Source organism: Oncorhynchus kisutch, linkage group LG13 (genome assembly GCF_002021735.2).
Source record: "Oncorhynchus kisutch isolate 150728-3 linkage group LG13, Okis_V2, whole genome shotgun sequence".
Lineage (NCBI taxonomy): Eukaryota > Metazoa > Chordata > Actinopteri > Salmoniformes > Salmonidae > Oncorhynchus > Oncorhynchus kisutch.
In genome coordinates this window covers 71,282,316-71,425,932 of record NC_034186.2, presented here as the reverse complement: position 1 = coordinate 71,425,932, position 143,617 = coordinate 71,282,316, and the positions used below count along the sequence as shown (strand labels likewise).

Sequence of the window (143,617 nt, the reverse complement as noted above, 5' to 3'; positions counted from 1 at the left end):
CCCGTGACCGGCTCGGAAACCAGATTGCACAGCGGAGAAAGTACGGTGGGATTCGAGATGGTCAGTGACCTGTTTGTTGACTTGGCTTTCGAAGACCTTAGATAGGCAGGGCAGGATGGATATAGGTCTGTAACAGTTTGGGTCCAGGGTGTCTCCCCCTTTGAAGAGGGGGATGACTGCGGCAGATTTCCAATCCTTGGGGATCTCAGACGATATGAAAGAGAGGTTGAACAGGCTGGTAATAGGGGTTGCGACAATGGCGGCAGATAGTTTCAGAAATAGAGGGTCCAGATTGTCAAGCCCAGCTGATTTGTACGGGTCCAGGTTTTGCAGCTCTTTCAGGGTGGGGAGAGATATAGAGAAAGAGAGATGTTTTTAGGGTTGCATGGTTTGTGACGCACTAATCCTTTGTTTTCAATGCTAAACATTGACATACAAGTCAATACATGTCTTTTAAATACAATGGGCTATTTTTGACCAGATTATGTAATGTAAATGAGTTGTAAAAAAACATCCTGAAACTGTCAAGTTTGGACACACCTACTCATTCAAAGGTTTTTCTAAATGTGTTATAATTGTCTACATTGTAGAATAATAGTGAATAGACCAAAACTATGAAATAGCACATATGGAATCATGTAGATGGCATGTAGATGGCAGCATTCGTGTGGAACTGAAAGCGCGAACCACTGCTTTTAATCAGGGCAAGGTGTCTGGTAACATGACCGAATACAAACAGTGCAGCTATTCCCTCCGCAAGGCTATCAAACAAGCTAAGCGTCAGTACAGAGACAAAGTAGAATCTCAATTCAACGGCTCAGACACAAGAGGAATGTGGCAGGGTCTACAGTCAATCACGGACTACAGGAAGAAATCCAGCCCAGTCACGGACCAGGATGTCTTGCTCCCAGGCAGACTAAATAACTTTTTTGCCCGCTTTGAGGACAATACAGTGCCACTGACACGGCCTGCAACGAAAACATGCGGTCTCTCCTTCACTGCAGCCGAGGTGAGTAAAACATTTAAACGTGTTAACCCTCGCAAGGCTGCAGGCCCAGACGGCATCCCCAGCCGCGCCCTCATGCACAGACCAGCTGGCCGGTGTGTTTACGGACATATTCAATCAATCCCTATACCAGTCTGCTGTTCCCACATGCTTCAAGAGGGCCACCATTGTTCCTGTTCCCAAGAAAGCTAAGGTAACTGAGCTAAACGACTACCGCCCCGTAGCACTCACATCCGTCATCATGAAGTGCTTTGAGAGACTAGTCAAGGACCATATCACCTCCACCCTACCCGACACCCTAGACCCACTCCAATTTGCTTACCGCCCAAATAGGTCCACAGACGATGCAATCTCAACCACACTGCACAATGCCCTAACCCATCTGGACAAGAGGAATACCTATGTGAGAATGCTGTTCATCGACTACAGCTCGGCATTCAACACCATAGTACCCTCCAAGCTCGTCATCAAGCTCAAGACCCTGGGTCTCGACCCCGCCCTGTGCAACTGGGTACTGGACTTCCTGACGGGCCGCCCCCAGGTGGTGAGGGTAGGCAACAACATCTCCTCCCCGCTGATCCTCAACACTGGGGCCCCACAAGGGTGCGTTCTGAGCCCTCTCCTGTACTCCCTGTTCACCCACGACTGCGTGGCCACGCACGCCTCCAACACAATCATCAAGTTTGCGGACGACACAACAGTGGTAGGCTTGATTACCAACAACGACGAGACGGCCTACAGGGAGGAGGTGAGGGCCCTCGGAGTGTGGTGTCAGGAAAATAACCTCACACTCAACATCAACAAAACTAAGGAGATTATTGTGGACTTCAGGAAACAGCAGAGGGAACACCCCCCTATCCACATCGATGGAACAGTAGTGGAGAGGGTAGCAAGTTTTAAGTTCCTCGGCATACACATCACTGACAAACTGAATTGGTCCACTCACACAGACAGCATCGTGAAGAAGGCGCAGCAGCGCCTCTTCAACCTCAGGAGGCTGAAGAAATTCGGCTTGTCACCAAAAGCACTCACAAACTTCTACAGATGCACAATCGAGAGCATCCTGTCGGGCTGTATCACCGCCTGGTACGGCAACTGCTCCGCCCTCAACCGTAAGGCTCTCCAGAGGGTAGTGAGGTCTGCACAACGCATCACCGGGGGCAAACTACCTGCCCTCCAGGACACCTACACCACCCGATGTTACAGGAAGGCCATAAAGATCATCAGGGACATCAACCACCCGAGCCACTGCCTGTTCACCCCGCTATCATCCAGAAGGCGAGATCAGTACAGGTGCATCAAAGCTGGGGCCGAGAGACTGAAAAACAGCTTCTATCTCAAGGCCATCAGACTGTTAAACAGCCACCACTAACATTGAGTGGCTGCTGCCAACACACTGACAATGACACTGACTCAACTCCAGCCACTTTAATAATGGGAATTGATAGGAAATGATGTAAATATATCACTAGCCACTTTAAACAATGCTACCTTATATAATGTTACTTACCCTACATTATTAATCTCATATGCATACGTATATACTGTACTCTATATCATCGACTGCATCCTTATGTAATACATGTATCACTAGCCACTTTAACTATGCCACTTTGTTTACATACTCATCTCATATGTATATACTGTACTCAATATCATCTACTGTATCTTGCCTATGCTGCTCTGTACCATCACTCATTCATATATCCTTATGTACATATTCTTTATCCCCTTACACTGTGTATAAGACAGTAGTTTTGGAATTGTTAGTTAGATTACTTGTTGGTTATTACTGCATTGTCGGAACTAGAAGCACAAGCATTTCGCTACACTCGCATTAACATCTGCTAACCATGTGTATGTGACAAATAAAATTTGATTTGATTTGAAAAAGTGTCATAATCATAATGTCATAGTTTTGAAGTCTTCACTATTATTATTATACAATGTAGAAAATAGTCAAAATATAGAAAAACCCTTGATTGAGTAGGTTTGTACAAACTTTGTTCTGGTACTGTATTTATATGTGATACAGAACAAATTTGACATGGAATGGTACAGAAGAACTGACATGGAATATTCATGACAGAACTTGACCCTATTTGTATTTTGGTTAAGCTGAATGTCTGGTTTCCCATTTTTTTTAGCACAAAACACAATTTTAACCACTTTTCCTCCTTTCTGTTTTCAATTATGACCATACATGTTTTGGTTTTGTTTCACTGTGTGATATTTCACCACTTGTTTTCTATGAGATATGGAGGACAGAGAAATCATGTGGCAGTAGCAGCAACACACAACTCAAGATATGACCTGCTTCCTGTTTCTCTTCCTGTATCAGCTAAAGTTCATTATACTTTTCTCTTCTTGCTAAAAGGTGGTAGAGCCAAGATGTTCAGTTGGACTGAGTGATGCTGTCCATTTAAGTCTTGTCATTCAATATTGTTGATGATTAAGTAAAGCTAACTAAAGGCTGGAGCGCTTATGAAGCTCTTGAATGGAACAAGTGAAAGTTTTTGTTGCTGCTGTATGTCCTTCTAGAATAAACATTTAGGTGCACAGATGCTGTAGTAAAGCTGAGAAGGGACAGGAAGAGAGGCAGACTGTCTCTTCGTCATCTTGGGTGGTGACTTCTCATATCCTTCTTCACTCCTGTGTTATATTTATTTTTTTGTGTGCAAAGCCCTTTGGTACAAAGCTTTGTCACCCCATGTTGGTAAACTTTACTTGGCTTCCTGCCACAGTAAAAGTATGTCTTTTTCAGCTGAAATCACAGAGAATTTGGGTAATTATGTTATCTTTTTGCAGACACTCTTTTCCAGAGGAGTTAGGGTTATGTGCCTTGCTCAAGGGTACATCTGATGACTTTTTTTTAAACCTAGTCTCCACAGAGATTCAAACCAGCGACCTTCCCGTTACCAGTGCAACACTCTTAACTGCTAGGCTACCAGCAGGCCTACAGTGTTGTGTTTAGTGAGGTGAAATGTTCAGAATGTTTATAGATAGAAATGTAATGTATAGAGCTGACACAATTCCCCATTCTACATGCCAGACAATCATACATGTTTATGATTGTTCTTTGATGTTCAATCATCCTGAACAGGCCCTTGTTGGTGGTGTGACTAAATCTCTGCTGATCTGAGTCTGACTTCCTCTAGGGGTTTTCGTTTTTGGTATACAGACATCTATTAACCAACCATTAAAAGACAGAGATTCTGAATGATAGTATAAAGAATTCAACTTTATTCAGTATTTCACTATGGTTCCTTGAAATTGTAACCTGTCATAGGATACTGTGCATTTTTGTTCTGAAAAAATATACATCAAATCATTGCATGTGTCAGTAATAACAAATGCATTAACTATAACAGAGCACATATGCCAGTTATCATTTAATAACAAAACATAAAGCAGGTATGTAAAATGATAAATGACAAGCTTAAAACTCATAAGATATTGTTCATAATTTTGTAATCACTTTATTATTTTTTAGTATGTACAACTGATTTACTTATGTGTAACTTCATTATAGGCCCCATTATTTACAAAGAGTTTCTTTAATAGGCAATAATTCTACAAAATAATTAGTTTTCTGAGTGTGCTTTATTGGGAAAAGATGATGGTGAAACAGTGTGGATCTAACAACCTTTCCTCCAGTCCAAATCTGCTGGAGGGGAAGTTGGAGTAGGCTAAAGGTCACATTGATAATCCACTTATTGAGTCAACGACAACTCAAGAGCAACAGGATAGAGCAGTGTTTCCTAAACTCGGTCCTCGGGATACCAAGGGGTGCACGTTTTGGTTTTTGCCCTAACGCTACACAGCTGATTCACATTATCATAGCTTGACGATTAGCTGATTATTTGTATCAGATGTGTAGTGCTAGGGTAAAAAACAAAACATGCACCATTTGGGGTCCTTAGGACATAGTTTGGGAGACCTTGGGATAGAGAGATAAGTCCTTAATAGATGGCAGAGGTGTGGGAGGTGTCTCCAGACTCAGACCACATGGAGCTCCTCCGGCTGGCAGTCTGCAGCCTGACTCCACTCTTCAGCTTGCAGCCCAGGGACCTCAGCATGTCCAGCAGGTGGTGCCGGAACTTCACCCCCACGAAGGAGTAGAGCACAGGGTTGAGGCTGCAGTGCAGGTAGCCCAGAGAGGAGGTGGCCGTCAGGGAGATGTCCAGGGCTTTATGGCTCTCGCAGTTGACCTCCAGGGTGTTGTTGGAGTAGAGGGTGTCCACCATTAGGGTGATGTTGTAGGGCGTCCAGCAGAGGAAGAAGACCAGCACCAGGGCCAGGATGACCCGGACAGCCCTCTGCTTCTGGAGGCCCTGGGAGCCACGCTGCAGCCGCAGCAGGATGCAGGAGTAGCAGAAGAGCAGCACGGCAGATGGGAGGAGGAAGCCCACTGTATGGTAGAGCAGGCGGGAGGCCAGGCGCCAGTCAAACCCAGACTGGGAGAGAGACGGGTAGTTGTGGACACACTCTTGTTTGTCTCGTCTGGTGTCCATCACAGACTCCAGGAAGTGCCAGTCGGGGATGGAGAGGAGGATGGAGAGGAGCCACACGGACAGGCAGCTGGCCTGCACCATCCAGGGCTTCCTACGAGAGTACATCTGGACTGCGTGGACCACGGACAGGTAGCGGTCCAGACTGATGCAGGCCAGCAGGAAGATGCCACAGTAAAAGTTGATCTGAGACAGAGGGAAACATAACTGTTATACAACTTTTACAAGGTTCAGACAAAGACTACTGCTGTAATTGGGTATCTTGATAACAATTTTGTTGCAGTTTATTTATATGTTATTACAGAGACGTATACTCTTGCTTCCCAGACCAGAACCCTCCCCTCCACCCCCCTTACTGTGAATATGGCTCCAGTGATCTTGCAGAGGGGGGTCCCGAAGCTCCATTCCTCAGCTGCCTGAGCAGCCCAGAGGGGCAGAGTGAGGAGTAGCAGGATGTCAGCCACACAGAGGTGCAGGATGAAGGTGTCCGTCACGCTCCAGCCACGCCTCCTCTGGACCAGAACCAACAGGACCAACCCGTTACCCAGCAGCCTCAGAACCAGTGTCAGGGAGTAGAACACGGGCAGGAACACAGCATCAAAACTCATACCCTCCTCCAAGCTGCACACCTCCCCAGTTGAACAGCACGTGTCACTGGTATCGGTGTAGTTACTATACTCCTTGTCATAATAATATTCGAGGTCACTGACAGATATGTTAATTGTAAATTTCTCACCATTGACCATGAGAGAATCCTGTAAAGGAAACAGAATAAATTCAGTTTTACATTAGGTTTGACTTAGGCTTCACGGTAAGTGAGTAAAATACAATGTCAGAAAAAGTGCCAAAAGTATTGTTTTTCCTGGAGTGTTTCACCAGTAGGATTTATGTGGCTTTAGTATGATATATGTGTGAGTTAGTGCTTACAAAAAGACGCCATTACTATGGAAGAGACTGTTAGTAATTGGATATGTAGACGGACGAGTCGGTCAAGGATCGATTCAGACAAGGTGGTAAATTGTATGACAAGCTACAGTTTATTCAGAGTGAAGATATCTAGAACAGCGTAATTACGGCTCTCCCGCTGGTTCGTACGGAAGCGCAGACGAAGAAGAGACCGTTACAATCAGTACACCACTATTATATAGGAAAGAATGTAGGTTGATTCTGGAAGATCGGATCTTTGGATTGGTTCATCTGGGGTGTAGTCTGTAGTCTTCCGCCATTGGCTCAGTAGTCTGTCCGTCATCGTAGAATCCTCTTCGGGCATTCAACGTTCAGCTACAACGGAGATCATGTGTGTGTGCGCTGGTTTTGGCCATTAGTGTAATGCGGGAGCTATCCTGTAGGGGACCCCACAGGCTCAACTCTGAGTTGTAGCCCTTTATCAACAATAGTTTGGTCACCTACATAAGAATTAGCATTTCTCTACAAGACCAAGTAAGAACAGCGGAGGGAGCACCCCGCCATCCACATCGACGGGACAGTAGTGGAGAAGGTGGTAAGTTTAAAGTTCCTCGGCATACACGTCACGGACAAACTGAAATGGTCGACCCACACAGACAGCGTGGTGAAGAAGGCGCAACAGCAGGAAATTAATGGGGAAATAATGGGGTTTTGGGATAAACGCCAAAAATAAGGTACATCTACTGAAGAAGGAGGCTGAAGAAACTTTTACAGATGCATAATCGAGGGCATCCTGTCGGACTTTATCACCGCCTGGTACGGAAATTGCACCGCCCTCAACCACAAGGCTCTCCAGAGGTTAGTGCGGTCTTCACAACGCATCACCGGGAGCAAACTACCTGCCCTCCAGGACACCGACAGCACCCGATGTCACAGGAAGGCCAAAAAGATCATCAAGGACAACAACCACCCGAGCCACTGCCTGTTCACCCCGCTATCATCCAGAAGGCGAGGTCAGTACATGTGCATCAAAGCTGGGACTGAGAGGCTGAAAAACAGCTTCTATCTCAGCATGTGACCAATACAATTTGACTTGATTTGAACACCACCAAAACAACAGCTATGCAGGTGTCACTATCACTGGTTAACACTTGATCTGATTGCCTTGCAGTGAATTTACACATAACACGATCATTTGCATAGCCACACTAGCTTCGCCCTCATTTTGGTGCTAGCAAGCAGGCCAGGTAGTGCTAGGTATCAACAGCCATTATAGTGCATTTCCACATAACAAACGGAGCCCCATACATTTTCAATGAAGTTGAAGTGGGCGAGGGGACCGTTGGGCGATGCGAGCATGGATGGTGGAGTCTGAACAGGGCGGAAGCAAAGTTTGGGAAAGCTGTCCACTGCTTCTCTTCCATTGGATATGAATGGCTTTCTGTAGTTTCATCGCCAACATCGTCTTCAGTTAACCCTATCAGTCCAGAGACCCCAACAAAAATGGACTTTTATCTGCATGTCCAGCCCTTATATTTTGCCTCACAATTAAATGTTTTAACATTTTATTTTCAGGACAACCAGGTCTGTAAGTACAACACAAAACTATTTGACATAAACAATTACACAAACACATGTTTAAACTCTGCTAAAGCAACAAAAAAAAAAAAACATGAAAAATGAATGTATATGAATGCTGTAAGTACAGAATGTTTGCTGGGAAATTAATATCTAACTAGTCAGTGACAACTGTGTGGAGTTCAGAGTTGTCACAGCAACTATGTTAGCTTATTACAGTATTATAGACACTATGTCCTGGGATTCACTATGATCTTCTATGTAGAAGAACCCCTTCTGTTTTAACAAATCTTGTGTAGCTGGTGAGCGTCATAGAGCAAAACATGTTACATGTGTGTGTTTGTGAGAGTTTCAGTTTTTCATAGATAGCGTTTACACACATTTTTGTAAATAGACCAGGGATCCTCCCATGTCTCACAAATGCCACTCAATCCTTGTTAATGGTTGGTATCTATCTATAAACAAATCTAATGGTACAACCCAGAAGTCTGTAACTCACACAATGTTTAAAAGGGGTTAGATGTCCAAAACATACTATGAGAAGGAAGGAGAATATAGTCACAATATTTTCAGATGTACCCCAATAATGCAACTGTGAGTCAAAATATTGGTGCGTTATTGTAGAACATCTGAACATCTTAACAAAATGTGTGGATACTGTCATTCTTTTCACACATATTCTATACCCTGCACTGCACCTGTGAAACATGCTAAATGCGATGTGGGGACTCTAAAGCCCTATTGGAGATGTCAAATGTCAATAATTTATGGGTTTTGGTATCATAAAATCATCTGTCGAGATTCTGTCATTTCAGACGATTCAATTTGACTCATTCAAAGACCCTTCACACCTACAATTAATGTTAAGGTGCTTTTCTTAGGTCTGACTCAAATTTAGATTTTTTTTTCAGTGCATTTAAATAATTGAAAGCCTATTGTTATTAACAATGTGCATTGTGACAAGTAATATAAAATTGCTTATAAAACCATTAATGCCACCAACTTCTTTTTTTTTTAAATAAATAGACAAATCAAATAAACCTGTACCCATTGGTACAAAATCAATGTTGTTATTCAATATGATGATGCAGTTGAAATATGTGTGTATAGGGACACTTACCATGCCTTTGAATGGTATTGATGCAGTCTGTCAATCAGTTTCCACAGAGATGATGGGCTGGCGCTGTTGTGAGCATGATGTCAAACAGAACTGCTATGTTCAGTAAATGGGGAGGAACCAAGAGAGAGAGGAAATATGTAATACTTCTACAGGCCCAATGTTGATCACTGATTTGTATCAAATCAAAATCAAATCAAATCAAATGTATTTATATAGCCCTTCGTACATCAGCTGATATCTCAAAGTGCTGTACAGAAACCCAGCCTAAAACCCCAAACAGCAAGCAATGCAGGTGTAGAAGCACGGTGGCTAGGAAAAACTCCCTAGAAAGGCCAATACCTAGGAAGAAACCTAGAGAGGAACCAGGCTATGTGGGGTGGCCAGTCCTCTTCTGGCTGTGCCGGGTGGAGATTATAACAGAACATGGCCAAGATGTTCAAATGTTCATAAATGACCAGCATGGTCGAATAATATTAAGGCAGAACAGTTGAAACTGGAGCAGCAGCACAGTCAGGTGGAAGTTGAAACTGGAGCAGCAGCATGGCCAGGTGGACTGGGGACAGCAAGGAGTCATCATGTCAGGTAGTCCTGGGGCATGGTCCTAGGGCTCAGGTCAGTTGAAACTGGAACAGCAGCATGGCCAGGTGGACTGGGGACAGCAAGGAGTCATCATGTCAGGTAGTCCTGGGGCATGGTCCTAGGGCTCAGGTCCTCCGAGAGAGAGAAAGAAAGAGAGAGAAGGAGAGAATTAGAGAACGCACACTTAGATTCACATAGGACACCGAATAGGACAGGAGAAGTACTCCAGATATAACAAACTATCAGATTTATCTGTGAATGAGCATTCATGTGTATTTATTATATTCCATATGCCTTGTTTTCCTGTTGTTTGTAATGAATGTGTTATTAATTAAAACACATTGTTGAACGCCATAACAAAAAGAAGAGAGATGAGAATTTAAAAAAAATAAACGCTGTTGGCTTTCACATTCTAACACAAAGGTGAAGAATGATAAGATATGATAAGATCCTATGCTGAGGTTGGCACAATTAACCACAGCCACACTGAACAGACTCCACCTACCCCAGAGTGTGAATTACGGGGGACTACACCCCCCTGAATGAGAGATAAGCAGCCTTAAATGCAACAAAAGTCTAACTTTGGGGGGTCTCTAAGTAATTACAGCTAATTTAACCATTGTCCAATTTGAGGGGACATACAATGGTTCCAGACACTGCCATGCTCCTCCCCCCAATGGGAAAAGTAGGGAGTGACTGGTGTACAGGCCTTGTGGAGCCCTTCACATGGTTTAACAGATACCCTCACATATGAAGACAATCCTGACCTCTCCCCTCTCTGGGCCCCAGGTGACTTTATCCGCATATTTATGAATGTAGATAAAACATCTTATTTATCAATGTTACCTAACTAATTCTGATTCTGCTACGACAGACAGTCACGTATTTCAGCCCCTTTTCAGGTGTCTTGAGTTTTCTTTTTTCAAAAAATGAAAATCTATCATCAAGATGCATCAATTAATTCAGGCAACAAAAAGTGTGGACCTAATGACAATCGTCAAATGTCACTTCTAAGCAATTTGTAACAATTGTGTCTTTCCATTCATCAAATGGCAGGTGCACACAGTGCACTGTTTGGATGCTGGAATGATTTTGGAGTAGAAAAACTTGAGCAGGTGGCTTTTCTGACAATCAAAACATTATGACTGGTTGTGTTCACATTTTTACAGTTAAGTTACGTCTTTCCCATTAGGCCCATGAAAAAAGAGATATATAATTTGCAATAACTCTGCCACAGACATATGGCATCTTAAATGCGGAACTAGTATTATGACATTGTGATCTCTAATGTTTTCATTATGAATGAACCAAATGTTCTTTATCTAGATTTCAAACTTTTGATGAAAAAAAATCTTATCTTACTTTCTAACCCTCTTTACATCCTTTTTCTGCTACTTTCTTTCATGTTGTAATCCCCACCGAAGCCATCAAACCACATCACCTTTCTCTCGCACACACACACACACACACACACACACACACACACACACACACACACACACACACACACACCTGGTTTGTTTCAGTGTCGGTCTCTGATCTTCTTGTCTGGTCTGTGCACATGGTGTAGTTGCAGTGTTTTTTTCACACCTTTGCAGCATCCGGTGCAGCTGTGGTATGTGAGGTGGGCTATCGATAGAACAAGCTGCATGTGGAACACAAAGAGATCTCATCTTTATATCTGTGCCATTATAGCATCTGTGACAGCATGGCCAGTGCATAGTGGAAGCCCTCAATGGCCATGTTTATGCTAAAACAGGTTATATATACACAATGAGTCCTCTATATATTTCTATAATGGACCCTAAACTCTGCTCTTCTCAGCACTGTTCACATGCAAAGACACCCAACACCAACCACCAACCACACACACACACACACAGAGATGCACAGATGCACTCACGAAATTGGATATCAATGAATTCTAAACATTTGTGGTCAAACAGCCTGATTGATATATTATGAGTTATTAGCGTAAACAGGAAGTAATGTGCCGTTGGTCTGCCATTTGAAAGGTGAAGTACAGTTGCCAGGCAGCCCACTTCCACTCTCACTACCCCTCACCCATTCAAGATGTGTTTTTTTAACAAAGACACATAAATGTAGACAGTTGAAAATATGAACGAAGCAGGTGATGAGTATTTGTGAAGGGAAACAGCGTTTTTCCCAAAATAATGGTTCCTCTTTGTTACTGTGTAGCAACGTACGGTGTTTCACATTGTTATTGTTCTGGGCTAATTGACAGTTAAATATATCCTCATAAAAAGGTACTACTGAATTACTACACAAAACCTATTTGTACATTTGTGACTATTTAGAGACTTGCAGGGATTGTGTAGTGAATGTGTAATTTATGCACTACTCAAGATACATAAGTAGAGTTGTTTAGTGTTCATTAGGAAAACAGTAGCGTCTCCAGTTGGAATCAGGTAGAGATTTTGACTTTATGTTGGTAGTTCATAACTAGCCAAAACACTACAGCTTTACTAAACAGTCTTTTCAACAGTAATCAGGCAGAGTTGTGACTACTTGATGATGGTAGTAAATACAGTGCCTTGCGAAAGTATTCGGCGCCCTTGAACTTTGCGACCTTTTGCCACATTTCAGGATTCAAACATAAAGATATAAAACTGTATTATTTTGTGAAGAATCAACAACAAGTGGGACACAATCATGAAGTGGAACGACATTTATTGGATATTTCAAACTTTTTTAACAAATCAAAAACTGAAAAATTGGGCGTGCAAAATTATTCAGCCCCTTTACTTTCAGTGCAGCAAACTCTCTCCAGAAGTTCAGTGAGGATCTCTGAATGATCCAATGTTGACCTAAATGACTAATGATGATAAATACAATCCACCTGTGTGTAATCAAGTCTCCGTATAAATGCACCTGCACTGTGATAGTTAAAAGCGCAGAGAGCATCATGAAGAACAAGGAACACACCAGGCAGGTCCGAGATACTGTTGTGAAGAAGTTTAAAGCCGGATTTGGATACAAAAAGATTTCCCAAGCTTTAAACATCCCAAGGAGCACTGTGCAAGCGATAATATTGAAATGGAAGGAGTATCAGACCACTGCAAATCTACCAAGACCTGGCCGTCCCTCTAAACTTTCAGCTCATACAAGGAGAAGACTGATCAGAGATGCAGCCAAGAGGCCCATGATCACTCTGGATGAACTGCAGAGATCTACAGCTGAGGTGGGAGACTCTGTCCATAGGACAACAATCAGTTGTATATTGCACAAATCTGGCCTTTATGGAAGAGTGGCAAGAAGAAAGCCATTTCTTAAAGATATCCATAAAATGCTCTCCATCCAACCTCACTGAGCTTGAGCTGTTTTGCAAGGAGGAATGGGAAAAAAATTCAGTCTCTCGATGTGCAAAACTGATAGAGACATACCCCAAGCAACTTACAGCTGTAATCGCAGCAAAAGGTGGCGCTACAAAGTATTAACTTAAGGGGGCTGAATAATTTTGCACGCCCAATTTTTCAGTTTTTTGATTTGTTAAAAAAAGTTTGAAATATCCAATAAATGCTGTTCCACTTCATGATTGTGTCCCACTTGTTGTTGATTCTTCACAAAAAAATAGTTTTATATCTTTATGTTTGAAGCCTGAAATGTGGCAAAAGGTCGCAAAGTTCAAGGGGGCCGAATACTTTCGCAAGGCACTGTAAGGATCACAACTCTACAGCCAGACTACACTGGCTGTTTGAAACCACAGAAGGCAAAACAGGAAGTAATTGGTTGTTGTTAGCTAGCTACTGTTTTTGACAATCCCGAATGTAATCACCTTCCGTCCTTTATCATCCTGTCTTTGATAGCACTTATGCAGGCACCATCTGTAAGTTTAACTGTGCTTTATGTTTTATGAATACTTTCATATCGTTTAGCCGTTTATATATCTTTTTAGATTGCTAGCCAAAATCGTATTAGCTGTTAACCGTCGTCATAGAGATGTATTGAGTTTAACCTATATGTTTGCTAGCACGATTGAAATGTAGCCATGTAGCCTCTGTTTTTGTCATGCTAGCTAATAAGTGTGTTTGCATGCAAATGTACAGTATGTTCCTGTTGGTTTACTTACCCATTCTACCTACCTCTTTTAACCTGTTGCCAAGGAAGCCCTCGACAGACAGATGTAGGATCTTAATTTGATCACTCTTTTGTTGCTGAGAATTGTCCTGGACAACAGGAAATACAAACTTGTAGTGCATGAGGCTTAAAGAGATTTATACAGCTTGGATTTCCACTTCTAAGTTTCAGACTTGATTTGCCCTTATGAAAATGTATCAACCCCTAAACAAATGTCCATTAACTGTCACGTTCTTTCAAAATCGAAACCAGAAGCAGACCAGGACAAGGAGAGTAGGAAGAAGGTGAGTATTTATTTACAAGTGAATGAGAATGGGTAGATATATCCAGGTGGCGTAGCGGGCAGCGGTGGTGAGTTGATGGGAGTAAATAGGTGGATCCAATGGGGTAGCGGAATCCTCCGACGACCAGGCGGGAATGGGGTAAATGATCCGGGTGAGTAACTGAAGACAGAACAAACGGAGGTAAGATTAAGGCAAGCAATACGTAAAAAACAACTAAACAAATTCTATCCAACTTGAGGCTGATACTCTGGCACAACATACTGTTCATGGCTAACGATCCGGCAGGGAATGGATGTCAGGTCCGGGCTTATGAATGATGATGATGATCAGGACCAGGTGTGCAGATAGCTGATGGGATACAGGTGCGGGTAATCAGAACTCCCAACTGGCTACATTGCCCGGCAACCAGACAGGGTGCGTTCCAGGACGCCAGAAAAAACACTCCAGGACAGAACACAGGCAAAAAACAGACTCAGGAAACGGGATTCGTGACATTAACTATAATCCTAATGATTCACATTTCCTGTTGTTGCAGATGTATTTTCCTGCTGTAGCAAACTAGGTCAAATTAAGATCCTACATCTGTAAGAAGACTGGAGGCCATTGTTGATCAAATTTACATTGTTTATCAAATGTTTTTCTGTTGTAATATGTGACCTCTGTTAGCAGATTATTGATAATGGCATAACTGGTTGTTTTTTTGTGCTTTCCTTTATTTTCTAAATATAAAAAAAGAGGATCTGAAGAAGCTCTATCAACGCTGCATGAAAACAAGGCCTCAAAGGGACTTCATTTAATACAAAGTGCTATAAAGTTTGTATAGGCGTATTATTTCTTGTTGGATGATATAGTTAGAAACAGGTACAGTTAGAAACAACATGTGCACCAGTCTAGTAGTTAAACAAGGTGTCAATAGTGATTTTGAATAAGCAAACAGTAGTAAATGTTTTTAATAGTAATTCAAAAGGGTTTATAAAGGAAAAAGGATCAGGAGCAATTCAGTAGTGACAACACTAAACACACAGATGGCACTGGCAGTAGTATCAATAGGGATTGAGTAGGCATACAGCAGTAATGTGTAGGCATTGTGTAGTAATTCAGTAGTGAACATGTAGGAATTGTTTAAGTATGTGTAGGTTTTAAGTATTAGATACCCAAAAGCTCATTAGTTACACAGTAGCCATTAAGGGAGAAATATGTAGTGATTTAAATAGGATATATGTAGGGTTCACCAGTAGTAAAATGTCCCAATTTATCATTACATAAATCACTACACATCTCAGTATCAACCAAGTAGTATAACCAGTAGTTTTTGTGTATATCTTGTGTAGTACTTTTTGAGGGAGATGCTGCAGCTTTTTCATGGAACATGTGGCTGCTGGACACTGTGTTTCCCATGGGACTGGAGAAGCTTACTGAAGAAGTAGAGGGGTAGTCTGTAATAAGTGTCATGTGAGGACACATACTGCTATAAACCACCTGAATGACTGGTGGTGCTAGTTGTGTAACCTACTTAGAAATGCTGACTGCCAACGATTGTATGAATGTGTTGAGGGTAAAAGTCATGAAAACATAATGGAGCCACAAAAACTGCAGCAATGTTATTTCTTACCAGAGATGAGTTTGGAAGTGTCTTGCCTCTGCAGTCAGCAACTGATGGATAGGTGGTTGACTTACTCTGTTTATGGCAGAGGTCCTGTAGGCCAGAGAGGTGTGAATGGGCCTAGTCACCATCAAACAAAAGATTTCACTCAAATCCATTTAGGCAAGAGTAATGTATTACAGGATTTCTGATTAGTTGATACAATAGAACTTGGCTTCATCATTGCTGATTAATGCATTTGGATACCCATGATGTTACACCTGTGTGTACCGTAACAAGTTTGACTCAGTACACTACTTCCATGTGGTATGGGAACTGAAATGTGCTAATAGTAAAACGGAACCGCTTTTACAGATGTGTTTTGTCTTACTAGTTCCTGGAACAACATGGTCTGTGATTTTATTTCGCTATGGTGACGCTAAGCTTGACCAGCAAACAAACCGTATCTACGACCACACAAATAATAGGACTGATTTTGACAGAGTTGAAAACTTTATTTAATTTATTCTAAGTGTTTTCTAATTGGTGTTCACATTACCTACTGGGCGGAAACTGGTTCAATCAGCGTTGTTTCCACATAAATTCAAGCAAAAAATGTAATGTCATGATGTTGAACTTTTAACCTAAATCCAATGGCAGGTTGACATTTTTGGTTGATTTCACGTTAGTTGAAAGCTCAACCAAATGTAAATCAAAACTAGACGTTGAACTGACGTCTGTGCCCAGTGGGTAACGTTTTTTGAGAGAGAATAATACTGAATCACAAAACATTTTATGTCCTCTAATCATCTCAACCCAGTTAAATCTGGCACAGGTGTTGATATCCTTGCTATCAATTACATTCGGACTATTCAGCACCCTTGTTAGGGCTGTTCTGACCAATGCAGCGTCCCACCATACGCTGGCCTGCATAGGACAATACAGTACATTTTACACACACACGTCTTATTCAAAATGGCTTACCTGGTGGACATTTGTTGCAGCACCATTGGCTTACCAAGCATACTGTGTCTCATTGTCGCACGTGAAGGATTGGACAAGAGAGGAGAGAAGGGAGGGATAGAAAGATGTGGGTGATCCACCAGAAGAGATGCATCTGAGAGGAATGAAGAGAAAAAGAGGAAGACAGTCAATATTTTACGGGATAATTTACAAGAACTTCAGAACATTGACATATACTGCATTCATAAAAATATTGTATCAAACAATATATTATCAACAAAAAAGCATTGAAATTGTAACGAGTGTCCTGAGAGTCGGGAATCAAGTTCAGGGAGTGAGTGTTTTAATAAATAAAATAAACACGAAACAAACGCACCGACATGAACACATAGTCAATAACAGAACCAAGGGGAGTGACAGATAGAGAAGATAATCAAGGAGGTGATGGAGTCCAGGTGATGACCTAGAGGTCGGAGAGGGAGTATACATGACAGTACCCCCTCCCTGACGGGCGGCTTCAGCCGCAGGACGCCGTCAAAGGGGACGAACCCGGGGATCAGGAGCAGACCAGTCACCCCTGCTGATGCTCAAGAACCTGTCAGATCGGTTGAGCTGTAGTCATGCCAGCTGAGGCGTGGGAACCTGTCGATTCAGCTGTGGTGCGGGAACCTGACAGATCGGTTGAGGCAGGGGAGCCTGGCGATCCGGATGAGGCATGAGAACCTGACGAGCTGATGGAAGCAGGAGAGCCCGGTGATCCGGCGATGGCATGAGAACCTGACGAGCTGATGGAAGCAGGAGAGCCCGGTGATCCGGCGGAGGCATGAAAGCCAGACGAGCCGGCTGAAGGGGGGGAAGCCCGACGATCTGGTTGAGGCATGAGAACCTGTAGCAGTTCCCGGACCCAAGGGGAGTTCCCGGACGCAAGGGGAGTTCCCTGTAGCAGTTTCCGGACCCAAGGCAAACCAAGGGGAGTGACAGATATAGGGAATATAATCAAGGAGGTGATGGAGTCCAGGTGAGTGTGATGAGGCGCAGGTGCGCGAGATGATGGTGACAGGTGTGCAGGATCAGCAGCCTGATGACCTAGAGGCCAGAGAGGGAGTATACGTGACAGCAATGGCAGGACATTATTGTAGGCTCCTAACAGTTTTTTGTAGGCTCCTAACAGAGACAGTTTCAAGGACATGATAAACAGGAGACCCCCTAAAGTAGAAAACACGATACAGACTCCAGACAAAACGCCTACATGCTAACAGTGAAAAACTAAGCGGTACCGAAACCTCAAATTTATTGTGCGACTCCCTCAACACTATTGTTCAGAGTCTTTGTCTTTTACTGTTACTGCAAACAATCCCATCCAGGACTTGAACAAAACATGGTTCCGTGGGGTCTGACTTCCTGTGACTCAGTGAGTGTAAGAGGATGAGCGGTGGATAGATGTGACCCTAGACCAGGGATAGACAGCCAAGGGTAGGAAACCCTGGTCCCGGACTGCTGAAGGCACTTCATGTTTTTGATTTAAACAACCTGGAAAACCAGGTATGTTGAATTTAGGCAATCACTGAACTGATCAATGAGCTCAGTTGGTCAGGTGTGGTGCCTAGTTGGGACAAAATTCTGCAGTACCTGTGGCACTCCAGGAACAGGGTTGCCTACCCCTGCCCTCGATTCTTTGACTGAAAAGATTTTAGTGGGTCAGAGTATTCAACTCAACATGACAGTCGACGGCTGCACTATCCACTCCAACTCCAAGTCAGGCCTCTCTCATCTTTTTAAGTGGGAGAACTTGCACAATTGGTGGCTGACTAAATACTTTTTTGCCCCACTGTATGTGTGATTACTGCCACTAGAGGTTTATCTTTACTACCTTTTACAGCCTTTGTTCTGTTTTGCCTAAGACATCGTTCGTCACTGCTGTCAGTATCCGTTGACTCAAGGCCAGGCAGTACTGACCAGATCTGTCCTGCACAACTCAATGCGAGGATAGATAGAGGGAACAGAGAGGCTACAGGTGGGGGTCACGCCTGACTTTTTCACCCCCATGTCTCCTCCTCTACTTTGCAATGGTTCTTTATATCACTGGACAGTGAGTTTAAAATCTGTTTCATGTTCACATGCGGAAGAGCTGTTACGCCCTTTTCCAGAGTGGTTTTCTCACTTAACAATGACATTACATTAAAGTCAAAAGTTGTATAATATATCTCTCTATGTTTATATATTTATTTAACCCCATTATACATATATATTTATGTAACCCCCTTTGTGGACTCAAACCTCTATTATCCTCTAGAACACAAATTGTTTATGTAGGGCCTGATTACCCATGAAACTTATGTTCACTTCAAAGATTGTTGAATGCTTTAAAGGCTTACATTTACCGCACGTGTAAAAATTGCTACTCAACTAGCAACTCACTTCTATGCAACAAGAAGGTTTAACAAAAACAGAGGCCTCAAACCTTTTAATAGCGGACTCGAACCTCTAAGAGGACTTGAACCCCTAAGAGGACTTGAACCCCTAAGTGGACTCAAACCTCTAAGAGGACTTGAACCCCTAAGAGGACTTGAACCCCTAAGAGGACTTGAACCCCTAACCGAGCAAACAAAGAACTAAACTCTAAGACTAAGACTTGAACCCTTGTATAGAACAGATACATATCACTCATTGCATGCATTATTTTAATCTGATTTGGTTCTTTTAAAAGGATATTGGTCTAGACTCACCCAGCAATTCTGCCATCAATCAGGAGATTAAGAGTTGACTCCCCAAAGTGGGTTACGCGCATCCTTCTCTCTTTCCTCTGGATCAACACACAGTTGATACGTTTCCCTGTTGTTGTTCAGTCCAATTTAGTCTGTCATCATGTTTAGTGTTCTCCCTGGTTAGTCTGTCGTCATGTTTAGTGTTCTCCCTGGTTAGTCTGTCGTCATGTTTAGTGTTCTCCCTGGTTAGTCTGTCGTCATGTTTAGTGTTCTCTCTGGTTAGTCTGTCGTCATGTTTAGTGTTCTCTCTGGTTAGTCTGTCGTCATGTTTAGTGTTCTCCGTGGTTAGTCTGTCGTCATGGTTAGTGTTCTCCCTGGTTAGTCTGTCATCATGGTTAGTCATCTCAATGGTTAGTCTGTCATTATGTTTAGTGTTCTCCCTGGTTAGTCTGTCATCATGGTTAGTCATCTCAATGTTTAGTCTGTCATCATGTTTAGTGTTCTCCCTGGTTAGTCTGTCATCATGGTTAGTCATCTCAATGGTTAGTCTGTCATCATGTTTAGTGTTCTCCCTGGTTAGTCTGTCATCATGGTTAGTCATCTCAATGGTTAGTCTGTCATCATGGTTAGTGTTCTCCCTGGTTAGTCTGTCATTATGTTTAGTGTTCTCCCTGGTTAGTCTGTCATCATGGTTAGTCATCTCAATGGTTAGTCTGTCATCATGTTTAGTGTTCTCCCTGGTTAGTCTGTCATCATGGTTAGTCATCTCAATGGTTAGTCTGTCATCATGTTTAGTGTTCTCCCTGGTTAGTCTGTCATCATGGTTAGTGTTCTCCCTGGTTAGTCTGTCATTATGTTTAGTGTTCTCCCTGGTTAGTCTGTCATCATGGTTAGTCATCTCAATGGTTAGTCTGTCATCATGTTTAGTGTTCTCCCTGGTTAGTCTGTCATCATGGTTAGTGTTCTCCCTGGTTAGTCTGTCATTATGTTTAGTGTTCTCCCTGGTTAGTCTGTCATCATGGTTAGTCATCTCAATGGTTAGTCTGTCATCATGTTTAGTGTTCTCCCTGGTTAGTCTGTCATCATGGTTAGTCATCTCAATGGTTAGTCTGTCATCATGTTTAGTGTTCTCCCTGGTTAGTCTGTCATCATGGTTAGTGTTCTCCCTGGTTAGTCTGTCATTATGTTTAGTGTTCTCCCTGGTTAGTCTGTCATCATGGTTAGTGTTCTCAATGGTTTGTCTACTTTTATATACTGACTTATTTTGTGTGATTTTATTGCTTTTTATCCTGCTGATTTTCTTGTGTATGTAAAGTGACTGAGTGTTGTGAAAAAAAATGAAAATGAAAAATGCATTATTATTATTATACTTCATGTCTGTGACATACTTCAAGATGTGTCATAAGGGAACCTCGCTCTCTCCCCCTTTAGTTCACTCTGAACCACTGTGCTGCTTAAAACCCTAAACTTGCACCTCTTCCTCCCCCTTTCTTTCCACTGCCGCCTGCCTGCCTGTCCTTGAAACTGTCTCTGTTAGGAGCCTACAAAAAACTGTTAGGAGCCTACAATAATGTCCTGCCATTGCTGTCACGTATACTCCCTCTCTGGCCTCTAGGTCATCAGGCTGCTGATCCTGCACACCTGTCACCATCATCTCGCGCACCTGCGCCTCATCACACTCGCCTGCCTGCCTACTTCCACATGGTACAGGAACTGAAAAATAGTCAAAAGGAAACTCTTTTATAGATGTTGTTGTTCCAGGAACTGGTACCACAAAACACACGAGCTGTGATTATAGTTCACTGTGGTGCTTGAGCAGCAAACAAACCGTATCAATGACATCACAAATATTAGGACTGAATTTGACCGAGTTTAAAAGGTTATTTAATATATTCTTAGTGTTTTCAAATTGGTGTACACACCAACTTATTTTTTCTGAGAAAAATAATACTGAATCTATTTTAAGACCAGAGTTTTGCCATTTGCACTGAAGATATGACTTTGAATAGGTCTCTCGTAAAACCACTCTTTCCTACCTCATCTCTCAATTTTTCTGTTTGGTGGAAGAAATGGGGTCACCACAGCACACTACACAGCCAGCCGCTAACCTGACACACTGACACAGCTGAAATCAAAGGGGATGACAAGCTCTATCTAGATATGAAACGATATCAATACCTACAAATGTGTTATTTGCATACATGTCTGCTACAGTTTCTTATCATTCCAGTCATCTGTAATCACCTGAACCCTGTTTAATCTGGCACAGGAGCTGATATCCTTGCTATCAATTCTATTCTGAGTAATTGCTACATTATCAGAGTAATTATGCCTATGTCTCCAATCATCAATTTGACACAGTTGTACACCCACAGACATGGTGTGTATGTGTGAGTTTGGCTACAGGGGTGTAGGTTGTGCTCTGCTGTAGCCTTTGTGTGACAGAGATAAGTTTGTAGCGTCTACAACGTATCCATATAGATACATTTCTATATATGGTCTGATCTAGATGTGTGTGTTGAGGATGTTGTAGCATGTGGTCCCTATAGTGTGTGTGTTTGTGAGTGTGTATGTGGTACAGGCATATAACCTTCTCACATTGTCTGCTGCACTTTTGTCGGTTTCCTGTGTCTCTTTACCTGAGGCCTTTTAAGCTTAAAGCGATGGTTTCATATTTGGGCCCCTGAGTGGTGAAGTGGTCTAAGGCACTGCATCGCAGTGCAAGAGGTGTCACTCCAGTCCCTGGTTTGAGTCCAGGCTGTATCACGTCTGGCAGTGATTGGGAGTCTCATAGGGTGGTGCACAATTGGCCCAGGCTAGGCCGTCATTGTAAATTAGAATTTGTTATTAACTGACTTGCCTAGTTAAAATACTAGTAGTACTCAGTGCTTGACTTGGGCAGGAGCTTACCGGTGCCTCATATGTTCTACAGCTAGAGTTCCAATTCCTCTTATAAAATATTAAATCAAAAGTATTGTGGTGCACCTGCACCCAAATATAAATGGTACCTTGGCATTTTTCCTATTTTGTTGCATTACAACCTGTAATTTAAATGGATTTTATTTGGATTTCATGTAATGGACATACACAAAATAGTCCAAATTGATGAAGTAAAATTAAAAAAATAATACTTATTTCAAAAAATGTTTTTAAAAGAAAAGGGAAAAGTGGTGCGTGCATATGTATTCACCCCATTTGCTATGAAGCCACTAAATAAGATCTGGTGCAACCAATTACCTCCAGAAGTCTCATAATTAGTTAAATAAAGTACACCTGTGTGCAATGATGTGTCACATGATCTGTCACATGATCTCAGTATATATACACCTGTTCTGAAAGGCCCCAGAGTCTGCAACACCACTAAGCAAGGGGCACCACCAAGCAAGAGGCACCACCAAGCAAGAGGCAGTATAAAGACCAAGGAACTAGGTCAGGGACAAAGTTGTGGAAAAGTACAGAGCAGGGTTGGGTAATAAAAAAATATCTGAAACTTTGAACATCCCACGGAGCACCATTAAATTCATTATTAAAAAATGGAAAGAACATGGCACCACAACAAACCTGCCAAGAGAGGGCAGCCCACCAAAACTTAGGCAAGAAGGGCATTAATCAGAGAGGTAACAAAGAGACCAAAGAAAACCCTGAAGGACCTGCAAAACTCCACAGCGGAGATTGGAGTATCTGTCCATAGGACCGCTTTAAGCCGTACACTCCACAGAGCTGGGCTTTATGGAAGAGTGGCCAGAAAAAAAGAAGCAAACATGTTTTGTGTTTGCCCAAAAGGCATGTGGGTGATTTCCCAAAAATATGGAAGAAGGTACTCTGGTCAGATGAGACTAAAATTGAGCTTTTTTGTCATCAAGAAAAACGCTATGTCTGGCGCAAACCCAACACCTCTCATCACCCCGAGAACATGAAGCATGGTGGTGGCAGCATCATGCTGTGGGGATGTTTTTCATTGGCAGGGACTGGGAAACTGGTCAGAGTTGATGGAATGATGGATAGCGCTATGTACAGGGAAATTCTTGAGGGAAACCTGTTTCAGTCTTCCAGAGATTTGAGACAGGGAAAGCGGTTCACCTTCCAGCAGGACAATGACCCTAAGCATACTGCTAAAGCAACACTCGAGTGGTTTAAGGGAAAACATTTAAATGTCTTGGAATGGCCTAGTCAAAGCCCAGACCTCAATCCAATTGAGAATCTGTGGTATGACTTAAAGATTGCTGTACACCAGCGGAACCCATCCAACTTGAAGGAGCTGGAGCAGTTTTACCTAGAAGAATGGGCAAAAATCCCAGTGGATAGATGTGCCAAGCTTATAGAGACATACCTCCAAGAGACTTACAGCTGTAATTGCTGCAAAAGGTGGCTCTACAAAGTATTGACTTTGGGGGGGGGTGAATAGTTATGCACGCTCAAGTTTTCTGTTTTTCTGTCTTATTTCTTGTTTGTTTCACAATAAAACATATTTTACATCTTCAAAGTGGTAAGCATGTTGTGTAAATCAATTGATACAACACCCCCCCCAAAAATAAAAATCCATTTTAATTCCAGGTTGTAAGACAACAAAATAGGTCAAATGCAAGCCACTGTCTTTCAGTCAAGCACTGCTATTACTATCAATAATGTCATATTGTGTCTATGGCTACTACTCACAGTCCACAAGGGGTGGGAGTTAGTCTAGTGGTTAAGAGTGTTGGGCCAGTAACTGAAAGTGTTGCTGGTTCAGATCCCCAAGCTGACTGGGAGAAAAATCTGTCTGTGCACTTGAACAAGGCGATTAACCCTAATGGTGCCTGTAAGTCACTCTGGATAACAGTGTCTGCTAAAATGCAAGTGAGATTCAGTGCTGAAATGGTGGCCAATCAGACCATAGAATCAGATCCTATTAGCAATATATAAAACCTGTATTACCTGTGGAGTGTGTCTAAGCTTGACTGATTTGTTTTTGGTAATAATGAGAACCGGTATAAAATAAGTGTTTATTATTGGAAATAGTTTCCATGGTGTTGGACACGCAGAGTGGAGCCATGGAGCGACTCATCCAGCAGATGAAGATCATTTGATCGACAATGAGACATTTGCATTCACATAATGTGGAACTCAGGTCTTACTGTCACTGATTTGTAATGCAAATATACTTACAATAATAAAAAATGATATCATGTGCATTTCATTTTTTTGCATTTAGAAATATTTGATACTGGAAACATTATTTCACAATTTCATTAAATAAATGTGATTCATAAATCACAAACAATGGTAAAACTCTCATGAGCAATTATGAACATAATTTATCAAATGTTTGGGCTCCCTCTGTTGGAGAGAAAATATTGATCATGAACATACATGTAGTCTATTTCTAGGCCTAAATCCATTTAGGAGGATAACATGGATTGGGGGAAAAGGGGGAGACAGCAATGACAGGAGCAATTTACCCGCTGGCACAATGTATACAATGAAATGCATCTTGACACAGCATTCAATCATGTATACTTTACATTGCATTACATGTACCAATTCAATAGCAACGTGTATAATACATGGTTGTACACCCTAAGCTCCGCTAGGGACCATTGTGCAGTGAGCTTGAGTTGGTTAAAAATGGCAGAAAAAGTTGAGATGGTTTGTTAAAGAAGAATGGTAGAAAGTGTAAGCAGAATGAGCTGAAGACAGGAGGAGAAATGGAAGTGAATGAGGACGAAGTATCGGAGGTGGTAGGTGTGGTAAAGTTCTCTGAGCCAGAGGCTTGCACCGAGGATCATAATAGAGATGAGTCTGTGACAGTAGGAGTAAAGTGTTAGGAAAAAGTGGACCCTTGCCTTTTGGCTGATCCATTTGTGGTTTCAGGGTGTGTGAAATCGGTGAGGGTAACCAAAAGTGGTCTTTGAGATAATTGTTTGTGTTTCAGCTGGTCAGATGGAAAAGGTGCTCCGAGTTAAACGAATGGTCTCAAGAAAAGGACACCATTGAAAGGAGTGATTGCTGGGGTAATAGTAAATGTAAAAGTTGACCAACTGAAGGGGAAGATTCCCTGGGTTTTTGATGCTCTTCATTTGGTGCGACACAGACAGTGTGGTGTGAGTGGTGAAACATTGTCTGTTCTTTTGAGTTTTGATGTTGAGTCTTTGTCTGACAAAGTGATGTTAGCATATGTAAGTTATCCTGCACAAGCTTTTGTGCTGAATACATTATGTTGTTACAGGTGTCAAGCTTGTGGGCATGTGAAAGCAATGTGTAGGAGGGAGGTTACTAGATGTGAGAAGTGTGCAGAAGGGCATGAGACAAAGGAATGTGTAGCATTGGGGAAAGTCCGTGCGAGAAATGTCCCGTGAGAGAGAGGCAGGTTGAGGTTTCCAGGGTTAGAGTAGTGCAGAAGTTGTAATGCTGAGGCAGTGTGGAAGATGGGTCAAGGGGAGGGATCCTGAGAGGAGTGGTGTGTAGTAGATCTGTACCAGTACAGAGGGATAGGCCAACAAGTGATGTTTCAGTAAGATTAGATTTTTAGCATTTAAATCAATGGTTATCAACTGTACTGCAGGGATGGAATGTAAGTCACAGAAAATTGAGGTTGTGGTGGCAGCTGCAGAGATGTATTTGGGTGTGCAAGACTTGACATCAGAGTTACAGGGTGTGTTAAGTGGTGTCCCATCCTTTCAGGTTGTTGGCCTGAGGTAGGACTAAATAGATTTAAATTGTGGAGTAGGGTGGTGTTATTTTTGTATTATTTTATTGGAGAGTAGTGTTAGATGGTAGGGTATTTGTTTATTCATTTATTTTTTCAAGGAAAGTAGTACTCCAGTCTAGTAGATGGCGGTAATGCAACGTTTATTGGGTGGCAACCGCCTTTAAAGCTCATCGAAGAAGGAAGGTGCGCACCATACACACACCCACTCCATTGCGGAAGGAAGTCAGAAGGGAGGTTACAGTTGGAACTGTAAGCGATGGCTCTCGAAAAAGGCACATTTTACCTGTTTACAAACTGAAGTTTTGTGTTGGTGTTAACAAACCTACAAACAATAAAGGTAAACCGTCAAACAGAACGGAAGAGTCAGCGTATAAAAGGAGCATTTTGAAGAAAGCGAAAGTAAACTTTACGCGTTTTCAGAAGGGGCCTGTATGGCCGACAGCGACACCATGGCTGAATGTGCTTGGAATGAGGAGATGTCAGAGGGTCCAGACCTCCTTCAGGAAGATCTCACCTGTCCGGTGTGTAAAGATCTTTACCGGGAGCCCGTGCTTCTTTCCTGCAGCCACAGCTTCTGCAATGAGTGCTTGGAGCAAAGCCGAAAGATGGTGCAGAGGTGTCCCGTGTGCAGGAAGAGCTGTGACGGGGAGCAACCAATCTCTAACCGGGCGCTGATGGCCGCTACCGAGTCCTTTCAGAAGGAGAAGCGCTGGCGGGGACCGAACGCAATCAATAACGTGCCTCTTTGTAACCTGCACCGTCTGGAGCTTCAACTTTACTGCGTAAAGGACGAGGAGCCCGTGTGCGTTGACTGTGTCACTCTACATCGAACTCACGAGCTACTGCCACTCAACAAGGGCGCGCCTTTGTGTAAGGTAAGTGAGGAGATTTGATTATCTGGGCCGGGTTTCCCAGGTGAGAGGGGTTTGATTTGGGTGAAAAGTGATTGCATTCGTTTTGGAACCGGTTTTCCTCCGGGGCTTGAGCCAGGTGCCCGGGTCTGGCCGGCGGCGAAGTTGGCAAAAAAAAAAGTGACAGGTTAAGAACGTGGAGTAATTAATAGAATGCTGTGTTTTAACATGCAACGCGATTGCGTTTAATAGCGCTTTATCTGCATTTCCAATGAAAACTCGTTTGAAAATTATAACATTTTATTTTATGTTAAATATATGTTGTATGTTTCTGAACGATGCAACATGCTGCCTTGTTGACAACATGACCAAGCGCTGCAGATAACTGTTCATTTGAGAAGGGCTCTCCTCCCTCACTGCTTTTGCCCTTGATAGGTGGTTTGAAGTCAGCTACAAATCTGATTCCTGGCCATGCGACTTGTATGAACTGCAGTGGCTAGCCAAAACGTTTGATCGTCTTGTCCTTTGAGGAGTTAAGCGTGTTCTTACACTATGATTTTGAACATTCAAAGCAACTGGGAAACGTCCATGGCAGGGCTTTTTCTTCAGGCCTTTTTCTTCTTCAAGATTTTATTGGCAGACTACATCCGAAAGGTGTATTGTCGCCACCTACTGGGTGGGATAGAACTGACAACGAAAATAAATAATAATACATAAAACACTCATATTATTCTTTAAAAAACATAAAAGTCTATGGACTCCTTCACTTAGTCAAAATGTACTCAGAACCCTACATGTTCTAGGGCCTGAGAGGGGGATGTGTCTCCAGACATTATTTCCCTGCAATGTTTCAGATGTGAAATCCTGGCGTTATAAGAACCTCTTAGCCGCTTTCACAATATTTAGATTATTTTTGGTTTTGTTTGTCCTATACAATTAATCACCTGCGCAATGAACGCAACAAAATCGACATTCTTCACGATTAGTGTTTCAGGATCTCTCAACTTACTGACATTCACAGACTAATGGGCATCCACTGCCATAGCTTCATCATCTCTACTTGCTGCTTTGACAATTTTCACTGACTCTGCATAGGAGACCTTCAACAGCCCTGATCCTTTCTACTTCGACCTCCTCCATCCTAACAGGGCACTCGGGGAACTCTGGGATGTGATTCCCATCACAATGGCAACATTGTGCATCCTCAGACTCTTCAACAATGATATTCCGTTTGCAAACACTTGACACATGGCCAAACCTTTTACATTTATGACATTGAAGTTGCTTTTGTACATAAACTCGCACCACATATCTCATATATCCCAGCTTTACATGGGTTGGGAGAAATTCTTCATCGAACATCAATAACACAAAGGATTTCCTCCTTTCCATTCACCGTGCGGATTAAGCAACGTGAATAAACTATTCCTTACATGTTAATCTTAAACCATTGAAGCCTCAATATCCATAGAGATGCCAGATATGACACCTTTTATTGGTGACCTACTCCGATAATCATTGCATTCCACTTTGTCTGTCGATAATTTGTGCATTCTCCTTTTTGTTCCTTTGACACACATGAAATCAACATCATACCACTCCTGGTCACTCTGACTGACTCCACTTCTCCCAATGCATCCTTCACCATTTTTGTGACCAAACGGGTTTCCCCAAAAAACATCCTTGCTCATGAATCGCACTCCAACAAGGAATGAGGCATTATCATACCGAGGCTTATCTTGATTTACAACTTTAGTCCTTTTGGCTCCGTTCTTAGAGGAAATGATTGGAATACGGAAATATCTGTCTTCACTCGCACCAACAGAATCAAGCATTGCTTCTGGTTCCGCCATTGCTCTCCCCAAGTTAATGCTTACAACAATCAAACTTTCCCGGCAGACATTGTTGTCACCTTAGCTTGCTATATACAGTGCCTTGCGAAAGTATTCGGCCCCCTTGAACTTTGCGACCTTTTGCCACATTTCAGGCTTCAAACATAAAGATATAAAACTGTATTTTTTTGTGAAGAATCAACAAGTGGGACACAATCATGAAGTGGAACAACATTTATTGGATATTTCAAACTTTTTTAACAAATCAAAAACTGAAAAATTGGGCGTGCAAAATTATTCAGCCCCTTTACTTTCAGTGCAGCAAACTCTCTCCAGAAGTTCAGTGAGGATCTCTGAATGATCCAATGTTGACCTAAATGACTAATGATGATAAATACAATCCACCTGTGTGTAATCAAGTCTCCGTATAAATGCACCTGCACTGTGATAGTCTCAGAGGTCCGTTAAAAGCGCAGAGAGCATCATGAAGAAGAAGGAACACACCAGGCAGGTCCGAGATACTGTTGTGAAGAAGTTTAAAGCCGGATTTGGATACAAAAAGATTTCCCAAGCTTTAAACATCCCAAGGAGCACTGTGCAAGCGATAATATTGAAATGGAAGGAGTATCAGACCACTGCAAATCTACCAAGACCTGGCCGTCCCTCAACTTTCAGCTCATACAAGGAGAAGACTGATCAGAGATGCAGCCAAGAGGCCCATGATCACTCTGGATGAACTGCAGAGATCTACAGCTGAGGTGGGAGACTCTGTCCATAGGACAACAATCAGTCGTATATTGCACAAATCTGGCCTTTATGGAAGAGTGGCAAGAAGAAAGCCATTTCTTAAAGATATCCATAAAAAGTGTCGTTTAAAGTTCGCCACAAGCCACCTGGGAGACACACCAAACATGTGGAAGAAGGTGCTCTGGTCAGATGAAACCAAAATTGAACTTTTTGGCAACAATGCAAAACGTTATGTTTGGCGTAAAAGCAACACAGCTCATCACCCTGAACACACCATCCCCACTGTCAAACATGGTGGTGGCAGCATCATGGTTTGGGCCTGCTTTTCTTCAGCAGGGACAGGGAAGATGGTTAAAATTGATGGGAAGATGGATGGAGCCAAATACAGGACCATTCTGGAAGAAAACCTGATGGAGTCTGCAAAAGACCTGAGACTGGGACGGAGATTTGTCTTCCAACAAGACAATGATCCAAAACATAAAGCAAAATCTACAATGGAATGGTTCAAAAATAAACATATCCAGGTGTTAGAATGGCCAAGTCAAAGTCCAGACCTGAATCCAATCGAGAATCTGTGGAAAGAACTGAAAACTGCTGTTCACAAATGCTCTCCATCCAACCTCACTGAGCTTGAGCTGTTTTGCAAGGAGGAATGGGAAAAAAATTCAGTCTCTCGATGTGCAAAACTGATAGAGACATACCCCAAGCAACTTACAGCTGTAATCGCAGCAAAAGGTGGCGCTACAAAGTATTAACTTAAGGGGGCTGAATAATTTTGCACGCCCAATTTTTCAGTTTTTGATTTGTTAAAAAAGTTTGAAATATCCAATAAATGTTGTTCCACTTCATGATTGTGTCCCACTTGTTGTTGATTCTTCACAAAAAAATACAGTTTTATATCTTTATGTTTGAAGCCTGAAATGTGGCAAAAGGTCGCAAAGTTCAAGGGGGCCGAATACTTTCGCAAGGCACTGTAACTTCTGAGTGAAAGGAACCATGAGCACCACCACCAATCAGCCTACACCATTGTGGACACACCTGTTGTTACTATGACAAATAGCATAGCCATGTCAGCTAATGACTGCTGTCTGAACACACACATCTAATTTGGTCACTTGTAACTTGGTGTTTGGACAATCAGTATTCCAAAACAGATTTGAGCATTTATGGCCTGTAGTGTGAACAAGGCTCTATTGTTATTATTGAACAAGGCCTTAATCAACACCCAATAGCTTAGGACCTGAAACAATACTGAAAAATAAGTTGCTGTATGTTTTTATTATCTGGTAGTCACTAGATCACAAACTAATATGCATATTAATTGTGTTTTATGTGTTCTATTGCAGGAAGAACTGACCATTAAAGTCAACATATTAGAGGCGAAAGTGGAGACCTTCAAGAGAATGAAAAATAAATACTCTAACACAGTTGATTTCATGAAGGTACTATAATACTGTATCTGCTTGACCTGCTGACATCTACACTGTAGGGCCTATCCATGACCATGACTAATGGTGAAGGTTTTGTGTAAGATAATGGGATTTGTTAGAGCTCTTTGATGCCCTCACTAGTTCTATCCAGACATGTGTAGCCTATCCAGAGCCCAACAGTTTGATGTTCATCATTGTTCTGTAATGAGATATGTGAACCAACCTGTTTGACTGGTAGGGACAGACTGAGATTCCTTGAGCCTCCAGAAAGAATTTTGAAATAACAAAATAGTTGACTGTAGATCAAACCTAGGGCCTGGAGTCCTGACAAGGAAAAACTCCAGGAAAGCCTCTAGAGGAAACTATAATTATAGCCTATAGATGAGTAACGTTGTGTGAGATATGAATTGCAAGAGGTATGTCAGTATCATTACCAAATGGCACTCTTCCTCCAACCTCTCTCGTACCCAGATCCAGACAGAGCAGGCAGAGAAGCAGATCAAGGCAGAGTTTGAGAGGCTCCGTCAGGTGCTGTGTGTAGAGGAGGCTGCCAGGCTGAAGGCCCTGGCAGACGAGGAGGAGGACAAGAGATCCGGTATGGAGGAAAGGATCAGCTCCTTGACCAGTGACATCGCTGCCCTCACTAAGCTGGTCCAAACAGTAAAGAGGGAGATGGGGGCGGAGGATTTACCCTTCTTGCAGGTAAGCAGGAGGGGTCTCCCTCATGGTGGGGGTTCATGGGTCTCTCTCTCGTGGGGTGGGGGTCGCCCTCTCTCATCCTAACTGTACATTGTCACTATGCATGACAGTGAGACATTTTTGAATGCAAGCATTTGTCAATCTTATTCACAATAAACTAATGGGTTCAATTGTGTTGTTTTTCAGAACTTCCCAGCTTTAAAGAAAAAGTAAGTACAGTAACATCCTATCAGTTGCCCAACAGTTCGGGTACCCTCCCTCTAATATCATGGTCATCTTCTATGATGTCATGTTTTCACAGAGCCCAGTGGCCTCGTGAAGACCCCCAGAATCCCTCAGATGCTCTCCTGAACATGGCCAAACATGTGGGCTCTCTGGGCTACAGCATTTGGAAGAGTATGCAGGCTCACGTCACATGCAGTGAGTACATGTACTGAAGGGTTAGGGTTCTAACTTGCTACATAAGTTATGACACACAATAAAATGGGTGTGGATGGCTATATAACATGTACGGGATCAATGTTTTCAATGAAGGAGCAAACACTTTGAGCAACAGTTATGCTTCAATCATAATGTGTCTTAACACGTCTCCCTCTCTCTCTCCAGTCCCAGTGGTGATGGACCCTAACACAGCCTCTCCCTGGCTTTCCATGTCCCCAGACCTGGCCAGCGTACGGGACAGCCCAGAGCGCCAGTCTCTCCCGGACAACCCTGAGCGCTTCGACCCCTGTGTCTTTGTCCTTGGAGCTGAGGGCTTCTGCTCCGGCAAGCACCGCTGGGAGGTCCATGTGGGAGACAACCCGAAGTGGATCCTGGGAATCTGTAAGGAGTCTGTGGCTCGCAAGAGGAAGTTCACCGTGTCCACAGACAGGGGCGTGTGGACCATCGGGCTGAGCAAAGGGGTGTACAACGCCCTGACGGGCCAACGTACAGTACTGGTCGTGGAGAGGCGGCCAGAGAGGATCCGGGTCAAGCTAAACATGGATAAGGGGGAGGTGTCATTTTGGGATGCAGGCAACGGAGGGAAGCACCTGTGCACCTTCACACACAAGTTTACAGAGAGAGTGTTCCCCATATTTGGTCCTGGGCTCCACACCACCCCGATGGAGGTTAACCCGGCCACGGTGACCATTCATACTGCGTGACAGGGCAGTGTGACAGTCACTACAGCTTGCTAAGTGTCTGGTTCAATAGCCGATGGGCAGTAGTAGTACTCGCTTGGATAGAGGTCACATGTTATGGTCAGAAGGTAGCCTAATATGTGCACTTGAATAGATGGGGCGTTCCACTGTTTCAGCTGTCAGTCTGGTGTGGTTGTATTCTAGTAGTTTTACTGTGGCTATAGGTTTGTGTTGAGGAGGTTTGGATCAAAGGACTTTTGTATTGTCACAATCATCTTTGAAATTGTGCCATAGCAGTATTCCTATGCTTTCCATAGGATGTACATAATGCAGGCATTTATTACATGAGGGATTTTTTTGGGCCCTGATTCTTTAACTGGTATGTTTAGATTGCTGAGCTATTATACATACATTTTCTAGGACTAGAGGGGTTCCAGTGGTAAGAACGTATTTTCTGTCAAATCTTACTGCGTTCTGAGATTTATTGATATGTTTACTGATTTAATTATGTTTCTGTATGGAATTATGTGAAAAATAACTAATAAAATGTTGTCGCATGCGCCAATTACAACTGTGCCGAACACGGTGAAATGCTTGCTTACCTTCCCTACCCAACAATAGAGTTTAAAAACTTATTGTGGCTTAGATCCCGCTAACAGGATCAATATGACAACAGCCAGTGAAAGTGCAGGGCACCAAATTCAAGACAACAGAAATCTCATAATTAAAATTCCTCAAACATGCAAGTATTTTACACCATTTTAAAGCTAACTTGTTATATCCCACCACAGTGTCCGATTTCAAAAAGGCTTTACGACGAAAGCACACCAAAAGATTATGTTAGGTCTGCACCTAGTCACAGCCAAAGAGAGGAGTCACAAAAAGCAGAAATAGAGAGAAAATTAATCACTAACCTTTGATCTTCATCAGATGACACTCATAGGACTTCATGTTACACAATACATGTGTGTTTTGTTTGATAAAGTTCATATTTATATCCAAATATCTCAGTTTACATTGGCGCTTTACGTTCAGTAATGTTTCGCTTCCAAAACATCTGGTAATTTTGCAGAGCCACATCAATTTACAGAAATACTCATCATAAATGTTAATGAAAATACAAGTGTTATGCATGGAACTTTAGATAAACGTCTCCTTAATGCAACCACTATCAGATTTCAAAAAAGCTTTACCGAAAAAGCACACCATGCAATAGTCTGAGTACAGCGCTCCGACAACAAAACAAGCCATACAGATATCTGCCATGTTGTGGAGTCAACAGAAGTCAGAAATAGCATTATAAATATTCACTTACCTTTGATCTTCATCAGAATGCACTCCCAGGAATCCCAGTTCCACAAATGTTTTATTTGTTCAATAAAGTTGATCATTTATGTCCAAATACCTCCTTTTTGTTAGCGCGTTTAGTAAACAATCTCATGAGGCGCGGGCAAGTCCAGGCGAAAGTTCAGACGAAAAGTCATATTACAGTTCGTAGAAACATGTCAAACGAAGTATAGAAACAATCTTAATGATGTTTTTATCATAAATCTTCAATAATGTTTCAACCAGAGAATTCCTTTGTCTGTAGAAATGCGATGGAACGCAGCTAACTCTCACGTGAGCGCGCGATCAGCTCATGGCACTCTGGCAGAGCCCTGACTTAATCAACTCTCATTCCCCCTCCTTCACAGTAGAAGCCTCAAACAAGGTTCTAAAGACTGTTGACATCTAGTGGAAGCAGTAGGATGTTCAATATGACCCCATAGACACTGTATATTGGATAGGCAATGACTTAACTACAAACCTCAGATTTCCCACTTCCTGGTTGGATTTTTTCGCTGGTTTTTGCCTACCATATGAGTTCTGTTATACTCACGGACATCATTCAAACAGTTTTAGAAACTTCAGAGTGTTTTCTATCCAAATCTACTAATAATATGCATATATTAGCAACTGGGCCTGAGTAGCAGGCAGTTTACTCTGGGCACCTTATTCATCCAAGCTACTCAATTCTGCCCCCAGCCATAAGAAGTTAAAAATCTAAATAAAATAGTAACATGAGAAATAAAATAATATAAACAAGAATGGAGCTATATACAGGAAGTACCAGTACCAGATCAATGTCGAGCTATATACAGGGAGAACCAGTACCAGATCAATGTGGAGCTATATATAGGAAGTACTAGATCAATGTGGAGCTATATACAGGGAGAACCAGATCAATGTGGAGCTATATACAGGAAGTACTAGTACCAGATCAATGTAGAGCTATATACAGGGAGAACCAGTACCAGATCAATGTGGAGCTATATACAGGAAGTACCAGATCAATGTGGAGCTATATACAGGGAGAACCAGTACCAGATCAATGTGGAGCCTTATACAGGGAGCACCAGATCAATGTGGAGCTATATACAGGGAGAACCCGTATCAGATCAATGTGGCGCTATATACAGGAAGTACCAGATCAATGTGGAGCTATATACAGGGAGTACCAGTACCAGATCAATGTGGAGCTATATTGAGGAAGTACTAGATCAATGTGGAGCTATATACAGGGAGTACCAGTACCAGATCAATGTGGAGCTATATTGAGGAAGTACTAGATCAATGTGGAGCTATATACAGGGAGAACCAGTACCAGATCAATGTGGAGCTATATACAGGGAGTACCAGTACCAGATAAATGTGGAGCTATATACAGGGAGAACCAGTACCAGATCAATGTGGAGCTATATACAGGGAGTACCAGTACCAGATAAATGTGGAGCTATATACAGGAAGAACCAGATCAATGTGGAGCCATATACAGGGAGAACCAGTACCAGATCAATGTGGAGCTATATACAGAAAGTACCAGATCGATGTGGATCTATATACAGGGAGAACCAGTACCAGATCAATGTGCAGGGGTATGAGGTATGTACATGAAGGCAAGGTAGTGACTAGGCATCAGGATAGATAAGAGTAAAATAAAGAACAGAGCAGCAGCAGTAAATGAGTGTAAAGGTGTGTGTGTATGTGTGTGTGATGTAGTGAAAGTGTGGGAGTGCAAATATATGGTTTGTGTGTATACACATACATACAGTGCACTCGGATTCAGTATTCAGACCCCATGACTTTTCCCCCCACATTTTGTTACGTTACAGCCTTTATTCTAAAATGTATTAAATAGTTTTTTCCCCTCAATCTACACACAATACCCCCTAATGACAAAGCATAAACAGGTCTGTATACATTTTTTAAAAGTAAAAAACTGATATCACGTTTACATGAGTATTCAGGCCCTTTACTCAGTACTTTGTTGAAGGAACTTTGGCAGCGATTACAGCCTTGAGTCTCCTTGGGTATGACGCTACAATTTTGGCACACCTCTATTTGGGGAATTTCTCCCATTCTTCTCTGCAGATCCTCTCAAGCTCTGTCAGGTTGGATGTGGAGCATCGCTGCACAGCTATTTTCAGGTCTCCAGAAATGTTTGATTGGGTTCAAGTCCGGGCTCTGGCTGGGCCACTCAAGGGCATTCAGAGACTTGTCCCGAAGCCACTCCTGCGTTGTCTTGGCTGTGTGATTAGGTTCGTTGTCCTGTGAGCCTTCACCCCAGTCAGGTCCTGAGCGCTCTGGAGCAGGTTTTCATCAACGATCTCTCTGTACTTTTCTCTGTTGATCTTTCCCTCGTACCTGATTAGCCTCCCAGTCCCTTCCTCTGAAAAACATCCCCACAGCATGATGCAGCCACCACCATGCTTCACTGTTGGGATGGTGCCAGGTTTCCTCCAGATGGGACACTTGGCATTCAGGCGGAAGAGGTCAAGCTTAGTTTCATCAGACCAGAGAATCTTATTTATCATGGACTAAGAGTCCTTTAGGTGCCTTTTGGCAAACTCCAAGTGGGCTGTGTCGTGGAAGATTCAGAATTTGTTGGTAACATATGTAAGATGTTTTATATTCATCTAATGTGTGTAAGTTAATTCTCATCAGAATGGTATTTTTGTATAATACTGTGGCGAGGTTGCAGTTATCTGTTCTATGTCAAGACTAAGTTGCATGGGCCGCTGAGAGGGGAGAGGTCAAAGTGTCATCATGTGTAAACATATATTTCACTCCCTACCTTTTTCCCAGTGGAGAAAGGAGGGTGGCAGTGTCTGGAATCATTCTATGCTCCCTCTAATGTTGTTTCTATCTTAACCTATAGCCTCATTCTCCTCTCCGTGAGTTTGTCCAGGAGTTTGTATTTAGAGTGGGTTGTATCTAAATGACAATTTGATATATGCCTGTTGATATGGAGGATTGGTTTATGGTTCTGGGGTTTGGGAAAGGAGACAAAGCTGAACGATGAATTATGTCTATGCTGTCTGACTATGTGTGATCTTTGCTATAAAGGATCCCATTTTGCCATTGTGTGGGGACTCTCAACTTTTCATTAGAGATACTGAACTGTTGAAAGTCAAAATGCTATAGAGCTTATATAATTAAAGATGGACTTTTATAACAAACTCTGACTTCTGTGTGGTTTGCTCCCATGATTTGGTAAATAGAGGAAATTTCCACGACAGCTGTCATGTGCCTCTTACTGAGGATTGGCTTCCATCTGGCCACTCTACCATAAAGGCCTGATTGGTGGAGTGCTGCAGATATGGTTGTCCTTCTGGAAGGTTCTTCCATCTCTACAGAGGAACTCTAGAGCTCTGTCATAGTGACCATCGGTTTCTTGGTCACCTCCCTGACCAAGAACCGTCTCCCCCAATTGCTCAGTTTGGCCAGGTGGCAAGCTCTAGGAAGAGTGTTGGTGGTTCCAAACTTCTTCCATTTAAGAATGATGGAGGCTACGGTGTTCTTGGGGACCTTCAATGCTGCAGAAATGTTTTGGTACCCTTCCCCAGATCAGTCCTGTCTCGGAGCTCTATGGACAATTCCTTCGACCTCATGGCTTGAATTTTGCTCTGACATGCACTGTCAACTGTGGGACATTATATAGACAGGTGTGTGCCTTTCCAAATCATGTCCAATCAATTGAATTTACCACAGATGGACTCCAATGAAGTTGTAGAAACATCTCAAGGATAATCAATGGAAACAGCATGCACCTAAACTCAATTCAGTCTCGTGGCAAAGGTTCTGAAGACTGACGTAAATAAGGTATTTCTGTTTATTTTTGTAAATTTGCTCAAATAAAAAAAACGTTTTGCTTTGTTGTGATGGGGTATCGTGTGTATTTAAGGCAAGATAGTCAAATAATTAACATCCAATCACGTTAACAGTTACTCTCGCGGGAATTCCACTAACAGTCTGTAGTATCCAAACGTAGCTGCTGCTCATTCCGTTCGCTCGAAAATGGATACATGTTTTTTTTAAAGTAAGGCCCATAGAGACACATACCAGCTCATCTGGTAGTACTACTACTACCAGCAGTACTATACCTGCACCTGTCGACGACACAAGGTGTTCTGCTTCCATGAGCACATCCAATGATAGCATCAGTAATTATACATTTGTTTTAACCCAGCTAGCACGGACACTGACAGTTGTGAATCTGATGCGGCCAAAGACCTACTTCCCCTTTACCCGGGAAAGTACTGAACAACCGACAGGGACGTTGGTCCATCGAAGAGGCGCAAATATGATGAGAACTACATTGATTTGGTGTTCACTTATATTGGGTGTAGTGCCTTCCATCAGCCACAGTGTGTTATATGTGCAAAAGTACTACCTCACAACTCGATGAAACCTTCACTCTTGTGCAGACACTAAAACAAAACATGCCATTTTGAAAAATATGTCAGGAGTTTTTTGAGTGAGAATAAAGACTACTTTCAAGTAGTAATATATGTATAAAAGCAACAGATACCATTAATAAGAAGGGGCTAGCAGCGTCTTATATGGTGAGCTACCGAGTGGCTAGGGCAGGCAAGCCCCATCCTGTTTTGGAGGACTTAATTCTTCCTGCTGCCGCGGCAGGGTAGCCTAGTGGTTAGAGCGTTGGACCGAAAGGTTGCAAGTTCAAATCCCCGAGCTGACATGGTACAAATCTGCCGTTCTGCCCCTGAACAGGCAGTTAACCCACTGTTCCAAGGCCGTCTTTGAAAATAATAATTTGTTCTTAACTGACTTGCCTAGTTAAATAAAGGTTAAAAAATAAAATATGGCTGGGACAATAGGCCAAAAAAACGATACAGACAATGACTTCATCAAACAACATTGTTTCACGACGCATCAGTGACATGGCAGGAGATATTTTGAAACAATTACTGCTTCGCATACAAGCCAGTGAATTCTATGCGTTACAGCTGGATTAGTAAACAGACATGGCGGGCCTGGCACAGCTCCTGGTATATGTCCGTTACATTTATGGGGATCCAATTAAGGAAGACATCGTCTTCTGCAAACCACTGGAAACCAGGACAACAGGAGAGGATCTTTTTGAAATACTGAACAGCTTTGTGACATCAAATGGACTTTGGTGGTCAAGATGTGTTGGTATCTGTACTGATGGCGCAAAAACCATGACAGGGAGACATAGTGGAGTGGTAGCGAGCGTGCAAGCAGTTGCTCCCAGCGCCACTTGGGTACACTGCAGCATCCACTGAGAGGCTCTTGCTGCCAAGGAAATGCCTGACAGCTTGAAATACGTTTTGGACACTACAGTGAAAATGTTTAACTTTATTAAAGCAAGGGCCCTGAACTCTTGTGTGTTTTCTACACTGTGCAATGATATGGGCAGCGACCATGTAACGCTTTTACAACATACAGAAGTGCGCTGGTTATCAAGGGGCAAAGTATTGACACGTTTTTTTTAAATTGAGAGACGAGCTTAAAGTTTTCTTTACTGACCATACTTTTCTCTTGTCTTACCGCTTGCATGATGATGAGTTTCTCACACGACTGGCCTATCTGGGTCATGTTTTTTCTCGCCTGAATGATCTGAATCTAGGTTTACAGGGACTCTCCACAACTATGTTCAATGTGCGGGACAAAATTGAGGCTATGATTAAGAAGTTGGAGCTCCTCTCTGTCTGCATTAACAAGGACAACACACAGGTCTTTCAATCATTGTATGATTTTTTTGTTTGCAAATGTCAAATGTGATATAGCTTAGTCCCTGAGTGAGTTGGGTGCGCAATTACGCAGGTACTTTCCGGAAACGGATGACACAAACAACTGGATTCATTATCCCTTTCATGCTCTGCCTCCAGTCCACTTACCGATATCTGAACAAGAGAGTGTCATCAAAATTGCAACAAGCAGTTCTGTATTTTATCAGAAGCCACTGCCAGATTTCTAGATTGGGCTGCGCTCAGAGTATCCTGCCTTGGCAAATCGTGCTGTTAAGACACTTTGCAACCACGTACCTATGTGAGAGTGGATTCTCGGCCTCACTAGCATGAAAACTAAATACAAGCACAGACTGTGTAGAAAATGATTTAAGACTGAATCTCTCTCCGATACAACTCAACATTGCAGAGTGATGTGCATCCTTTCAAACATACCCTTCTCATTAACGGGTGGTGAGTTATTCACCATTTTCAATTAACAAAATTAGGTTTTATATGTAAGATGGTTAAATAAAGAGCAAAATTATTGATTATTATTATATTATTATTTGTGCCCTGTCCTATAAGTGCTCTTTGTCAATTCCCACGAGCTGGGTTGTGACAAAAACTCAAGCTCATTCTTATGTTTAATAAATGTATCATATAGTGTGTGTGTGTGGCGGGCTTACAATGATTGCAAAAAACAACATTTGAGAGTGCACTGACCCTGGTGCTAGAGGGGGTACGCAGCTGGAGGTTGAATGTTTGATGGGGTATGGGACTATAAAAAGTTTGGGATCCACTGGTCTAGGGAGTGTGTGTAGGGTCAGTGCAAGATGGAGTCAGTGCAGGTAGTTCGGGTACAGTACCTTTAATTTACTAATTAGTCTATGCCAAACTGTCTTAGTCTTTGTATAAGCCTATTCTATGTGATGCTTTATTTGTTTATCTAATGTTTAAAAACAATCTAGTAAGGCACATGATTGCATATTGTCATGACAGTGTTGTATGATATTATAATGACTTGATGTAATGTTTCATAGAAACATTGAAGTGACAATTAGATTATATGAAATCATGCATTATGATGATTTCTTACTTTTCATTGTCTTAGGTTTGAGTGAATGCCAAAGTGTTTTGCTCTCAATCAAATTGATTGTATTTATGTTATTCATTTATTATAAAATAATAAACATACTATGGGAAACTAGACTTAGTTTTTTAATGTTTAATTCTTTTTTTTAAACGCTAGAACAGTTGAATCAGTCAAGCTTTTGCTCTGGGGGATGTTCAGACACTATTCAATGTTTGTTTAACCAGTAATCTATGTTGGAATAAGTTGTATATACTGATACTGATTTTGTAAAATAATGATGAATAAATGGATTGAGTGTTTTGAAGTCTTCATAGTCCAGATTCACCACCAATGTACTCTTCAAATAATGCACTCGTCGGGTGATGCACAGCAGCTATAGCTATGGTAATAAATGTTTAACTGATGGACACTACATCTGATTAGAAATCAGACTAATACACTAATCAAACTAATACACTTCGTGTTACACCGTTTCTAGTTGTCAATATTCATACTTTCTCAGGTGAGTTTCTCTGGGGACGCAATTACCATACATCGCCACTGGAAGGCAATGCTGAGGTTTACAATTGTTGTGATGTTGAGATGACGAGGAGCCTTTTTGAGGTTGCGGTGGCCAGGGTCAGAGTAGTGCAGAAGGTGTCGTTGTTGAGGCAATGAAGAAAGTAGAGGAGGATGGGTCAATGGTGAGGAATCCTGAGAGGATCCCTGTGAGTAGTAGATCTGTGCCAGCACAGAGGGATTGGCCAATGAGTGATATATGCTTCAGCAAGGTTAGGTTCTTAGTGTTCATGGCTGCAGAGAAGTACTTGGGTATACAAGATTTGACTTCAGTAGAGTTACAGGGTGTGTTTAATGGTGGTGTCCTGTCCTCACAGGCCGTTGTCATGATGTAGGAGCAGATAGGGTCAAAGTAGTGGAATGGGGTAATGGGTTTTAATGAGGAAAGGTTTAGTCAGAAGCATGTTTTGTTTTGTTTTTTCCCTTTTGTTTTACAAAGTGTAATGGATTTACACTCCAGTTCAATTTGTATCTGTAATGCACCTTGTGATTGCCAATCGCCATTTAAAAACATAAGAAGAAGAAGAAAATTGTGGATGCATTGGATGAGGTGGCGTAGATGAGAGTAACGGGAAGTGGGTATATATATTTTTTTGTATATCTATCAGTGGAGGCTGCTGAAGGGAGGACAGCTCATAAAAATGCCTGGAATGGAGTCAATGGAATGGTATCAACACATCAAACATGTGGTTTCCATGTGTTGGATGCCATTCTATTGACTCCAGTCCAGCCATTATCATGAGCCGTCCTCCCTTCAGCAGCCTCCACTGATATCTTTGGAACAGAAGGAGCATGCTCTGTGACTCAAGAAGATAGGAATGATTGGAATGTGGATCTATGAAGCATTGCGCCTAACAAGGGTGTTAACTATGGGGTGGCGCTCGAAGTAAAAGCCAAGAGTATATGGGAAGAATTGGATGAAGTGGTTGGTGCACACTTTTTGACTTGCATGGTGGATGCGTTCTACTCCATCCGTTCTACTGTTTTCTGATGAAGTCTCTCCCTTCTCACGTGTATTTGGGATTTAAGAGATTCCCTGTGAGAGCCTTCATGCCCAATCCCATGCAGTGTAATAAATGCAAATGATTTAGTCATGTGTCAAGTGTATGTAGATATGAGCGGTATCATATGCTAGCTGAGCCTAAATTCTGCAATTGTGTTGGTGAACATACAACTGAATTTCTGAAGTGTCCTGTTAGGGTGAAGGAGAGGGAGGTATCAAGAATAAGGGCTGTCTCCTATCCGGAGTCGGTGAGAAGAGCGGAAGAAAGGAGTGAAGTTGAAGAACTAATGGTAGTAGGAGTAGAGACACCAGATAATATTCCTTGTCAACATGTTGCATGTTAAGAAGGTGGACTTTGTATTGTTTATTACATTGGTTATCAACTGCAAGGTGCATACAGACAGGGAATCTGTGACTGAAAAGGAGTGGGATGATTTACTTATTTCCCCCCTTCCCGCAATGGAATATGTTTTGTTTCAATTCCCTGTACAGTAGATGGCGGTAACACACCAATGTATGTAGTCTGCCATAAAACCTTAAAAAAGAAGAAGAAGCCGTGCATACAATGGGAATATTCTTAATTTTTGTTTCAATACCCCGTACGGTAGGTGGCAGAATAGGTGTAGTCTGCCATAAAACTTTAAAGAAGAAGAAGGAAGAAGAGGAGGAGCCTTTTGTGTGGGAGGCTGTCATATACAAAAACAATAAACATTTCATGAGGTCAGGCAATAAGCAAGTAACATTTCACTCTGGCTAGTGTGCTTATGCGTAAGAGGATAGTTTATGGCAAAAATAATGAAGATATGTCTGAAGCTGCGACAGATGTATTTAATTATTATTATGATTTAGCTAACCATCATTGAATAAATGGCCAACGACTGCGCTTTTGCATCTGGAGTAAAGTTAGCTTGGTCGCTAACTGGCTAGCATCCATCCAGTGGCTAGCATCCATCCAGTAAGCGCGAGCCCCTGCGGAGGGTGGTCTGTGTCCTGTGATTCCGGACATCGAGTACTGGAGTCCAGTGCTGGAGTCCGACGATCCTCTTTGGTACTGCTACCTAATGTTAGCTATCTCACATTCAGTTATGCATTGTGTCGCTCATAACTATCTGACAATGTAAAATATCATGGGGACGGAGACGTGGGATCTGGTTAGTTAGACAAATGAATGGGAAGGCTAAGCGAACGGTCCTCTGCTTCTGTGGTGACTGGTATCGCGTTCAAGATAACAGCAAATCCGCTACGCTAACTAACGTTCAATACTCGCTTGCTAGCTGGTTATAACTAACTAGCTACTAACAACGTGCAAAGTTTGTATTTAGCTATTATGTTAACCGTAGCCAACTAATGACATTACGTTAGCTAGCCATAGCAATAACAGTTAACGTTAGCTAGCTAGTTATCGTTTGTCTGCGGATAGTAAGCATTGTTTGATAGTGGCTAGCTACTAGTAACGTTAGCTAGCTGCTCGCTCACCGTTTCATGGCATTTAATTAAAAAATATTTGCTAAGCGTGATTCAATTGAGATTTTTGCTACTTATTAAGCTAGAAACAGAGCAGCACCCATAGACATAACTGTGATGATGATTAGCTATGAAATATATATCTAGAAAACTTCTTAATGTGTTGGCAAGTGTAAGTAACTATTTGTATATGTCTGTAATTCAAATTAATGAGATTTTGTCATATTGACAAGCCGAATATTCTACAATGTGCGGGGTACACGTTGCCACTTTACAAAACGTGAATCATTAATTTACCTTTCCCAGAGACAGAAATAATTGGAACAGTAATAACACTAACGTTAGAGTCATATGAAAAGCACATTCCTTAAATTGTCACCGTGCCATGGACGTAAATTAAATAATCTCTTGTCTATCTGCCAGCACAATTTTTTTTTTTGCCTGTTTGGTTACTTCTGTATGTGACTGCAATATGTATTTGGCTGATGTTTGATTGCAAGTTATTGCCAAAAGGCTATCTTGCAGAGTTTTTTTTGTGATTTTTTTACTCTGTAAATATGGGACTGTAACCAGAAAGCAACACTGATGTGACATATATAGGCAAAACTAGAGCATCTTTCATCCTATGTTGAAATGTAACCTCTTTGTAAAATATTTTTAGCATATGTAATCCATCTCATTGAAGTTACATTGCTTGTTTGAACCGTTTCTAGGTTCCCGGCTTGTGAGTGAGGTAATCGGACAACCCCATCTTCTTCACCTCCTCCACCTATTCCAGGTGGGGGAGAGGATGGCCTCCCTCCTCCATGTCCCCCTGCTGGGGTTGCTGCTGGTGGCTGTAGCCCCTGGGTGTTGGGCAGGAGACTGTAAGGGCCACAGACAGGTGCTCAGGGGCCCCCCAGGGTGCGTCACAGACGGGCCAGGGAACTACTCTGTAAACGGGAACTGCGAGTGGCTCATCAAAGGTGAGTGAGACGGTGGTGGCAGAACTGAGTGCCGTGATGAGTGTGTGTTGATTGATTAGTTGATTGTCAGTTTAATGTGAATACATAGATCTCAATATATGCCAAGGAAAATCCTGTCTAGGGCAAATTAAGTAAACTCTAAATTATATCAAATCAAATCAAATTTATTTATATAGCCCTTCGTACATCAGCTGATATCTCAAAGTGCTGTACAGAAACCCAGCCTAAAACCCCAAACAGCAAGCAATGCAGGTGTAGAAGCACGGTGGCTAGGAAAAACTCCCTAGAAAGGCCAATACCTAGGAAGAAACCTAGAGAGGAACCAGGCTATGTGGGGTGGCCAGTCCTCTTCTGGCTGTGCCGGGTGGAGATTATAACAGAACATGGCCAAGATGTTCAAATGTTCATAAATGACCATCATGGTCGAATAATAATAAGGCAGAACAGTTGAAACTGGAGCAGCAGCACAGTCAGGTGGAAGTTGAAACTGGAGCAGCAGCATGGCCAGGTGGACTGGGGACAGCAAGGAGTCATCATGTCAGGTAGTCCTGGGGCATGGTCCTAGGGCTCAGGTCCTCCGAGAGAGAGAAAGAAAGAGAGAAGGAGAGAATTAGAGAACGCACACTTAGATTCACACAGGACACCGAATAGGACAGGAGAAGTACTCCAGATATAACAAACTGACCCCAGTCCCCCGACACATAAACTACTGCAGCATAAATACTGGAGGCTGAGACAGGAGGGGTCAGGAGACACTGTGGCCCCATCCGAGGACACCCCCGGACAGGGCCAAACAGGAAGGATATAACCCCACCCACTTTGCCAAAGCACAGCCCCCACACCACTAGAGGGATATCTTCAACCACCAACTTACCATCCTGAGACAAGGCTGAGTATAGCCCACAAAGATCTCCGCCACGGCACAACCCAAGGGGGGGGCTCCAACCCAGACAGGATGACCACAACAGTGAATCAACCCACTCAGGTGACGCACCCCCTCCAGGGACGGCATGAGAGAGCCCCAGCAAGCCAGTGACTCAGCCCCTGTAATAGGGTTAGAGGCAGAGAATCCCAGTGGAAAGAGGGGAACCGGCCAGGCAGAGACAGCAAGGGCGGTTCGTTGCTCCAGAGCCTTTCTCCCACTCCTGGGCCAGACTACACTCAATCATATGACCCACTGAAGAGATAAGTCTTCAGTAAAGACTTAAAGGTTGAGACCGAGTTTGCGTCTCTGACATGGGTAGGCAGACCGTTCCATAAAAATGGAGCTCTATAGGAGAAAGCCCTGCCTCCAGCTGTTTGCTTAGAAATTCTAGGGACAATTAGGAGGCCTGCGTCTTGTGACCGTAGCGTACGTGTAGGTATGTACGACAGGACCAAATCAGAGAGATAGGTAGGAGCAAGCCCATGTAATGCTTTGTAGGTTAGCAGTAAAACCTTGAAATCAGCCCTTGCTTTGACAGGAAGCCAGTGTAGAGAGGCTAGCACTGGAGTAATATGATAAAATTTTTTGGTTCTAGTCAGGATTCTAGCAGCCGTATTTAGCACTAACTGAAGTTTATTTAGTGCTTTATCCGGGTAGCCGGAAAATAGAGCATTGCAGTAGTCTAACCTAGAAGTGACAAAAGAATGGATTAATTTTTCTGCGTCATTTTTGGACAGAAAGTTTCTGATTTTTGCAATGTTACGTAGATGGAAAAAAGCTGTCCTCGAAATGGTCTTGATATGTTCTTCAAAAGAGAGATCAGGGTCCAGAGTAACGCCGAGGTCCTTCACAGTTTTATTTGAGACGACTGTACAACCATTAAGATTAATTGTCAGATTCAACAGAAGATCTCTTTGTTTCTTAGGACCTAGAACAAGCATCTCTGTTTTGTCCGAGTTTAATAGTAGAAAGTTTGCAGCCATCCACTTCCTTATGTCTGAAACACATGCTTCTAGCGAGGGCTTCACCATGTTTCATTGAAATGTACAGCTGTGTGTCATCCGCATAGCAGTGAAAGTTTACATTATGTTTTCGAATAACATCCCCAAGAGGTAAAATATATAGTGAAAACAATAGTGGTCCTAAAACGGAACCTTGAGGAACACCGAAATTTACAGTTGATTTGTCAGAGGACAAGCCATTCACAGAGACAAACTGATATCTTTCCGACAGATAAGATCTAAACCAGGCCAGAACATGTCCGTGTAGACCAATTTGGGTTTCCAATCTCTCCAAAAGAATGTGGTGATCGATGGTATCAAAAGCAGCACTAAGGTCTAGGAGCACGAGGACAGATGCAGAGCCTCGGTCCGATGCCATTAAAATGTCATTTACCACCTTCACAAGTGCCGTCTCAGTGCTATGATGGGGTCTAAAACCAGACTGAAGCATTTCGTATACATTGTTTGTCTTCAGGAAGGCAGTGAGTTACTGCGCAACAGCCTTCTCAAAAATTTTTGAGAGGAATGGAAGATTCGATATAGGCCGATAGTTTTTTATATTTTCTGGGTCAAGGTTTGGCTTTTTCAAGAGAGGCTTTATTACTGCCACTTTTAGTGAGTTTGGTACACATCCAGTGGATAGAGAGCCGTTTATTATGTTCAACATAGGAGGGCCAAGCACAGGAAGCAGCTCTTTCAGTAGTTTAGTTGGAATAGGGTCCAGTATGCAGCTTGAAGGTTTAGAGGCCATGATTATTTTCATCATTGTGTCAAGAGATATAGTACTAAAACACTTGAGCGTCTCTCTTGATCCTAGGTCCTGGCAGAGTTGTGCAGACTCAGGACAACTGAGGTTTGGAGGAATACGCAGGTTTAAAGAGGAGTCCGTAATTTGCTTTCTAATAATCATAATCTTTTCCTCAAAGAAGTTCATGAATTTATCACTGCTAAAGTGAAAGTCATCCTCTCTTGGGGAATGCTGCTTTTTAGTTAGCTTTGCGACAGTATTAAAAAGGAATTTCGGATTGTTCTTATTTTCCTCAATTAAGTTAGAAAAATAGGATGATCGAGCAGCAGTAAGGGCTCTACGGTACTGCACGGTACCGTCCTTCCAAGCTAGTCGGAAGACTTCCAGTTTGGTGTGGCGCCATTTCCGTTCCAATTTTCTGGAAGCTTGCTTCAGAGCTCGGGTATTTTCTGTGTACCAGGGAGCTAGTTTCTTATGAGACATTTTTTTAGTTTTTAGGGGTGCAACTGCATCTAGGGTATTGCGCAAGGTTAGAATGAGATCCTCAGTTAGGTGGTTAACTGATTTTTGTCCTCTGGCGTCCTTGGGTAGGCAGAGGGAGTCTGGAAGGGCATCAAGGAATCTTTGTGTTGTCTGTGAATTTATAGCACGACTTTTGATGTTCCTTGGTTGGGGTCTAAGCAGATTATTTGTTGCAATTGCAAACGTAATAAAATGGTGGTCCGATAGTCCAGGATTATGAGGAAAAACATTAAGATCCACCACATTTATTCCATGGGACAAAACTAGGTCCAGCGTATGACTGTGACAGTGAGTGGGTCCAGAGACATGTTGGACAAAACCCACTGAGTCGATGATGGCTCCGAAAGCCTTTTGGAGTGGGTCTGTGGACTTTTCCATGTGAATATTAAAGTCACCAAAGATTAGAATATTATCTGCTATGACTACAAGGTCCGATAGGAATTCAGGGAACTCAGTGAGAAACGCTGAATATGGCCCAGGAGGCCTGTAAACAGTAGCTATAAAAAGTGATTGAGTAGGCTGCATAGATTTCATGACTAGAAGCTCAAAAGACGAAAATGTCATTTTTTTTTGTAAATTGAAATTTGCTATCGTAAATGTTAGCAACACCTCCGCCTTTGCGGGATGCACGGGGGATATGGTCACTAGTGTAGCCAGGAGGTGAGGCCTCATTTAAAACAGTAAATTCATCAGGCTTAAGCCATGTTTCAGTCAGGCCAATCACATCAAGATTATGATCAGTGATTAGTTCATTGACTATAATTGCCTTTGAAGTAAGGGATCTAACATTAAGTAGCCCTATTTTGAGATGTGAGGTATCATGATCTCTTTCAGTAATGACAGGAATGGAGGTATCTGACTGATGTTTCTTTCCTGTATTCTCCTCAAGCCCCCAGCAGCAATTACCGTATCGTCCTGAACTTCACCTTCATGGAGACAGAATGCACCTACGATTACCTGTTCGTCTACGATGGAGACTCCTACCAGAGCCCCCTACTGGCCAGTCTGAGTGGCAACACCCTGCCGCAGCCCATAGAAGCCAAGTCTGGCAAGGTAACCGTATCATTATCTATGGAAGGCGGAACTAGACATGTTCTGAGATGTCAGATATCAACCTCAGACTGCTGGGGATTTGGGTGGGGAAACCTTTCATACCAGCATTAAATGGATGGATTTATTGACGGGTTTCCATGGCCTCAATTTGAATTCATCACACAATTGAGTGACAGCTGGACGTTTCTGACTTGACGGGCTGGATGGATTACAATATCATGGAAAAAATGTAGTCAAGTTGTTCATTGCCCCTTCACATCCTTTCTGTCTTCTCTCCTCCCTCCAGATGCTGCTCCACCTCTTCAGCGATGCCAACTACAACCTCCTGGGCTTCAATGCCACCTACTTGTTCTCTGTGTGCCCTGGGGCCTGCGGAGGTCACGGGCGCTGTGACACGTCCTCGTCCCTGTGCCAGTGCCACCTGGGCTGGGGAGGAGCCGACTGCAGCACCCCTCTATGTCCCCAGGCCTGCATCCTGCACGGCACCTGTGACAAGGTAAGAAGAGGGAGACTTTATTATCCACATTGGAAACTGTGCAGTCTTTAGAGATGTTGGCTTATTACAGTGCAATAAAACAAAGGTTGGGGTGAGGATGGAAAGTGGACAGCCAACTGAGAAGCTGAAGACAGCTAGCTGAGGGAACCTATGTACAAGGCTACCTAAGGAGTTAATTATTAAGCAGGTTATACATTTGAGTTCAAACACAGAAGGGGAAACCAGCACGGCAGCAACATAAATAGGGGTTGAATGACCCTCCTTTCCTTTAGATATTGTTGATTGCTGATTTCTCTCAAACTTTCTCCTCTCTCTTTCTCCTTCTTTCTCTTAGAGAGGAGAGCGTTGTCTATGCAGCTCGGACTTCCTGGGCCAGAACTGTCAGCTGGGTCTCCGTGATGACAGTGGTGTGGGGCAGTGGTGGCAGGTGAGTGGGGGCGACCCTTACACGCCCCCCCGGACCGGCTCTGCTGGGGTCTACCTGTCCTCCACTGGAGCCATGTACCTGTTTGGAGGTGAGGGATAGAACACTGAACAACTGTTTGTTTATTTATTTTTTATATAGTGTTGGATCCCATTGTACATTTAAAAAGAAATGTTTTACATGCAAAGGGATACCAATACGGTATACTATTCGAATTCAAGTGTTGTTGTATAGGATGTTAGGGTTGTTAGTTAGGAGGGTGTTGCTCATCTGGATGTTAGGATTGATTTGTTTTCACTTTATGTGATGATTCATTGTCTAACTAGACCCGGTATCGACCCAATCAGGAGTATTGTTGGGCTTGGTTAACATTAACCCAGTTTAGATGAGGCGAGCACACGGCTTCACAGAAGACCTTGACCTTATTGCTGTTGGACAACTGGCTCTGCGTAGTAATCATTGTGGCTTTCAGTGTATGTCATGATGTAATCGGTTAACTACTTCTGTATGGTTAGTGCTGTTTTGATATTTCAGGGTTTGACCTGAACCGAGCTTTGGGAGACCTGGTTAAATACAACTTCAGCTTGAACCAATGGGAGAACAGATCTTATGGACACTCCCCAGTAAGTGCCTGCCCGCATGCCAGAAATGTAATCTTATTAAAATATATCAAAGACTGTACTCTTTTAGTTATTCTTTCCTGTGTTTATCTTATGCTTTGATTATTTTATTCAAGATCCTTGCAAAAATCAGATTTTCATTTATCTGACTTTCATGAAACTACATGTCCAGCCCTTCTATTTAGCCTCACAAAGTGTTTTACCATTTTCTTTTCAAGACAACCAGGGCTACAAGTAGAACACAAAACAATTTCATATAAACAGTTGCATTCGTGAGTTGTATTGACAAATGTTGATAAAAACAATTTTTAAAGTCTGCCAAAGCTGACCTGATAAAAAATAATGTATATGAATGCTTTAAGTACAGAAATTGTTTGCTTATTGGGAAATTAATATCCAACTAGTCAATGACAACTGCTGGAGTTTGACAGCAACTGTTAGCTTATTACAGTATTATAGACACTATGTCCTGGGATTCACAATGATCTTCTATGTAGAAGAACCCCTTCTGTTTTAATGACTCTTGTGTAGCTTGTGAGCGTCATAGAGCAAAACATGTTACATGAGCATGTTCATGTGACTCAGCTTTTAATTGTTTGTAGCTCAAACCATTCGGACTCTACAGACGTTTTTGTAAAAAAGACCTGGCCCCAGGCCCCTTCGGGTTACACCTTGTCTCACAAACACCACTCTAGCTTTGGCCCTGTTAATCACACAGACTAAAAGGGTTTACTTCAAAACACACCTGTTGTGGGACTCATTGGACTAAACCAATGCTCCTAAACATCTCCCTTTTAAACATCTCCTGTTAACCCATTTCTACATCTCTCCTTATCTTAGTGCCTCACTCTGACCCCTCCCTTTTCTCTTTCTTCTTGTTCCCACTTCCTCTCATCCTTCCCTTCCTTCTGCCCACCCTATCCCAACTGCGATCTCTCTTCTCATCACCCCCCTCTTCCTCTCGCCCTTCTTTCTTTCCCCCCTCCCTCTGTCAGGTGGCTCGTCACTCCCACACGGCAGTAGAGTGGAAGGGGAACATGGTGATCTTCGGAGGAGAGCTCATGAGTGGCGCTTTAGCCAGCGACGTCTGGATGTACCGCCCAATCCAGGAGGACTGGCAGCAGCTCGGCCAATCCCATTCGCCCGGGGCACCGAGGGTGGCCAACCATGCAGCATCTGTAGTGGACAACTATCTCTACATATTTGGAGGTAAATAACTTATTGAAATACAATGCTGTCACCTAACTTCTTGCAGAATATGTTTCTAAACACTTATCCTATAATGTGGATGCTACCATGATTGCGGATAATCCTGAATGAGTCGTGAATAATGATATGTGACAAAGTTAGAGGCATAAATGCTAACCTCCCCTGTTATTGTAATGGTAAGATGTTAGCATGTCTTGGGGGTATGATATTTGTGCGTCTAACTTTCTCACTCTTACGCTGTACTGTTTGATTTCATATTCCAAAAACCAAGTCCTGCAGGCTCTAATTTAGTCCTATCTTGATTATTCTCCAGTCATGTGGTCAAGTACTGCAAAGAAAGACCTAGTTAAGCTGCAAGTGGTCCAGAACAGAGTGCCACGTCTTTCTCTTCATTGTAATCACAGGGATAATATACAATGCATTCGTAAAGTATTTTTCCACATTTTGTTACGTTACAGCCTTAGTCTAAAATGTATTAAATAAAAAATGTTCCTTGTCAATCTATACACAATACCCAATAATGATTTGTAAAGGCACACACCTGTCTATAAAGGTCCCACAGTTGACAGTGCATGTCAGAGAAAAAAAGAATTGTCGGTAGAACTCCGGGACAGGATTGTGTCAAGGCACAGATCTGGGGAAGGGTGCCCAAAAATGTCTGCAGCATTGAAGGTCCCCAAGAACACCATCATCACCATCATTCTGAAATGGAAGAACTTTGGAACCACCAAGACCAAACTGAACAATTGGGGGAGAAGGGCCTTGGTCAGGGAGGTGACCAAGAACCCGATGGTCACTCTGACAGAGCTCCAGAGTTCCCCTGTGGAGATTGGAGAACCTTCCAGAAGGACAACCATCTCTGCAGCACTCCACCAATCAGGCCTTTATGGTAGAGTGGCCAGACGGAAGCCACTCTTCAGTAAAAAGGCACATGACAGCCCGCTTGGAGTTTGCCAAAAGGCATCTAAAGACTCTCAGACCATGAGAAACAAGATTCTCTGGTCTGAATGTCAAGCGTCACGTCTGAAAGAAACCTGGCACCATCTCAATGGTGAAGCGTGGTGGTAGCACAATGCTGTGGGGATGTTTTTCAGTGGCAGAGACTGGGAGACTAGTTAGGATCGAGGGAAAGATTAACAGAGCAAAGTACAAAGAGATCCTTGATTAAAACCTGCTCCAGAGCCCTCAGGACCTCAGACTGTGGAAGAGGTTCACCTTCCAGCAGGACAACAACCCTAAGCATACAGCCAATACAACGCAGGAGTGGCTTCAGAGTGTCCTTGAGTGGCCCAGCCAGAGCCCGGACTTGAACCTGATCGAACAACTCTGGATAGACCTGAAAATGGCTCCCTGTCCAACCTGACAGAGCTTGAGAGGATCTGCAGAGAAGAATGGGAGAAACTCTCCGAATACACGTGTGGCAAGGTTGTAGCGTCATACCCAAGAATACTCTGTATATAGACTGTAAGGCTGTAATCATTGCCAAATGTCCGTCAAAGTACTGAGGAAAGGGTCTGAATACTTACACTACAATTCAAAAGTTTGGGGTTACTTAGAAATGTCCTTGTTTTTAGGGTGTCTAGTTTGAGAAACAGACACCTCACAAGTCCTCACCTGGTAGCTTCATTAAATAGTACCCACAAAACAACAGTCTCAACGTCAACAGTGAAGTGGCGACTCCGGGATGCTGATCTTCTAGACAGAGTCCCCCTGTCAGTGTCTGTGTTCGTTTGCCCATCTTAATGTTTTATTTTTACTTGCCAGTCTGAGATATAGATTTTTCTATGCAACTTTGCCTAGAAGGCTAGCATGCCGGAGTCGCCTCTTCACTTTTGACTTTGAGACTGGTGTTTTGCAGGTAATATTTAATGAAGCTGCCAGTTGAGGACTTGTGAGGAGTCTGTTTCTCAAACTAGATATTCTAATGTACTTGTCCTCTTGTTCAGTTGTGCACCGGGGCCTCCCACTCTTTCTATTCTGGATAGAGCCAGTTTGCGCTGTTCTGTGAAGGGAGTAGTACACAGCGTTGTACGAGATCTTCAGTTTCTTGGCATTTTCTCACTTGAAATAGCCTTCATTTCTCAGAGAAAGAATAGACTGACAAGTTTCAGAACGTTCCTTGTTTCTGCCCATTTTGAGCCTGTAATCGAACCCACAAATGCTGATGCTCCAGATACTCAACAGTCTAAAGAAGGCCAGTTTTTTTGCTTCTTTAATCAGAACAGCAGTTTTCAACTGTGCTAACATAATTGCAAAAGGGTTTTCTAATGATCAATTAGCCTTTTAAAATTATAAACTTGGATTAGCTAACACAATGTGCCATTAGAACACAGGAGTGATGGTTGCTGATAATGGGCCTCTGTACGCTTATGTAGATATTCCATAAAAAAATCACATTGTGATTTTTGTTTTAGATTCCGTCTCTCACAGTTGAAGTGTACCTATGATAAAAATGACAGACCTCTACATGCTTTGTAAGTAGGAAATCCTGCCAAATCGGCAGTATCAAATACTTGTTCTCCCCACTGTATAAGGGAATTATGTACAACAAGTTCTGTTCTTTCTAAACAGTTCACCCAATATGAATGAAAACACCCTCAAATTAAAGCTGACAGTCCGTACTTTAACCTCACAGTCCATTATATCATTTGGAATCCAAAGTGCTGGAGTACAGTGCCAAAACAACAACAGTGTTACTGTCTCATTACTTCACTCTATCTATTCTAAGATTGCACCTGTCTGTTATGAATAAGTACTCTTGTAATCTTTCTCTCCTCTCCCCTCTGCAGGTCGTACGGAAGAGGATATGTTCTCATCATCTTTGTATCGGTTTGATCTGCGGGAGTCTGGGGTGTGGGAAGCGGTGCAGCCCACTGGGGGGAAGCCCCCTGCCACAGCAGGCCACTCCATGGTGTTTCACCCCCCGTCCCGGGCACTGCTGGTTTACGGGGGCCACAGGCCTACCACCGCCAGGTACAGTTGGATGGGATTGTGGGACTGTCTTGCATGGTAATGTGTTTTATTATCAAAGTACACACTGAGAGTACACATTGTGTCGTGTGTTTTGTGCTATTTGGTAATGCAAGGGGCGACAGGTAGCCTAGTGGTTAGAGCGTTGAACTAGTAACCGAAAGTATGCAAGATCGAATACCCGAGCTGACAAGGTAAAAATCTGTCGTTCTGCCCCTGAACAAGGCAGTTAACCCACTGTTCCTAGGCCGTCAATGAAAATAAGAATGTGTTCTTATCTGACTTGCCTAGTTAAATAAAGGTAAAAAAGAACAGGTTCTCGCTAGGTTCTTGGCTTCCATGTGATTCCCAGTACTGTTTATTATCTGTGTCTCAGCAGGTGTCTGTGTTAATGTTGGAGTGTTTCTGTTGTCTCAAATCATCTGCATCCTTCCTGCCTCTCTCTCCCCCTCAGGTTCAGTGTACGTGTGAACTCCACGGATGTATTCCACGTGGACCAGAGGTTTTGGACCTCGTTCCGCTCCCGTTTCCCAGCCACAGGCCCCAGGGAGAGAGCCTTCCACTCAGCCACCATCATCGGCAACTACATGGTAGTCTATGGTGAGGGGACTTGTGGTGGCGATGGTCATCACAGAGAATATAGGATAGGGACAATTGTTTGCTGTCCAGCCCTTTTTACCGTCTAATATCGCTCTTATCCTCCCTATTCCCTCTCTTTCTCCCCCCCCTCTCTCAGGGGGGAATGTGCACATTCACTACCAGGAAGAGAAGTGTTATGATGAGGAAATCTTCTTCTACCACCTGGGGTGTCACCAGTGGGTGTCAGCTGGGTCGAGCCTCCAACACAGTGAGTCCCTACACACACACACACACATTCTCACTCACTCATATTCATGTTGCTTTATGTTGCATCATCTCTCTTTCCCTTCAGGAGGAGAGTCTGTGAGAGGGCGGTACTCCCATGTAGCTGCTGTGATGGAGGGCAGGGTGCTGCTGGTTGCCGGGGGTTACAGTGGTATTGCCCGTGGAGACCTGGTGGCATACAAAGTTCCGCTGTTTGTGAGCAGCGACCCAGGAGACCGGGTGAGTCAAGAAGTAAGGAGGGGGGAGGGATGGAGAGTTTATTAAGGAATATTATTGCATGGTGGACAGGGGCATATTGAAAGGGGGTGAAGTGGATGGTTGAAACTTCAATGCTCTCATCTCCTGAAGCATAATGTTTTTCAGTGATACTGTTTTTTGGGTGTTGAAAGCAGGACTTGTAAACATTGTATTTCTTGTGCACAATTTTTGGGTAGGTCATAGTTTAGTGTGGTGCAGGCCTCTCAACCCTGTTCCTGGAGAGCTACCCTCCTGTAGGTTTTCACTCCAACCCCAGTTGTAACTAACCTGATTCATCTTATCAACCAGTTCATTATTAGTATCAGGTGCCTGAGATTAAGGTTGGAGCGAAAACCTACAGGACCGGTAGCTTTTCAGAAAAATGGTTGGAGAGCCCTGCTGTGGTGTATTTGTTTGACTGTGTGTTTCTGTGTGTCAGGATGCTGTGTGTGCCGAGGCACCAGACGAGAGCATGTGTCTGAAGAACCCAGAATGCAGCTGGTGTGAGGGCCGCTGTCGGGAGTACCAACCCACCAACCCGGTAACACACCTATCCAACACCCTGCTTTTTCCATCCCTTTTTCTCCATCTTCAATCCAAACCTCCTCAATCTGTCCTCCCCATCCAACTTCTAACAATCTAACTTGACCATGGATAAAATGTTCAACTGTCTCTCTCCAGTGTGGCAGCACAGGGTGCCTGGGCCTGGCCCGCTTTCTGTCTGACTGCCAGTCCTGCCTGGTGTTCAGTGGGGCTCCAGGTTCCCTGCCCCGTGCCCCCGGTGACTTCGGCTGGTGTGTCCAGAACGAGTCCTGCCTACCTGTGTCAGGTGAGATGTACAGAGGGAGGAGGGGAAATAGAAATATCAATAGCTAAAATGCATTCGAGATAAAAGACATGAGGGACCACATGAGCAACAACAATGCTGTTTTAGGGCTCCCCCCTATCTGAGATACCTACTGCAGCCCTCATCCTCCACATACAACACCAATTCTGCCAGTCACATTCTGTTAAGGTCCCCAAATCACACACATCCCTGGGTCGCTCCTCTTTTCAGTTCACTGCATTTTATTTCCGTCTCTTCATTCAAAGAATTCATCATGGATGTTCTTACTTAGAGTTGTGGCTGCGTCGCGTGATGTATTGCTGTCTCTACCTTCTTGCCCATTGTGCTGCTGTCCCAATAATGTTTGTACCATGTTTTGTGCTTCTACCATGTTGTGCCATGCTCTCTTTATGTAGTGTTGTGGTGTCTCTCTTGTCATGTGTGATTTGTCCTATATTTAAAAATACTTTAAAAAAATATTATCCCAGCCCCCGTCCCCGCAGGAGGCCTTTTGCCTTCTGGTAGGGTAGGCCGTCATTGTAAATAAGAATTTGTTCTGACTTGCCTAGTTAAATAAAATGTAAGATTGAGGTCTGGTACTGTGTGTGCTGTTTGATGAGCTCCCCCTCCCTCTCTGTATTGCAGATCAAAGTGCTTGCCGTGTGGACCAGATCTCAGGGGCGTATGGCTGGTGGGGGGAGCGTACCCGTTTCCTCACCACACTCCTTTCCTGTCGCACTGAGAACTATGTCCCGGGACTGCACCTGCTCACCTTCCAGCACCCCCGCAATGACTCCCAGCCTGACAAGGTACAGAGGCCCCGCCTAGTAGGGTTGTCACAATACCAACATCGCGATACTACGATAACTGATTTTCCATTGCAAAAAGTATTTGGTCCTTTAAAAAACCTACTGTATGTATATTGTGTGTTTTTATAGCTTGGAACAGAACGGGATTCAGAACATTTGGTCTGCTTCATGTTTTGTTTCCTTGCCACGATATCTCTGAGTATCACGATATCGGTATCGTGACAACCCTTCCGCCAAGTAATGTGGTCCTGTGTGGCTCGTGAGTTCCATTCCCTCACAAACACAACTAGTCATGATGTTTTCATCTGATGGTCAAATAAATCACTTCAAAAGACCACTTCCTTTACTAGGCTACCCGGGCATATGCATCCAATCTCAACGTATTTCCAGCCTCCAAATACTGGTGAATGGAAAGCGACATCTTTTACACAAAACACCAAAAAGTGTAAGAATTTGTGTCCACAGCTCTCCTCGCGTCCCGGTGTCGGCCATTCAACTCTGCCTTGGCAAAATGTCAGTGTTCTCATTGAACCACATCACATTTTGTGTAGGCTAAACCACCCATTTTTTTCCAAGTTCATTCGGAAATGTTTCATGCCTTTGACATGCGGTAATGATAACTGTAGACTACTACACCATTATTTTTCTTGACGTTTTGTTTGAATTATTATGATAGGCCCGTGTTTTACCGGTACGGCGTACCCCCACTTTCTTTTGCCGGGACACCGTACCACCTTTCACCCCTGGTGTTACCTCTACTTCTAGCTATACTGCGTCTCTAAAGCCCCTCTAAGTACTTTCCCTCCTCCCACCCTGCTTAAGATATGGTGGGCTTCCCAAACTCTTATCTGACTGAATGTAATGCTGCTGACTTCTGACATGTTGTACCTTGCTGTAAGACGTGCCACTCTTAATGTCAGTTGTAACACCTCCATCCAATCCCCCTTGAACCTCCACTCCTTCAGGTGTCCATCCTGCGCAGCACCTCCATCATCCTCAGCCCCACCACAGAGATGGACGTCACCTTGCAGTTCCGGGGTTTCATCCACCCCCTGTGGGGTGCCCCTCCACCTGCACCCCCTCCCACCGAGACAGTCTCCATGTGGGCCCGGATACAGAGGCTACACTTTGAGGCCCGCATGGCCGCTGGACCCAACTCCCTGCAACTGGTGAGAGGGAGAGAGTGAGGGAGCGGGAGGTGGGCGCTTACCTTACACATTTTTTGAGAGATACGAGTAGAGTGGATACGAGTAGTCCAGCCTGTCATTTTTTTACTGAACTTTCTCACTCTTCCTCCTCCCCTCAGAAGGAGGTGGTAGGTCGCTGGGCAGCTCACCAGGAGAAGGAGACGAAGCTGCTGTCCCGTCCTGACATGGGTCGTCTGTTTCCCAACCTGACCCGGGGGAACCGCTACCTGGTCCAGGCCGAGGGATACCTCAACAACTCAGGCTCTGGACAGACCAGTGAGATGGCCCTGACCTGGAACAGAACTGCCCTGCCCGGCGGAAGTGTGAGTACCAGCTGACAATTACACATTTTATAAAGAAAAGGTTTTCACAGTAATACTGAGGCTCAATACCCTTAACATCAATATTGTTGACATTTGTTTCTCCCACTGTCTCTCTATCCCTCCTTTCTCTCTGTAGGAGATTTCCTTCCTGTTCTTGGAGCCGTACCGTTCTGGCTCTTGTACGGGGTACCAGTCTTGCTTGGCGTGTCTGTCAGACCAGTCCTGTGGCTGGTGCCCGTCTCTGGGCCGCTGTCTGTTCCGTGCCCTACCTGCCCTGGAGCCCTGCCCAGAGGACCAGGGGGGAGGGGAATGCCACCTGCTGCTGACCCCTCCACAATGCACCCTCTGTGAGGAGTACAGGGACTGCTCCGCCTGCACTCAGGTATTTAACATACAGAACACCTCACTGCCATTAGCATCATAAAACATTTAATATTTTTTATACTCCCCTTATAGATCTTGTAGACCTTTGACTTTTATGATCTTTGGCCGACAGGACCACTACTGTGAGTGGCAGATCAACGCCAGCAAGAAGGGTGATTACCAATGCAGCCGACGGGGGAAACTGGATGGATCCATTCGCGACCCAGGGGGGTGCCCTAAAGTCTGCAACCAGTGAGTACCCACTGTCAGGCTCATCGTAATATAATTGCTTGGGGCAATTACTCCTACAGTATGCAACTCGCTCTATCTCCCCCTTCCCCCCCTCTGTAACAGGAGGAGGACGTGTGGGGAGTGTCTGTCTAACTCCAGTCAGTGTGCGTGGTGTGAGTCGGCCCAGGCTTGCTTCTACTTCGCTGCCTACCTCACCAAGTATCCCTACGGAGAGTGCAGGGACTGGTATGACAGGTAAACCATTAGAACCAATGAGCTGAACTCCTGTAGTCAACAATGAAACAGTTTAAAATTGAAGTTTAATCTTATTTCTCTTTCCTATTTGGAATCTATTATGTACCAACAGCGTGCAATAACCTTTTCTGTCTCCCTCCTTCCCTCAACCTATCTCCATCCCTTCCTCCATCCTTCTCTCCCCCACTCCAGTGTTCACTCAGTGCCCCAGTGTAAGCAGTGCTCAGCTCTGGTCACCTGTACAGACTGTCTCCAGACGTTTCAGTGCGGCTGGTGTGGAGACTACAACAACCCCACCATCGGCAGGTGTCTACGAGGAGACTGGGAAGGGATGGATGACGCCTCTGTGTATAACTGCAGTGTGGCTGTGGATGAAGTACGGGCTACCAGGTATGATGACCAGCAAACTACCACACTTCAAAATGCTTACTTACCCAGGTTTGACTTCAACTGAGGACAAGCCCACAAAACGGGCTGTGGTGATGGAAAAAAAATAATTATCTGAGCAGGTCCAGTGTAACTAATGCCTACGTACACTGGACCTGCCTGTGAAGTTACCATGTCAATACCAGACCACCTCTTTGCATTAGGAGGTAATATTGAACCTTGTTATTCCTCCTCCCCCTCTAGTCCTGAGCCCCAGACCTTGGCCCCCCCGCGGCCCATGGAGCTGGAGCACTTGGAGGAGGGGGAGAGGGACCCAGTCTGGTCCTACCCCAGCTGTCCCGATGTGGAGGAGTGCAGGCTGGGCCTCCACAGCTGCCACCCCTTCGCCACCTGCGTCAACACCCCCACCTCCTTTGAGTGCCACTGTGAGAGGGGCTACACCGGGGACGGCATCCTGCACTGCAACCAGACGTGAGCCTCTCTCTCTCTCTCTCCCCATTTCTCTCCCTGTCGCTCTTTCTTTTTCTCTCCCTCTCATCCTCCCTATCATGACAAGCCCTTTTTCTGTCCACTAGCTTTTATAATATCTCGTTCTCTGGATAACTCCATTCTCCTAAAGCCGACCTCTCTCTTTCTGCTCCAGTTGTTATAATGAGTGTCGTGAGGGCCAGTGCAGCGGCAGCCCGCGGTTCGAGTGTGAGTGTTCCCTGGGCTGGACATCTGACCCAGCCACACTGGTGCTGAGCGGGGTGGAGTGTGACGTGGACTGTGGCTGTAACTTCCACAGCACCTGTATCACCGCCCCAGGCATCTGTGACCACTGCCAGGGTGAGACAGACATAAATATCAACCCAATTCATCTGTCCAAAAAGGGGGGAAAACAACATATTTTATTAATTTCACAAGTCATCATTTTCTCTAATTAGTTAATGTGCTCTCCATTCTCCCTTCTCCTCAGATTGGACAATGGGTCTCCAGTGTGAGCACTGTCGACCAGGGAGTTTTGGTTCTGCGCTGGCCGGGGGCGGGGGCTGTGTGCCCTGCCAGTGTAACGGCCATGGAGGCCCCCTCCTGGGCTACTGCCACAATCAGACAGGCCAATGCTACTGCACACACCACACCCAGGGACCACACTGTGAATCCTGCTTGCCTGGATACTACGGAGACCCCAGGTGGATGGATTTATTACCCCCAGTGAGGAAATTGGTTTTGCAGCATTACAAATAGGCATTCTGTAAAGGATCTGTTTTATAGAACAGTATGTGTACTGTGCATCAGCAACTAGTTGCTATGTGCTCTGTAATTAAGAACCTGCTTCACTATATATTTGAATGTTTGAATTTCTCTCACTTAATGCATATCACTTATACAACTCTCTCTTCCTCAGGAATAATGGCACCTGTTTCCGTCAGTGTCAGGGGCGCTCTGTGATCCTGTCCCACCAGTCACCCCTCTCTGAGCTCCCCATCTCGTCCTCCCTGGGGTGGCGAGGGGGCGTCGGGGGGAAGGGGGGACTCTCCCACTGTCTGTGGGTCCTGTCTGTCTCTGAGAACTTGGTCCCCTGTGTGCCGGGCAAGCTGTGCCCTCTTGTGGCTCTCACCCTGCACTCAGACTCCTACACACAGTGCACTGTGAGTACTAACCACACACACTAACTCCTACAACACAGACTGATGTTTATTGTGCTGTAGTGAACAGAGCCACCAGCGTTCCCATGGCCTGAGATGTATTTTCTGTCTCTCACACACAGAGCTCCTACGTTTACGTGTTTGACGGCCTGCCTCGTTTCTTGAGCAACGGGGTGGTGCACTCGGACCACAACCTGATTGGCGCATTCTGTGGGACGACCCGGACTCAGCCAATCACTGTGGAGGCCACTTCAGGTAACCTTAGCGATTTGTTTGTTTATTAAAGCTTCTAGTAATTTTTTATTGAAAGATTCCCTCTCTGATCCCTTTGTTTTTTCTCTCTCCCAGGTGTGATCTCTGTGTACTTTGAGGCCAACGTCTCGTCCGACCGCCCTCAGGGTTTCAACGCCTCCTTCTGGGTGCGGCGCTGTCGCCAGGGTTCTGAGGCGGGGGAGGATGGGTCACCCGTATGCCAGGGAGGGGCGCAGTGCAGCGGGGGGCTGTGCCAGTGTACTCAGGGGTATGGGGGACCGTACTGTGACAGGCCCCTCTGTCCCGAGGGCTGTGGGCTAGCAGAGGGCCGAGGCTCCTGTAACTTGGTGAGAGGGACTGAACAGTAGCACTGTTAATGCAGACAGTGTGAATGCTCATTGTTGTTTTGATGTTTTCCTCTTTGTTTATCCTGTTCCTATATATTACAGTCTCTTGTGTGTCTCTAATGTTAACCCTCTGTCTCTGTGTGTCTGTCTCTGTTTTAGTCTCTGGGAGTGTGTGTGTGTGCAGACGGTTGGGGCGGCTCTGACTGCTCCACCCCTCTGGACTCCAGCAGCCTAGTTTGGGAAACCCTACTGGACACACAGCTCACAGCGGTAAGAACCAGGACACACACACATACAAACACTCACACCACAGAGTGTCACAGTGTTAAACTTCTCCCTCCCTTCACAGAACCAGGCTCACAGGTTCCTCCACCGGATGGGCCATTCTCTCGTGTCTGGACCCCAGGGGAACCTCTGGATGTATGGAGGCCTTTCTCTCTCAGAGGGCATCCTGGGAAACGTCTACAGGTGTGTGTGTGTGTGGGGGGGACTTTTTAATGGCTGTGTTTTTGTTCTTGTAATTGTTTGAAATGACCAGTAACTCATATCAGTTATTTTCTCTGTCTCTCTTCCCTCTCTGTGTTGATTGGTGGGTTCAGGTACTCTGTGTTGGAGCGGCGCTGGACTCAGATGCTGACCAGCTCAGTGGAGGAAGGCTCCACCCCCAGCCCCCGCTACCACCACGCCTCTGCCCTTCTGGCCAGTCACGAGCCTCTCTCCGGCGGCCAAGGAGCTACTCACAACCTCATGCTGGTGGTGGGTGGCGTCACGCAGAAGGGTGTCGCCGTGGATACGTGGAGCCTCAACCTCAGCAGTCTGGTGTGGCGACAGCACAAGGTTTGCTTGGTTTTAGCAATCCACCATGCCTTAATTGGGTATATATATATATATATATATATATATATATAATTGGGTATATAACAAAAAAACACTAAACATAAAATATTGGTAGTTAACTGTCAGCCTACACCCCACGATTCAATTTACTATAGACTTCTATGTAACCAATTAGTCTGTGTCCTCTTTCCCCACAGAGCTCAGTGCTGCCACCGGTGGCAGGTCATACTCTAACGGTGCGTCGGGACTCCTCTATGCTGCTCATCGGAGGTTACTCTCCAGAGAACGGCTTCAACCATCACTTGCTGGAGTTCAACATCCACTCTGGCAACTGGACCGTCGCCCCCCACACCGGCACACCTCCTACAGGTCAGAAGGATCTCCACCTGCACTCATTAACTCACTTAGAACCTGCCAATCTGGAAAGTCCCTACTCAGCTTTCGTGGAACCTCTCCCACTAAGTAGGCATAGAATATAAAGATTGAGGTGCAGTCATTATGGTTGGAGCAAAGAGTTATTTCTGACACCATGAACTGTAAACTGCTGTCCCTTATGATGTTGCATAATTTACTAGTCTGTTGATTAACCCTCCCGTGTTGTCTCTTGACTGACTCCTGTGTGTCCTGTCCTCTCTTCAGGTCTGTATGGCCACTCGGCTGTGTACCACGAGCAGACGGACGCCGTGTACGTGTTCGGAGGCTACCGCTTCCACGTGGAGACAGTGGAGCCCTCAGGAGAGCTCTACAGTCTCTATTATGCCAACCTCACCTGGTCCCTACTGGTCCCCTCACAGGGGAATAAGGTAGGTACAACCACGGCTTAACTAGACTGTATGTTTGTTTTTACTTCATGTGTAACTCTGTGTCGTTTTATCTGTCGAACTGCTTTGCTTTATCTTGGCCAGGTCGCAATTGTAAATGAGAACTTGTTCTCAACTTGCCTACCTGGTTAAATAAAGGTAAATAAATAAATAGCTAACCGGTATTTAAACAGCTTTTACATATTCCCAGGCTGGCCTTAATTGATGACATTGTCATTATATCAATAAAAATGTTCTTAAATTAACACCGTCTTTTTTTTCTCCCTCTCTCTCCCCAGCCCCTGTCCCGTTTCTTCCACGCTGCAGCCCTGATAAAAGACACCATGGTGATTGTTGGAGGGAGGACAGGAGTGGAGGACTACAGCAACACGGTGTATCTGTACCAGATCAACTGTAACACATGGATACAGCCAGGTAACTGTGTGACTGACACTACATGTGGCTAGCCAAAACACTGCATATACAGTGGGGCAAAAAAGTATTTAGTCAGCCACCAATTGTGCAAGTTCTCCCACTTAAAAAGATGAGAGGCGGGAGCACGTGATGCCGCGGAGCTGAGCAGACGTTGACAAACCGAGCTCTTCAAGAGTTGTATATTCTATTTTTACCTAAATAACAACGTTGAAACAATATTCTAACATCGGCTGATAAATTGTCAAGTACTTACCCTCCCAAAGAGCCATGGACCTCCGACCGAGAGGCAAGAAGGATGACCAAAACGTTGTTGATTCCCAAGATAACGATAACGCTACAGCTAGCAAGATTAGCATTAGCCCTCATAACTCAGACGACAGTTCCAGACTGTTGCGCTCAGCAGCCTCTTGCGAGCCTGCCGACATGCTGGCTACTCTCCTCCGGGAAATTCAGGATGGTAACAGAGGTCTTTCTCTGATAATTGATAAGAAATTGTCTGAACTCCATTCTTCCATTGACGACCTGAAATCCTCCATGAATGATCTCCTTTTGAGAACGACTGAGGCAGAGTTGCGCATTAGCACAGTTGAAGATACCATCGCTAGACATGACCAGGTCTTGATACAACTGCAAAAGGACAATGCCTACCTCAAAAACAAGGTAGATCAGATGGAGAACCAGAGTAGATGTAGTAATATCCATGTGGTGGGATTGAAAGAGGACAGCGAGGGCCGTGACCCGGTCCGTTTCTTCACTCAATGGATCCCGGAGGTCCTAGAGGCATAATCAACTTCACCAAGCCGCTGGAAATCGAACGCTCCCACAGAACATCAGCGCCGAAACCCCGGCCAGATGAGCCCCCACGAGCCGTCCTGATCAGGTTCCTCCGTTTCCAAGACAGAGAGAAGATACTGCAACTCGCAAGAGCCAAAGGGGACATCACCATCGATGGAAAGAGGGTCAGCCTTTTCCCAGATATGAGCGCGGATATCGCCAGACGTCGCAAGCAGTTCAGACCTGCCGCCAAAGCACTGAAGGAGAAGAACATCACCGGCTACCTCATCCACCCTGCGCGGATGAAAGTTCAGTACAAAGGCCGAAGCCATCTCTTCAACACACCGGGAGAAGTGCACACTTTTCTCAAAGAACTGAGCAACGTCTGAGCCAGGACGGTCTCTCTGGGGGATAAGATGCAACGTCTGAGCCAGGACGGTCTCTCTGGGGGATAAAATGCAACGTCTGAGCCAGGACGGTCTCTCTGGGGGATAAAATGCAACGTCTGAGCCAGGACGGTCTCTCTGGGGGATAAAATGCAACGTCTGAGCCAGGACGGTCTCTCTGGGGGATAAGATGCAACGTCTGAGCCAGGACGGTCTCTCTGGGGGATAAGATGCAACGTCTGAGCCAGGACGGTCTCTCTGGGGGATAAAATGCAACGTCTGAGCCAGGACGGTCTCTCTGGGGGATAAAATGCAGGTAGTTTATTTTCTCTTATCCGGATTGAACTGCTGGTATCTCCCGGTCACTATAATTGATTTGTACATTTTCAACTAACCCTATCTTCCCGGGGTGAGTTCTATTACATTTACAGGAGAGTATATTTTGGTTTAGTCCATATCCACTGGGCGAAGCAATAAGTGGGCTTAGGCCCACTGCTTTCCCCCTCATTTATGTTCATCTTTCGAAAAGAGACTCAAGCATCCCTTACCGTGGGCAGTAAATATTCAGCCATAAATATCTATTATTATATTAATATCTATTATTCAGCCATAAATATCTATTATTATATTAATATCTATTATTCAGCCATAAATATCTAAATTGTTTTCAATTTAGAGCGCTCGCAGGTTTTAGTTTACGCCAAGTTTTAGCTAGTAAGAGCAAGATGGAAAGCGAGCAGCAACGTATCTCTACAAGTGTATTCATGTTTGATTGTTGGGATTGTTGTTTTAGTCTGACAATCGGGGTGGGTGGGATTTTTATTTCTTTTTTCTATGTTTATTGTTTCCTTCCTAAAGAGACACACAGGTCACTTTTGTGCTCAAACCAAAGTTGAAACATTTCCTAATTATCTGCATATGATAGATTTCTATTCAGTTACATATTTGAAACCCAACCTATGCTTAATCCACTAAAATATGTCACATTCAACGTAAAAGGTCTTAACAGCCCAATTAAAAGGAAAAGAGTCTATACATACCTTAATTTTTTAAAGGCTGACATTGTGTTTTTACAAGAAACACATCTTACAGCCAGTGAACACAAGAAATTGAAGAGGGAATGGGTAGGACAGGTTTTTGCATCCTCCTTTAACTCCAAAGCAAGAGGAACTGCAATTTTGATAAGTAGACAAATCCCCTTCAGCGTCAACAACACCATCTCTGATCCCTCTGGCAGGTTTGATTTGGTGCAGGGGCATATGTTTTCAGAGTCAACAACACCATCTCTGATCCCTCTGGCAGGTTTGTTTTGGTGCAGGGGCATATGTTTTCAGAGTCTTGGACCCTATTGAATATTTATGCTCCTAACTTCGATGACCATATGTTTATTCAGAATGTCTTCCTTCAGGTTGCTCAAGCACCACCAGGATGGCTACTGGTTGGAGGAGATTTTAATTTTTGCTTAGATACAGTTCTTGATAGGTCTTCTGATAAACCCTCACTTCTTACCAAAGCTGGCAAGCTCACCATGTCATTCATGAAAGATCTCAATTTACTAGACATCTGGAGACAGTTGCACCCACAGGATAGGGACTACTCTTTTTATTCACACCCACACAAGACACACACACGCATAGATCACTTTTTACTTTCGACACAACTGTTTCATAGAGTGTTAGATGTCGAGTATCTCCCCAGATTGCTTAGTGCCCATTCTCCTCTGGTATTATCAATCTCCATTCCTACCAAGGTAAATGGAGCATATAGATGGAGACTAAATTCTACACTCCTAAAGCAACCTGAATTTTGTGCATTCATCAAAGAGCAGATCAATATTTTTACTTTGACAAACAAACCCTCTGCTCCTGACAGTTTCATTCTTTGGGACACATTGAAGGCCTATCTGAGGGGACAGATCATTTCCTATACTAAAGGGCTGAAGAGAAAACACGGTGCGGAACTGAGTGCCCTTGAATCTGAAATCTCCAAGCTAGAGAGAACCTACCAAAGAGGCCCGACTAAAGATCTATACAGGCTTTTGGTAAATAAAAAAATTAAATATAATATTCTGAACACATATCAAGCTGAGAGGGCCATCACTAAATCAAAACAGCGTTATTACGAGCTTGGAGAGAAAGCTCACAAAGTGTTGGCATGGCAACTGAAAGCAGAGGAAAGTAAGAGGACAATTAAGGCTATAGAAACTCTTACTAATGAGATCTTTCGACCCTACTGAAATTAATAATACTTTTAAGAAATACTATGAAGACCTCTACACTTCCCAATCAAGCCATGATCTATCAGAGATCGACTCCTTTCTCTCCTCTCTCAACCTCCCATGCCTGTCAGGGGAAGACGGCGAGCGCCTGAGTGAACACTTCTCAGTTCCTGAATTGTTGGAGGCCATTAAATCCTTACCTTCTAATAAATCTCCTGGGGAGGATGGCTTCCCTCCAGAGTTCTATAAAGAATTTAGGGAGCTGTTGGTCCCCTACCTTATGGAGGTACTTAAAAAAGCCAGAGAAGACAACTGCTTTCCAGAGTCCTTCTCTCAAGCAGTGATTACTGTAATCCACAAGAAAGGGAAAAACCCGCTAAAGTGCACCTCCTATAGACCAATCTCTCTCCTTAACACAGATTGTAAACTGGTCACCAAGATGCTATCTAAGAGACTGGAGTCATGCCTTCCCATGTTGGTCAACCCAGATCAGACTGGCTTCATAATTAATAGATTGTCCTCTAATAATCTCAGAAGGTTCTTTGATATAATTCACCTTGCTAACAAAAACAAAATACCTAGTGTCGCAGTCTCCCTCGACGCTGAAAAGGCCTTTGATAGGGTTGAATGGCCATACCTCTTTCGCGTCTTGGAAAAGTTTGGTTTAGGTACCGTGTTTGTAAATTTGATAATCACTCTACAAATCTCCTAAAGCTAGGATTGCTACCAATGGAATTACTTCCTCCTCTTTCCCTCTTTATAGGGGGAACAGACAAGGTTGCCCAATTAGCCCCCACCTCTTTCACCTCGCCATCGAACCGTTGGCTGAGGCTATTAGAACGTGCCCTGACATACATGGCTTTGAGGTGGGCCCCCATACCCATAAATTAGCACTCTTTGCGGACGACCTTATCTTATTTCTAACAAACCCAGAACACTCCCTCTCTCACTTGCAGATCCTACTACAGTGTTATAGTTCTTTCTCTGGATATAAGGTCAATTTTGATAAAAGCGAAATCTTACCGTTGTCTGTCTTTGACCATCATACCATCAAGCACAAGTTTCCTTTTAGATGGTCGCCTATGGGCTTCACATATTTGGGCATAATGGTGGATGGTAATCTGAACAACCTCAAATCAAATCAAATCAAATTTATTTGTCACAGACACATGGTTAGCAGATGTTAATGCGAGTGTAGCGAAATGCTTGTGCTTCTAGTTCCGACAAGGCAGTAATAACGAACAAGTAATCTAACTAACAATTCCAAAAAAAACTACTGTCTTATACACAATGTAAGGGGGATAAAGAATATGTACATAAGGATATATGAATGAGTGATGGTACAGAGCAGCATAGGCAAGATACAGTAGATGATATCGAGTACAGTATATACATATGAGATGAGTATGTAAACCAAGTGGCATAGTTAAAGTGGCTAGTGATACATGTATTACATAAGGATGCAGTCGATGATATAGAGTACAGTATCTACGTATGCATATGAGATGAATAATGTAGGGTAAGTAACATTATATAAGGTAGCATTGTTTAAAGTGGCTAGTGATATATTTACATCAATTCCCATGATTAAAGTGGCTGGAGTAGAGTCAGTGGCATTGACAGTGTGTTGGCAGTAGCCACTCAATGTTAGTGGTGGCTGTTTAACAGTCTGATGGCCTTGAGATAGAAGCTGTTTTTCAGTCTCTCGGTCCCAGCTTTGATGCCCCTGTACTGACCTCGCCTTCTGGATGACAGCGGGGTGAACAGGCAGTGGCTCGGGTGGTTGATGTCCTTGATGATCTTTATGGCCTTCCTGTAGCATCGGGTGGTGTAGGTGTCCTGGAGGGCAGGTAGTTTGCCCCCGGTGATGCGTTGTGCAGACCTCACTACCCTCTGGAGAGCCTTACGGTTGAGGGCGGTGCAGTTGCCATACAAGGCGGTGATACAGCCCGCCAGGATGCTCTCGATTGTGCATCTGTAGAAGTTTGTGAGTGCTTTTGGTGACAAGCCGAATTTCTTCAGCCTCCTGAGGTTGAAGAGGCGCTGCTGCGCCTTCCTCACGATGCTGTCTGTGTGAGTGGACCAATTCAGTTTGTCTGTGATGTGTATGCCGAGGAACTTAAAACTTGCTACCCTCTCCACTACTGTTCCATCGATGTGGATGGTTGGGTGTTCCCTCTGCTGTTTCCTGAAGTCCACAATCATCTCCTTAGTTTTGTTGACGTTGAGTGTGAGGTTATTTTCCTGACACCACACTCCGAGGGCCCTCACCTCCTCCCTGTAGGCCGTCTCGTCGTTGTTGGTAATCAAGCCTACCACTGTTGTGTCGTCCGCAAACTTGATGATTGAGTTGGAGGCGTGCGTGGCCACGCAGTCGTGGGTGAACAGGGAGTACAGGAGAGGGCTCAGAACGCACCCTTGTGGGGCCCAAGTGTTGAGGATCAGCGGGGAGGAGATGTTGTTGCCTACCCTCACCACCTGGGGGCGGCCCGTCAGGAAGTCCAGTACCCAGTTGCACAGGGCGGGGTCGAGACCCAGGGTCTCGAGCTTGATGACGAGCTTGGAGGGTACTATGGTGTTGAATGCCGAGCTGTAGTCGATGAACAGCATTCTCACATAGGTATTCCTCTTGTCCAGATGGGTTAGGGCAGTGTGCAGTGTGGTTGAGATTGCATCGTCTGTGGACCTATTTGGGCGGTAAGCAAATTTGAGTGGGTCAAGGGTGTCAGGTAGGGTGGAGGTGATATGGTCCTTGACTAGTCTCTCAAAGCACCTCTATAAACTCAATCTGGCCAGTTTGTTGCAAAAGGTGGAGGTTGACCTTTGTAAATGGATGGACTTACCTCTCACTCTACTGGGTAGAATCAATGTAATTAAAATGAATGTCCTGCCCAGATTTCTATATCTGTTTCAATCTCTCCCTATCCCTGTTCCCGCAACATTTTTTTTCCTCTCTCGACAAGCTGACCAGACGGTTTATCTGGCACGGCAAAACCCCTAGGGTTGGCCTGGATAAACTGACCCTTGATTACAGTCAAGGGGGCTTAAACCTCCCCAATTTTAGAATGTACTACTGGGCTGCACAGTCTAGGTTTCTGGCTCAGATGTTTGACAATGGTCCCTCTCCCTCATGGTTGAACATTGAAAAGCTTGAGGTAAATGATGACACTGGGGCAGATTTGTTTTACAAATGGGACAGAAAATCTATAAAAACCATCACAGACAACCCTTTAATCACACATTCTGTCCTGGCATGGTGCAAACTGCATGAGCTGTTCGGACGAGGGGGATTCCTTTCCCCTAAAACCCCTTTATGGAACAATAGATTGATCCCTATGTTTTTCCAGAATAGTAACTTTAGACCATGGTCTGATAAGGGGATCACTCTTCTGGAACATTGTTACGAGGAGGGAGTTCTTATGTCTTTTGATCAGCTGAAACAGAAATACCACTTGCCTAACAGGGACTTCTTTAGCTACCTACAACTACGAAACTTTATTAGGGTGACTCTCAAGGGACAATGGAACCTACCTAAGATGTCACCTATTGAACAACTCTGCCACGCAGACCAACCACTGTGGCAAGACCATTTCCCATGTATACGATGCTCTTATGTCAGGACTAACACTGCCTGGGCTAGATAAACCCCGACTTAGATGGGAAAAAGATCTGGGTATTGATCTTGATGAGGATCTATGGAGTGACCTATGCAGGGATGGTGTTACATCCACATTGAACTCCAGATACAGACTGATCCAGTTTAATTTCCTCCATCAGCTCTATATCACCCCATCTAGACTGCACAAGTTCAACCCAGATATCTCCTCCCTATGTTTTAGATGTGGCTCAGATGAAGGAACATTCCTCCATTCCACTTGGCAGTGTTCAAAACTACACGGTTTCTGGCAGGGGGTATGCGATACCATATCCTCAATTCACGGGGTTGCATTCCCTTTAGACCCGGAGGTCTGTCTACTGGGTAACTTTACTAACACCAATCTCAGGCAAAGCCATACTATAAAGCTAACAGAAATATGGCTAGCGATTGCCAAGAAATGTATTGCCTTGAAATGGAAATTGGATTCCTCCCTGCCCGTTGCAATGTGGTTATCGGAAGTTAATAGTTGTATCCTTTTGGAGAAAATCACTTACTGCTTGAGGAATAAGTTAAAGACATTTTACAGAATTTGGCAACCTTTTATTGACTATATGGAGAATCTCCCCCCACATCTCATTGATTGAATCTCTATAGAATCCTCACATAATGTTTCACACGTAATGTATAATATGTAGCCTACGGCAGGTGATCCAATGTCTCGTTATTTTTCTTTTTTCTTTTCTTATTGTATGTTTGTTTATATAATAAATATTATTATTATTTATTTTTGTTACGCTCGTCTGTTACTGTCACTTTGTCCTATCGTTGTCTAATATCTTTTCACTTTTGTTTTGAATGTTCTTAATTGGAAAATGCAAATATAAAAAATTAAAAATAAAGATGAGAGGCCTGTAATTTTCATCATAGGTACACTTCAACTATGACAGACAAAATGAGAAGAAAAATAAATCCAGAAAATCACATTGTAGGATTTTTAATGAATTTATTTGCAAATTATGGTGGAAAATAAACTTTTGTTGTTGACCAAATACTTATCTCAATACTTTGTTACATACCCTTTGTTGGCAATGACAGAGGTCAAATGTTTTCTGCAAGTCTTCACAAGGTTTTCACACACTGTTGCTGGTATTTTGGCCCATTCCTCCATGCAGATCTCCTCTAGAGCAGTGATGTTTTGGGGCTGTTGCTGGGCAACACGTACTTTCAACTCCCTCCAAAGATTTTCTATGGGGTTGAGATCTGGAGACTGGCTAGGCCACTCTAGGACCTTGAAATGCTTCTTACGAAGCCACTCCTTCATTGCCCGGGCGGTGTGTTTGGGATCATTGTCATGCTGAAAGACCCAGCCACATTTAATCTTCAATGCCCTTGCTGATGGAAGGAGGTTTTCACTCAATCTCACGATACATGGCCCCATTCATTCTTTCCTTTACACGGATCAGTCGTCCTGGTCACTTTGCAGAAAAACAGCCCCAAAGCATGATGTTTCCACCCCCATGCTTCACAGTAGGTATGGTGTTCTTTGGATGCAACTCAGCATTCTTTGTCCTCCAAACACGACGAGTTGAGTTTTTACCAAAAGGTTCTATTTTGGTTTCATCTGACCATATGACATTCTCCCAATCTTCTTCTGGATCATCCAAATGCTCTCTAGCAAACTTCAGATGGGCCTGGACATGTACTGGCTTAAGCAGGGGGACACATCTGGCACTGCAGGATTTGAGTCCCTGGTGGCGTAGTGTGTTACTGATGGTAGGCTTTGTTACTTTGGTCCCAGCTCTCTGCAGGTCATTCACTAGGTCCCCCCCGTGTGGTTCTGGGATTTTTGCTCACCGTTCTTGTGATCATTTTGACCCCATAGGGTGAGATCTTTTGTGGAGCCCCAGATCGAGGGAGATTATCAGTGGTCTTGTATGTCTTCCATTTCCTAATAATTGCTCCCACAGTTGATTTCTTCAAACCAAGCTGCTTACCTATTGCAGATTCAGTCTTAACAGCCTGGTGCAGGTCTACAATTGTGTTTCTGGTGTCCTTTGACAGCTCTTTGGTCTTGGCCATAGTGGAGTTTGGAGTGTGACTGTTTGAGGTTGTGGACAGGTGTCTTTTATACTGATAACAAGTTCAAACAGGTGCCATTAATACAGGTAACGAGTGGAGGACAGAGGAGCCTCTAAAGAAGAAGTTACAGGTCTGTGAGAGCCAGAAATCTTGCTTGTTCGTAGGTGACCAAATACTTATTTTCCACCATAATTTGCAAATAAATTCATTAAAAAATCATTTTTTCTCATTTTGTCTGTCATAGTTGAAGTGTACCTATGATGAAAATTACAGACCTCTCATCTTTTTAAGTGGGAGAACTTGCACAATTGGTGGCTGACTAAATACTTTTTTGCCCCACTGTATGCTCAGTTTGATAAGGATGTGGAGATTATCCTAACGTTTCTCCCTTCCTCTCTCTCAGACTCGGCGGTGGGCGAGCCAGTTAACCGTTCAGTGTCTCTGGCCATGGCGGGCTGGGGTAGGCGGCTGTTCCTCTCTGGGGGGTTCAACGGGGTCACCCTGGGGCGTCTTCTCACCCTGACCCTTCCCTCTGACCCCTGTGCCTTGCTGCCCACGCCCGAGGCCTGCAACACCACCACAGGCAGCTGTGTCTGGTGCAGGGGCACCTGCGCCACCTCTGATACTGCTGAGAGGTACAGCTATGGTCATCATGGGAATGATGATGTTTCCAAGTTGTTGACTGTGTCTTTTTATTTTGGAGGTGTTTCTTGGGGTTGTCACTTTGTGTAATCATGTTTATTCTTTCCCCATATCAGAATTAATGACAAACTTTCCCATCTCTCCCTCTTTATGGTGTTTTGTCCCTCTCTCTCAGACTGGGCTGTTCCATTGGTCAGTCTCCCTGCTCCCCCACCCCTCGTCTACCAGACCAGTGTCGCAGACTGAAGACCTGCAGCGAGTGTCTGGCACGCCACCCCAGGACCTTCTCTAGCCCCTCACAGGTAATACACACATGCAAACACACACAAACACTAGCTCAGACCGTACATACACCCTCACACTAACCCCCCCTCTCTGTCAGTCCCAGTCTGCTCTGCAGTGTAAGTGGTGCACCAACTGTCCAGAGGGAGCATGCATCAGCAGTACAGTCAGCTGCACCTCAGAACACGACTGCAGGATCAACCAGAGAGAGATCTTCCTGTCCAGCAACTGTACTGAGACCAGCTGTGAGGCCTCCGACTGCCCCAAGTGCACCGCCTCAGGGAAGTGCATGTGGACACGCCAGTTCAAACGCACCGGTGAGAGACACCTCCATTCACCTTCTATTGCTAGGGACAGGAGTCTTGGGATGACCACTAGACTAAGTTGTGGCTGGAATAACTGAGAACCACTCTCTTACATCTGGTGTTTTGCGGTTCCTCCAGGCGAGACCAGGCGCATCCTGAGTGTGAACCCCACCTACGACTGGACGTGCTTCAGCTACGCCCTGCTCAACGTGTCCCCCATGCAGGTGGAGTCCTCCCCCCCTCTGCCCTGCCCGCCCCCCTGCCACCACCTCAGCACCTGCAACCTCTGCCTGGGCTCCCGGGGCTCAGACGGGGGCTGGCAGCACTGTGTGTGGAGCATGGCACTGCAGCAGGTAAGACGGAGACTGTGGGTGTTTTAGGATCATATCTGTGTCTATTTTCTTCCTGAATGTATTTCTGCATTGTAGCTTCAAAAACAAATGAATGAGATTACATTTCAGCCCTTCTTTCCCCCTCTCCTCCAGTGTGTGAGTCCGTCCTTCGTGCCTCTGCGCTGTGAGGCGGGTCAGTGTGGTCGTCTGCTGTCTGGTGGGGACTCTTGCTCCCCCCAGTGCGCTCAGCTCACCCAGTGCTCTCAGTGCATCACCTGTCCCCAGTGTGGCTGGTGTGCTGCCCGGGGGGGCAACGGGGCTGGACGCTGCCATCAGGGAGGCCTCAACGGTGAGGGGAACAGAATTGAATAGACCTTTAGAATATCCACTCCTGAGCCCTTAAAAATTATAAACTTGGATTAGCTAAAACAACGTGCCATTGGAACACAGGAGTGATGGTTGCTCATAATTGGCCTCTGTACACCTATGTAGATATTCCATTAGAAATGAGCTGTTTCCAGCTACAATAGTCATTTACAACTTTCTGATCAATTTGATGTTATTTTAATGGATAAAAATGTTGCTTTTCTTTCAAAAACAAGGACATTTCTAAGTGAACCCAAACTTTTGAACAGGTGTGTGTGTAAACTCAACAAAAAAGAGTCCCTTTTTCAGGACCCTGTCTTTCAAAGATAATTCATAAAATTGTAAAGGGTTTAAACACTGTTTCCCATGCTTGTTCAATGAACCATAAACAATTAATGAACATGCACCTGTGGAACGGTCGTTAAGACACTAACAGCTTACAGAAGGCAGGCAATTAAGGTCACAGTTATGAAAACTTAGGACACCAAAGAGGCCTTTCTACTGACTCTGAAAAACAACAAAAGAAAGATGCCCAGGGTCCCTGCTCATCTGCGTGAATGTGATTTATGCATGCTGCAATGAGGCATGAGGACTGCAGATGTGGCCAGGGCAATACATTGCTATGTCTGTGCTGTGAGACGCCTAAGACGGTGCTACAGGGAGACAGGATGGACAGCCGATTGTCCTCGCAGTGGCAGACCACGTGTAACAACACCTGCACAAGATCGGTACATCCGAACACCACACCCTCGGGACAGGTACAGGATGGCAACAACAACTGCCCAAGTTACACCAGGAAAGCACAATCCCTCCATCAGTGCTCAGACTGTCAGCAATAAGCTGAGAGAATCTGGGCTGAGAGCTTGTATGCCTGTTGTAAGGCAGGTCCTCACCAGACATCACGGGCAACAATGTCGCCTATGGGCACAAACCCACTGTCACTGGACCAGACAGGACTGTAAAAAAGTGCTCTTCACTGACGAGTTGCGGGTTTGTTTCACCAGGGGTGATGGTCGGATTCATGTTTATTGTCAAAGGAATGAGCGTTACACCGAGGCCTGTACTTTGGAGCGGGATCGATTTGGAGGTAGAGGGTCCGTCGTGGGATGGGGCGGTGTGTCACAGCATCATCGGACTGAGCTTGTTGTCATTGCAGGCAATCTCAACGCTGTGCGTTACAGGGAAGACATCCTCCTCCCTCATGTGATACCCTTCCTGCAGTCTTGTCCTGATATGACCCTCCAGCATGACAATGCCACCAGCCATACTGTTCGTTTTGTGAGTTATTTCCTGCAAGACAGAAATGTCAGTCTTCTGCCATGGCCAGCGAAGAGCCTGGATCTCAATCCCGTTGAGCACGTCCGGGACTTGTTGGATCGGAGAGTGAGGGCTAGGGCCGTTCCCCCCCAGAAATGTCCAGGAACTTGCAGGTGCCTTGGTGGAAGAGTGGGGTAACACCTCACAGCAAGAACTGGCAAATCTGGTGCAGTCCATGAGGAGGCGATGCACTGCGGTACTTAATGCAGCTGGTGGCCACACCAGATACTGACTGATACTTTGACCCCCCCCTTTGTTCAGGGACACATTATTCCATTTCTGTTAGTCACATGGCTGTGGAACTTGTTCAGTTTATGTCTCAGTTGTTGAATCGTGTTATGTTCATACAAATATTTACTCATGTTAAGTTGGTTATAAATAAACGCAATTGACAGTGAGAGGACGTTTCTTTTTTTTACTGAGTTTATATAAAATGAATGAATGAAATATAAGAGCATTATAGAATAACTTTATTGTCCAACATTTAGGGTTATATTCTCTATTCCCAATAACTATTTCAAGTTACCTCTTCTCCTCACTTTCCCCTGTGTGTGTGCGTGCATGTGTCAGGTGTGAGTGAGGGAGTGTGTCCCCAGGGAAACAGCAGCTGGTCCTTCCTCCACTGCCCAGAGGAGGATGAGTGTGCCAACGGCCACCACCACTGTAACGTCACCCAGGACTGCCATGACCTGACCCAGGGATACCACTGCACCTGCAAGCAGGGCTACGTTCTCAGCCGGTAGGAAGCCACACGTCACAATCATCATTAACGGCAGAAGAAGTAGCACTTGGATACCTCAGCAGCAATACACACACAACCTCATCATCATTACATCATCACAATCATCAGTACTACCACTCCACCTGTCCTGCAAACACGCCTACATATTCAGTTGGTATACATACATAGTATCCTGAGAAGGTTCTACAGCTGTACCATTGAGAGCATATTGACTGGCTACATCACTGCTTGGTATGGCATCTAGGACATCTATATCAGGAGGTGTGAAAAGAAGGCCTGGAAAATCGTCAAATACCCCAACCACCTAAGTCATAGACTATTTTCCCTCCTGCCTTATGGCAAGAGCTGCCGGTGTATCAAGTCTGACACCAACAGGCTCTTGAACAGCTTCTATCCCCAAACAATAAGACTAATAATTAGCTAACAGAATAGCTACACAGACTGAGTTTGTCTTGTATCTTCATTGACCTTTTATTTCAATACAGTCACGGGGCCCTACACACACACACTCCATCATCTGCTCACACATAATATGCACATACATTTTATACTGACTCTACACACCTGCCCACCCACTCACATACAAGCTGCTGCTACTCTGTTTATCTTAAATCCTGTTGCCTAGTCCCCTTATCCCTATACATATCTACCTCCATCACTCCAGTATTCCTGCACATGTAAATATGGTATTGGAACTGACTTTTTAAATATTTCCTGTATATAGTATCCTTCTTGCTTTACTTTATTGCGTATTTCCTCTTCTTGTTTTTTTTAGCGTAATACATTGATTATTGCATTGTTGGGTTTTGAGTTTGCAAGAAAGGCATTTCACTGTACTTGTGTATGTGACATTGAAACTTGAAAACAAACAGGGCTACATATTCAGTAGGTATACATCCATAGTATCCGTTTAAGTTTCTCCTCTTTCTCTCTACTCCCTCTCTGCAGTGTGTCAGGCCAGTGTGAGCCGGTCTGTGCTCAGGGCTGTGTCAACGGGACCTGTGTGTCCCCGGGAGTGTGTCAGTGTCACTTTGGCTTTGTGGGGGACAACTGCTCGTCTCAGTGTCGTTGTAACAAACACAGCAACTGTAAAGGAGTGTCTGAGCCTGACAAGTGTCTGGAGTGTAAAAACAACACTATGGTGAGTGGGGCAGACACACACACACACACACACACACACACAGTATTTCAACTGTAAGATTATGCATGTCACAGCCCAATGCGTTTCTTGAGTGCCAAAACACTTGTGACACACTGGTGCTGATCCCAGGTCAGATTCCAAGTTCATTCAGTGTATCATATACTGATGATTGTGGTTTGTGGCTCTCTCTCTCCTGTTCCAGGGTGATCACTGTGAGAAGTGTAAGCCCCTGTATGTGGGGTTGGCGGTGGGCGGGGGGACGTGTCGCCCCTGTCGGGAGTTCTGCAGGGGGAACAGTGCAGTGTGTTTGTCCCGGGACGAACACAAGAGGGCGCTAGACCACCCCCAAGACCACCCTCTGGACCCAGACAGCGTAAGTGACTTAGTCTGTTTAAGTTCATTTATGTTCTCCCCATCTTGCTTTGAGTTTAGTAATGGGTTACTTTTGATCTGATCAACAGCATCTTTTGTGGTCATATCATGATTTATGTGCAAGCTAGAAACTCACTGTGTAGGAACAGGTATACCATCTTGGATGTCATTTAGCTACATTTCTCGTGTTGAACTCCCTCTCCTTTATCAGATTGTTCAGTGGGTGTCGGAAGGTCCTACAGAGGACTCAGCAGTTTGTGTGAGCTGCCAGAACAACAGCGTGGGGGACAAGTGTGAGAGCTGCCTCAGCGGCTACTTCCTACTGCAGGGGAACTGTGACAAGTGAGTAGTAATTCCTTTAAAATTAACTAGCCACATCTAATTCACTTGTAATCAGTGGTGGAAAAAGTACTAAAATCTCATACTTGAATAAAAGTAAAGATACCTTAATCTAAAAGTGGAAGTCACCTAGTAAAATACTACTTGAGAAGAAGTATTTGGATTTAAATATACTTAAGTATCAACAGTAAAAGTATGAATAAGTTAAAATTCCTTATATTAAGCAAACCAGATGGTTTGCTTTTTTTCTTTTATTTACGGATAGCAAGGGTCACACTCCAACACTCAGACATAATTTCAAAGCAAAACATTAGTGTTTAGTGAGGTCTGGCAGATCAGAGGCAGTAGGGATGACCATGGATGTTCTCTTGATAAGTGTGTGTGAATTGGACGATTTTCTGTCCTGCTAAGCATTGAAAATGTAACGAGAACTTTTGGGTGTCAGGGGAAAAGTATGGAGTAAAAAGTACTTAATTTAGGAATATAGTGAAGTAAAAGTTGTCAAAAATATATAAAAAGGAGAGTTAAGTAAAGACTCCAAATAACTACTAAAGTAGTACTTGAAAGTATTCTTACTTAAGTACTTTACACCACTGCTTGTAATTAATGGATTTTTTAATTTTTTATTATATTTTACCTTTATTTTACTAGGCAAGTCAGTTAAGAACAAATTCTTATTTACAATGACGGCCTAGGAACAGTGGGTTAACTGCCTGTTCAGGGGCAGAACGACAGATTTGTACCTTGGCAGCTCGGGGGTTTGAACTTGAAACTTTCCGGTTACTAGTCCAACGCTCTAACCACTAGGCTACCCTGCATGAAAGGGACATGGAGCCATATTGTGGTGTTCACACCCATCCGATTTTTCACTTTTCCAGACTGCACTTCAGAAGAGTGTTCATGATGGAGTGATTCTGTAAAAGTCACTTCGGAGGGCTGAATCCTCCAGAAAGCTGAAATGCTATTTGTTTCTCCCACCTGTAGGTGTCAGTGTAACGGCCATGCAGACACGTGTAATGAACATGACGGCACAGGCTGCCCATGTCAGAACAACACAGAGACCTCTTCCTGTCTCAGCAGCCCGCAGAGCGACAGGAAGGACTGCTACAGAACACAGGTATGGATAGGATGGTGCAGGCACTAGACACAGTTTACAAGCAGGTACAGTGCCTTGCGAAAGTATTCGGCCCCCTTGAACTTTGCGACCTTTTGCCACATTTCAGGCTTCAAGCATAAAGATATAAAACTGTATTTTTTTGTGAAGAATCAACAACAAGTGGGACACAATCATGAATTGGAACGATATATATTTCAAACTTTTTTAACATATTAAAAACTGAAAAATTGGGCGTGCAAAATTATTCAGCCCCCTTAAGTTAATACTTTGTAGCGCCACCTTTTGCTGCGATTACAGCTGTAAGTCGCTTGGGGTATGTCTCTATCAGTTTTGCACATCGAGAGACTGAATTTTTTTCCCCATTCCTCCTTGCAAAACAGCTCGAACTCAGTGAGGTTGGATGGAGAGCATTTGTGAACAGCAGTTTTCAGTTCTTTCCACAGATTCTCGATTGGATTCAGGTCTGGACTTTGACTTGGCCATTCTAACACCTGGATATGTTTATTTTTGAACCATTCCATTGTAGATTTTGCTTTATGTTTTGGATCATTGTCTTGTTGGAAGACAAATCTCCGTCCCAGTCTCAGGTCTTTTGCAGACTCCATCAGGTTTTCTTCCAGAATGGTCCTGTATTTGGCTCCATCCATCTTCCCATCAATTTTAACCATCTTCCCTGTCCCTGCTGAAGAAAAGCAGGCCCAAACCATGATGCTGCCACCACCATGTTTGACAGTGGGGATGGTGTGTTCAGGGTGATGAGCTGTGTTGCTTTTACGCCAAACATAACGTTTTGCATTGTTGCCAAAAAGTTCCATTTTGGTTTCATCTGACCAGAGCACCTTCTTCCACATGTTTGGTGTGTCTCCCAGGTGGCTTGTGGCAAACTTTAAATGATACTTTTTATGGCAAATCGTGCTATTCAGACACTGAGATATCTTTAAGAAATGGCTTTCTTCTTGCCACTCTTCCATAAAGCCCAGATTTGTGCAATATACGACTGATTGTTGTCCTATGGACAGAGTCTCCCACCTCAGCTGTAGATCTCTGCAGTTCATCCAGAGTGATCATGGGCCTCTTGGCTGCATCTCTGATCAGTCTTCTCCTTGTATGAGCTGAAAGTTTAGAGGGACGGCCAGGTCTTGGTAGATTTGCAGTGGTCTGATACTCCTTCCATTTCAATATTATCGCTTGCACAGTGCTCCTTGGGATGTTTATAGCTTGGGAAATCTTTTTGTATCCAAATCCGGCTTTAAACTTCTTCACAACAGTATCTCGGACCTGCCTGGTGTGTTCCTTGTTCTTCATGATGCTCTCTGCGCTTTTAACGGACCTCTGAGACTATCACCGTGCAGGTGCATTTATACGGAGACTTGATTACACACAGGTGGATTGTATTTATCATCATTAGTCATTTAGGTCAACATTGGATCATTCAGAGATCCTCACTGAACTTCTGGAGAGAGTTTGCTGCACTGAAAGTAAAGGGGCTGAATAATTTTGCACGCCCAATTTTTCAGTTTTTGATTTGTTAAAAGTTTGAAATATCCAATAAATGTCGTTCCACTTCATGATTGTGTCCCACTTGTTGTTGATTCTTCAAAAAAATACAGTTTTATATCTTTATGTTTGAAGCCTGAAATGTCGCAAAGTTCAAGGGGGCCGAATACTTTCACAAGGCACTGTATACTGATACAGCAGGGGGAGTTCTGAAGAAGGATACCTTGATTTTCCTGGTTGTAAAGATCACATCCATATACAGACAATAAGCACAGTATTTACATGCACTTGTATTTCTTGTTTCTTCTCCCTCTCTGGAATCCTCCACGCAGTGCGCCAAGTGCAAAGACTCCTTCAATGGCACACCAGTAAACGGGCGCCAGTGCTACCGCCAGTTCAACGTGGACAATGAGTGCTGCTTCGACCCCACCTCTCAGACAAACTGCTTCCACGACCCCACCATCCGCAATTTGCCCAAGGGACGCACTGTCTTCTTCGCTGCCCAGCCAAAGTTCACCAACGTGGACATCCGGGTCACCATCGACGTGACCTTCGGGGAGGTGGAGGTGTACGTGTCCAACTCCCATGACACCTTCATCGTAGAAGTGGACCTCCACACAGGCATCCACGCCATCAAGATCGAGGACGAGTCGGTGGCCCGAGGTGGGGCGAGCGGGGGGGATAAGGAGACACCTCCGTCACCTATGAAGGTGTATGCCAACTCCTCATCCAGCCTGGGTGGGGCCATGCTCCCCAACACCCCCCTGCAGCTCCACGCCAAGCCCCCGGGGGCAGACAGGGAGGTACGGGAGGCCAAGACGGAGGGGCTCATCTCCTATATCACGGTGTGGAAGCCCCAGACGGTGCTGATTGTTCGAGGTGTCCGTGACCGCGTGGTCATCACCTTCCCCCATGAGGTCCACTCCCTGAAGTCCAGCCGCTTCTACATCGCCCTGCGCGGGGTAGGCGCCGAGGAGAGACTGGGCGAGTCCCAGGGCCTGCTCTTCCTCCGCCAGGACCAGGCTCACATCGACCTGTTCGTCTTCTTCTCTGTTTTCTTCTCCTGCTTCTTCCTCTTCCTCTCCGTCTGCGTCCTCCTCTGGAAGATCAAGCAGTTCATGGACTTCCGCCGAGAGCAGAGGCGTCACATCCAGGAAATGACCAAGATGGCATCCAGGCCCTTCGCCAAGCTCACTGTCTATTTGGAGCCAGAGGAGCCCCAGCTCATCTACCTGCCCGCCACAGGGGGCGGAGGGGTGGGGGGCAGTGCCGTGTCCCTGGCCCATGCACGCACAGGAAAGCTGGGGGGCATTGTAGTTGGCCAAAGGGGGCGTGCTGGGGCCATCTCCTACAAACACGAGCCAGGCTCCGGCCCCACCGTCCACCACCACCTTACCCTGGGTGGAGGGGGCAACAGTGGGCAACACCTGCCCCTGCATTACCTCAACACCCACCACTATGTCCCCACCAACACCACGGCCTCGCACCCCCACCATCACCCATCCTCCCACAGCGGCTACCAGCACTTCTGCCGCTCCGACCCCTTCTTGTCCCAGCTCATGGGCTTCTCCTACTCCACCTTCAAGGTGGGGCCCATCACCCTGGAGCCCACGGACGACGGCATGGCCGGGGTGGCCACCGTCCTCATCCAGCTGCCGGGGGGCATCCTGGCCCCTAACCGCGCCTGCCTGGGGTCCGCCCTGGTCACACTACGGCAAAACCTCCAGGAGTACTGTGGTCACGGCAATGGAGGGGGACACCCCGGGGTGGGAGGGGGGCGCAAAGGCCTGCTAGGGCATCAGCACCTCACCACCATGGCTATGTAGAGAAGAGAGGGGGAGAAAGTAGATGAGAGAGAGAGAGGGGTATGTGGTGGGGTGGTAGTAACATGTTAAGAGGTTAGAAGAGAAATGGGGAGTTACATGAAAAAGGCCATAAAGGAGAAAGTTGTGTAAGAGCCTGTTAAAACCTCTAGTGACTCCCCATCCCGCATGAGGGAGCGTAATCACCGACTGACACTAATTAGCATAACGCAACGGACATAAATATTCCTACTCATGAAAATCACAAGTGAAATATATTGAGACACAGCTTAGCCTTTTGTTAATCACCCTGTCATCTCAGATTTTCAAAATATGCTTTACAGCCAAAGCTAGACAAGCATTTGCGTAAGTTTATCGATAGCCTAGCATAGCATTTTGTCCAGCTAGCAGCAGGTAACTTGGTCACGGAAATCAGAAAAGCAATCAAATTAAATCGTTAACATCCGAAGCTCATCAAAGGTATTCACTCACGAGACTCCCATTTAGATAGCCAATGTTCCTTTTTTCCAAAAATATTATTTTTGTAGGCGAAATAGCTCCGTTTGTTCTTCACGTTTGGCTGAGAAATCACCCGGAAATTGCAGTCACGAAAACACGGAAAATATTCCAAATTAGCTCCATAATATCTACAGAAACATGGCAAATGTTGTTTCTAATCAATCCTCAAGGTGTTTTTCAAATATATATTTGATAATATATCCACCGGGACAATTGTTTTTTTTCTCTGTATTTTACGCGAGAATCACTCTGGGAGCCATCAGGTGACCAGTTGCGCAATGTAGCCACATACGGGTATTCTTCAACAAAAATGCGTAAAACTACGTCACAATGCTGTAGACACCTTGGGGAATACGGAGGAAAAGTAATCTGGTTGATAGCCCATTCACTGCTCAATAGGGACGCATTGGAACGCAGCGCTTTCAAAACATGAGGCACTTCCGGATTGGATTTATCTCAGGCTTTCGCCTGCAATATCAGTTCTGTTATACTCAGACAATATTTTTACCGTTTTGGAAACTTAAGAGTGTTTTCCATCCTAAGCTGTCAATTATATGCATATTCTAGCATCTTGTCCTGACAAAATATCCCGTTTACTACGGGAACATTATTTTTCCAAAAATGAAAATACTGCCCCCTAGACACAAAAGGTTATTAAAGTTGATAGGATCGGTACCTATATTTACACTGTTTCAATATTGCTTGTTTTTTATTCCGTTATGTATCGCTTTATTTCAAACTATACGTGAATAGAATGCAATAAATATAATTTTTTGGGAATGACCAATAAAGTAGGGACGATAACTACTGGAGTTGGAACCAACATGTGCTTTATACCCCAGAAAGTAGCAATCAAACATTACCATTAAAAACAAGAGATGGAAGGCTTAGTCCGCCAGGATGTGCAACATCGATTTGACAGAATAGGAATAAAGAAAGTGATGCTTGTTTGTCAGATGTTTTTTTTATATCATGGCAGTAATGATGAGTGAAATTAATTATAAGTTCATATATGGCAGGCTTTTAAGCTACGTGTCTGTTTATTCACTCAAAACCCGAAGTGTATATTTGTACATGTTCATTCACAGGACCTGTTACATGGTTCTTTATCGGTTGCTGTTGTATTTGTTTCTCTGCTCGTCTGTCTCCAGTTCTTCTGCATTTGTGAAATACACTTAACAATCCTGTTGTGTATCGTGTCCACTTTTGACACATTTCATGTCTGTTTTAAATAGATTTTGTTACAAATGAAGGATTTAACTAGGTTATCAGACTTCTGTCCCTGTAGCCATTTTACGAGTGGATAACATAACACACTATGTATTGTTTAGTTTCTAAGGCTTTTATTTCAGTTCTTTGATATGAACTGTATGTTAACTTTTATGGTTTTGTTTTTAGCTCTTTTGATTGGATGATTTTTTTATCAGCCAATGAGGGCTATGATTAGAACTGAATTCACTTTTTGGATTTGTCTTGTGACAAATGGAACAAGAAAGAAATTACAGTATGTGGAACAAAAAATGTTATGGAAATTGTCAGATTATAATGGAGACAAAGGAAAGTGACAAGATATGTGCAAAGCGACATCTTCCTGGTGAAAGATAACATTAATGAAAAGGGACTTTTATTTTCAAGGAAGGTGTGTTACATTTTTTTGTTAATGTTTTTTGCACTCTTAAGACGTAATTTTCTTTGGTTTCTCATGTGAATCACTACAAGATGAATCCCCCCATTATCTTGCAACAATCTGAATGGTGCTACTACACAAAACAACCATTAGACTACAAAATGATTGGTAATTCAGAGATTTCTTATTTACATGTATTTAACCAAGTTTTTTTTACAAAAATAACAGCTTTCTTGTTTAGTAGCATTGCTCCTAATTAAGGTAAATTGTAACACTATCTTCAGCTACCTTCGAGTCTGGGCACAAGCATTATTAGACTGGTTACATTTTTCTTGTCTTGTACTTGTTTCACTGAGCACCTGAGTTACATTTTTCATTTGCCCTTTTTTTTTTTAAAGAAGGGAACAAGTGATGTACAGAAGATGGTTGCCTGCCAGGCTCTTTGTCCTGGTGATGAGTCGGCTACAATATTAAAAGTCCAGGAAAGATGGCACACTTGTGGTTTTCTTGTGAATATTTTCTTTTAAGTGGAATAAGTGAGACATCGGTTGAGATGGACTAATTTTGTGCAATTCATGTAATTTCAACACAAATATTTGAAATAGCGTCAAATTCCTTGGTTGAAGACCATTTTTTATCCTTGGTACGTCTTCAGTGGAGGACGACTATAAGCCTTCGAACATTCGCTCTGGCTATCTCCCATTTCAGAGCGCAGAATAACTGATGAATTTACGAACGCTCAACACCGGTTGAATAGGGCTGTTGTTAGCAAACAACGGCAAAAAAAAGCTTCATTCAATTGTTGCCAGCAGCACAGTTATAGTCACCAACGCTCTGGATACCATGAAAAACGCATAACCAGCTCTGCCAGAGCAAGTAAAATGGCCAGAGTGCGGTGTTATCTATTTATCCAGTTAATTTGGGTGCCGTTGAGGTCAGAAGGCTCGGATCAACCCTACTCCTCGGCCAGAGCCTCCAGCATGCGCTCCGACAGCGAAAAGCTCTGAATTTACTAAAGGGCAATATGACAGTTAAATAATATACAAATATTCTGATTTCACATACGCCCTCCAGAGTGCAATACGAACGCACCCTATAATGGACACTCTTGGCCTGCAGTGCAAACCGATAGGCTATTTAATTTCAGAATTGGTTACAATTAGGTTAAGGGTTAGATTTAGATTTTATTGACTCATTGTTTTCAGGTCAGTAGGTACCCACACTTTTCTGCGAGTGTCCCTTTTAAAATCCTCATCAACCAGCAGACCTGATTGGTCAATCTACACCCACGCCAAGGAAGTGCAAACAGAGCTCTTCCGGTCACTGTGTTTGGTTTGAATCGAAGAAGGTAAGTTAAGTTATTTTGTCCGTGAATGTTTTGTGTAGAAAACAAATGTTTACTCACATCGTTGATGTCTTTATAACGAAGTCGAACGTTAGGTGGGTGACCATTGTCAATTGTAACTAAATAAGCTAAGTAAGAAGCTGCGTAATTTGGTTTATCCAAGTTTCACCAAAACCACGCCACATGATGTGTTTTTGTAGCTAATTCACTCCGTTTTCAACAAAAAAATCCCATCTTCTAGCTAGATTCTAGACAGCTTTAACCGTAACTTCAATTAAACGCCGTTTGAAATAGCTGCCTGTCCCTCTTTAATAACCGAGCAACTGCACACGTCAGCAAATATACGCCTGTTTCAAATACACGCCAGGTCTCAATGAGTTGTTTACACTAGGTAAACAATTCGTGTTAACCACTTAATGTTTTGATATGTTGAGTTTAAATGATTCTGTAATGGCTTACTAGCGTTTGTCGCCAGAAAGAGACTGCTAGTACATATCCCTACAAACCGTGGCGTAAGTAAGAACTGCAGAACATGTATTTTCAAATATAATTTCAGTCAAATTCATTTAAAATGTAATACGCATACTAAAACAAAAGAAACGTTAGTGTGTAAGCGATAACTCGTTAGTTCAGGAAATGAAGAAATTGATTAAAATGCTGGAATTAAACCATTAACTATGCAAAGCTGTGTGCATTAAGAAAATACACTGAACATGCAACTATTTCTAAGATTTGACTGAGTTATAAGGAAATCGGTCATTTGAAATAAATGTATTGGGCCCTAATCTATGAATTTCACATGACTGGGAATACACATTTGTCTGTTGGTCACATACATACATACAAAAAGAAGGTAGGGTCGTGGATCAGAAAATATATTTGGTGGGACCACCATTTTCGTCATGCATTGCGACACATCTCCTTCATATAGAGTTGATCAGGCTGTTGCTTGTGGAATGCTGTCCCACTCGTCTTCAATAGCTGTGTGAAGTTGCTGGATATTGGTGAGAACTGGAATACGCTGTTGTACACAACAATCCAGAGCAGACCAAACAGCCTCATTGGGTGACATGTCTGAGTATGTAGGCCATGGAAGAAGTGGGACATTTTCAGATTCTAGGAATTGTGTACAGATCCTTACGTCATGGGGCTGTGAACAAACATGAGGTGAATTTGGCGGATGACTGGCATGACAACATGCCTCAGAATCTTGTCACGGTATCTCTGTGCATTCAAATTGCCAACGATAAAGTGCAGTTCTGTTCATTGTCTGTAGCTTATGTCTGCCCATGCCATAACCCCACCGCCACCATGGGGCACGTTGACATCGGCAAACCGCTCACCCACACACCGTACACGCTGTCTGCCATCTGCCCGGTACAGTTGAAACCAATATCACACTCCCTCAACTTGAGACACCTGTGGTATTGTTGTATGACAAAACTGCACCTTTTTAGTGGCCTTTTATTTTCCTCAGCACAAGGTGCACCTGTGTAATGATCATGTGTATGGTCCCATGTGGCTCAGTTGGTTGAGCAGGTTGCTTTCAACACCAGGGTTGTGGGCTCAATTCCCACAGGGGACCAATACGGAGAGAGAAAAAAACTATGGAATGTAAGCACTCATGACTAAGTCGCTCTGGATAAGAGTGTCTGCTAAATGACTAAAATGTAAATGTAATCATGCTGTTTTAATCAGCTTCTTGATGTGCCACACCTGTCAGGTGGATGGATTATCTTGGCAAAGGAGGGATGTAAACAAATGTGCATATTTTTTTGTTGAGAAATAAGCCTTTTGTACACATGGAAAATGTGTGATCTATTATTTTCGCTCATGAAACATAGGACCAACACTTTTTTGCCTTTTATATTTTTGTTCAGTGTAGATGCCTTGCTCAAATAGAATCCTGTCTCTAATGGCCTAATTATGTAGAGTGATTTAATAAATGCCTGTGCCATTAATTGAAGACGACTAGCCTTGTTAGTTGAGTGATTCAACTTTTGGCTAATAATGAAGAATTGTGTGTAATCATCATTGCCTATCAGCCTAAGTCTGCAGTGTTTGTGTGTGTGTCTAGGCTGTTTTGGTCCCGGATACTCTTTTCATGGCACTTCGATACAGTGATTTTCATAGCAGGTAATGAGAGCTTTTTCCTAACCTTAACCACAGTCTCCTAACCTGCTACCTTAATTATCCTACCCTGCTGTCTAAGTTCTCCTAACCTGCTACGAAAAAGTCACACAAATGTCGAAGTGCCATGAAAAGAGTTTCCCTTACGGTTCCTGACCTAGTCTAGCTCATCTTTGTTCATGAGCATCAGCCTGAAACTGCTTCTCTTTTCCTTCAATGCCAGTAAGGAGGATATTAGAGGCACTTTAGTCAACAAGATGAAGATCAAACAACGTTCAAAAACTACGCAACTGCACAAAAAAACCATGGGGACTAAACGCCATGGAAACCTGGGTATAACACAAACAGAACATGACCCACAGTCAGGTGATGACTCCACCGGCAGAGATGAATCAGATTGTACCCAAGCACTCTCAAAGAGCACCAGTTCAAATCATCATTCAGATTCTAGTCCACTCCACAAGGATCCTGTGGTAGTGCTAACCAGGTTGGCTGAGGTAAGTAGGATTAGTGTTTTCTAATGTTCCTAGTATTGTGGTAAGATCATTAAGATTGTTAATACATACTTGTAGTTTCTGTATCTTTCTAATCCATAAGGTGGTGGTTAAGACACTTCTGAGAGACATTAAAGTGTGTTTGGTGAAGGAGGTGACGGATGTCAGGAGGGATGAAGACAACCATGGAGGCAGGACATACTGTTTAACATACTCCAGTCTAATCCCAACAGTGCAGTTTAAATGGGTGATGGTTACTGGAACATTCATATTAATATTGGCAATGACTATTGAATGAAAAATTACATTTGCCATTTTTTTCTCCCCTCTTATCGTACCCATCTCTTCTCCCTCTATCCCTCACTCTTAGGTTCTCCTCAGTTCTTTCCTTGTCCACACTGCACCATCTCCTTTACTGACTGTTACTTCCTGGAGAACCACATCAAGACCAAACACCAGAAGCAGTACCTGGCCATGTTGAGAAGCCAAGTCTCAAAGAGTAAAATAGTGTACGGCCCCACACACAGCTGTGCCCACTGTAGCTGCATGTTCCATACACCACGGCAGCTAGACATCCACACCCGCCAGGCCCACCCCTCTGCCCGTCCCCAGAAACATGCCCCTCCCCGGAGAACTGGCCGTCCTCACAGGGTACAGGAGAAATTCCACACCTGCCCACAGTGCTCCCGCAGATTCAAGTACCTGGGCAGCCTGCTGAAGCACTGCAAGAGTTTGCACAAAATGGCTGTTGTTCTCACCAATGGACACATCAGTTGCGCAGACTGTGAGAAGAGCTTTGAGAATTGCTGGGGCCTGGGGCCTCACCGGTGTCACGAACCAGAGGGCAGTAAACCTAAGGACGCTAAACAGATGGGCATTAAGGAAGTCGGCTTCCAATGCTTAGATTGTGGCAAGATCCTCACTACTCCTACGAGCCTGAACACTCACATGCGCATCCACACTGGAGAAAAGCCTTATGTCTGCAAGGAGTGTGGCAAGCGCTTCTCAGGTACAGGCGCTTACCGTTATCACTTGTTAATACACAATGGGGTCAAGCCATTCAAATGTCAGGACTGTGGGAAGGCTTTCAAGCAGAAGTACCTCCTCAGGAAGCACATGACTGTTCACTCTGGTGAGAGGAAGTACTCCTGCTCCCAATGCGACAGGCAGTTTGCATACAGGGAGAGTCTGAAGCTTCACCTGCGCACACACTCCGGGGCGAGACCTTTCAAATGTACTGTCTGTGGTAAAGACTTTGCTGACAAAGGTTATCTGAAGATGCATCTGAAGATTCACAACAACCAGAAAAACTACCATTGTGGGGTTTGTGGGCAGAAATTCATAAGGATTGGGGTACTGAACGTACACCTGCGCTCACACACAGGTGAGAGGCCTTACCACTGCACAGTGTGTGACAAGCAGTTTGCCCGACTCGACCACCTGAAGAACCACCAGCGCACTCACACAGGTGAGAAACCATACACCTGTACCGAGTGCAGTAAAAGCTTCACTCAGTCTGGAGATCTAACCAAACACAAGCGCCTCCACACTGGGGAGAGGCCATTTGAATGTTCTGAATGCCACAAACGCTTTATCTGCTCTGCTTCTCTGACCCTGCACATGAGGACCCACACTCACCGTGACGTAAAGCCATACTCCTGCCAAGAGTGTGGGAAAAGCTTTTATGAACAGAGTCATGTGAACGGCCACATGAAAATCCACAAGGGGAAACGTTATTCCTGCCCCCACTGCTTTCTCAGCTTTGCTCGCAAGTCCAACCTTTCCAAACACCTGCTTAGACGTCATAAACCTAAATGATATTAACATAGCACCTTTTATGAAACTCTGTTACTCTTATGAATTAAATGGAGGGGAGTCTGATCTCTTTTGTCAGTGATCGATGTGTGACATCAAATTCTAACTACATTTTGCCCCATGTTTATGATAACGCTGCAATGTTTTAACAATCCTCCAGTTGGGTCACAGTGAGCTCCATGTATTGGGACAGTGACACGTTTTGTTTCTCCTGCAGCACTTTGGATTTGAAATTATACAACGACTGAGGTTAAAGTGCAGACTCCGCTTTAATTTGAGGATATTTTCATCCATATCGGGTGAACCGCTTAGAAAAAACAGGATTTTTTTGTACATATCCCCCCCCCCCCCCCCCCCCTCATGGTAAATAATGTATTGTCACTTTTATTATAAATTAGAATAGTGTATTTCTTCTATATTAGTGGCTACCATGATTACGGATAAAACTGAATGAATTGTGATTCATGAGTGAAAGTTAGAGGCATAAATATCATACCCCCTCAAAATGCTAACCTCCCCTGTTATTGTAATGGTAAGATGTTAGCATGTCTTGAGGGCATGATACTTGTGCGTCTGTACTCTAGCTTTCTCACTCATTATTCAGGACTATCCCTAATCATTGTAGCATCCAACAAGTTTGTAGAGTAACAACCTTGTTGTAATCAATATGTGCTAGGACAATGGGACCGAATACTACACTTTTGACTACTTTTACCACACAAGGAATTTGTACCAATTCTTTTAGTCTCCACCCCCCTTATTTTAGGGGATTATGTTCAAGAAGTGTAATTTCTAAACTGTTCATATGGATAAAAATACAAATTAAAGCTGACTGTCTACACTTTAACCTAATAATCATTGTATCATTTCAAATACAAATTCTGGAGGTACAGAGCCAAAAGAACAAAACATAATTCACTGTCCCAATACTTTTGGAGCTCTTTTGTTAATATTATTGCTCTTTTGTTTTATGGATATTTGCATTTAACCAGTTCAATGTAAGCTACATAATCCCCAAAAGTAATTATCATGAGGGCCATAAATGATAACTAGTAATGTTGCATACTCAAAGGTTTAAAAAAATCTTACTGTCTTGTTAAAAATATGTATAGATTGTTGAGGTCACTATTGAGGATACTAGCTCAAGTACACACAGTACAAATGATACAATTCTATTTGACAAAATTGTATGAATAGGGCTTTGAAGTGTTTATTCTTTCTAAATATTGCTTAAATTATAAAATGACTTTAAGATATCATCTTCCTTAACTTTAAATTACATAATTGTTTAGTGTTAGAGAATTCATATTTTCTGTATGTTTCTCTTGTTCACAATGTCTGACCCCCATCGCTGTAAACATCTCAGAGCTCTAGCTTGACTATATTAACTTTTTAGGAACACTCCTTTCATTCTTAATCAATCTCTAAATGTGCTACTGTAATGAAACCACTCTCCTGCTGCGCTATGATGTAAGGATTGCAGGCATGTGCTTTGTCAGTAGCTGTGATATAGGGTTCAGCCAGGAGTTGGACAGTTGGAAGTGTGATTGAAATGGTAGAAGGGACATCCCAGCTTCAAGTGGTGTTAGATTTCACATCCTACATCACGCAGGGTTGGAACCGGTACCAGAACCACACAGGTCCCCCAAACAAGGGACCTTATGTCTAAGAGGTTATAAACACACACAAAAAAATGTTTTGTTTGCTCTGTATAAAAATTAAGAACGTATGTACAGAAGATGGTTTCATGAATGATTGACCTGGTGATCAGTAGGCGATAATAAATTCTGAAAGATTATCGTCAGTTTTGTTGTTGGTTTGTACTGTATTTTTGGAAGAAGAGGAGCCTTTATGTGAAGGTCACTCCCCTAGTATTGTTATAAACATTTATTTTAATGAAGGTTACTTACATAGAGACCACATTTGTTTCAGTCCATAAGCCGTCATTGACCTGCACTGGTTTATTTTTATTGCATTACCAAACATTTGAACATGGTAGACAAGCATGCAGTATTCATTCTCTCAGTGTGTATGTACAGGGCATTCCGGAAAGTATTTGGACCCTGTAACTTTTTTCCACATTTTGTTACGTTACAACCTTGCTTTAAAATGGATAAGTGTGCAGTGTGCCCGCAGATTCCTGTACCTGAATTTTTGGGGACTGGGGCCTCACTGGTGTCATGAACCAGAGGGCAATAAACCTAAGGACACTAAGCCTGTGATATGTCTGGAAGTCGGCTTCCATTGCTCCGAGTGGCAAGATCCTCACAACTATGAGCCTGAACACTCACATGCGCATGTCCCACACCGGAGAGAAATCTTACGAATGCAAGGAGTGTGGCAAAATATTCACAAAGGGCAGCAGTTTAGGCAAACACCTGCTCACCCAGTGCTCTCTGCATCGCCTGGCCCTGGTGTGCTGCCAGCTTCGAGGCCTTCGACGGTAAAGGGAACAGAATTGAATAGACCTTTTAGAATATAGTTTAAGATTGAATAATAGATCCTCATCCACTGTGTGTGTGTGTCAGTTTTAGAACACCTATTCAAGGCTTTTTCTTTATTTTGACTTTTTTCTACATTGTAGAGTAATAGTGAAGACAACTGAAATAACACAAGGAATCATGTAGTAACCAAAAAAGTGTTAAACACATTTTATATTGGAGATTCTTCAAATTGCTTTGATAACAGCTTTGCACACTCTTGCCATTCTCTCAACCAGATTTATGAGCTTGTCACCTGGAATGCATTTCAATTAACTGGTGTGCCTTAAAAGTTCATTTGTGGAATTTCTTTCCTTAATGCATTTGAGCCAATCAGTTATGTTGTGACAAGGTATGGGGGGTATACAGAGGAAATCCCTATTTGGTAAAAGACCAAGTCCATATTATGGCAAGAACAGCTCATCATTACTTTAAGACATGAAGGTCAGTCAATAAGGAACATTTCAAGAACTTTGAAAGTTTCAAGTGCAGTCACAAAAACCATCAAGCGCTATGATGAAACTGGCTCTCATGAGGACCGCCACAGGAATGGAAGACCCAGAGTTACCTCTGCTGCAGAGGATAAGTTCATTAGAGTTACCAGCCTCAGATCTTGCAGCCCAAATAAATGCTACACAGAGTTCAAGTAAGCAGACACATCTCAACATCAACTGTTCAGAGGCGACTGTGTGAATCAGGACTTCATGGTTGAATTGCTGTAACTAAACCACTACTAAAGGACACCAATAATAAGAAGAGACTTGCTTGAGATAAGAAACACGAGCAATGGACGTTAGACTGGTGGAAATTTGTCCTTTGGTCTGGAGTCCAAATTGGATATTTTTGGTTCCAACCGCTGTGTCTTTGTGAGACGTGGTGTGGGTGAACGGATTATCTCCGCATCTGTATTTCCCACATTAAAGCATGGAGGTGTTATGGTGTGGGGGTGCTTTGCTGGTGACTGTCTGATTTATTTAGAATTCAAGGCACATTTAACCAGCGTGGCTATTTGGGCTTGGTGGGACTATCATTTGTTTTTCAACAGGACAATGACCCAACACAACTCCAGGCTGTGTAAGGGCAATTTTACCAAGAAGGATCCCCCGAATCCCCCGACCTCAACCAAATAGAGATGGTTTGGGTTGAGTTGGATCACAGATTGCTTTGGTTTCTACATGATTCCATATGTGTTATTTCATAGTTTTGATGTCTAAACTATTATTCTACAATGTAGAAAATTGTAAAATTGAAAGAAAAACCCTTAAATGAGTATGTGTTCTAAAACTTTTTGCCGGTAGTGTATATATATTTATAAAATATAAGAGCTTTATAGAATATAACTTCATTGTCCATCATTTAGGGTTATATTCTCTATTCCCAATAACTATTTCAAGTTACCTCTTCTCCTCACTTTCCCCTGTGTGTGTGTGCGTGCGTGCATGTGTCAGGTGTGGGTGAGGGAGTGTGTCCCCAGAGAAACAACAGCTGGTCCTTCCTCCACTGCCCAGAGGAGGATGAGTGTGCCAACGGCCACCACCACTGTAACGTCACCCAGGACTGCCATGACCTGACCCAGGGATACCACTGCACCTGCAAGCAGGGCTACGTTCTCAGCCGGTAGGAAGCCACACGTCACAATCATCATTAACGGCAGAAGAAGTAGCACTTGGATACCTCAACAGCAATACACACACAACCTCATCATCATTACATCATCACAATCATCAGTACTACCACTCCACCTGTTCTGCAAACACGGCTACATATTCAGTTGGTATACATACATAGTATCCTAAAAAGGTTCTACAGCTGTACCATTGAGAGCATATTGACTGGCTACATCATTGCTTGGTATGGCAATAGCACCGACCTCGATCTTATGGCGCTACAGAGGGTTTTGGGACAGCCCAGTACATCACTGGGGCCGAGCTCCCTGCCATCCAGGACATCTATATTAGGAGGTGTGGAAGGAAGGCATCAAGTCTGACACCAACAGGCTCTTCAACAGCTTCTATCCCCAAACAATAAGACTGATAATTAGCTAACAAAATAACTACACAAACTGAGTTTGTCTTGTATATTTATTGACCTTTCATTTCAATATTTGCACTCCCTCTATGCACACTCACAGGGCCCTACACACTCACACACTGTCACTCCAACGCACACACACAAACACTCACTCCATCATCTGCTCACTCACACATTATATGCACATACATTTATACTGACTCTACACACCCATTCACATGCAAGCTGCTGCTACTCTGTTTGGAAAGTGACTCACTGTCTGTTTTAGTTCATTTATATGTTCTTTCCATCTTGCTTTGAGTTTATTATTAATCACATGCTCCGAATACCACAGGTGTGATTAATAATAAACTCAAAGCAAGATGGAAAGAACAAAAAATGAACTAAAACAGACAGTGAGTTAATTACGCTGTTTGGGTCCAAAGGGTGGTCTTGGGGTGGTCTAGCGCCCTCTTGTGTTCGTCCCGGGACAGACACACTGCACTCTTCCCCCTGCAGAACTCCCGAAAGGTTTGGCATATCCCCTTGCCAACCCCAAATACAGGGGCTTACACTTCTCACTGTGTTCACCTTATAGTGAAATGCTTACTTACGAGCTCCAAACCAACAATGCAGTTTTAAAAAATACGGATAAGAATAAGAAATAAAGTAACAAGTAATTAAAGAGATTTATGTGCAAGCTAGACACTCACTGTGTAGGAATCGGTATACCATCTTGGATGTCATTTAACTGCATTTCTCTTGCACTTGTATTTCTTGTTTCTTCTCCCTCTCTGGAATCCTCCACGCAGTGCGCCAAGTGCAAAGACTCGTTCAATGGCACACCAGTAAACGAGCAACAGTGCTACCGGCAGTTCAACGTGGACAATGAGTGTTTTGCGTCGACCCCCACCAACCGCAATCTGCCCAAGGGACGCACTGTCTTCTTCGATGCCCAGCCAAAGTTCACCATCGACGTGAACTTCGGGGAGGTGGAGGTGTACGTGTCCAACTCCCATGACACCTTCATCGTGGAAGTGGACCTCCACACAGGCATCAACGCCATCAAGATCGAGGACGAGTCGGTGGCCCGAGGTGGGGCGAGCGGAGGGGATAAGGAGACACCTCCGTCACCTATGAAGGTGTATGCCAACTCCTCATCCAGCCTGGGTGGGACCATGCTCCCCAACACCCCCCTGCAGCTCCACACCAAGCCCCAGGGGGCAGACAGGGAGGTACGGGAGGCCAAGGCAGAGGGGCTCATCTCCTATATCACCGTGTGAGTCCCAGGGCCTGCTCTTCCTCCGCCTGGACCAGGCTCACATCGACCTGTTCGTTGTCTTCTCTGTTTTCTTCTCCTGCTTCTTCCTCTCCGTCTGCGTCCTCCTCTGGAAGATCAAGCAGTTCATGGACTTCCGCCGAGAGCAGAGGCGTCATATCCAGGAAATGACCAAGATGGCATCCAGGCCCTTCGCTAAGCTCACTGTCTATTTGGAGCCAGAGGAGCCCCAGCTCATCTACCTGCCCTCCACAGAGGGGCATTGTCGTTAGCAAGGCAGGCTGGGGGGCATTGTAGTTGGTTAGAGGGGGAGTGCTGGAGCCGTCTCCTACAAACACGAGCCAGGCTCCGGCCCACCGTCCACCACAACCACCACCTTACCCTGGGTGGAGGGGGCAACAGTGGGCAACACCTGCCCCTGCATTACCTCAACACCCACCACTATGTCCCCACCAACACCACGGCCTCGCACCCCCACCATCACCCATCCTCCCACAGCGGCTACCAGCACTTCTGCCGCTCCGACCCCTTCTTGTCCCAGCTCATGGGCTTCTCCTACTCCACCTTCAAGGTGGGGCCCATCACCCTGGAGCCCACGGACGACGGCATGGCCGGGGTGGCCACCGTCCTCATCCAGCTGCCGGGGGGCATCCTGGCCCCTAACCGCGCCTGCCTGGGGTCCGCCCTGGTCACACTTTGGCAAAACCTCCAGGAGTACTGTGGTCACGGCATTTGAGGGGCCCACCCGGGGTGGGAGGGGGCGCAAAGTCCTGCTAAGGCATCAGCACCTCACCACCATGGCTATGTAGAGAGGGGGGGCGAACATGTGCTTTATACCCCAGAAAGTAGCAATCAAACATTACCATTAAAAACAAGAGATGGAAGGCTTAGTCCGCCAGGATGTGCAACATCGATTTGACAGAATAGGAATAAAGAAAGTGATGATTGTTTGCCAGATGTTTTTTTATATCATGGCAGTAATGATGAGTGAAATTAATTATAAGTTCATATATGGCAGGCTTTTAAGCTACGTGTCTGTTTATTCACTCAAAACCCGAAGTGTATATTTGTACATGTTCATTCACAGGACCTGTTACATGGTTCTTTATCGGTTGCTGTTGTATTTGTTTCTCTGCTCGTCTGTCTCCAGTTCTTCTGCATTTGTGAAATACACTTAACAATCCTGTTGTGTATCGTTTCCTATTGTGAGGCTTATGGAGAACATATTTAGCAAAGCAAAACTTTTGACACATTTGATGTCTGTTTTAAATAGATTTTGTTACAAATGAAGGATTTAACTAGGTTATCAGACTTCTGTCCCTGTAGCCATTTTATGAGTGGATAACATAACACACTATGTATTGTTTAGTTTTTTTTATTTCAGTTATTTGATATGAACTGTATGTTAACTTATATGCCTTTTTTTTTATTTTGGCTCTCTCGATTGGATGATTTTATCAGCCAGTGAGAGCTTTGATTAAAACGTAATTATTTTTTGTGATTTGTCTTGTGACAAATGGAACAAGAAAGCAATTACATTATGTGGAACAAAACATTGTATGGAAATTATGTCAGATTATAATGGAGACAAAGGAAAGGGACAAGATATGTGCAAAGCGACATCTTCCTGGTGAAAGATAACATGAATGAAAAAGGTGTTTTATTTTCAAGGAGGGTGTGTTACATTTTTGTTAGATGTTTTTTGCACTCTTAAGAAGAACATTTTCTTCCGTTTCTCATATGACTCACTACAAGATGAATCCCCCCATTATTTTGGAACAATCTGAATGGTGCTACTGGATACACTACACAAAACAACCATTAGACTACAAAATGATTGGTAATTCAGATTTCTCATTTACATGTATTTAATCAAATATATAACAAAAATAACAGCTTTCTTGTATAGTAGCATTGCTCCTAATTAAGGAAAATGGAAGCACTATTTTCAGCTACCTTCGAGTTTGGGCACAAACATTATTAGACTGGTTACATTGTTCTTGTATTTGTTTGTTAGTTTACGTGTTTTTTTAACCCTTTTTATTTTTGACATGTTTTATTTACTCTTTTTTTATTAGGGAACAGTGATGTACAGAAGATGGTTGCCTGGCAGACTCTTTGTCCTGGTAATGAGTAGTAGGTGACAATATTAAAAGTCCAGGAAAGATGACACACCTCTGGTTTTCTTGTGCATGTTTCTTGTGCATAGAATAAGAGAGATATCGGTTGAGGTGGACTAATTTTATGCAATTCATGTCATTTCAACACATTTCATTGAAATAGCGTCAAATGATTTGTTTTATTTTTAAATTGTATTTTTTATTAACAACAAATCAATACATAAAGCACATGAGGGAACACAAGCATACATAAATTACAAACAATTAGCGTCAAATTCTTTGGTTGAAGACCATTTTATCCTGTTACATCATCAGTGGGGGACGACTATAGGCTTCTTTTTTTTCTTTTTTATAAAGGCGTTCGAAAATTCGCTCTATAACTGATGAATTTTCGGACGCTCAACACCGGTTGAATAGGGCAAGGTCAGCAAACAACGGCAAAAAAAAAAAAGCTTAATTCAGTTGTTGCCAGCAGCACAGTTACAGTCACCAACGCTCTGGATAACATGAAAACCGTATAACCAGCTCTGCTAGGGCAAGTAAAAAGGGTTACATTTAACAAAAAAATAAACAAATATTCTGAATTTAGATACGCCCTCCAGAGTGCAATACGAACGCACCCTATAATGGACACTGCTGGCCTGCAGTGCAAACCGATAGGCTATTTAATTTCAGAATTGGTTACAATTAGGTTAAGGGTTAGATTTAGATTATATTGGCTCATTGTTTTCAGGTCAGTAGGTACCCACACTTTTCTGCGAGTGTCTCTTTTAAAATCCTCATCAATCAGCAGACAATCTTTCTACATGATTACCTGATTGGTCAATCTACACCCACGCCAAGGAAGTGCAAACAGAGCTCTTCCGGTCACTGTGTTTGGTTTGAATCGAAGAAGGTAAGTGAAGTTATTTTGTCCGTGAATGTTTTGTGTAGAAAACAAATGTTTACTCACATCGTTGAAATCTTTATAATGAAGTCGAACATTAGGTGGGTGACCATTGTCAATTGTAGCTAAATAAGCTAAGTAAGAAGCTGCGTAATTTGGTTTATCCAAGTTTCACCAAAACCACGCCACATGCTGTGTTTTTGTAGCTAATTCACTCCGTTTTCAACAAAAAATTCCCATCTTCTAGCTAGATTCTAGACAGCTTTAACCGTAACTTCAATTAAACGCCGTTTGAAATAGCTGCCTGTCTCTCTTTAATAACTGAGCAACGGCACACATGTCAGCAAATATACGCCTGTTTCAAATAAACGCCAGGTCTAAATGAGTTGTTTACACTAGGTAAACAATTACGGTTAAACACTTTAATGTTTTGTTGAGTTTAAATTATTCAGTGATGACTTACTGGCGTTTTTATCGCCAGTAAAAACGGTCGTAATAACTACAACATTTTAATCGGTATTCTATGGCAAAATAAACCTTCGTGTGTAAGTGATTAGACGTTAGTTCAGGAAATGAAGAATTGATTCAAATGCTGGAAGTGAACGCTGGAATTAAACAATTAACTATGCAAAGCTGTGTGTATTAAGAAAATACACTGAACATGCAACCATTTCGAAGATTTCACTGAGTTATAAGGAAATCGGTCAATTGAAATAAATTAATTGGGCTCTAATCGATTAATTTTGCTTGACTGAGAATACAGATATTTGTCTGGTCAGATACATACAAAAAAGGTGTATCAGAACCAGTCTATTTGGTGTTACCACCATTTGCCTCATGTAGGTGTAGTGCACCTTCGTATAGTTGATCAGGCTGTTGATTGTGGCCTGTGGAATGTTGTCCCACTCGTCTTCAATGGCTGTGTGAAGTTGCTGGATATTGGCTGGAACTGGAACACACTGTCATATACAACGATCCAGATCATCCCAAACAGGCTCATTTGGGTGACCTGTCTGAGTATTCAGGATATGGAAGAACTGGGACATTTTCAGCTTCTAGGAATTGTGTACAGATCCTTATGTCATGGGGCTGTGCAGAAACATGAGTTGAATGTGGTGCATGAATGGCACTACAACGTGCCCCGGGATCTTGTCATGGTATCTCTCTGCATTCAAATTGCCAAAGATAAAATGAAGTTGTGATTGTCTGTAGCTTATGTCTGCCCATGCCATAACCCCACCGCCACCATGGGGCACGTTGACATCGGCAAACCGCTCACCCACACACCGTACACGCTGTCTGCCATCTGCCCGGTACAGTTGAAACCATTATCACACTCCCTCAACTTGAGACACCTGTGGCATTGTTGTATGACAAAACTGCACCTTTTAGTGGCCTTTTATTTTCTTCAGCACAAGGTGTAGATGCCTTGCTCAAATAGAATCCTGTGGCCTATTATGTAGTGATTTAATAAAATAAATGCCTGTGCCATTCATTTAAGACGACTAGCCTTTTTGTTGAGTGATTCAAGTTTTGGCTAATAATGAAGAATTGTGTGTAATCATCATTGCCTATCAGCCTAAGTCTGCAGTGTTTGTGTGTGTGTCTAGGCTGTTTTGGTCCCGGATACTCTTTTCATGGCACTTCGATACAGTGATTTTCATAGCATGTAAGGAAAGATTTTTCCTAACCTTAACCACAGTCTCCTAACCTGCTACCTTAATTATCCTACCCTGCTGTCTAAGTTCTCCTAACCTGCTACGAAAAAGTCACACAAATGTCGAAGTGCCATGAAAAGAGTTTCCCTTGCGTTTCCTGACCTAGTCTAGCTCATCTTTGTTCATGAGCATCAGCCTGAAACTGCTTCTCTTTTCCCTCAATGCCAGTAAGGAGGATATTAGATGCACTTTAGTCAACAAGATGAAGATCAAACAACGTTCAAAAACTACGCAACTGCACAAAAAAACCATGGGGACTAAACGCCATGGAAACCTGGGTATAACACAAACAGAACATGACCCACAGTCAGGTGATGACTCCACCGGCAGATATGAATCAGATTGTACCCAAGCACTCTCAAAGAGCACCAGTTCAAAGCATCATTCAGATTCTAGTCCATTCCACAAGGATCCTGTGGTAGTGCTAACCAGGTTGGCTGAGGTAAGTAGGATTAGTGTTTTCTAATGTGCCTAGTATTGTGGTAAGATCATTAAGATTGTTAATACATACTTGTAGTTTCTGTATCTTTCTAATCCATAAGGTGGTGGTTAAGACACTTCTGAGAGACATTAAAGTGTGTTTGGTGAAGGAGGTGACGGATGTCAGGAGGGATGAAGACAACCATGGAGGCAGGACATACTGTTTAACATACTCCAGTCTAATCCCAACAGTGCAGTTTAAATGGGTGATGGTTACTGGAACATTCATATTAATATTGGCAAGGACTATTGAATGAGAAATTACATTTGCCATTTTTTTCTCCCCTCTTATCGTACCCATCTCTTCTCCCTCTATCCCTCGCTCTCAGGTTCTCCCCAGTTCTTTCCTTGTCCACACTGCACCATCTCCTTTACTGACTGTTACTTCCTGGAGAACCACATCAAGACCAAACACCAGAAGCAGTACCTGGCCATGTTGAGAAGCCAAGTCTCAAAGAGTAAAATAGTGTACGGCCCCACACACAGCTGTGCCCACTGTAGCTGCATGTTCCATACACCACGACAGCTAGACATCCACACCCGCCAGGCCCACCCCTCTGCCCGTCCCCAGAAACCTGCCCCTCCCCGGAGAACTGGCCGTCCTCACAGGGTACAGGAGAAATTCCACACCTGCCCACAGTGCTCCCGCAGATTCAAGTACCTGGGCAGCCTGCTGAAGCACTGCAAGAGTTTGCACAAAATGGCCGTTGTTCTCATCAATGGACACATCAGTTGCGCAGACTGTGAGAAGAGCTTTGAGAATTGCTGGGGCCTGGGGCCTCACCGGTGTCACGAACCAGAGGGCAGTAAACCTAAGGACGCTAAACAGATGGGCATTAAGGAAGTTGGCTTCCAATGCTTAGATTGTGGCAAGATCCTCACTACTCCTACGAGCCTGAACACTCACATGCGCATCCACACTGGAGAAAAGCCTTATGCCTGCAAGGAGTGTGGCAAGCGCTTCTCAGATACCAGCGCTTACCGTTATCACTTGTTAATACACAATGGGGTCAAGCCATTCAAATGTCAGGACTGTGGGAAGGCTTTCAAGCAGAAGTCGCTCCTCAGGAAGCACATGACTGTTCACTCTGGTGAGAGGAAGTACTCCTGCTCCCAATGTGACAGGAAGTTTGCATACAGGGAGAGTCTGAAGCTTCACCTGCGCACACACTCCGGGGAGAGACCTTTCAAATGTACTGTCTGTGGTAAAGACTTTGCTGACAAAGGTTATCTGAAGACGCATCTGAAGATCCACAGCAACCAGAAAAACTACCATTGTGGGGTTTGTGGGCAGAAATTCATAAGGATTGGGGTGCTGAACATACACCTGCGCTCACACACCGGTGAGAGGCCTTACCACTGCACAGTGTGTGACAAGCAGTTTGCCCGACTCGACCACCTGAAGAACCACCAGCGCACTCACACAGGTGAGAAACCATACACCTGTACCGAGTGCAGTAAAAGCTTCACTCAGTCTGGAGATCTAACCAAACACAAGCGCCTCCACACTGGGGAGAGGCCATTTGAATGTTCTGAATGCCACAAACGCTTTATCTGCTCTGCTTCTCTGACCCTGCACATGAGGACCCACACTCACCGTGACGTAAAGCCATACTCCTGCCAAGAGTGTGGGAAAAGCTTTTATGAACAGAGTCATGTGAACGGCCACATGAAAATCCACAAGGGGAAACGTTATTCCTGCCCCCACTGCTTTCTCAGCTTTGCTCGCAAGTCCAACCTTTCCAAACACCTGCTTAGACGTCATAAACCTAAATGATATTAACATAGCACCTTTCATGAAACTCTGTTACTCTTATGAATTAAATGTCTGATCTCTTTTGTCAGTGATCGATGTGTGACATCAAATTCTAACTACATTTTGCCCCATGTTTATGATAACGCTGCAATGTTTTAACAATCCTCCAGTTGGGTCACAGTGAGCTCCATGTATTGGGACAGTGACACGTTTTGTTTCTCCTGCAGCACTTTGGATTTGAAATTATACAACGACTGAGGTTAAAGTGCAGACTCCGCTTTAATTTGAGGATATTTTCATCCATATCGGGTGAACCACTTAGAAAAAACAGGATTTTTTTGTACATATCCCCCCCCCCCCCCCCCCCCCCCATTTTTAAGGGAATGGTTAAATTATTTGGTCCCATATTCCCAGCATGCAATGCTTACATTAAGCTTGACTGGATGTGTTTGCTGTTTGTTTTGGTTGTGTGTCAGGGTATTTTGTGCTCAATAGAAATTCATGGTAAATAATGTATTGTCACTTTTATTATAAATTAGAATAGTGTATTTCTTCTATATTAGTGGCTACCATGATTACGGATAAAACTGAATGAATTGTGATTCATGAGTGAAAGTTAGAGGCATAAATATCATACCCCCTCAAAATGCTAACCTCCCCTGTTATTGTAATGGTAAGATGTTAGCATGTCTTGAGGGCATGATACTTGTGCGTCTGTACTCTAGCTTTCTCACTCATTATTCAGGACTATCCCTAATCATTGTAGCATCCAACAAGTTTGTAGAGTAACAACCTTGTTGTAATCAATATGTGCTAGGACAATGGGACCGAATACTACACTTTTGACTACTTTTACCACACAAGGAATTTGTACCAATTCTTTTAGTCTCCACCCCCCTTATTTTAGGGGATTATGTTCAAGAAGTGTAATTTCTAAACTGTTCATATGGATAAAAATACAAATTAAAGCTGACTGTCTACACTTTAACCTAATAATCATTGTATCATTTCAAATACAAATTCTGGAGGTACAGAGCCAAAAGAACAAAACATAATTCACTGTCCCAATACTTTTGGAGCTCTTTTGTTAATATTATTGCTCTTTTGTTTTATGGATATTTGCATTTAACCAGTTCAATGTAAGCTACATAATCCCCAAAAGTAATTATCATGAGGGCCATAAATGATAACTAGTAATGTTGCATACTCAAAGAAAGGTAATCTCACTTCTGGTCAAAAAATTGAAGTTAAATTGCTGAGGTCAATTTTGAGGACACAAGCTCAGGTACACAGTACAAATATGTTATGGATTTCCTTTTAAACAAAATTGTATGAATAATGCTTGAAATGACTTATGTGCTTTCTAAATAGCATAAATAAATTATAAAATTATGAGTTCACCTCATAACTGTAAATATCATATTTGTATGTTTAGTGTTAGAGAACGTGCATATTTTCTACAGGTTTCTCTTGATCAAAGTGTTTGCCCCCATCGCTGTGGAAGTTTCACAGTGCTCTAGATTGCCTTCATGAACTCGCTAGGAACTCTCCATGTTATTCTTTCTTGTTTAAAATGTATTAATTGTTTTAGATTATTGGCTATAAATCGATCGCTGAATGTGCTACTGTAATGAAACTACTCTCCTGCTGCGCTATGATGTAAGGATTGCAGGCATGTGCTTTGTCAGTAGCTCTGATATAGGGTTCAGCCAGGAGTTGGACAGTTGGAAGAGTGATTGAAATGGTAGAAGGGACATCCCAGCTTCAAGTGGTGTTAGATTTCACATCCTACATCACGCAGGTTCGGAACCGGTACCAGAACCACCCAAACAAGGGACCTTATGTCTAAGAGGTTATAAACACCAGTTTATTCCATTTTTTTATTTGCTCCGATGATTGTCCTGATGATCAGTAGGCGATAATAAATTCTGAAAGATCGTCAGTTTTCTTTGCTTTGTGTTTGTGGTGTATTCCTTGATTTGGAACAAGAGGATAATTTATGTAAAGGTAACTCTGATACTATTGTTATAAACATGCCATTTAATTAAAGTTAATTACATAGAGACCACATGATTTGTTTCAGTCCAGAAGCCTGTATTGCTTTTTTGTGATCTTTGATTATTTAACCTTTTAACTAGACAAGTCAGTAAAGAACATTCTTATTTTACATTGACGGCCAAACTCTCCCCCAACCCTGACAATGCTGGCCAATTGTGCGCCGCCCTATGGGACTCCTGCTCACAGCTGGTTTGATACAGCCTGGGATCGAACCAGGGTCTGTAGTGACGCATCTCTTAGCACTGAGATACAGTGCCTTAGACCACTGCGCTACTCGAACTCTGCACTGGTTGTGATTTTTATTACATTACCAAACATTTATACATGGTTGACAAGCATGTAGTATTCTTTCTCTGTGTTTGTGTGTGTGTATATATAGTGCATTCAGGAAAGTATTTGGACTCATTCACTTTTTCCACATTTACTTTACAGACTTATAAAATGTCTGATAGTTTTTCATCAATTTAAACACTACCCCATAACGACAAAGTAAAAAAGGTTTGCAAAGAGAAAAAAAAATGTAATCACATATACATATGTATTCAGACCCTTTACTCAATACTTTGTTGAAGCATCTTTGGCAGCGATTACAGCCTTGAGTCTTCTTGGGTATGACGCTACAAGCTTGGCACACCTGTATTTGGGGAATTTCTCCAAATCTTCTCTGCAGATCCTCTCAAGTGGTTTCAAGCTGTGTCCAGTTGTTTGGGGTGCATTGTTGCACAGCTATTTTTAGGTCTCCAGATATGTTAGGTCGGGGTTCAAGTCCGGGTTCCGGCCGGGCCACTCAAGGACATTCAAAGACTTGTAGGGAAACCACTCCTGGGTTGTCTTGGCTGTGTGCTTAGGGTCGCTGCAGACATTTTTTGGTACCCTTCCCCAGATCTGTGCCTTGACACAATCCTGTCGGAACTACGGACAATTCCTTCCACATCAGGGCTTGGTTTTTGCTCTGACATGCACTGTCAACTGTGGGACCTTTATATAAATAAAATAACATTTTATTGTTCACATACACATGGTTAGCAGATATTGCGAGTGGAGCAAAATTCTTGTGCTTCTAGTTCGAACAGTGTAGTAATATCTAACAAGTAATCTAACAATTCCACAACTACCTAATACACACAAATCTAACTAAAGGGATGGAATAAGAATATGTTTTAAAAAATATGTGGATGGGCCATGACCAACCGGCGTAGACTTAGGTTGGAGTCATAAACTCGTTTTTCAACCACTCTACAATTTTCTTGTTAACAAACTATAGTTTTGTCAAGTAGGTTAGGACATCTACAAGTAATTTTCCCAACAATTGTTTACAGATTATTTCACTTAAAAATTCACTGTATCACAATTCCAGTGGGTCAGAAGTTCACATACACTAAGTTGACTGTGTCTTTAAACAGTTTGGAAAATTCCAGAAAATTATGTCATGGCTTTAGAAGCTTCTGATATGCTAATTGACATAGTTTGAGGTGTAGCTGTGGAACTATTTCAAGGCCTACCTTCAAACTGAGTGCCTCTTTGCTTGACATCATGGAAAAATCTAAATAAATCAGCCAAGACCTCAGAAAAAAATTGTAGGCCTCAATTTCCAAACACCTGAAGGTACCACGTTCATCTGTACAAACAATAGTATGCAAGTATAAACAACATGGGATCACGCAGCCGTCATACCGCTTAGGAAGGAGACTCGTTCTGTCTCCTAGAGATGAATGTACTTTGGTGCGCAAAGTGCAAATCAATCGCCGAAAAACAGCAAAGGACCTTGTGAAGATGCTGGAGGAAACGGGTACAAAAATATCTATATCCACATTAAAACAGGTCCCATATCGACATAACCTGAAAGGCCGCTCAGTAAGGAAGAAGCCACTGCTCCAAAACCGCCATAAAAAAAACACTACGGTTTGCAACTGCACATGGGGACGAAGATCGTACTTTTTGGAGAATTGTCCTCTGGTCTGATGAAACAAAAATAGAACTGTTTGGGCATAATGACCATCGTTATGTTTGGAGGAAAAAGGGGGAGGCTTGCAAGCCGAAGAACACCATCCCAACCGTGAAGCACGGGGGTGGCAGCATCATGTTGTGGGGGTGCTTTGCTGCAGGAAGGACTGGTGCACTTCACAAAATAGATGGCATCATGAGGGAGGAAATTTATGTGGATATATTGAAGCAACATTTCAAGACATCAGTCAGGAAGTTAAAGCTTGGTCGCAAATGGGTCTTCCAAATAGACAATGACCCCAAGCATACTTCCAAAGTGGCAAAATGGCTTAAGGACAACAAAGCCCTGACCTCAATCCCATAAAAAATTTGTGGGCAGAACTGAAAAAGTGTGTGCGAGCAAGGAGGCCTACAAACCTGACTGACTCCGTTACACCAGCTCTTTCAGGGGGAATGGGCCAGCATTCACCCAACTTATTGTGGGAAGCGTGTGGAAGGCTACCTGAAACATTTGACCCAAGTTAAACACAATTTAAAGGCAATGCTACCAAATACTAATTGAGTGTATGTAAACTTCTGACCCCCTTTGAATGTGATGAAAGAAATAAAAGCTGAAATAAATCATTCTCTCTACTATTATTCTGACATTTAACATCCTTAATATAAAGTGGTGATCCTAACTGACCTAAGACAGGAACTTTTTACTAGGATTAATTGTCAGTAAATGTATTTTGCTAAGGTGTATGTAAACTTCCGACTTCAACTGTACATCTGGGATGAGTAGTGCAAGATATGTAAACATCATTATTAGGGTTGCAAAGGGTCAAAAACTTTCCAGAAATTTTACATTTATTTTACTAGGCAAGTCAGTTAAGAACAAATTCTTATTTTCAATGACGGCCTAGGAACAGTGGGTTAACTGCCTGTTCAGGGGCAGAACGACAGATTTGTACCTTGTCAGCTCGGGGATTTGAACTTACAACCTTCCGGTTACTAGACCAACGCTCTAACCACTAGGCTACCGTGGCAGGGTAGCCTAGTGGTTAGAGTGTTGGTCTAGTAACCTGAAGGTTAAGCCCAGGAATTTGGGGAATTTTGCTTAAATTCATCAAAAAAGTTAGTTTATAACTGAACCTTTTTTTTTGTGGGAAACACATAAGGAAATCCTAGGTCTCGTGGCATATTTTGGTTCATCTATCCCCAATTCAATGGAATGACAACCCTCTGCATGCACAGTGTATTCTTCCATCACATGTGCAGCTGATCCTCAAGATATTGCACACTAATGAGATGCTATTGAGCCCACACTATTACTCTGTCTGAGCCAAGGACTACATGCTTTCTGGTAAGTTTTGATTACAATACTAGGTGGGGTGAATATATTTTTTATGATATACATGATTTTTTTGTTAATAACTAGTAAATAGTAGCCAACAGCAAAGTGTGTTCATATAATTTCTAGCTTGTTAACGTGTGGGTTGTTTAATCTAACTGCTTCACTATTCATCTGTACATGGAATTGTATTTTGTTATTCATTTTTTCTCTCATCTTTACAGGAAAATGCCACGGGCACTATCTGATGTGTGGAGACATTTCACTGCAGCTAATGTAGAAGGAAAAGCTGTGTACATTTGCAAATACTGTGACAAATCATATGTGAATAATGCATCAAAGATGCAGAATCATCTGGCCCAGTGCATAAAGTTCCCTCAGCGCTCACAACAAGCAACCTCTGACAAAAGTCCCTCTACTTCTAGTAGAGGTGAAAATGATAAATCAGACACCTTATCAATAGCAACAGCTCATGGTCCTCCTGGAATCAGATGTTTTTTTTATTCAATGGAGGAACGTAGTCAGAGAAATGCTGTTGAATGTCTTGCTCAAGCTGTGTATACAACTGGTTCACCTCTGATGCTCACAGGCAATGTGTATTGGAAGAGATTTCTGAATGTTCTTCGCCCAGCATACACCCCTCCAACTAGAGTTCAGGTGAAGGTCAAGCAAATCATAGACAAAGCAGACTGTGGCAAGGAATAATTAGCTATATCATCACACACAGACACACAGACACACAGACACAGCACAGACACAGCACAGACACAAGGGACAACAGACACACTAGTCTCTACATTGCAGATGAGCTGAAGGCAGTCATCAATGACCTTGGACCACAGAAGGTATTTGCACTGGTAACAGACAATGCTGCAAACATGAAGGCCGCTTTTTCTAAAGTGGAGGAGTCCTACCCTCACATTACACCCAGTGGCTGTGCTGATCATGTATTGAATCTGCTCCTCAAGGACATCGTGGTACTGAAAACAATGGATACACTCTACAAAAGAGCCAAGGAAATGGTTAGGTATGTGTAGGGTCATCAAGTTACAGCAGCAATCTACCTCACCAAGCAAAGTGAGAAGAATAAGAGCACCACATTGAAGCTGCCCAGCAACACCTGTTGGGGTGGTGTTGTCATCATGTTTGACAGTCTTCTGGAGGGGGAGGAGTTTCTCAAGAAATGGCCATATCACAGTCTGCCGATATGGACAGCCCCATCGAGGATCCTCCTGGATGATCTATTTTGGGAGAGAGTGGTAAGCAGCCTGAAACCTATAGCAGTAGCCATTGCACAGATTGAGGGAGACAATGCCATCCTGTCTTATGTTCAGACTCTGCTTGTAGATGTAAGAGAAGAAATCCGTACTGCCGTGCCCACTTCATTGCTGCTCCAAGCAGAGGAAACTGCAGTTCTGAAATACATAAAAAAGCGTGAAGACTTCTGCTTGAAGCCCATACATGCCGCAGTGTAGAAGTTGAACCCCAAGTATGCTGGCAAGAGCATCATGTCTGCTGCAGAGATCAACAAGGCCTATGGTGTCATCACTACCGTGTCTCTCAACCTTGGCCTGGATGAGGGCAAGGTTCTTGGCAGTCTGGTGAAGTACACTTCCAAGCAAGGGCTTTAGAATGGAGATGCAATATGGCGGGCATGCCAATGAAACAGTATAGACTTTACGTCCGTCCCCTCGCCCCGACCTGGGCGCGAACCAGGGACGCTCTGCACACGTCAACAGTCACCCTCGAAGCATCGTTACCCATCGCTCCACAAAAGCCACGGCCCTTGCAGAGCAAGGGTAACCACTACTTCAAGGTCTCAGAGCAAGTGACGTCACCGATTGAAACACCACTAGCGTGCACCACCGCTAACTAGCTAGTCATTTCACATCGGCTACACCAACATCTCTCATCAGCCACCTGGTGGAAGGGACTTTGTGGATCTGAGGCTCGTTCCCCAGTTGCCTCCATCATCCTCCAAATCCCACCAACATCAGCTTCCTCAAAGCGCAACTGGTCCTTGTTTGGGAGCACACACACCAAAGCACGCAACAGGCTGACCAATACAAGGGTTGGAAAATTGGTGGCCATCTGGGCAAATTTTTGGCTTTTTGAGCCTGACAAAGAGCCATCCTCAACAGGGTTGGAAAGTGACAGTGAAGATGAGGCCTCAGTCTGATGTTCAAGAGGTACACATTGAGGAGGTCCAAGGACAAGACATGGAAGCCTGAGAGGAAGACAACCAAAGCTTTAGTCTAGAAACTATCATTTTAGAGATGCATGTTGAAATCGTTTATGGGAGATGTGATGGATCATTGCGGATCATTCAATATTCACTTTCTTTTGTTGTTCAGTGAAATCATCCCATGTGAAGAGTCCACTCATTTAATTAAAGTTAAATTCGTAACATTTTTTTTATTTTTTTATTTCTATTGGAATGATTTATCATTTGCAATTATGTCTGCTTATAAGGTCAAATCAAATTTATTCATATAGCCCTTCGTACATCAGCTGATATCTCAAAGTGCTGTACAGAAACCCAGCCTAAAACCCCAAACAGCAAGCAATGCAGGTGTAGAAGCACGGTGGCTAGGAAAAACTCCCTAGAAAGGCCAAAACCTAGGAAGAAACCCAGAGAGGAACCAGGCTATGTGGGGTGGCCAGTCCTCTTCTGGCTGTGCCGGGTGGAGATTATAACAGAACATGGCCAAGATGTTCAAATGTTCATAAATGACCAGCATGGTCGTATAATAATAAGGCAGAACAGTTGAAACTGGAGCAGCAGCACGGTCAGATGGACTGGGGACAGCAAGGAGTCATAATGTCAGGTAGTCCTGGGGCATGGTCCTAGGGCTCAGGTCCTCCGAGAGAGAGAAAAAAAGAGAGAATTAGAGAGAGCATATGTGGGGTGGCCAGTCCTCTTCCAGCTGTGCCGGGTGGAGATTATAACAGAACATGGCCAAGATGTTCAAATGTTCATAAATGACCAGCATGTTCGAATAATAAGAAGGCAGAACAGTTGAAACTGGAGCAGCAGCACGGCCAGGTGGACTGGGGACAGCAAGGAGTCATCATGTCAGGTAATCCTGGGGCATGGTCCTAGGGCTCAGGTCCTCCGAGAGAGAGAAAGAAAGAGAGAAGGAGAGAATTAGAGAACGCACACTTAGATTCACACAGGACACCGAATAGGACAGGAGAAGTACTCCAGATATAACAAACTAACCCTAGCCCCCCGACACATAAACTACTGCAGCATAAATACTGGAGGCTGAGACAGGAGGGGTCAGGAGACACTGTGGACCCATCCGAGGACACCCTCGGTTTAAACCCACTAAAAGGTTTATGTTCCTGTCTCCATATGATATGGTAAATATATCCAATGCAAAAAACATCTACATTGAAATGGTATTAATATTAATTTACTTATATTTCCGTTAATTCCCATATATTCTGGTTAATTCCCACAAAAAGTTTCCACCTCTGAATATTCCCCAAAATATGCAACCCTTAATCATTATTAAAGTGGCATTAATAATCAAGTCTGTATGTAGGCAGTTAGTGATGGCTGTTTAACAGTCTGACGGCCTTGAGAGAACCTATTTTTCATTCTCTCCCTCCCAGCTTTGATGCACCTGTACTGACTTTCCCAAATCATGTACCATCAATTGAATGTACCACAGGTGAACTCCAATCAAGTTGTAGAAGCATTTCAAGGATGATCAATGGAAACAGGATGCACATGAGCTAAATTTTGCCTCTCATCGCAAAGGGTCTGAATACTTCTGTAAATGTGATATTTCCGTTTTTTATTTGTAATATATTTGCAAAAATGTCTAAAAACCTGTTTTTGCTTAGTCATTATGGGGTATTGTGTGTAGATTGATAATATGGGACAAAAAACACACATTGTGACAAGAGAGACAACACTACATAAATAGAGACCTAAGAAAAGCTTCTATGAGAACACACCTGGAAAAGGTTAACATAACCAAGAGGACTAAACAGTTCCTGGATGGGGTTACTTTGAATTCCATCCAAATAAAGAAATGAACCAAGAAACGTTGAGCAGAAGGAAATAGGTGACCGTTCCAAACTTTTCTTGCTGAAGAAGCATGTCAAGCGACATCAAAGTACATCCAACCAACCGACCCCGTGTAGTGAAATATCATGGAGTCCTCTAGTGATGCTAACAAGATTGTCTAAGGTCAGAAGAGTTAGTCTTTCCAAACATGTGATAGTTAATAACTAACAAGAGTGTTTAGACTGTTGGTTAATGCATACTGTTTTCTTCATCTATCTAATCCATAAAGTGGTGGTTAAGACTCTTCTGAGAGACACTAAAGTGTGTTTGGTGAAGGAAGAGACAGATGCCAGGAGGGATGAAGACAACAGTGGAGGTAGGACATAGTGTTCATACATACTTCAGTCTACTCCCAACACTGCAGTTTAACCCAGTAAGAGTCTTAACTCATGTCAAACACTACACAGTTAATCTCCTGTGACCCAGATATAGCGCTGAGTGATTAGCGCTTTTGCGGTCGGTTCTCTGTTTCAATTATAATATTTTAAAAATTTACTGTTTTCAGTTTGGATAATTTCTTTTAACATTAAATGCACCAAGCATTGTGATTTGAATGCTGTAACACAGAATAGAACAATTAATGAAAGTAAGTTGATGCCCATTACTGCTTATCACTTATTAACCCTAATTTATTCACATTACTTTACTTTAATAAAATATGTGTATATTACACTTTATTATTATTATGACTTTATTACATTCCAAGTCATCATTTCATCTCTATAGAGCTGCTGCCTATTTTCTGACAGAATTGCTATTTTAGTAGTATTAAAAGGAAATAAGGCATACTTTTATGACTGCTGATTACCAACTATCAATCACTTAGATCCTGTATTTTCATGTAAAGATACCTCTCGAAGCAACTGCTCTCCATCCTTCTCGATTGTGCATTCTTCTCTCTTGTACGTAGCAGGCTTAGAATAAACGTACCGGACAAGTAGGCATGCAATTGATTATGGTCATTGCAGTTAATTATCATGTTTTCTCTGCAAAACTATGTAGACTATTTGGAAACTAAAACTCCATACTAATTGCACAGTTTGGGCTTGATCTGATTAATCTCTATAGAAACTGTGCAATCTGTGCATTGAGCTCATATTTTAAAAACAATAATTGAATTAGAATAATTGAACCGACGTTGGTCATTTAGTTGTTGTTTTTTGTTTTTACATTTCGGTGAATCGCTCGGGACCACCCAGATGTATCTCTTAAACACATTTGTTGTATACTGTCATCTCTAAGATGCAGTGACTATGTAGGAAAAAAAGAAGACAAGAAACTTTCTGAACTAGAGGATTTTTTTAGGTGTTGCAAAAACAGATATGCAAAAATCCTTGGGGCTCACAGGATTAAATTACTGAAGGTGAACTAAATGTTTGCAAGGGTTTTTTTTTATGAGATAAATGACATTTCCCATTGTCTGTTCCCTTTCTCCCCTCTTATCATACCCTTCTTTACCTTTGTTCCTCCCACCCATCTCTGTCCTTCCTCAGTCTTGTCTCCTCAGTTCTTTCCTTGTCCACACTGCACCATCTCCTTTACTGACTGTTACTTCCTGGAGAACCACATCAAGACCAAACACCAGAAGCAGTACCTGGCCATGTTGAGAAGCCAAGTCTCAAAGAGTAAAAGAGTGTACGGCCCCACACACAGCTGTGCCCACTGTAGCTGCATGTTCCATACACCACGACAGCTAGACATTCACACCCGCCAGGCCCACCTCTCTGCCTGTCCCCAGAAACCTGCCCCTCCCCTGTTCCATTCCAGCCATTACAATGATTCTGTCCTCCAATAGCTCATCCCACCAGCCTCCTCTGATTTACACAATGTGCATGGATTAACAGGGTTCCTACTTGAACAGAGAACCACCCATCCTGTCATTAACTGATTTGTACCAGTCCATGGATAAGAACCATCATTGGCCTGCAGTGGTGTTGATATCACCTTTGTCCTGTACAGCATTGGGTCCCAACCAGGGGTACTAGCCTAGGTACCCTGGGGGTACTTGAGAAAACTCATAGACTTATGAGACTATAGGCCTACTGGTAAAATGCACATGGGATACTTCAAGGGTACTCCAGGCAAAGCTACATTTAGTTGGTGGTACAGTAACTAAAAACGGTTGGGAACCAATGCTGTACAGTATCATTCCCACATTCTGACAGCAGAAGAGGCCTGTTATTATTGCAATAAAATACCTATTTTTATTATGAGAAACATACCACACATTTCCAGTATTATTTATTTTGAGGAATATTGCTTTAAGAATCCACATCAATAAACCGTCTCCAAATCGCTGCACATCGAGGATCCATTACCTGATTGGTCAAGGCCACGTTTAGTAGGCACTTTAAGGACATAAACTAGGAAGTGCAGCGTTTTTATGGCGTCGACAAAGGTAGGCGAGGCTGTGTTTGCCCTTCTATCATTGAACATTTACGAGCTATAAAATATGTTAGCCTTTGTTGTATTGTTCTTATCAACAAAGACGAGACTACTCGTTAACGACTTCTGTGAAACTCCATGTGATTATTGCATTTTCGTTGTCGTATGTTGCACCAAAGATACTGGAGATAATGACGAGATGCGTGTGTCTCCGCCCTAACAATGGGGATTCGTTGTCAACAGAGCACAACGGCGAGGTCCCCCCTATTGCTTTCTTTAGATAGGTGGATACATCTAGTTTTTTGAATATTCTTTGAGGAGTGTTAACGTCCAACGCCTATAGACCGTCTTGAATTTCAACAGGGACAGCTCTAGTATAAAGTGATTTTCTCAAAGTTGCCGGGATGTCAGTGCATCACACGTATACCAGTACACTCGTAATAACCTAAGCATTACCAAACTTCTATTATATCAAATAAGCCGCACGTATTACAATAGCATTTTTTTAAAAATTATCTTGACCTGCTTAACGTGGACAGATTTTGGGCAGAGTACACCCTCTTGCATTGCCTCTCCCCATCTGGTTGCACTTGCATTCAGTAGCATCTATGAATCACACGAATACATAGGATTGACGTCAAACGGAAGAACCAAGGACAGGATGGTTCCAGGGGCTATTCATTAGCTGATTCTGTTGCAAAACGTTTCTTTAACGGAAGCAAAAGGAACGAAACGGGGAGGGACCTATCTGAATTTGTCCAATAGAAACTCGTGGTTGGACTAATGACTACACCCCTGATGTTCTGAGATTCTATCTGGTGTTTACAAAACAATTTCTGCTGTGAGATTATGATATCCTGACTTGTTTAAAGGTGCTACTTGGTCAATCTGATGTTTGCATTGGCCGTGCAGCATTTACGGCGATACGCCTCTGCAGAAGTCAGGGCATTTATACTTATTGCACTTTGTCAAGCAGCGCAGATCTGTTGTAAAGGCAGTTGCCAAGGAATGAGTTTGTGTTTATACAGGACCTCCCAACCCTACCTACCGTGACCCAATCATGTCAATGCGGAGAAGCTAAATGGAGCCATCCACATCGTTACAACATTTGGGAGACGCCATCCATTTGCTTCACACCATCCATATGGAGCATCTGACCGCATAAATCGGCTTTTAGACAAAGCGATTTTAACGGTAGAGCAAAGGATGGCAATGTATGGGAAATGAATGGCTGCAGTATTGCTGTTATAATGACTATATAATGCATGGAATGCCAAGGCTTAAATGTATAAAAGTGTGTATTCTAATTTAAAGTGTATGTTCTGTCCTTGTGCTGTACCTAATCGATTAATGTTCTGTAATATGTCATGTTTTGTGTGGACCCCAGTAAGAGTAGCTACTGCTTTAGCTAATGGGCATCCTAATGAAATACAAATCCTAGCAGCTCAAGACATTAGCTAGTTAGTTTAGGGATCATGAGTGGCACAGCAGTCTAAGGCACTGCATCTTAGTGCTAGGGGCGTTACTTCAGACCCTGGTTCGATATTAGTATGATCCCTGCCTGGTATAGCTCTCTAAGGGTGATGCTCAATAAAACCTGCTCTTTTCCCCACAGAATTCAAATGAAGAAGCACTCCAGTCAACAAGATGAAGAGCAAACCTGGGAAAAAGCAACACAACAAAACTAAGATGTCTAAACAACATCGAGACCCCATCAAAACAGATGATTTTGACTGCAATAGAGAAGAACCAGACATTAGTCAAGCACCCTACATTACTAAAGGGGTTTGCATCAGCTCCATCCAAATCAAAGAGGAACCAACAGACTTTGAACAGCAGGTAATGGGAGAGGAACAAAACCGTTCAGTTCCTTCCTTCCAGAAGAAGCACATCAAACATCAAAATACATCCAATCCAATGACCGGGTGTAGCCAGATATCAAGGAGTCCTATGGTGATGCTAACAAGATTGTCTAATGTAAGAAGAGTTCCCAACATGTGACGGTTAGTAACTAGTAACTAGTGTTTTGACTTTTGGTTCATGCATACTGTGGTTTCTTCATCTTTCTAATCCATAAGGTGGTGGTTAAGACTCTTCTGCGAGACACTAAAGTGTGTTTGGTGAAGGAGGAAAACCCAGATGAGCCCGATGGCGGTAAGGCATAGTTCATACATCCAGTTCACCCTCAACACTGCATTTGAAATGGATGATGGGATTACTTGAACGTCACTTGAACATTAATTTAGCAAACTTTGAAATTAATATTCAGCAAAGATATTTACTCAAGTATTTTATTGTTGAATGAGTTAATGTAAGAAATCACATTTGTGTTCTGTTTCCTTCTCACATCGCTCTCTTCTCTCTTTCTACCATCCTTCCACTGCTCTGTCCCTCCCTCTTCCTCAGTCTCTACTTCTCAGTTCTTTCCTTGTCCAAACTGCACCATCTCCTTCACTGACTGTTACTTCCTGGAGAATCACATCAAGACCAAACACCCGAAGCAGTACCTGGCCATGCTGAAAAGCCACGTCTCAAAGAGTAAAACCGTGTATGCCCCCACACAAAGCTGTCCCCACTGTAGCTGCATGTTCCATACCTCACGGCAGCTACACGTCCACACCCGTCAGGCCCACCCCTCTGCCCCGCTAAGGAAACTCCACCCCTGCCCCTATTGTGCCCGCAGCTTCCAGTACATAGCCAGACTGCATACTCACTGCAAGGTTTGGCACAAAATGTCTGTCGCTTTCACCGATGGGTACCTCAGTTGCGCTGACTGTGGAAAGAGCTTCAAGAATTGCTGGGGACTGGGGCCTCACCAGTGTCACAAGCCTGAGGACACTAAGCTTGAGAATGGCCCTGTCTGTCTGAACATTGGCATGCCATGCTCAGAGTGTGGCAAAAGCTGCTCTAGTCCTCGGAATCTGCGCATTCACATGCGCACACACACCGGCGAGAAGCCTTACGTCTGTAAGGAGTGTGGCAAGAGCTTCTCAGAAGCCAGCAGTCATTGCAAACACATGATGATACACTCGGGGGTCAAACCATTCAAATGCCAGGATTGTGGAAAGGATTTTGCCCGGATGGGGCGCCTCCGAGTTCACATGACTATTCACTCTGGCGAGAAGTCTTTCTCCTGCTCCAAATGTGACAAACGGTTTGCATACAAGGACTGTCTGAAGCTTCACCTGCGCACACACTCAGGGGAGAGACCTTTCAAATGTACTGTGTGTGGTAAAGACTTTGCTTACAGAAATTATCTGAAGTTGCATCTGAAGATCCACAGCAATGAAAGGAACTACCATTGTGGGGTTTGTGGGCTGAAGTTCATCAACAGTGCAGCATTGAAAACCCACCAGCGCACACACACTGGGGAGAGGCCTTTCCATTGCACAGTGTGTGACAAGACATTTTTCCGACATGAACACCTGAAGAACCACCAGCGCACTCACACAGGTGAGAAACCATACACCTGTACCGAGTGCGGTAAAAGCTTCACTCAGTCTGGAGATCTGACCAAACACAAGCGCATCCACACTGGGGAGAGGCCATTTGAATGTTCTGAATGCCACCAACGGTTTATCTGTTCTGCTGATCTAACCAGACACATGAGGATCCACAATAACTCACGGCCATATCCCTGCCAGGAGTGTGACAAGAGATTCCGCTTGGCCAACCACCTTAAAATTCACATGAGGACCCACACTGGGGAGAGACCATACTCCTGCCCCCGCTGCCATCGCACCTTCGCTCGCACCCACCACCTCTCTGGTCACCTGCCTAGATGTCACTGAATGATGAAATTAGAATGTATATAAATAGTATTTTACTCTTGTTGTAGTGATTTAATAAGGGAACTGTGATGTACAGAAGATGGTTTTGTGCCCGACTCTGTTGTGGTAATGCCAATAAAGGCCTCTATAGTCTGTGAGAGATGGCACACCTGTTGTGTAGTTCTGGTGTTTTTTGTGTATGCAAACTTGTTGATTGAGCTGGAGGCGTGTAGCCAATAAGAGAGTCATATCCCACATTTCAGTCTCCCAGTATACATTGGCCTGCACTGGCTGGTTTTGACATTGCAGCATGTCTGACTACATATTACGAAATGCAAGCTATTGAAGAGGATTGATTTAAGCTCTTAAAGGCTCTGCATGGTAAATCTGCCATCTGCTGTGACCGTATAGCACTTAATGAGATGCAGCCGCCACAGTAGCCAGAACAATGCTTATACAGGACCTCCCGCCCCCACTTATCGTCAACCAATCATGCCAATGATGAGCTATACAGTGCCCTCTGCATTGTTACAAAATGTGAGAGGTGCACAGCGATGTGGTACGGAGCTTGTTTTGGCCTCTGCATGCCTCAATTGTGTCACACCTTCGACCACATTTGTGGATCAAGCATAGATTGGCTTTCAGGCTACACTATCATTCCCACATTTTGATAGTCACATTGTGGACCTAGGGACATTCTCAATTAGCCTAGCTAACTCTTTCGTCATCTCATCGCCTCTTTTTGAAAAAGGTCAAAGGTCAAATAGAGGAGGTGAGGAAATGTGGAAACAAATGCACATGTATGAAGACTCCTTCACATGCAAATTAAATGTTTAAAGTAGTAAAAAGTAATTTAGATAGTTTTATGAATAAAAGGATAAGTAGCATGTCGTTTTTAAATATGTGCCTGCTTTTCTCTGTTAAGAACAGCTGATTCAAATTGGGGTGTAGCGGATCTCCAAACCCTCCGGCAAAGGACTCGGGGTAGGATAATCTTGTGCTTCCTTGACATGAGGGTGCGAGGACACTTCTCAGTTCACCTACTAACATATTGACACTCGACCACTTATCGGTTTCCGGGTCACGGAGGACAGAGTATTCGAAGAGAGGACAGCCTTTTGTCCAAATGAGAACATCCCCTAGTCTCTGAAATCCCAGACCTAGGGCAACAAGGCTGTGGGTTGTAGGTCTTGTAGTTGAAGAAGCTGACACAATGTGCCAACAGTGCATTAGACTAATATATATATATATATATTAGTTGAAAAACCAAAATATATATATATATTAGTGCATTAGACTAATATATTGGTGTGCTTGTTAAAGGGTTAATGATGCAAGGTGATTTGTAGATCAGTCAGTCTCGACTTGCCTTTAAAGTCGGCTGCAATGTCGAACGCGCCCATTTATAACTAACTCAAAATAGTTAATTTATGTCGTTTTCAATGAGGGGGTTCGATCAATCTTGCCCAGGCATGCGTGTAGTCGTGTTTTGCACCTGCTGAAAGTAGATTGCATTCGATTTGGAACCGAGCTGCCTCGGCGTAAGACCACTGATTAACAAAAAGGAAGAGGAAGGCATAACTCGCAGAAACTCGGTCTTTCTCCAGCAGGTGGCGTTTGTTCATTGTTTCAACAAACAAGTAAGGAGTTTAAATGAGAGTGTAGAACCGGGGCCTCCCACTCCTCTTTCTATTCTGGTTAGAGACCGTTTGCGCGGTTCTGTGAAGGCAGTAGCACACAGCGTTGTACGAAATCTTCAGTTTCTTGGCAATTTCTCGCATGTAATAGCCTTCATTTCTCAGAACATGAATAGACTGACGAGTTTCAGTGGAAAGTTATTTGTTTCTGGCCATTTTGAGTCTGTAATTGAACCCACAATTTCTAATGCTCCAGATACTCAACTAGTCTAAAGACTGACAGTTTTATTGCTTCTTTAATCAGCAATACAGTTTTCTGCTGTGCTAATATAATTGCAAAAGGGTTTTCTAATGATCAATTAGCCTTTTAAAATGATAAACTTGGATTAGCTAACACAACGTGCCATTGAAACACAGGAGTGATGGATGCTGATAATGGGCCTCTCTACACCTATGTAGATATCCATTAAAAATCAGCCGTTTCCAGCTACAATAGTCATTTACAACATTAACAATGTCTACACTGTCTTTCAGATCAATTTAATGTTATTTTAATGGACAAAAAAAATGTTTTTCTTTCAAAACAAAGACATTTCTAAGTGACCCCAAACTTTTGAATGGTAGAGTATATTTAACAGATGTTATTGCGGGTGTAGCGAAATGCTTGTGTTCCGAGCTCCAACAGTGAATTAATATCTAACAATTCACAACAATGCACAAATCTAAAAGTAAAATTATGGAATTAAGAAATGTATAAATATTAGCACGAGCAATGTCGGAGTGGCATTAACTAAAATATAGTAGAATAGAATAGGGTATATACATTTGAGATGAGTAAAGCAGTATGTAAACATTATTAAGGTGACAAGTGTTCCATTATTAAAGTGGCCAGGGATTCCATGTCTATGTATTTAGGGCAGCAGCCTCTAAGGTGCAGGGTTGAATAGTCGGGTGGTAGCCGGCTAGTGATGGCTATTTAACAGTCTGCATAGAGATGCTTGGGAATATGGTCTATGGGGTATATCTGACCTCCATCATCTAGGACATGACAATGGTTAATCAAATCTCCCGATTTCTGACCATTTAAAAAAAAATCGTTTTGCAGGCCTTCTCATACAGCTGCAACTGTATATGCATTTGTAAATCAAGATCTTTTTTGAGTTGGGCTCTGGATGGTGCAACTGTTGAGAATCTGAGTCTATGGTTGTTGTGGGGGAAAGGGGTTGAGTGTGTGTGTGTGTGTGTGTGTGTGTGTGTGGGTCATAAGTTTACATACACTAAGTTGACTGTGCCTTTAAACAACTTGAAAAATTCCTGAAAATGATGTCATGGCTTTAGAAGCTTCTAATAGGCTAATTGACATCCTTTGAGTCAATTGGAGGTGTACCTGTAGATGTATCTCAAGGCCTACCTTCAAACTCAGTGCCTCTTTGCTTGACATCATGGGAAAATCAAAAGAAATCCTCAGAAAAAAATGGTATACCTCCACAAGTCTGGGTCATACTTAGGAGCAATTTCCAAACACCTGAAGGTAGCACATTCATCTGTACAAACAATAGTACGCAAGTATAAACACCATGGGACCACGCAGCCATCAAACTGCTCAGGAAGGAGACGCGTTCTGTCTCCTAGAGTTGAACGAAAAGTGCGAAAAGTGCAAATCAATCGCAGAACAACAGCAAAGGAACTTGTGAAGATGCTGGAGGAAACAGGTACAAAAGTATCTATATCCACAGTAAAACGAGTACTATATCGACATAACCTGAAAGGCCGCTCAGCAAGGAAGAAGCCACTGCTCCAAAACCGCCATAAAAAAATCCAGACTACGGTTTGCAACAGCACATGGGGACAAAGATCGTACTTTTTGGAGAAATGTCCTCTGGTCTGATGAAACAAAAATAGAACTGTTTGGCCATAATGACCATCATTATGTTTGGAGGAAAAGGGGGAGGCTTGCAAGCCCGAAGAACCCCATCCCAACCGTGAAGCATTGGGGTGGCATCATGTTGTGGGGGTGCTTTGCTGCAGGAGAGACTGGTGCACTTCACAAAATAGATGGCATCATGAGGCAGGAGAATTATGTGGATATATTGAAGCAACATCTCAAGACATCAGTCAGGAAGTTAAAGCTTGGTCGCAAATGGGTCTTCCAAATTGACAATGACCCCAAGCATACTTCCAAAATGGTGGCAAAATGGCTTAACGAAGCATGTGGGAAGCATGTGGAAGGCTACCCAAAACATTTGACCCAAGTTAAACAATTTGAAGGCAATGCTACCAAATACTAATTTAGTGTATGTAAACTTCTGACCCACTGGGAATGTGATGAAAGAAATCAAAGCTGAAATAATCATTATCTCTACTATTCTGACATTTTACATTCTTAAAATAAAGTGGTGATCCTAACTGACCTAAGACAGGAAATGTTTACTAGGATTAAATTTCAGGAATTGTGAAAAACAGAGTTTAAATGTATTTGGCTAAGGTGTATGTAAACTTCCGACTTCAACTGTATATGGATATATTTACCCCCGAAATATATGGTACTGACCTCGCCCTCTGGATGATAGCTGGGTGAACAGGCCGTGGCTCGGGTGGTTGATGTCCTTTGATATTTTAGACCTTCCTGTGTTATCGGGTGCTGTTGGTGTCCTGGAGGGCATGCAGTGTGCCCCGGTGATGTGTTGGGCAGACCGTACCACCCTCTGGAGAGCCCTGCGGTTTAGGGTGGTGCAGTTGCCGTACAGGTGGTGATACAGCCTGATAGGAGGCTCTCATTTGTGCATCTGTAAAGGTTTCTATTGGTCTTAGGGGCCATGCTGAATTTCTTCAGCCTCCTGAGGTTGAAGAGGCGCTGTTGCCCCTTCTTCATCACACTGTCTGTGTGGGTGGACCATTTCAGAATGTTAGTGATGTGTACGCCTGGGAACATGGAGCTTTCCACCTTCTCCACTGCTGTCCCTTCGATGTGGATCAGAGTGTGCTCCCTCTGCTGTTTCCTGAAGTACATGATCAGCTACTTCATTTTGTTGATGTTGAGGGAGAGGTTATTTTCCTGGCACCACTCCGCCAGGGCCCTCACCTCCCTGTCGGCTGTCTCATCATTGTTGGCAATCAGGCATACTACTGTTGCGTCATATGCAAACTTGATGATTGAGTTGTCGGCGTGCATAGCCACGCAGTCATGAGTGAACAGCGATAACAGGAGGGAGCTGAGCATGCACCCTTGTGGGGCCCCTGTGTTGAGGATCAGCGAAGTGGAAGTGTTGTTTCCTTCCTTCACCACCTGGGAGCAGCCTGTCATGAAGTTCTGGGCCCAGTTGCACAGGGCGGGGTTCAGACCCAGGGCCCCGAGCTTAATGATGAGCTTTGACGGTACTATGCTGTTGAAGGCTGAGCTATAGACAATGAACAGCATTCTGACATAGGTATTCTTCTTGTCCAGATGGGATAGGGCAGTGCGATGGCGATTACATCCTCTGTGGATATATTGGGGTAGTAAGTGTAACAGGGTTGGTTATGTTTCCACTTGCCTCTAAAGAAATGTGTATTTAATGTTCAAGCATTCTTATTGGTTGGTTCAACTCTGATGACAATAAGGTGTGTTGTGTATGGCCCCGCTTGCAGATAGGGGGAGATCGCGAACGTCAGGTCTTCCCAGTATGAGAATGTGATGCAAGGGGTAGGTCACGTTCTGAATACTGTTTTCTATTTTACAATGTGTACAAGTTTTCTGTACGTTACTGATTTATACATGTGTGGTATAAATATGGTACCTGTTAGGGATTGAGGGCCTTTCTGGGATGTGCTTTGGCATATGATTGCTGTAAATAAGTGTGTTAGCTAGCATACACTGATGTAATGGTCACATAAGCCCACTGCTAACACAGTTGTCTTCATGCTACAGATTTTGCCATCGACACCCATCAATATCGTTAAGCCCTGCACAACTAACGTGCTGTTTCCTATTTAACAACAGCAACAGAAATAAATTATGCTCAACTGGGACCACTGGCTGATGTGATTTATTTGGAGAAAACAACACAAGGAGAGTACGATATACATCTGTTACATAAGCACATTGAAGTGGGTCTAGGGTGACAGGTAAGGTAGAGGTCATATGATCATTAACTAGCCTCTCAAGCACTTCCTGACGACAGAAGTGAGTGCTATGGGCGATAGTCATTTAGTTAAATTACCTTTTGCTTTCTTGGATGCAGGAACAATGGTGGACATTTTGAAGCAAGTGGGGACAGCAGACTGGGATAGGGAGAGATTGAACATGTCCGTAACTCAATTCGTCCTTCCTAACAAACTTTGGCGAAGGATAAAATCTACAAAACTTAGTCCACTCTGTTTGTAATAGATTCTAGTGTTCTCTCATAACCATTTTTGGTAGTGAGTGGAAACGCTAACCGGATGCTTCACACTTATGCATCCTGTTGAAATATCTTGCTGATTATTCTGTCTGTGCCAATATGGCGCCGCGCATTTTAAATTCAAATACGCCATCGGGAGTTTTCCATAGGAATAGATGGATGACGTCAGCGCTATCGCTATCTATGAGGGGCAGTCTTTCTCCCTGGGTAAAGCGATGGTTTGAAAATATGTTGTTGACTTTGATGCTCGTGCCCCTCTTCACCACAAACTACTTCAATTATGGGAGTCTCCGACTAAAGTACATAGCGAACGACAGAGCAGCAGAAGAATTTTGTGCAAGTCATCAGGCTCATTCTTATTATATCTCAGTGGTCAGGCTAGACCGCTGGGCTTCTTCACACCATATTTGGTGTGAAGTGGAAATTCCAACCGGATGCTTCAGATTTACACATCCGGTGAAACATCTGGTTCCTTGTTCTATGGTTTCCACTAGTTACCAAATCCACAAAGTCAAAATATGTTCATACTTAAGGTTAGCACTGTGGTTAAGGTTTAAACCACGTTTCTTTGTTGAAATTGTAGAATAGGTTCCGTGTGGCTCAGTTGGTAGAGGTTGGTGCTTGTAACGTCAGAGTTGGGCATTCGATTCCCACGGGGGAACAGTACAAAAAGGTATGCATTCACTACTGTTTAGGAGTGTCTGCTAAATGAGGTATAATGGTTTTTTTTTAATGCGGGGTTTATGACTTTGTGAATGTGGTAACTAGTGACGACCTTGTTCTTTATGTGGAGGAACGTTGCGGACATAGACCCGGAAGTGCAGCGTTTTAAGGCGTCAACAAAGGAAAGTGAAGCTGTGTGCCATTCTCTCGTTGAGCATTTACAAGATACAAAGTAATTGGCCTTCGTTGTGTTGTTCTCATTTACAAAGACTAGGCTACTAGCAGCTCAAAACAGTAGCTAGTTGGCTGCAACAGTAAGTAGAGTTTGCTGCCTGTAATATAATCCTATAACGAGCTATGCTATGTCTGAGGGAGGGGGTTGGTAGCAACATGAATGCTAATGTCATATTGAGGGTTAGCTGACAACGTCACGAAAAGGATGCGCATGCTTCAATGTGGCATAACTCCATGTGTTGTGATTCTGGATAGCCAAATAGCTAACAACAATGACAAGAAGCTGCCGTGTGGGGAATCGTTAATGGCTGGTTTCATATCGTTTTTATCTTGTTATTGATATCATGTCGTGTTTTGAGGTGTTTTTACTGTTGCCACGTCATCTATGCTATTATGACTCAAATTCGCTAGCTAGCTAACCAAGAAATGTAACGATGTATTTGAGAGACAAGTTCTCATTGTGCAAATGTATTTATGTTTTAAATAAACATTGGAGACGAAATATAGTTTACATGTCAGCAATTTAACACAACCCCGTCTGTTTTGCCTTAGTTGTACAGGCGTCGGGTTTGTTGCTAAACAACCAACCCGTCTATAGGCCTATTATTACTGGTAGGTTGACTGTTAAAAACGTATACATTTACGTTGATTGTTCATACGGTGGTTTTAAAAATTACCCGATGATTGTTCAAATCAAATTGTATTAGTCACATACACATACATGGTTAGCAGATGTTATTGCGAGTGTAGCGAAATGCTTGTTCTGACAGTGCAGCAATATCTAACAAGTAATACATATCTAACAATTCCACAACAAAAACCTAATACACACACATTTAAGTAAATGAATGGAATAAGAATGTATAAATATATGGATGAGCAATGTCAGAGCGGCATAGGCTAAGATGCAATAGATGGTATAGAATTCAGTATATACACATGAGATGAGTAATGCAAGATATGTAAACATTGTTAAAGTAGCATTATTAAAGTGACTAGTGTTCCATTTATTAAAGTGACCAATGATTTCAAGTCTATATGGCAGCCTCTCTGTGCTAGTCTGATGGCCTTGAGATAGAAGCTGTTTTTCAGTCTCGGGCCCAGCTTTGATCCACCTGTACTGACCTTGCATTCTGGATGATAGCGGGGTGAACATGCAGTTGCTCGGGTGGTTGTTGGCCTTGATGATCTTTTTGGCCTTCCTGTGACTTATAGTATTGCAGTTAACCCACTGTTCCCAGGCCGTCATTGAAAATAAGAATTTGTTCTTAACTGACTTGCCTGGTTAAATAAAGGTAAAATAAAATAAATAAATAAATGGTTTATTAATATGATCCCTGCCTGGTATAGCTCTCTAAGGGTGATGCTCAATAAAACCTGCTCTTTTCCCCACAGAATTCAAATGAAGAAGCACTCCAGTCAACAAGATGAAGAACAAACCTGGGAAAAAGCAACACAACAAAACCAAGAGGACTAAACACCATCGAGACCTAATCAAAACAGAGTTTGGAACACAGTCAGATGATGTTGACTGCAATCGAGAAGAACCAGACATTAGTCAAGCACCCTACATTACTAAAGGAGTTTGTATTAGCTCCATCCAAATCAAAGAGGAACCAACAGACTTTGAACAGCAGGGAATGGGAGAGGAACAAAACCGTTCAGTTCCTTCCTTCCAGAAGAAGCACATCAAACATCAAAATACATCCAATCCAATGACCGGGTGTAGCCAGATATCAAGGAGTCCTATGGTGATGCTAACAAGATTGTCTAATGTAAGAAGAGTTCCCAACATGTGACGGTTAGTAACTAGATAAGAGTGTTTTGACTTTTGGTTCATGCATACTGTGGTTTCTTCATCTTTCTAATCCATAAGGTGGTGGTTAAGACTCTTCTGCGAGACACTAAAGTGTGTTTGGTGAAGGAGGAAAACCCAGATGAGCCCGATGGCGGTAAGGCATAGTTCATACATCCAGTTCACCCACAACACTGTATTTGAAATGGATGATGGAATTACTTGAACATCACCTGAACATTAATTTAGCAAACTTTGAAATTAATATTTAGCAGAGATATTTACTCAAGCGCTTTGTTGAATGAGGAAATGTAGGAAAACACAACTATGTTCTGTCCCATCTCTCACTTCTCCCTCTTTCTACCTTCTTTCTACTGCTCTGTCCCTCCCTCAGTCTCTTCTCCTCAGTTCTTTCCTTGTCCACACTGCACCATCTCCTTCACTGACTGTTACTTCCTGGAGAACCACATGAAGACCAAACACCATAAGCAGTACCTGGCTTTGTTCAAAGGCCATGTCTCAACGAGTAAAACCGTGTATGCCCCCACACACAGCTGTCCCCACTGTAGCTGCATGTTCCATACCTCACGGCAGCTACACGTCCACACCCGTCAGGCCCACCCCTCTCCATCTCTGAGAAAACTCCACCCCTGCCCCTATTGTGCCCGCAGCTTCCAGTACATAGCCAGACTGCATACTCACTGCAAGGTTTGGCATAAAATGGCTGTCGCTTTCACAGATGGATACCTCAGTTGCGCTGACTGTGGAAAGAGCTTCAAGAATTGCTGGGGACTGGGGCCTCACCAGTGTCACAAGCCTGAGGACACTAAGCTTGAAAATGGCCCTGTCTGTCTGAACATCGGCATGCCATGCTCAGAGTGTGGCAAAAGCTGCTCTAGTCCTCAGAATCTGCGCATTCACATGCGCACACACACTGGCGAGAAGCCTTACGTCTGTAAGGAGTGTGGCAAGAGCTTCTCAGAAGCCAGCAGTCATTGCAAACACATGATGATACACTCGGGGGTCAAGCCATTCAAATGCCAGGACTGCGGAAAGGATTTTGCCCGGATGTGGCACCTCCGAGTTCACATGACCGTTCACTCTGGCGAGAAGCCTTTATCCTGCCCCAAATGTGACAGGCGGTTTGCATACAGTGATTCTTTGAAGCTTCACCTGCGCACACACTCAGGGGAGAGACCTTTCAAATGTACTGTGTGTGGTAAAGATTTTGCAGATAAAGGTTATCTGAAGTTGCATCTGAAGATCCACAGCAATGAAAGGAACTACCATTGTGGGGTTTGTGGGCTGAAGTTCATAAACATTGCTGCGTTGAAAACCCACCAGCGCACACACACTGGGGAGAGGCCTTTCCATTGCACAGTGTGTGACAAGACATTTTTCCGACACGCACACCTGAAGAACCACCAGCGCACTCACACAGGTGAGAAACCATACACCTGTACTGAGTGCGGCAAAAGCTTCACTCAGTCTGGAGATCTCACAAAACACATACGCACCCACACTGGAGAGAAGCCGTATGAATGTTCTGTCTGCCACGGCTGCTATACCTCTTCCGGGGATCTGGGCAAACATATGAGGATCCACAATGGCTCACGGCCATATCACTGCCAGGAGTGTGACAAAAGCTTCCGCATGGTCGGCCACCTTAAAACTCACATGAGGACCCACACTGGTGAGAGACCATACTCCTGCCCCCGCTGCCATCGTACTTTTGCTCGCGCCCACCACCTCTCTGGTCACCTGCCTAGATGTTGCTGAATTATTCGATTATTTATATACAGTCAACTCTTTTACTCTTGTTGTAGTTATTTAATAAGGGAACAGTGATGTACAGAAGATGGTTTTGTGCCTGACTGTTGTGGTAATGTCAATAAAGGCCTCTATAGTCTGTGAAAGATGGCACGCCTGTTGTCTGGTTCTGATGTATTTTGTGTATGTTTTTTCTTTGAGCTGAAATAAGAGAGCCACATCACATACATTTCAATCTCACAGTATTCTATTGGTAAACCATCATTGGCCTGCACTGGCTGGTTTTGATATTACATCATGTTGTACATTTCATATTACAATATGCAAGCTATTGAAGAGGATTGATTCAATAATTTAGGCTATTTGTCTCTGAAATCACAGACCTAGGGCAACATTGTCCGTGTGGGAGTCAACCTGTCTTCCTATGGAGAATCAGGACAGTAAATAAAATGGTATGCTCTATCCGCTTTACAACAGGTGCTTAATCCATACAATTACTCTCTTCTTGCTAATACAAAGACAATTCATCATTGATTGTAACCTTTATTTCACTAGGCTAGTCAGTTAACAATTTCTTATTTACAATGACGGCCTACTCCGGCCAAACCCAGATGACGCTGGGCCAATTTGTTCTCTGCCCTATGGGATTCCCAATTACAATTATAGTTACATCTCTTGCACTGATATGCAGTGCCTTAAACCGCTGCACCATTTTGAGTCAGAACTGGCAAAGCTACAAAAATTGCTGATACCAAACTGATACTTTTGGCGATAATTTATATTTATTTAAGAATCCACACCAATCTAGGCGACAGGGTAGCCTAGTGGTTAAGAGCGTTGGACTAGTAACCGAAAGGTTGCAAGTTTGAATCCCCGAGCTGACAAGGTACAAATCTGTCGTTCTGCCCCTTAACAAGGTAGTTAACCCACTGTTCCTAGGCCGTCATTGAAAATAAGAATTTATTCTTAACTGACTTGCCTAGTTAAATAAAGGTAAAAAATAATAATTAAACAGCCTCTAAATTATTGCACATAATCCAGAGGTCATTGCTTGATTGGTCAGGTACCGTGAAATATTAACCGCAGGAATGGAAACGCTTGTCTATTATGTTGACAAGCATTTCGCTACACTCGCAATAACATCTGCTAACCATGTGTATGTGACAAATACAATTTGATTTGACCAGATAGTCAAGTGACCGCTCTAATAATGGAAATATATGTCCTCCCTCAATTATGGAAGACAGGCGGGACCATGCTAGCCAATGAGAGGTCAGATATACTTTGGCACAACAGGCAGTACTAAGTCGTTTTTCTCCTAGTTGCCTTAATGCCACGTGCATCCACTTACATTTGTAACAACCTAAACATTACGAAACTTATATTTGATTTTAAAAAGGCCTCACGTAATTCGACACTCTCATAGACCTCCATACAACAAAACATTTATCTCGCGGACAGATTTTAACGAGAGTAAAGCCTCTTCCTCTGTAAGGAAACACATTCTTCCGGTGTAGCGAACATTTATTTTCTATTTGTGAGTATTTGAACGAGAAACAGAAAGGTGTTCCTCTCATGGTTAGTATCTAGAGTAAGGAGTAAGGTGGCTTACATTGTCTACTATCTAGCTAATATTGTTAGCTAACGTAACCCAGGCGAAGAGAGTGCATACCTTTCTGGGTCAGAAATGGAATCTAGCTAATTTAACTAACCTCCTAATGACGTAAAATGTATTCTGCTATCAAATGTTCCACTCTGCTGTATGTTAAACCTTTTGATTTGAGAAAATAACACCGAGGTTCTGTACTGCCTCTTGATAGAGGTATGTCCATGTGACCGTTGTAGTAGAGAGAAACAGTGAAGGTGTCCTAACACCCATAGAATCAAGCGGTCAAACGGGGAAATGGTTCAAATCCATTTTCCACCATAAAATATGGGAATTTTAGAAACACTTCAAATAAGGGCTGTGTTTCGTGTAGGCTAACCCTGGCATGACTTCTTGATAACCAAGTACATCTCTCTTGGACAATGTTACTTTTATCAATATATTCAGCTCTATTTACTCAGATCAAAAAATGCAAATTAGCATCAAAGTAGACCTGCAAGACTACAAATTTCATTTTGGTTTGGAAGGGGTAAATATAGGCGAATATATTGAAAAGTCACCTTGTCCTAGAGAGATTCACACGGTTATCAAAATGTCACGCCAGGGTAAGCCAACAGGAAACAAAGCCCTTATTTTAAGTGTTTCTAAAATCCCATATGGGAAAAACAATTGGAACAATTTCCTTGTTTGACTGCTATGTTTCATGGGTATTATGACTCGTACTGTGGTGAGGTTGTGTAATGTCGAAGTAAACATACTTCTCCAGTGTTTTGGCTAAGCCAGAATAGTTTTTTCCAAACAGCCTAGTATTTTGTTGGCTTTACTCTGTACGATCTACAATGGGGAGAACAAGTATTTGATACACTACCGATTTTGCAGGTTTTCCTACTTACAAAGCATGTAGAGGTCTAATTTTTAAAAATTGTTTTATCTTAGGTACACTTCAACTGTGAGAGACTGAATCTAAAACAAAAATCCAGAAAATCACATTGTATGATTTAAGTAATTAATTAGCATTTTATTGCATGACATAAGTATTTGATACATCAGAAAAGCAGAACTTAATATTTGGTACAGAAACCTTTGTTTGCAATTACAGAGATCATACGTTTCCTGTAGTTCTTGACTAGGTTTGCACACACTGCAGCAGGGATTTTGGCCCACTCCTCCATACAGACCTTCTCCAGATCCTTCAGGTATCGGGGCTGTCGCTGGACAGTACGGACTTTCAGCTCCCTCAAAAGATTTTCTATTGGGTTCAGGTCTGGAGACTGGCTAGGCCACTCCAGGACCTTGAGATGCTTCTTATGGAGCCACTCCTTAGTTGCTCTGGCTGTGTGTTTTGGGTCGTTGTTATGCTGGAAGACCCAGCCACGACCCATCTTCAATGCTCTTACTGAGGGAAGGAGGTTGTTGGCCAAGATCTCGCGATACATGGCCCCATCCATCCTCCCCTCAATACGGTGCAGTCATCCTGTCCCCTTTGCAGAAAAGCATCCCCAAAGAATGATGTTTCTACCTCCATGCTTCACAGTTGGGATGGTGTTCTTCGGGTTGTACTCATCCTTCTTCTTCCTCCAAACACAGCGAGTGGAGTTTAGACCAAAAAGCTCTATTTTTGTCTCATCAGACCACATTACCTTCTCCCATTCCTCCTCTGGATCATCCAGATGGTCATTGGCAAACTTCAGACGGGCCTGGACATGCTCTGGCTTGAGCAGGGGGACCTTGCGTGCGCTGTAGGATTTAGTGTGTTACTAATGGTTTTCTTTGAGACTGTGGTCCCAGCTCTCTTCAGGTCACTGACCAGGTCTTGCCGTGCAGTTCTGGGCTGATCCCTCACCTTCCTCATGATCATTGATGCCCCACGATGTGAGATCTTGCATGGAGCCTCAGACCGAGGGTGATTGACCGTCAACTTGAACTTCTTCCATTTTATAATAATTGCGGCAACAGTCTTTGCCTTCTCACCAAGCTGCTTACCTATTGTCCTGTAGCCCATCCCAGCCTTGTGCAGGTCTACAATTTTATCCCTGATGTCCTTACACAGCTCCCTAGTCTTGGCCATTGTGGAGAGGTTGGAGTCTGTTTGAGTATGTGTACAAGTGTCTTTAGATTATTTTAGATTCTGTCTCTCACAGTTGAAGTGTACCTATGATAAAAAATTACAGAGCTCTACATGCTTTGTAAGTAGGAAACACTGCCGGTTTTGCAGGTTATCAAATACTTGTTCTCCCCACTGTATCTTGCTAGCCTTTGACCATGACTCTCATTTCAGTGCCATTACATTACACCTGAGCCATATGTATGTGTGCCTTCAGAAAGTATTCATACCCCTTGACTTATTTGACATTTATTGCGTTACAGCCTAAATTGAAGAAATGTATTTATTTTATTTTTTTTATTTTTTTTACCTTTATTTAACCAGGCAAGTCAGTTAAGAACAAATTCTTATTTTCAATGATGGCCTAGGAACAGTAGGTTAACTGCCTGAAATCATACCTTGAAGGCAGAACTCAGTGTGTCAGAGTGAGCAATGAGCTGTCGCCCACTCGTAGCTATGATGTGGGCGTGCCCCATGGGTCAATACTGGGGCCCCTCCTGTTCAGCCTGTACATTAATGATCTGCCTTCTGTCTGTACTGGGTCTGAAGTTCAAATGTATGCAGATGATACAGTGATATATGTGCATGCAAACAACAAGCTGCACAAGAACTCACTACTGTAATGGTCCAGGTTACAAAGTGGCTCAGTGACTCGTGTTTGCATCTCAATGTGAAAAAAACTGTTTGCATGTTCTTCACAAAGAGGGCAACAGATGCTACTGAGCCAGATGTCTATGTGTCAGGGGAGAAGCTCCAGGTGGTATCCGATTTTAAGTACCTTGGCATCATACTTGATTCCAACCTCTCTTTTAAAAAGCATGTGAAAAAGGTAATTCAAATAACCAAATTCAACCTAGCTAATTTCCGATTTATACGAAATTGTTTGACTACAGAGGTAGCAAAACTGTACTTCAAATCTATGATACTCCCCCACTTAACATACTGCTTGACTAGTTGGGCCCAAGCTTGCTGTACAACATTAAAACCTATTCAGTCTGTCTACAAACAGGCTCTCAAAGTGCTTGATAGGAAGCCCAATAGCCATCATCATTGTCACATCCTTAGAAAGCATGAGCTCTTGAGTTGGGAAAATCTTGTGCAATACACCGACGCATGTCTTGTATTCAAGATCCTCAATGGCCTGGCTCCCCCTCCACTCAATATGTTTAACAAACAGAAAACCCAGACATATGGCAGCAGATCCACAAGGTCTGCCATGAGAGGTGACTGTATAGTTCCCCTAAGGAAAAGCACCTTTAGTAAATCTGCATTCTCTGTGAGAGCTTCCCATGTCTGGAATACACTGCCATCAGACACACATAACTGCACCACATATCACACTTTCACAAAATGCTTGAAGACATGGCTAAAGGTCAATCAGATTTGTGAACATGGTCCCTAGCTGTGTGTTGCCACTCCATGTTGTCTGTTGTCTGTAGCTTGTGAGGTGTGGAAACACTTTGTTGCTTTTATGAATTTTGTCTTGCTGCTTTTTGTTTTATGCTGCTCTGTCTGTATGCTACGTCTTGCTTGTCCTATGTTGCTCTGTCTGTATGCTATGTCTTGCTTGTTCTATGTTGCTATTGTCTATATTGTAATTGTTTTTAATAATAACCTGCCCAGGGACTGCGGTTGAAAATTAGCCGGTTGGCTAAAACCGGCACTTTTACTGAAATGTTGATTAATGTGCACTGTCCCTGTAAAAATAAAAATAAACTCAAACTCAAACTGCCTGTTCAGCGGCAGAACGACAGATTTGTACCTTGTCAGCTCGGGGGTTTGAACTTGCAACCTTAGTCCAACGCTCTAACCACTAGGCTACCCTGCCTCCCCTTTAATTTCCTTTACCCATCAATACACGCAATACCTTATAATGACAAAGTGAAAATGTGTTTTTAGAAATTTTTGTAAATGTATTTAAATTTTACCACAGAAAAATCTAATTTACATAAGTATTCACTTCCATGAGTCAGTACTTTGTCGAAGCACCTTTGGCGGTGATTACAGCTGTGAGTCTTTTTGGGTAAGGCTCTGAGCGCTTTGCATACCTGGATTGAACAATATTTGCCCATTATTCTTAAAAAAGGTTAATTATTTATCAATGCTAGACATTTTCAAATCTTGCCATAGATTTTCAAAACTAACTAGGCTACTCCGGAACATTCAATGTTGTCTTGGTAAGCAACTCCAGTGTAGATTAGGCCTTGTGTTTTAGGTTATTGTCCTGCTGAAAGATGCATTGATCTCCTAATGTCTGTTAAAAAGCAGTCTGAACCAGGTTCTCCTCTATGATTTTGCCTGTGCTTATAGCTGTATTCCGTTTTCTTAATATCCCACCAAAAATCCCTAGTCCTTGCCAATGACCGGCATACCCTTAACATGATGCAGCCACCACCATGCTTGAAAATATGAAGAGTGGTACTCCCGTGATGTGTTGTGTTGGATTTGTCCCAAATGCCTTCTATTCAGGATAAAAAGTATATTTCTTTGTCACATTTTTTGCAGTATTACTTAAGTTCCTTGTTGCAAACAGGATGCATGTTTTGGAATATTTGTTTTATTCTGTACAGGCTTCATTCTTTTCACTCTGTCATTTAGGTTAGTATTGTGGAGTAGCTACAATGTTGTTGATCCGTACATTAAACTCAGTAGCTGTTTTAAAGTTATTGGCCTCATGGTGAAATCCCTGAGCAGCTTCCTTCCTCTCTGGCAACTGGGTTTGTAAGAATGCCTGTATCTTTGTATCGACTGGGTGTATTGATACACCTTCCAAAGTCTAATTAATAACTTCACCATGCTCAAAGGGATATTCAGCATCTGCTCTTTTTATTTGTACACATCTACCAATCGGTGCCCTTCTTAGCGAGGCATTAGAAAACCTTGCTGGTCTTTGGGGTTGAATCTGTGCTTGAAATTCATTACTCAATTGAGGGACCTTAACAAATAACTGTATGTGTGGGGTACAGAGATGGAATAGTGGTTTGTTAACCATATTTGTACTTATTTAGGCTTACAATAACAAAGGGGCTGAATACTTATTGACTCAAGACATTTCAGCTTTTAATGTTTTTATTAATAATATCTACAAAACAAATTCCACTTAGACGTTATGGGATATTGTGTGTAGAACATTAACACAAAATCTCAATTTAAAATTTAGGCTGTAACACAACAAAATGTGGAAAAGGTAAAGGGGTGTGAATACTTTTATGAATGCACTGTATATGGCTCTGCATTACACATAAAACGAGTAGTTGGACTATGGTGTCTTCTCTAGGGGGCAGTTTTTCTTTTAAGAGCAGTGATGCTCGGCCTGAACATTTGACACATCACTTGTGGTACGGTTTTGGAAGCATAAGGACCTAATCTTTTATATTGGCGAGAAATAATAATTTAAAAAAATTTAAAGGGTAAATTGATACACCTTTTTATATAGGGTTAGGGTTCCCCACACGGCCATATTTCCATGTTACAGCGCTTGTTTACGGAAGACAGTCAACTACCTGTGCTAATCAGCTTACTGTAAGTGTGTATTTTGCATTTGTGAGATGAAAGTAGAACGATTGATGTTTCTAGAACCATACCGCAATTGCGAATCGATTCACATTTTGGAGTATTTGGCTGTTTTGGCTTGCAGAGCTAATTCGCCCTATAAACAAGATGTAAGTTCCTTGGACTAAGGAGTAACGTTAGGCTCCTTTTGTCCAATATTGGGCTACTGTCTTGCTAGCTATTTATTCACCCATTGATAAGCTATGTAAAAATGCATGAAACGAAATGCTTTCCTTTACTTGTTGTTTTACTTTGTAGTGTTGGATGGGACGATTGTCATGATGATTCCTGACCTGGTGTTTTATTCAAATCAAGTATTTTTTTTTTCACAGAATGCAAATGAAGAGGAAGACCTAGACAATAACCAATCGACAAGATTAAGATCAAACCTTGGAAAAAGCAACACAATAAAACCAAGATGACTAGAAGTCATCGAGACCCCATCAAAACAGATTGTGAAACACAGTCAGATGATGTTGACTCCAGTAGAGAAGATTCAGACATTGGCCAAGCCCACTCTCTCAGCAGTAATGGGTTTACTTTCAACATCATCCAAATCAAAGAGGAGGAAACAGACTTTGAAGTGCATGAAACAAGTGAGGAACATAACGGAATCACATCAAATTATCACTTGGATTCTAGAGCACTCAACCAGGATTCTGGAACCATTAAAACCAAGACTGAAACAGATTCTGTTTACATTAGCCAAGGAACGGTGGAAATTAAGACTGAGCATGATTCTGAAATCAGAGTGGTTAAGACAGAAACTCTAGTGTACTCCCCCTCACACAGCTGCCCCCACTGCAGTTGTATGTTCCACACACCACAGCAGCTACTTGTCCACACCTGCCAGGTCGTGAATTCTGACAACATTGTGGATTTTTTGTTGAAGACCCCGTTTAATTCTTTGGAGTCCACAGAAAAGTTGCGAATTAAAACAGAGGGTCGACCTCTGCCTGAAATCAAGTACATAAGGAAGGATGACAAAGTGAGGAGGGCGTTCAATACCAACTGGTATAAAAAGTATCAATGGCTAACAGGTAGTCTTTCATCAAGCCGCTTGTATTGCTGGCCTTGTCTGCTCTTTGGAACGTTTGAGCCTTGGGCTAAAGGGGGGTTCAGTGACCTGAAGAACATTGACCGTTCAGCTAAACGGCATGACGAATGCCGGGAGCATCTCAACTCCTACGCGAAACTCAAGCTTTTGGGACACCCGAGTCATCATGCCAATCATTCACTCAATGAAGGCCTGCGTATTCAAGCTGCGCAACACAACGAAAAGGTCAGAAGAAACAGGGATGTTCTCAAACGCCTCATTGACAGCATTGCATACTTAGGAGAGTTGGCTTTTAGGGGGCACGATGAGACGGAAAGTTCCGCTAACAAAGGCAACTACAGGGAATTGGCAGAGGTAATCGCGCGGTATGATGCTTTACTTGCTCAGCATATGGAATCTTCAACTGTGTTCACTGGAATGTCAAGAACAATTCAGAATGACTTGATAACTGCTATCGCATCATCAATTAAAAGTGAGATTAAAAGCGAAGTTGACGCTGCTCCATTTTTCTCATGGCAAATGGATGAAACTACAGACCATTCGCAGTTGTCTGTCATTGTCAGGTATGTGGATGATAGGGGGTGTGTCCAGGAGCGTTTCTTGGGCTACTTTGATGTGTCAGCTGGGCGAGATGCACAGTCTGTGTTTGATCTAGTGAATTCGGAGATGTCAGAGTTGAACTTTGTGGAGAAACTAGTCGCTCAAACATATGATGGCGCTGCTGTAATGGCTTCTGATTTAAATGGTCTGCAAGCAAAAGTAAGAGCTGTAGCTCCGAGGGCCACCTTTGTGCATTGCTATGCACATCCCCTCAACTCCGTATTAAGCCAGAGCGTGAAGTCTATGCCCAAGACCAAGGTTTTCTTTGCCACACTGGGTGGCTTCGCAACTTTTTTTTGTAAGTCCACCAATAGAATGCTGCTAGAAAGGGCCGCTTGTGCAAGTTTGCCCAAAAACGCACCAACACATTGGAATTTCACGTCCAGAGTCGTTAACACGGTGGCAAAAAACTTTGAGCATCTGTTGGACACATTCACAGGTATCACAGAGCATCCTAACATGGATGATGACACGATTTTCGATGCAAATGGGTTCAAGACCCAGTTGGAAGATTTTCATTTTATTTTTTTACTTCTCACTTTTGAATATATATTTGCTTGCACAGATGTGGTTTTTGACAGTGTGCAACATAATGCCATGGATGTAGAACTTTGTAAGAGGAGGATTGAGAATCTTATGCTCAAGATAGAGGAGCACAAATCTGAAGAAGAATTTAGTGCTATATATCAGAAGGCTTCGAACATGACAGATGATCCAGAGTTGATGCACGGAAGGAAGCGAAGGCAGGGCACGCAGGATGTAATGCAGATGTACAAATCACTGTACGATTCAATCCATGACAACATCAAGACACAAATAGCACAGAGGTTCCAAAGCCTGGACAGCAGGAGATACATGGAGTTGTTAGATGATGAGAAATTTGAGTCATTCCGGAGTGAATTCCCTGCAAATGCAATGGAAAGCCTGTCCCAGAGCTATGGGTGTTTTTTCAACATGGAAAAACTGAAAACTGAGCTGCAAGTGTTCTACTGTGGTGAGGAGCTTCAAGGGAACAGTCGAAAACTGTGTGACAGAATCTTGCATTTCAAGGGGTGTGGATTGAATGAAGTGATGCCTGAGGTGTACCGGTTCATGTGCCTAGTTGCAACTATAGGGGCAACGTCAGCGGGCGTGGAGAGCAGATTTTCTCGTCTGAAGAGGCTGAAAAGCTACACAAGGAACACCATGGGACAAGAGCGACTCAGGAACCTGGCAATCCTATCCATAGAAAGGAGAATTCTTAAATCACTACAGAAGAATCCTCACTGGTATGAGAGGGTCATTGACCAGTTTGCCAACCAGACTATGAGAAGAATGGACTTTATATTCAAGGTAACATATTAATAAAAACAATTGTGCTAAGTTTTTTTTTTTATTGCACCTATGTGTAATAGATTTTATATTTACGTAAATAGTACTTGTTTTTCTGCCCAACTGTGTTTTGAATTGATTTGTTTCCAACAGTGATTGAGACCGGATGGTGGAAACTCCCTGAACTACTGCAAGGGAGTATAAGGTCCCATGATGCCAGTGATGTCTTAAAAGCAGAGTGTAGGTCATGTTTGTAAGCATGTGCACATGTCCACAACCTCTCATTCTTCCTCTGGAGACCTCAACCCTTCTCATGCACTGCAGTCAGCGTTGACTAAAGCTGTCAGTGTCATCGAAAGATGTCAAACAAACTGACCGCTGCTGCTGCTGCTGCGGCTAAAGAACATTAAAACTTTGACTATTTTGGTGAATGCCGGTTTTCCTTTTCTAGTTTATATGCCTTTTGGACCCTGCACCCAAAGACTTATTTGAACTGTTAAGTTGCGCATGGTTCTTGATTTTGTGTTGTATTTTGTAGATATTATGGATCCCCATTAGCTACTCTTCCTGGAGTCCAGCAAAATTTAAGGCACTTATAACATTTTTGTAGTTGATTAACAAGGGAAAAGTGATGCACAAATGGTTGTATATGCCCGACTTACTGCCTGGGGATGACAAAAGTGACAATGATTGCTGTAAATGAAGTATGTGAAAGAGGACATGTTTGTTGTTTGGTAATTGCACATTAGACATTACTTTAAAATGAATTATTCAGTGTTCACTTTAACAGCTGTAGAACATCCTGTCATAACTGATTTGTGTCAATCCATATGCCATCAATGGCCTGCACTGGTTTCGATATTGTTTCACTTGCTAATAATCATACACATTCATTTTATTGAAGATGATTGGGCCAAGCATGTAGGCTACATTGTCATTCCCACATCTTGGCAGTGATGGTCTCTACCAATTAGAGTAGGGTTCCTATGCTATTTTCTCCATTCCAGCCATTACAATGAGCCCGTCCTCCAATAGCTCCTCCCACCAGCCTCTGCTGTAGTTTATACATTGGCTTCAATAACCATCATCTTGGTAATCCAATGGACACATTTCATCTTTGACAACAGTATTTCAGTAAGTACTGCTTTGATAAAGCTAGAAAATGCGAAGGGCGCAACTGCTACAAAACTGATACCAAAAGTACACCAAACGTATGTGGACACCCCTTCAAATTAGTGGATTTGACTATTTCAGCTTCACCTGTTGATGCCAGGTGTAAAACATTGATCACACAGCCATGCAATCTCCATAGGAAAACATTGGCAGTACAATGACCCATACTGAAGAGCTCAGTGACTTTCAACGTGGCACTGTCATAGGATGCCACTTTTCCAACAAGTCAGTTCGTCAAATTTCTGTCCTGCTAGAGTTGCCCTGGTCAACTAAGTGCTGTTATTGTGAAGTGGAAATGTCTAGGAGAAACAACGGCTCAGCCGCAAAGTGGTAGGTCACACAAGCTCACAGAATGGGACTACCCAGTGCTGAAGCACAGTGTGTAAAAATCACCTATCCTCGGTTGCAATACTCCAAACTGCCTCTGGAAGCAGCCTCAGCACAATAACTCTGTTGGGAGCTTCGTAAAATGGGTTTCCATGGCCGAGCAGCCACACACAAGCCTAAGATTACCATGTGCAATGCCAAGCGTCACCTGGAGTGGAGTAAAGCCCACCGCCATTGGACTCTGAAGCAGTGGATATGCGTTCACTGGAGTGATGAATCACTCTTCCCCATCTGGCAGTCCGATCGAAGAATCTGGTTTTGGCGGATGCAAGGCGAAAGCTACCTGCCCGAATGCATAGTGCCAACTGTAAAGTTTGGTGGATGAGGAATAATGGTCTAGGGCTGTTTTTCATGGTTCGTGCTAGGCCCTTTAGTTCCAGTGAAGGGAAAGCTTAACGCTACTGCATACAATTACATCCTAGATGATTGTGTGCTTCCAACTTCGTGGCAGCAGTTTGGGGAAGGCCCTTTCCTTCTTTAGCATGGCAATGCCCCCATGCACAAAGAGAGGTCCAAACAAATTATTTGTCGAAATTGGCGTGGAAGAACTTGACTTGCCTGCACAGAGCCCTGACCTCAACCCCATCGAACACCTTTGAGATGAATTGGAACGCCAACTGCGAGCCAAGCCTAATCACCCAACATCAGTGCCCGACCTCACTAATGTTCTTGTGGCTGAATGGAAGCAAGTCCCAGCAGCAATGTTCCAACATCTAGTGGAACCCCTTTCCATTTTTAGGTAGTACATTTTCTTCTTCACAATTGGCTGACTCCTCCTGATGGCCTGGTTGGACACGACTGCAACATGGTCTCCAGGAGGGATCATCCAATGAAGTTGGAAGTCCCACCCAGTTGGCTACATTAAAATGGTGGAATCCCTCAATAGTGCTGCCCATGCTAATTCTCTTTTGGCCACTAGAGGTCTCTATCATTCTCTATGGCAGATACTTTTTGGCGAGAATTATTGTTCCTTTATTTTTTTTTTTGTTCCTTTTATGTTCCCTGTTCATTCAGTCAATTCGTCACAGGCGCTAAATCTTTGCACATGATCCAGGGATCTTTGCCTGATTGGTCAGGGTTCATGACTAACAATCCAGGAAATGCATCAGCTTTCCGGTTAAAGATGGTGGATAAAGGAAGAGGTCCCGCTCAGGCCGTTGATCATTGAAATAAAATGGTATGTTCCGGTCTGCTTAACGTGGTGGCTCTCCAATGCATTAGCAGTTTGGTCTGGTCAGCTT

At 43.3% G+C, this 143,617-nt stretch overlaps 7 protein-coding genes and 1 long non-coding RNA gene across 28 annotated transcripts in view; 6 read left to right on the top strand and 2 right to left on the bottom strand.

Moving 5' to 3' along the window:
• Window positions 1–4,226: 4,226 nt before the first annotated feature.
• cxcr3.1 (chemokine (C-X-C motif) receptor 3, tandem duplicate 1) lies at window positions 4,227–9,309 on the bottom strand. Of its 2 annotated transcripts, none has more exons than XM_020471104.2 (3): window positions 9,122–9,309; window positions 5,874–6,272; window positions 4,227–5,703 (listed from the first exon to the last, which is right to left on the bottom strand). In XM_020471104.2, exons 1-3 carry the CDS (start codon window positions 9,122–9,124, stop codon window positions 4,969–4,971), a joined length of 1,137 nt encoding a protein of 378 aa, XP_020326693.1. In that variant the 5' UTR covers window positions 9,125–9,309; the 3' UTR covers window positions 4,227–4,968. The 2 variants fall into 2 exon arrangements, with proteins under 2 accessions (XP_020326693.1, XP_020326694.1); XM_020471105.2 differs by lacking the exon at window positions 9,122–9,309 and adding an exon at window positions 6,445–6,633.
• Window positions 9,310–14,474: 5,165 nt separating this feature from the next.
• Window positions 14,475–16,781, bottom strand: LOC116376705 (uncharacterized). Its single transcript, XR_004212134.1, has 3 exons — window positions 16,649–16,781; window positions 15,695–15,778; window positions 14,475–14,523 (listed from the first exon to the last, which is right to left on the bottom strand). It is a non-coding gene; the product is annotated as an uncharacterized LOC116376705 (long non-coding RNA).
• Window positions 16,782–26,207: 9,426 nt separating this feature from the next.
• Window positions 26,208–33,279, top strand: LOC109878894 (zinc-binding protein A33). Its single transcript, XM_020471095.2, has 6 exons — window positions 26,208–26,895; window positions 30,797–30,892; window positions 31,352–31,582; window positions 31,766–31,788; window positions 31,881–31,999; window positions 32,186–33,279. The coding sequence occupies exons 1-6, from the start codon at window positions 26,452–26,454 to the stop codon at window positions 32,722–32,724; spliced, it is 1,452 nt and encodes a 483-aa protein (XP_020326684.2). The 5' UTR covers window positions 26,208–26,451; the 3' UTR covers window positions 32,725–33,279.
• Window positions 33,280–43,072: 9,793 nt separating this feature from the next.
• LOC109878882 (multiple epidermal growth factor-like domains protein 8) lies at window positions 43,073–86,517 on the top strand. The gene is made up of 43 exons (XM_031787138.1): window positions 43,073–43,439; window positions 44,569–44,820; window positions 48,906–49,069; window positions 49,356–49,565; window positions 49,900–50,080; window positions 50,524–50,612; window positions 51,605–51,818; window positions 54,608–54,791; window positions 55,243–55,388; window positions 55,525–55,635; window positions 55,720–55,871; window positions 56,329–56,430; window positions 56,571–56,718; window positions 57,361–57,524; window positions 58,490–58,693; window positions 58,831–59,034; window positions 59,171–59,416; window positions 59,531–59,649; window positions 59,752–59,883; window positions 60,076–60,273; window positions 60,514–60,741; window positions 60,914–61,098; window positions 61,229–61,442; window positions 61,658–61,901; window positions 62,021–62,153; window positions 62,247–62,497; window positions 62,657–62,767; window positions 62,847–62,965; window positions 63,097–63,334; window positions 63,532–63,703; window positions 63,974–64,137; window positions 64,434–64,569; window positions 74,028–74,259; window positions 74,442–74,568; window positions 74,649–74,865; window positions 74,992–75,206; window positions 75,339–75,534; window positions 77,439–77,607; window positions 78,559–78,751; window positions 78,954–79,124; window positions 79,335–79,465; window positions 80,447–80,579; window positions 82,409–86,517. Exons 2-43 carry the CDS (start codon window positions 44,646–44,648, stop codon window positions 83,900–83,902), a joined length of 8,616 nt encoding a protein of 2,871 aa, XP_031642998.1. The 5' UTR covers window positions 43,073–43,439; window positions 44,569–44,645; the 3' UTR covers window positions 83,903–86,517.
• Window positions 86,518–87,166: 649 nt separating this feature from the next.
• Window positions 87,167–106,607, top strand: LOC109886720 (gastrula zinc finger protein XlCGF57.1). Of its 5 annotated transcripts, XR_004202508.1 has the most exons (5): window positions 87,172–87,372; window positions 89,723–89,996; window positions 90,097–90,184; window positions 90,364–92,880; window positions 105,751–106,607. XR_004202508.1 is itself a non-coding variant. In XM_031787142.1 (4 exons), the coding sequence occupies exons 3-4, from the start codon at window positions 90,237–90,239 to the stop codon at window positions 91,809–91,811; spliced, it is 1,452 nt and encodes a 483-aa protein (XP_031643002.1). In that variant the 5' UTR covers window positions 87,167–87,372; window positions 89,723–89,996; window positions 90,072–90,236; the 3' UTR covers window positions 91,812–93,612. The 5 variants fall into 5 exon arrangements, 4 of the variants coding, with proteins under 4 accessions (XP_031643002.1, XP_020333915.2, XP_031642999.1 ...); XM_031787142.1 differs by lacking the exon at window positions 105,751–106,607 and having other exon boundaries at window positions 87,167–87,372; window positions 90,072–90,240; window positions 90,364–93,612; XM_020478326.2 differs by lacking the exon at window positions 105,751–106,607 and having other exon boundaries at window positions 87,170–87,372; window positions 90,364–93,612.
• Window positions 106,608–116,286: 9,679 nt separating this feature from the next.
• On the top strand, window positions 116,287–120,280 carry LOC109878880 (gastrula zinc finger protein XlCGF57.1-like). 3 transcript variants are annotated; one of them, XM_031787137.1, is made up of 5 exons: window positions 116,287–116,351; window positions 117,367–117,532; window positions 117,954–118,315; window positions 118,417–118,492; window positions 118,745–120,280. In XM_031787137.1, the coding sequence occupies exons 3-5, from the start codon at window positions 117,986–117,988 to the stop codon at window positions 120,127–120,129; spliced, it is 1,791 nt and encodes a 596-aa protein (XP_031642997.1). In that variant the 5' UTR covers window positions 116,287–116,351; window positions 117,367–117,532; window positions 117,954–117,985; the 3' UTR covers window positions 120,130–120,280. The 3 variants fall into 3 exon arrangements, with proteins under 3 accessions (XP_031642997.1, XP_031642996.1, XP_031642995.1); XM_031787136.1 differs by having other exon boundaries at window positions 116,301–117,532; XM_031787135.1 differs by having other exon boundaries at window positions 116,331–117,552.
• Window positions 120,281–126,542: 6,262 nt separating this feature from the next.
• On the top strand, window positions 126,543–141,535 carry LOC109878901 (gastrula zinc finger protein XlCGF57.1-like). 12 transcript variants are annotated; one of them, XM_031787127.1, is made up of 5 exons: window positions 126,821–127,101; window positions 128,417–128,822; window positions 128,898–128,973; window positions 138,181–140,837; window positions 140,970–141,535. In XM_031787127.1, exons 4-5 carry the CDS (start codon window positions 138,267–138,269, stop codon window positions 140,970–140,972), a joined length of 2,574 nt encoding a protein of 857 aa, XP_031642987.1. In that variant the 5' UTR covers window positions 126,821–127,101; window positions 128,417–128,822; window positions 128,898–128,973; window positions 138,181–138,266; the 3' UTR covers window positions 140,973–141,535. The 12 variants fall into 12 exon arrangements, with proteins under 12 accessions (XP_031642985.1, XP_031642992.1, XP_031642994.1 ...); XM_031787123.1 differs by having other exon boundaries at window positions 126,824–127,101; window positions 128,417–128,796; XM_031787125.1 differs by lacking the exon at window positions 126,821–127,101 and adding an exon at window positions 126,543–126,797 and having other exon boundaries at window positions 128,417–128,973.
• A 1,921-nt stretch (window positions 141,536–143,456) lies between these two features.
• The window catches only part of LOC116353128 (gastrula zinc finger protein XlCGF57.1-like), a 3,686-nt gene continuing 3,525 nt past the window's right edge, over window positions 143,457–143,617 (top strand). For 2 of the 3 annotated variants that reach the window (XM_031787122.1, XM_031787118.1), the window contains exon 1: window positions 143,457–143,553. The gene's annotated coding sequence lies outside the window, so the exon portion shown is untranslated. The other variant, XM_031787119.1, reaches the window with a different exon arrangement.

Bases quoted from the DNA above. Each gene is read 5' to 3' on its own strand.
- cxcr3.1 (XM_020471104.2), bottom strand. The intron at 5,704-5,873 runs GTAAGGGGGGTG...CCTCTGTCTCAG, and splicing joins TCACTGGAGCCATATTCACA to ATCAACTTTTACTGTGGCAT.
- LOC109878894 (XM_020471095.2), top strand. From the start codon at position 26,452: ATGGCCGACAGCGACACCATGGCTGAATGTGCTTGGAATGAGGAGATG. The intron at 30,893-31,351 runs GTACTATAATAC...TCTCGTACCCAG, and splicing joins ACACAGTTGATTTCATGAAG to ATCCAGACAGAGCAGGCAGA. The intron at 32,000-32,185 runs GTGAGTACATGT...CTCTCTCTCCAG, and splicing joins GCAGGCTCACGTCACATGCA to TCCCAGTGGTGATGGACCCT.
- LOC109878882 (XM_031787138.1), top strand. From the start codon at position 44,646: ATGGCCTCCCTCCTCCATGTCCCCCTGCTGGGGTTGCTGCTGGTGGCT. The intron at 64,138-64,433 runs GTAGGTACAACC...CTCTCTCCCCAG, and splicing joins TCCCCTCACAGGGGAATAAG to CCCCTGTCCCGTTTCTTCCA. The intron at 79,466-80,446 runs GTGAGTAGTAAT...TCCCACCTGTAG, and splicing joins CTGCAGGGGAACTGTGACAA to GTGTCAGTGTAACGGCCATG.
- LOC109886720 (XM_031787139.1), top strand. From the start codon at position 102,504: ATGAAGATCAAACAACGTTCAAAAACTACGCAACTGCACAAAAAAACC. The intron at 102,744-102,843 runs GTAAGTAGGATT...CTAATCCATAAG, and splicing joins TGCTAACCAGGTTGGCTGAG to GTGGTGGTTAAGACACTTCT. The intron at 102,932-103,110 runs GCAGGACATACT...CCTCGCTCTCAG, and splicing joins GGATGAAGACAACCATGGAG to GTTCTCCCCAGTTCTTTCCT.
- LOC109878880 (XM_031787137.1), top strand. From the start codon at position 117,986: ATGAAGAGCAAACCTGGGAAAAAGCAACACAACAAAACTAAGATGTCT. The intron at 118,316-118,416 runs GTAAGAAGAGTT...CTAATCCATAAG, and splicing joins TGCTAACAAGATTGTCTAAT to GTGGTGGTTAAGACTCTTCT. The intron at 118,493-118,744 runs GTAAGGCATAGT...CCTCTTCCTCAG, and splicing joins CCCAGATGAGCCCGATGGCG to TCTCTACTTCTCAGTTCTTT.
- LOC109878901 (XM_031787125.1), top strand. From the start codon at position 138,267: ATGACTAGAAGTCATCGAGACCCCATCAAAACAGATTGTGAAACACAG.